We start from the raw sequence: 144,179 nt of genomic DNA on the forward strand, positions 1-144,179 counted from the left end.
CCTCTATGCTATGCATCCTCGGCCACGTGTGGTTATCTCTGGGCCTCGCGATGCCGGCAAGCTGGCCTTCCTCCCCCCGCCAATTCTCAGGCTCCTTCAGGGCAGCCAAATCCTGGCCCTTCCCGATTGCCAACCCGCGGCCAGGGAGGACCCGCCCTACTGCCTTCACGGCTCCGAAATGGCGACCGGGGAGATGGCAAGGCCACGCCCCCTGGGAGGCGGGGCCTGAGTTCAGGCCAGAGCGATGGATACCCGAGCCAAATTTGAAGTCCGCCGCCAGGCGAGCTCACGCAGAAGCAGAGAGCTGGTGGCGTCGCAGGTCGGGAGGAGGAGCACCGAGTGGAGGGCTCGCTTGCCGGGGCCGCCCGAAGGCGTCTTCAGTGCGGGCGCTGGGGCCGCCATCTTAGATGGCGGGAGTAAGACGAGAAAGAGCGTGAGAAGCGAAGGCTTCCCTGCCGCTCTTCTTGGGCCCCGAAGAGGGCCAGCTGGCCGGGCTTTGGGGTGTGTGCCCTGAGGTGCGGAGTGCGAGAGCGACGATGCGAGGGCTGCCCGGGGCCCCGTCCCCTGGGCTGGGGACGCGCCGAATGTGACCGCCTCCCGCTCCCTCGCCCGCCGCGGGGAGGAGGAGCGGACCAGACGCCACTGCCGGACGACTGGACACAGAGGTGGCCGGGCTCCCTCAGGTAGGCTGCAGGGCCGGGCCCGGGATGCCGGGGGAGACGGGCGGCGGCGGGGCTGAGGGGGCCGGGTTCCCCGGAGGCCCGGCCAAGGCGGCGCTGACGGAGCGGCCCCGCGGCTGCCGGGCGGAGGGCCCGGGCCAGGCCGCTGTCACCCCGGGTGGCGCTGGGCGGGCGGGGGCCCTGGGGCCCGGTGTCATGGCCGGCGAGCCGAGTTCCCACATCTCCACTCAGGTTTCCTAGTGTTTTGGGGAAACGTGCCGGCACTACCCCTGTATCTGGTGTACATTCCTTATATTTTGGCCACGGGAAAAACCGCCCAGAGCTGTCTCGGATCTGAGTGTTGTCACTCAGATGGGCTAATGTTTTTTTGGCCGCGGAGTGGGGGACCCGGGCTTGCATCTTCTCTCAAGTGACACCCTTTTCCGGAAGATGAGAGCAGTCAGGGACGGGAGGAGGAAATGGGTCGATGCCCCACCACAAAGGCATAGGGGCCTCCCCTTGGGTCTCAGGACTCTGCGGGTACCTAATGAGACGTTTGCGGTGCTTATACTGACGATTGGCCCCGGGATGCCTTTGGAATGAAGATCCAGGGCTCTTGTGTGTGAAGTGAGAGCCTCCAGGACGCTTCAGTTCTGCGGCTGTAGAGGCTCTGCAGAGCTAGTCGATGCCCAGAGAGAGGAGTTTGGACATCAGGAGAGGCGAGGCGGCTCTGTTCATTCATTGTTCTCTTTCAAGGGCTCTGGGTGTGCCCCCCTGGTATTCACTCTCTGGTGGGAAGAATGATAGGGTCTCCTGTGTCTCCTCGAGATGTGGCCGGGTTCTAGAGGATCACCCAGTCTAAGTAGGGAATGGATTCAGCGCACGTTCATCATTTCTGCCTGATTCGTTCTCTCCGGGCTGGAGGGAGTCTGCCCTCTGTTAGCTCCCGAGGCATGAACACAGTGCGCTGTGATTAGGATGGATTTACCAAGTGTCTTGGGAATTTGGAACAACTAGTTTTGCCTGGGGGAGTTGAGGAAGCTTGTAGATTGGAGGGGACTTTTGTGCTGAGGTTTGGGCTGATGAGTAAGTGCTCATCAGGTGAGGAGGAGGGGAGAGCATGCTAAGTTGAGGGAACAGCTGGTTCAGAGGCACGGAGACGTGCAGGAGTTTGGGGAGCAGCAAGCAGTCTGGGGTGCAGGAAGGAAGTGGTGGGAGATTAGGGTCTGAAACAAAAGTTGGCTAGCTTGTGAAGGATCTTTGTTGAAGATAGTGAACTAGTTGATTTAATTGGGATTATTTTAAACGAGTGTTGCTAATTCTCTTTTCTTGCTGATAACTTTATTTCCTCCTCCTGTTGATGTTAAAGCTGATAGTAATTGCACAGATTGACTTTGTTAAACCCAGTTAAGAACATTTTGATACGGGCTTTATGTCAAATGTTTTGTACTTGCATTGTGGTGAACGAACTGAACTCATATTCCTAGGGATTCTTGCAAACGTTTCTTCTAAAGTTACACTTGCTAACAAAAATGTTGATTTTATAAATGTAGTACACTCTACTAATACTACATTTTCAGTGGCTGTTGACAATGTAAACCATGCTCCCCAGTCATTTAGAAATTGGCAGATTATATGAAACATCTGAAAAATTGTAGAATGCAAGTGAGTATATTTTTAGTTAAGTAAATGTTTTATATCGTAAACTGTTTCTTTGGATTGATTCCGTGGATTCCAATTCTGTTATAAAGTCTTTAGCTCTGTGAACATAATTTTCCCCAAAGATCTCTATTTTGATTAACGTTTATGCTAAAGTGATTATTATGGTATTAACGGACTTAATCTAGCAGTTCCTAAATCTTTCTTGGGTTGTGATGATTATATACCACTGGAGAACCTTTTGGCTTGTTTTCACCCTTATCACTTCAAGGGATAAGCTGTTGAAAATGCAACAGAGACAGTTTGACCCAGTTGAACACTGGATACTTGGGAAAATTAACCTGTTACTCCTTCTGTTGTAAAAGCTTATCTTTTAGGTATGCGGTGTTTGTGATCGTAAGTTGTAGTGGAACTGCTTAGTCTTGTTAAACTCTTGTCAAATAGTTTAAAAGATGTGCATGCCTTCAAAATAGAAGGCTTGAGTGAAATACATTAGAACATATTTTGTGGGATTTGGTTTAGCAGAAGAAAACAGTGAGAAGCAGGTTAAGCTGGTCACTTATGATGAAAAGTATCTAAAAGATGAAATGGAGAAAGGTTAAACATTAAGTATTGTATTATAACTGCTTTGAGACTGGTTGCTTTTAGTTTAAAACATGCTGTCTGTGAAATCCAAAGTAGGAGTTTGCTCTGAAGATGAAACAACTTCTTGGAAGTTGAATTTGACTTTCAGAAGCACCAGATTATTTATTAAATGGAAAATATAATTAATAACTTGAAATTACTATTTCAAATAGCCTGTTAGTAGTAGGTGCATGATTCTATCACATTTTAATTCCAGGTAAAACTTTGTTAATAACCTATTGCTTAAAGTAGAAAAATGTTACATGGGAGAGTGCTTTTGTTTGCATGTTAACATAGTAGGCCATATATAATAATCCTGGTCTTGGGAGGAGCTTGTTAGCCAAACAGCATGCCTTAATGTTGACTTGCAGAAGAGAATTTTAAATATTGTCTTTGAAAGGCAGTGGAGTAATGTCACAGCGGGATGGGGGTTAATGAAACCACAAAATCGAGCTTTGACTTAGTAAAAGGTCTTCTGTTTTTTAAATTGTGCGTGTCATGGAAGTCAGTTCTCCATAACAAATGTCTGTAGTCGGAAAATTGCTCACCTTGGCTAAATTAATTGGGAAATCCAAAGAACACTTAGGTTCATGTAGGATAAAGTTGTTTAGGATTTAGGTTGGGGTGTGTGTGTGAGAGTGTGTTTATATTTATGTATGTGTGTGGATGTATAAGAATGCTTATTTGCTAAACTGACCAGGTTGAAAATGTGATACTAGATATTTGTGTTATAATTCACTTAGTATTTCTGGTATAGGGCTTAACTGCCTTGCCTGTAATCCTCAGGATAGTAATGTCTGGGTATTGCCTTAAAGTTGTGAGTAAAAATTCCTTAATTACATATCAAAATTTTCATCTTTAATTTTACGGTGGTTGAGTCATTCTGTTCCTCCTTTTCTCCCAGAATACTTGTGTAGCTCGCAATGATTTTAATAGTTAACTTCAGATCTGTTAGCTTTTCTTCTAAAACTACTCCTAGAATGTCAGTTTAACCAAGGAAAATGTCAAATGGGTGTTGTTCCTTTGTTACTGGTTTTGGCCCAGGCTATCTCAAGTCTCTTTGGCAAATCACTCAAGAAGTGTGTTAATTGCTTCACATTCCAATCAGTGTACATAGTTTTTCTTGAGGAACACTTGACACAGAGTTTTATTTTTAGATCAGATTCTAAGGGATTTTACTGGGTGGGGATTAACAACCCTAAAACTAGTTTGGAATCAAAACCTTTGTGATTTAGAAACTGTTTACATTTTTGGTTAATGAATGGGAAGCTACAGGCAATGACAGTGTTTTAGGGAACCAAATATGTCTAATTGCTTCTGAGGACCCTTGTAGACTATACCGATGACATCTTTCTACCTGTTGGGTTTCACTTACTATGATCCAGTAGCAAGAGTAAGTACATCTTTACTGTTGTAGTCAAGATGTTGTCTCCTATTTATTTTCTTCCAGCCTGCTAGGGAAGGCAAAAGTAGTCTGATTTCTTTGAAGCTACTTCTTTCTAGGCATCATATTTGGACAAAGTATTTACCTTTCTCCACCCATAAACATTTCTGATGGAAAAATCAGGGTAGTTAATGTTTTAACTTTGATAATAGGTCTTTAAAGTTATGACATTCTTAATCTGGGTTTTATGGAGGCATACTTTTCAATCTCAGATAGCTTTTAACATCTGTCCTTTACCTAGGTTTGGGGTAGATGAAATACTGAGTTTTCCTTAGAACATGATTCTTGTTCTGTGTGGCAAATCTCATTAGGAAGCTCAGAGTTTTTGGGAGAGGCATTTCCCTGGATCCAGATAGATCATTCAGAAAGGAACTCCCATTTGCATTTAAGAAAGTTTGTTTACAGTAGGAAAAAACTAGAAAAAGTTCAAATGTACAACAATGATAAAATGATTAAGTAAACTGTGGTACAGCCACTTATGGGGCCCTATGCTTTTCATTAACTGTGGCGTATATGAAGCATTTATGACGCGGGAAATGCTATATCCAAATGATTACAGTTGTGTTAAAAAACGAAACAGTACAGTGGAATATTACTCAGTAATAAAAAGGAATGATGTACTGGTACATTCTCCAACATGTATAAACCTTGCAAACATTATATTAAATGAAAGAAGCTAGTCAGAAAAGACCACATATTGTATGATTCCTTTTATATGAAGTGTCCAGAGTAGGCAAATCTGCAGAGAAAGTAGATTAGTGGTTGCCAGTGGCTGGAGGGAGTAGGCAATGGGGAGTGACTGTGACAGGGGTTTCTTTTTTGAAGTATTGAAAATTTTCTAAAATTGATTGTGGAGGTGAATGCACAATTCTGTGAGTATAATAAAAGCCATTGAATTGTACACTTTAAATGGGTGAGGTGTATGGTATGTAAATTATATCTCAAGCTTTTTAAAAAAACTCAAAACCTACCCATAGGAAGAAAACACATGTAGATGTTAACAATGGTTGTTAAACAGTAGAAATACGGATAATGTTCCTCTTTATACTCTTCATATTCTCTGAATATATTGGCTTATAATAGAAAAATACATATAATAAAGTTAAATTCTATTCGTGGTGTGGGCCCTTATGTCCCTCCAAACCATTCAGTCACTCTCAGATTACACTTACAACTATATTTTTGAGCTTCTTTCACCTGTTTTCTACTTCCTCCAGATTAGTTCAGGCTTTTATGCTGTATTTGCCTTGACTGTTGTTAGAACTTCTGAATTGAACTTCTTTTTCTTATTTCTTCCCATGCCAGTACACTTTTCACATTATTGCCAGATTCACTTTTTAAATGTGTAGAATCTTAAAAATTGAGTTTTATTAATTTTTTGTATAGGTAGTACAGTCACATGCTACAAAATTCAAAGAATACAGAAAGTTATGCTGTGCAGAGTAATTCTGCTTTCCCCTTTGTTTCCCAGATACCCAGCTTTTGTTCATGGAGGGAAATATGTTATGGGGTTCTTATGTTTCCTGTTTTGTGATGATACAAGAATATTCAGGCGTAGATGTGCTGGCCTTACTTCCTTTGGCAAATTGTCCAAGAGTCTCCATTGCTTTTCAGACTAAGCATACAGTTCTTGCTTCTATGTCTTGCTAATGTGGATTCCTCTTACTATCTTCAGTGGAATTCAGAAGCCATTTTTTTTTAGCACCTAAGTAGGTGCAGAAGGCTAGTGTGGTGGAGGGTGAATTAGGTAAGTTCCTGCCTTCAGCGACCTTATCTAATGAGGAGAGATTCACAGGATTTCCTCACTTTTATCTGTTCCTCTTTTAAGAGTCATTTTGAACACCATCGTCTAAACATCATTTCCCGATCTTTTTCTCTTCTTCTCATTGTTTCCTTCTTTGAACCCCACCTTAAAACCCTTGCATTTATTTTTCTTATGGTCTTTATCATATAGTCATTTGTGAGCTTATCATCCCATTAGGTTATCAACTCAGATTAATGCTTTCTAGTCAATGTGCAAGTCCTTCTTTATTGATATTTGTGAAAAAATTTGAGAGGCTGAGGGACCAGGCCTGTGTGCTTTGGTGAAAGTATTGAATCTAAATTACCACATTTAATATTAGGTTTTATAATAAGACCTTTTATTTAAACTTAACAGGGTTTCTGTATGTACTTTTCGGTACCATGCACTGTAGACTTTATTTATTGTGACGTATTGATATTTTATTTAAGTGTTTGTTTACCTCTCATCTTTTCTCGGAGGACTGTATCTTAATCATCTTTGAATACCCAGAGTTTAGCACAGTGGCTGGCCCCCCTGATTTCAATTCAATTTGTTGAATGTAAGGTGCTAAATTATGTTTATTGAATTGAATTTTTTGTATAGATGTCTTACATCTCTGGCTAAACTTAAGCTCCTTAGAGCTGAGCCATGTCTTGTGTATAAATCTCTAGTTCTTAAAACTTTCTCTTGATTATGTAATAAACATTAATTGCATGAGTAGAGATTCAGAGGTTAATCACCTGTGGATTTAGTTCCTTCCTACTGCCCACCACACAAATGCTTACAATTAAAAGGGTATACTACTTATTAAACTCATACTCAGAACTTTGTAACTTAGACATCTGTCGGAGGAATTACCGTGTCTGTTTTGCTTTATCAGTAGAGTGCTCTGGGTTCTCACTGCCAGCTCCTTGAGGACATTTGCCTGCTTTGGCAGCTCACTCATTGGTTCAAGCCACTCTTGCCATACTGGCTATTTTCTTCTGCATTCATAGGCTTTATATGTGGAGGAAAGTTTCAGCCAGAGAGAATGAGGGGATAAATGATACTCTTCTGCCTTCCTTGATCTTAGTCTGGACTGGAATTAGAGAAGTGTGAATGTGAGAATAGATATGTGCTTCACGACTAGTATTTATCTAGCTGTCTGACAATGCAAAATGGACCCTTTCGGCTTTTTTTGGGGGTGGTGGTGGTGGTAACTTATACAAAATATAAAATATACCATTTTAACCATATTTAAGTGTACTACTCAGTGGCATTAAGTGCATTCATAGTGTTGTGCAACCATGACCACTAATCTTTTTCCAGAACTTTTTCATCATCCCAAACAGAAGAACCCTGTAACAATTATAGAATAACTCCTCATTCCTCCCTACCTCCACCCTCTGGTAAACTCTGTTCTACTTTCTCTCTGTGAATTTGCCTAGTCCAAGTATCTCATATAAGGGGAATCACACAATATTTATAATTTTGTATCTGGTTTATTTCACTTACTGTGTTTTCAGGGTTCGTTCATATTATATTGTGTGTGAGAATTTTATTCCTTTTTGTGGTTGAATAATATTCCATTATGTATGTGTGTGTGTGTATGTATGTGTATGCTCCCATGTGTGCACAGATAAAATATTTTATTTATCCATTCAATAGTTGATGGGCTCTTGGGTTCCACCTTTTGGCTTTTGTGAATATTGATGCTATGAACAGTGGTTTACAGGTATCTATTTGAGTCTCTGCTTTTATTTCTTTTTAGTATATACCCAGGAGTGGAATTGCTGATCATATGGTAATTCTGTTTAACCTTTTGAGGAACTGCCAAATTATTTTCCACAGCAACTGAACCATTATATATTCCCACCAGCAATGCATGAGAGTTGCAATTTCTCTGCATCCTTGCTAACACTTGTTATTTTCTGTTTTTTGATAGTAACTGTCCTAATGGATGTGAAGTGGCTCTAGGCTTTTTTCTCACTGCTGATTAGATCGAATGGTCAAACCAGAAGGTTAGGAAGTTGGCTGTATTTGCTCGCATGGACTTTTTCCTTCCTTATAAATGTATTTGTATACAGTGTTCTTGAAAGAGATAAATTAATTACACAATTAATGACTCATTTTTTGAAAAAAAAAGTTTTTTGTTAAGCTGGTACATACAGTTGTTGTAGTTACCTTCTTTGTACCCTCATTCCCCCTCACTTTTTTTTTCTTTAATTTTCTTGGCGGCCGCGTGGCATGTGGGATCTTAGCTCCCCAACCAGGGATCAGACCCGAGCTCCTTGCATTGGAAGCGAGGAGTCTTACACTGGACCGCCAGGGAAGTCCCTACCCTCATCCCCTTTTAATCTAAAATGTATTCAGTTAACCTGTAAAAGATGATTTCAGTTAATCCTGGGTGGTAAGATATAGTAAGTGAAAAAAGTAGGGTACTAAAATATGTACAATAAGACTCCATTTTTATAAAGAAAAACATTTACATGCGTCTATTAAAATGCTGCCCCTTCAAGTTCAAATACTACAATGAAATCATTCTTTAGTGTCTACCTCTTCCTCCACTTGAGCTATAAGTGACCTTTCCATGCTCCAAATTCTTATAGTTTTCTTAAGAAGTTAACGCCTCTCCGCCCCATCACCACACAAAAAAAAGCTGTCACACACAAAAAAGCTGTCACATCTTGTTGTAGGCCTCTTTGTCATCCTGAAAGCTCATAGCATATAGTCTTTGGGAAATGATGATTTTTTTTCTTCTACTTTAAAAACTCTTGGAAGGCCAGGTCTGTCTTTCTTAACTTTATATTCTTCGAAGCAATTAGCAGTTGAAATAGATTCTTAGAAATTGTTAAATGATAGTGCTCCTTATACTTTTCCACTCAGTTCTCTGCCAGGTTGCAGTATACAGAGAGGCATTCTGGTTCTTTAGATTGTATATATCAGTACTTTTATGTGGTAGATAGTGATTCAATATCCATGGAAAAGAATTAGGGTAAATATTGTAATTATAGCTTTTCTCCATTAATATTTTATTCTGCTATTTAAGCATCTAATTTTGTGCGAGGTACTATAGTGGATGATGGAGTATAACAAGATGTAGGAAATGCGTATAGTTCTTTTCCTTAAGGCATTCAGACTTTGGTGTATAATTACATAGGTTACATATTCGTATTTTGTTTTTTTGCTCCTGTGGCAAAGTAGCTGGGTATAATTTAGGGCTTTAATGATTCAATGGTCTAATTTACAGAGAAAACTTCACATTTCCTTGTTTCAAGAAAATTATTCTTGAAAAGTTGATTTAAAATATTTTCTGGGAAACAAGTGATACTATCAGTTTTACAGGTATACCTTATTGTAATTGTTACTAGTTCTTAAAACAGGCAAGGTGATTGATTACCTTTGGGGGTATCATTGAAGACTAGGGAATCTTTCTGTGTATGAAAGCCATTGACTCCAGAATGCATTGTAGGAGAAATGGCCGAATCAGATGGTTACTTCTTGAAATAGCTTTGGCAAGATTGTAAACCTGGAGGAGTACCTCCTATCTTGAGGATAAATCTCAGTGTCTGTCCAATTGAGAGATGCTAGTGTGCAGAATAGTGGATTCACTTATTTTATATTTCATGTCTTTATTTTTGAGGAAAGCTAATGCTGTTTTTTAAGTCACTTGTTAATTATGCAGGACTTGCCACTGAAATTGATGCCTTTTATGTGGAACAGAAATTATTGGTACAAGGTTAAGTCAGTGTTTTCAGGCATTAACTTATTAGCAGGATGAGATGTCTGCGTGTTTTTGTTTTTTTTTTTTTTTTTTTGCGGTACGCGGGCCTCTCACTGCTGTGGCCTCTCCCGTTGCGGAGCACAGGCTCCGGACGCGCAGGCTCAGCGGCCATGGCTCTTGGGCCCAGCCGCTCCGCGGCATGTGGGATCCTTCCAGAACGGGGCATGAACCCGTGTCCCCTGCATCGGCAGGCGGACTCTAAACCACTGCGCCACCAGGGAAGCCCCTCTGCGTGGTTTTTATTTCCTCTCCATCCCCTTCCACTGACTAGGCATTTTTTACTTCATTATTACCCAGCCATCAAAATGATCATTCCTAAACCATATTTTATTTGTGCATTGATGTATTTTCATGCTTGTGTTAATGGTTTTACTTTGTAAATGGCTCTTTTCATTTAAAAATGAGCAGTTGCTGCCTAAATGAAGAAGCAATGACTGATTTGGAGATGAAAAGTAAAACGGGTTAAAAAAGAGTTCAGACAAAGTGACTTAAAATGAAAATAATGAAAAAGTAAGAGTTAAAAATAAAATTGGCTCCAGATGTCTTTCATTGTGGAACTGATTGCTTTAACATAATTGTTTGGACTAGCTGATTAACTTGTTTTGAAATTAATTATCCTTTTAAAAAGTTAGACTCTTTTCTAAACTCCGGCGGCCCTGCTTGCTAACTATTAGAAGGGTAGAGTATCACATTTTTTCATGTTCGTGTATGCTAGCCAGTCATCTGATGATGTTACCAGTTTGTGGTCAGAAATTGAGAAAGAGGGGTGAGAAAACTCAAAATATTGACACACACACCACCTTGCAGTGCATCAGAGTGCCCTTTTGAACTGGTTGGGAAACTGTAGTTAAGCCATTTCCAAACTAGACATATTATTGTTTCCTAGCTTGGACAAGATGACATTTTATTTAAGTGTTTGTTCTGTTCAGCAGAAACTTTTTATGTGTGAGGGTGGGTTTTTTCCAGTGTTGTGTGACCAACTGAATTAAAACAAAACAAAACACTTAATCCTTAAAGGAAGCTTGGAGTAATCTTGAGAAATTGATCACCCAGTCTCTCAGATGGACCAAGGCTGGATTGAACAAAGGGATGAGCTTAAAGGAGAAATCAAGAGTGAAGTCGCATTATAAATACATTAAAATACGAGTAGGAAATTCCCTGGCGATCCAGTGGTTCGGACTCTTGTTCTCTCACTGCCCAGTGTTCAGTCCCTGGTCAAGGAGCTAAGATCCCAGAAGCCACCTGGTGCGGCAAAAACAAACAAAACAACCAAACAAAAAACGAGCATTCATCTGTGTTTTTGCCCTGCCAAAAAAAGTGTTTTAATAACGCAGGCAATTTTAGCCACCATTCCTCATACTGAGTCTGTTCTTGTGAGATTCTGATTGCAGTTGAAGAAAGTGAATCTATTCTTTTGTCATTCTCAATTCTCCCAAGCCTTATAGTTTGACCATCTCACAATTGAGTGTGATTGTTGTGTCTAAAGATATATTTTTAAAAAAAGGTCCGTAAAGATAATAGCTTACCTTTGTTGACTTAACTACTATATGCCAGGTTCTTTTGAGAGTTTTACCTTAATTCATTTTTTTTTTCTTTTTCTTTTTTTTTTAATAAATGTATTTATTTTTGGCTGTGTTGGGTCTTTGTTTCTGTGCGAGGGCTTTCTCCAGTTGTGGCGAGCGGAGGCCACTCTTCATCAGGGTGCGTGGGCCTCTCACTGTCACGGCCTCTCCTGTTATAGAGCACAGGCTCCAGACGCGCAGGCTCAGTAGTTGTGGCTCACGGGCTTAGTTGCTCCGTGGCGTGTGGGATCTTCCCAGACCAGGGCTCGAACCCGTGTCCCCTGCATTGGCAGGCAGATTCTTAACCACTGCGCCACCAGGGAAGCCCTACCTTAATTCATTTAATCTTCCCATCAGCCTGAAGATGTAGGTACATTGTGATCCTTATTTTAAAGAGGAAGAAACACAGAGACAGATGGAGTAAATACCCTAAATATAGGCCATCTACTTAAGGAGAGATTAGAGAGAGAGATTTTCTGGGTTAGTTTTGACTTCATCCTACATACATCCTATCAGCACCTTAGAATTTAAATTCTAGATGTGATACAAACTTACTGTTTTTGTTAGGTTTCTGGGAATGCCGTCTGCCTTATAATTTTCTTTATGACTTAGAGTAGTTCCATTTCCTTCTTATAGGCCTTAGATGATTAACCCCACTTCATCCCTGTATTACTTCTTCATCTAAATTATAAATTTATTGAGGGCCGGGATCAAGTCTTAATCAAATTTGCCTCTCCCAAGTACTTTTCATAGAGCCTTCAGAGGTATCCCTTCTGAAGAGTTGTCCTTCCTAAACTTTTTTTTGACTTGAGTAGAAATAATTACTTCCATTACTTTTTTTCTGTAAGATGATAAGGAATCACTTTGTTATGACTTTGTATGTGAAAACTTTTCTTCAAATCGTACATATTTAATTTAGGGATTTAGTTTAAAATAGCACTTTACGAAGTATTCTTCTTGGGGCTTCCCTGGTGGCACAGTGGTTAAGAATCTGCCTGCCAATGCAGAGGACACCGGTTCAAGCCCTGGTCTGGGAAGATCCCACATGCCATGGAGCAACTAAACCCGTGTGTCACAACTACTGAGTCCGTGTGCCACAACTACTGAAGCCTGCGCGCCTAGAGCCGGTGCTCCGCAACAAGAGAAGCCACCGCAGTAAGAAGCCCGTGCACCGCAACAAAGAGTAGCCCCTGCTCAATGCAACTAAAGAAAGCCCGCATGCAGCAATGAAGACCTAATGCAGCCAAAAATAAATTTAAAAAAAGAAGTATTCTTCTTTCCAAAATGTGTTTCTCTCCACCACTAATCAATGTTTCATAAAGTTCTAGGAACTTTTAATCACTTGTATAAAACAATTGTGGGCTCACACTGAAGCCTTTAATCTAAAGTTTGGAGTGATTGGGGATACCCGTCTAATGTTTTATCTTAAACATTTACCATTTAATGGGGAGACTTCCCTCTCTGGAAAGTTTTCTGTGCAAATTTTGCCAGTTCTTATGAGAATGTTTAAGATGCTTAGAATTTTATATGATAGGTAATACTCTGAAGAGTGAGCTTAGTGGAAAGATTTCTGAAATGATTTGTTGGCTTTTGTAATTTTTAAAGATTCATTAGACGATTAATCAAAACTGAGTAGACACAAGTCTTTGGAATAGTGTTAGTGTTCTGATCAGAATGGCTGTTGGAGTTATTAAAAATCAATGAACTAAGTTTATTTCATTGCTACCATTTCTCCTACTCTATACTCTTAGCCTATTTTCTAATTTTCTGATTTACCAGGAAGATAGAGTTAGAATATTTTAATTAACTGATTAAAATATAAATTGACATATACTTCAGATAAAGTTGTATACCATATATAGTTAATAGAGCTACTTCTAACTGTATTTTACTTAAAGAACAGTGAAAGAGGGTATTTTACATGTCTTTTAAGCATTGTCACTGTAAGTTGTACATAGCATTTGATTTATTTCTCTTTGATAGTAAATCTTGTCTAATTTCTCCTATCATGGGGAAAAAAAATAGGCTTTTTGAGGAAATGGTAAATCCAAGCAGAGAGAGAGGTGTTTTCCAAAAAGTTACATTGGTTAATTGTAGGTAATTTAGGAGGAGCGTGCTGATGTTACTCACAGGTTCCGAGTTATAGACTAATGGGTAAAGCATCTGGAATTATTACTCCGTGCAGTCTCTGCAGAGGATCTCTGGGAATATGGAGACAATTTGCAAAGATCAAATGAACAAGATAGCATATGGCCAGTGTTATTCCCCCAAGTAATGTGAGAGCTAAACAGTTGATCTGTATTTTGCAACCTGGGACTTAATTTTGGAAGACAGTACCAGTAGCAGTTAAGAGCTTTAGGCTTTTAACTCAGAAAAACCCAGGCTGGAGGTGTAAGGGCTATCTAGGAGAGTTCCTGATTGTTGTATATCATGATAATAGGGAACATTTACTGTCTCAGGCCAACACTGTGTGTTTCACGTGTTATTTAACTCTCACATATTATAAAACATGCTGAGTAGAGGAGAATGAAATACAAGTAAATCTTAAGTTTAGGTGTCGTAAATCAAAGGCTATTTAAAACTATAGACACCGTAGTGGATTCAGGTCAGTTATACCAGTCGTAGTCTTTTAAAGCTCTTGCTACCAGTTCCTCCTCCTCCTTTCTCTGCTTTCAAACCAAGGAGAAACTCACAGCAGCTAGATAATATTACAACAGAATTTTAACTCTAGGGCAGTGCCCAGGTTATTTTGATGTATAGGAATTCTTTTGTATTGACTAATCTTCAGAAATAGTGAGTCATGGTTTGTAGTTCAGCAGTCTTCTAATTACATGGAGATTTTATTTTATCTAAGCTGTATTTATTACCAACTCTGGGGAGAAAAATTTTGGATTGAAGATAAAGAAGAATAACTTAAAGGCAATTTACAAGACCAGTGCTCTAACCCCTGAGCTACAGAGCTGTAAAAAGCAATTTAGACTTCATTATTTTTGTCTTGAATAAGAGCTTTCTGAATAAAAGATTATATATTATATAATATATTTCATACATTATTATATATTATATATTATTATATATTTCATACATTCTCTATTCTGTATCATTTAGTGGATAAGAAGAAAGGTCATGTGAGAAAATGCATTAGTAATACAACAGCTCTAAGGTAAATCATTTATTATTTAGAAATGAGATAAAAATCTCTTAAATATGAAGTAAATTTAAATTGCTTATGATATACAAAACATATTTTCTTTTCTTCCACATACAGGTCTGATGCATCACTTATAAACAATAAACAGTAATTATTTCAAAGTAGTGTAATAGTAACAATGTTAAATGATTATTTTTTGTGTTTTAAATCAGTGTGTTAAAATAGAGCTGTAATTTAAGAGTCTGAGGACCTGAATTGTTTGTTTTGCTTCCCTTACTGTCACTAGATCTTTTGAACTTCACATTTTCTTTATTTACAAAGAGGAATAATACCTGCTTTTAGTCTGTTTAATTCTAACAGCACTATGAGATAGTGGAGAGGAATAAACTGTGAAGTTCTGTGAAATTTTAAGTTGTCCTGTTTGAAGTAAACTATCTGCAATCAATCTCAACCACAGAATGCATTGCTGCGTTCTCAGAAACTAGAGTTTAGGTAGATTAAGAATTTCTTTAAAATCTCATTCAACGCCAAAGTGCTAGCTGCCATAGGTGTTTTTTGCTCTACCACTTTAATATTTTTGAATGAAATAAAAGAGAGTAGTATTTGAATAAAAACTCAAAAGTGAGGGCTTTTTTTAGACTGATTTTAAATGCTGATTTGCTGAGGCATTTTGAAGAAAATTCAGAATGTCTCTGTGTGAAAATATTTACATTTTGTGTGTGTGTGTGTGTGTGTGTGTGTGTGTGTGTCCCTAGTCAGGAGGGGATAGTAAAATTTATTTGGCTGTTTGGCTTGGCTGAGGTAGGGAGAGGGTGAAACAAAGTCAACGGTAGCCCCAAGTTTGCCCAACTGCCTCTTGACTCTTTTAGGCAGAAGTTTTAGGACTTTTTGATTCTTGCACACTGAACTCCTGAAGAGCTTCCTGAATTAATCAGCGTTGTTATAATTGGTTTTTCTTACCATGGTCCAAAGGTGTCTAACCCTTCGGGAGAGTAACTGTGACAAGACAATGGATGAGGAATGTTGAGTGAGTGCTCTGCTGAGGTATCTCCAGAAGTTGATAGAGTAACATTTCCAGTCAAACATGTATGCCTCAGATTAGGCTTTAAGGTGGTAGATGGACCTTAAGCATAGGACTCAAATCGCTTAAAAAAATTATACCCTAAGTACTGGTATTTTCATAATTGTGGTCTTATCAGATTTGACTTGTCCTGAGGCTCTTTAATAGTACTTTGTACGTGTGCTGCTCCCTAATAGTCTTGCACCTGAAACAGTCTTGCTTTCAAAATGTTTTTTATAGCGTCTGGTAAAGTAAAAGAGCAAAAAACAAGACTCTCCCAGCATAATGAATCTCTTAATAATTACTATTTTATTAATCTGGTGCTATTTATTCATTTTTAGAAATGCCTCTGAATGCGGCAGTTCATTGAAATTATTGCTAGAGCTGGGTCACAGGGTGAGAAGGCTGAAATGAATGTGTTGCATTTAAAATGCCTTTATCATGACCTGGTATTCTTGATTTTGAGTTTAGAATAAACTATTCAAGTGTCCTTTGTACTATCACTTGTTAGGAATTGTACTAGGAAATAACTTGATTTCTCTGAAATTCTTGTCAGTTTTCACAAACATAGTATGGCCCTTATATTTACTACTCTCTTACTTTGTTTGCATATCCAAGAGTGTCCCTTCCTGCTATAACCAGTTTCTCAGTCACATGGTGTTTTGTGTAGATTGGGGCATGAGAATTGTGGAAAGAGTGCTCAGAACTCTGCAGACTTTGGAAATACAGTAAAGCTTTTTGCCTTAGCTGGGAGAATGTTTGTGACTTCTCTGTTAATGCCTGGGAGTTGAGTGGTAGGTACTGTGCTCTTACTGCCCATTTGATTTGTTGCCTGATGACAAAAGTGCAGTATTATGAGGAGGATTTGTACCTTGCTTTACCAGTGTTTAGACTTTCAAAAAGATAAACTTATTTCTTGAAAGTGTAAGATGAAAATTCTGTTTTGTTCTCTTTCTTCAGAGCTTCCTGCTTGGCTGTCCTGGTGCATATTGTTCATGGAAACCCCCAGGAATGTGTTCTTGATTTTAAGAAATATGAATTTGCTGTAAAAGCTGAGTTTTTTTTAAACATTCCTATAGTTGAATTATTTAAAAAAGAGTTTGAGAACTTTATCATTTTAATCATCTAATTAGGTGTGGCATGTAAAACTTGTTGACATTCAACAGTCACTTGTTTTTTATTCATTGAGAAATCGGCTTCATCATTTACTAAGATGGAGAATTAGTTTTAGGGCTACAACATTATGGCCTATGGTATTTGGCCCATAGCAAATACAGAGAAAGTGGTGACTACTGTCTGATTCTAGAATCGTTTGCAAACCTGATGTGAAAATGTAGCAGTTTTCCCAGATTTTAGCTTTTGCACTTTCTGAAATTGCTGAAAACTAACAAAATTTTAAGTTTGTTTTCCTCTTTAATTTTGCTGATCGGTTTCATGGTTGACAACTTATGTATATGAGGAATATTTTAGATTAACATCCAAGAATCTAAACTATAATTTGGTTATGCTTAAGAAAGCATTCTTGTTTTGAGACATGTACTCCAAATATTTAATTATTGTATTTCCTTTAAGCTGAGCAATCCCCTCCTTCCATCTGAAATCCTCTTTCTACACATTCTTTTGCATTCTACATGCTCTTAGGCATGTTTAAAAACACACTTCTACATTTCTTTAGCAGGGGCACTGTGGTTTAAAACGACGTTTTATTTTCAGTAGTGTATATTTAGGACAAATGGATGTGTGTGTAGGTGGAACACATTTACAGTTTAGTGTGACAGAGCAGGTGAACAAGAATGGTGCTTGGTTTTATTTTTAAAATAAAACAACTATGAAGAAAAATGCCAAACAATACTAGTAAATCAAACTTTGGAAATAACTCAAGCATAGTAGAATTACATAATGGCTTCAGCTGGCTCTAATCAGCTGGTTTTTGTCTGGGATTTCTCTGATGGAGCTGCTGTAATGAATTTAGCTGACTGCCAGCCAGCAGTTACACTGTGCCGATTCTACAGTTGCAGAATTCCACAATTGTCAGTGTTCTAGTCCTAGGGTGTAGCCCCTCAGCATAGTGTGGTTCATAAATGCACTGATGATTTCTGTTAGAACTCAGCACCCATTGGACCCAGGTGCCAGCATTTGTTACTCATTCAGGATGTGTCTTTAACGGCCAGTTGTATGCTAGACACTGTTAGAGGTGATGGGGTTTTTAGGATGAACTGAACTTAGCTTCTTGGAGCATACTATCTAGTAGGGTAGGCAGACAATCATTGGCTAGGCAGATATCTAATGTAATTTCAAAGTATTAATTAGATGGTAATAAAGTATTATGAAAACAACAAAGCTGGGTAAAGAGAAGAATGATGGGGAGGGGCAGGATACACTTAAAACAGGATGGTCAAGGTGGTCCCCTTTGAGGAGTGACATTTGTGTGGAAACATGATTGACGAGAAGTGACTAGCAACGAGAAGGCCAGTATGATAGAAATAAAGTGAACAAGAGAGAGAAGGGTAGGAGATAAGGTGAAGAAGGAAGATAGAGGCCAGGTCGTCATGTAAGGCCTTATAGGTCATAGTTAAAGAATTTGGGTTTTATTTTGAGTGTGACAGGGAACCAGTCACACTTAAAATAAGGATTTTAGCGGAGCAATAGTGTGACCAGATTTGTGTTTTAAGGTTTTTCAGTAGAGAATAGATTTAGAGGCTTTGGGAATGGACATTGTGACTCCTGGTGTAATCTAGGCAAGAGAAAATGGTGCTTTAGGTTAGATTGGTTGGGTTGGGTTAAAGTAGTTGGATTTTGGAGGGTCTGACAGTACATGATGGATGATTAAATGTGGTGGGCGAGGAAAATACTAAAGGAATCAAGGATCATATCTAGGTTACTTTGTTGTGTGGATAAGCACTATTATTACCGAAAATAGTAATATAGCTATCGTGTGGTAATAGCTGTCATGGATTAAGTGACCACTGTGTACCAGACAGTGAATTTTTCATACTTTGTAGTGTTACATTTACTACTCATAGCCACCTCTTAAAATATAGTTGTGCTTACTTTACAGATGAAGAAATTAGGCTTAGATGTTTTTTGCCGAAGTTCACACAGCCAAAAAGGTTACTCATCAACAGGTCTCTTTGACTTCAAAGTGCAAGCTCAGTTTATTTAGTCGTTCAACAAGTACACTTCTAGGAGTTAAGTATACAGAGGTTATCAAAGCTGAGTCACTGTTCTCATGGAGTTTAAGAATTTATAATTTGGGTGTTAAAAAATTTTACCGTAAGAGTCTGTACAGTTTTGTAGACCAAGTGTGTAGGAGGACCTTGCTTACAGGAATGTTGGATTTTTGGTAGCCTTAATCTTCTGGAATGTAGCTTTGACCATGCACATAAGCCTGTCCTGAAGCCTTTTCATTACTCAGTAGGCTAGGCCCTTTCTAGCCTAGTAGGCTCCTTAATACATAGGCTTGATTATCTCTCTCTCTCATATCGGGTTGTCAATAGCAAATGCTGAGGAGTAGGGGAGTCCATAGAGGTGTAAATACTATCAAGTCAGAAGTGGCACTGGCAACCAGAGTGTAAGAAATACCTGAAGAATAGAAAGGAGACACAGAACTCTGTTGTCTGTTACATTCATTATCATTATTGTTTTGAAACTTTTCCATCAAACTACCACTAAAATTAGATTAAATGCCTACTCTTTAAACCTGAAAGTTCTTTGAAGTCATGTTTTATCTTAAATCTTTGGTTTTTGAATTTTACTTCAAAACCAGGTGTATTATAAAAATATTTTAAAATATTAGTTAACGTTATTAACCTCCGTCACTCAAGTCTGAGTAAAATTGTTTTCTTAGGAAAATCTACTATATTTATATTCTGTAGATAGCCAGAGGTTACTCATAGTAACTTATAAAGCATTAAGAGAAAGTTGAAGTATAGTCTGTTTGGAAAGCTAGGGAAGGATATTCTATATCAGAAAAGTTTAACATATGTTAGATTTTCATGGCACTAGAATCATCATAATGTGTTAGAGCTAGAAGGATCATTATAGGTCATCTCTTCCAACTCCGTATTTTGCAGAGGAGGCAGGTAACTTGAGGTTATGTGGATTAAATGAAATAGCATATAAACACCTGTCTGCTCAGGGTGTTGCGTAGCTCATAGTAGATGCCTAAAAGATGCTGGGTTTTGTTTTTCTTTATCTGTCAAGTCTTTTCCTTTTTTTTTTTTTTTTTTTTTTTGCGGTACACGGGCCTCTCACTGTTGTGGCCTCTCCCGTTGCGGAGCACAGGCTCCGGACGCGCAGGCTCAGCGGCCATGGCTCACGGGCCCAGCCGGTCCGTGGCATGTAGGATCCTCCCGGACCGGGGCAAGAACCCGTGTCCCCTGCATCGGCAGGCGGACTCTCAACCACTGCGCCACCAGGGAAGCCCATTCTGTTCCTTTTATATTTTCTCATATTTCACTTTCTGGAAATTTTATTTTCCTGGTCCTAGAGATAGATGTGTTCCAGAGAAGCCACTGAACAAGAAAACGTCTGGTATCTTGTCCCCTGCATGCTCAAGTATCTTCCCTTGAGATTTGCTGAACAGAGCTACAAGGGCTTAAGAAGACCCATGTTGCTTGCCTGATTGGTCACGTGTGTGTATTTTATAAACAGTGGCGATATCTGAGAAGCTTGAATTTAAATGTATCACCTGAGTTTTGATTGTACCTTTAAGAGTATGTACAGTAGGTCAATTTAAGGATTTCTCTAAGCTCCTTCCTTTAATCCCTTGATCTTGCTGATTGTCACCTGTAAACCAGTGAACACCTGTTAACCAGTGAAGTGAACACCTGTTGTTTGTTTCTGTTTCCCCCTTTCATTGTAACTGTATCCCATATTTTTCTCTGAGGAACTGTCAGCCCTTATCTTTATTACCTAGCCATTCATTTGAGCCATTTTAATGAGATTGACCCCATCTTTAGCTCTAGTGGAGAGACTGATTAGCTTCAGTCAGTCAGTAAAGGCCAACCATTTGGACATAATGATTTGGTCAGAGTCACTCACTGGAGGCCAGTGAGATATGAAGTCATGTTTGGGGCTCCTTACTCTGAAGAGCTTCCCTGGGAAATGCTGTTTACCTGAAGGCATTACCAGAAAGTTCCAAAAAGCAAAACTTGAATTTGTCACCTATCGGCAACTATTTACGTAGCATTTACATTGTATTAGGTATTGTAAAGAATCTAGAGATGATTTAAAGTGTATGGAAGGATGTGTGTAGATTATATGTAAATACTATGCCGTTTTATATAAGGTACTTGAGCATCCTTGGACTTTGTTATCTGCAGGGGGTCCTGAAACCAATCCCTTGCAGATACCTAGGGAAGATTATACCACATTTTAGTTATTCATTCATCAGTTGGTGGGCATTTGGGCTGTTTCTACCTTTTGGCTATTAGGAGTAATGCTGCTATGAACATTCTGATGTCCTTTTGGCTATTAGGAGTAATGCTGCTATGAACATTCTGATGTCCTAAGGTTCTAATAACCTGCAAGTCTGAGTCCTATAATTCCAGTCTGCAGGAGAGAGAGAAGCCTGATGATTTTTGTTGTTCTGGGCAGACTTTTGAAAGGTTAAAGAATAATTTATTAGGTTTTATTTGGAAATATTGAAATAGAAATAACCAGAGTTTTTTTTTTGGCTGCACAGTGCGGCTTGCGGGATCTTAGTTCCCCTGCCAGGGATTGAACCTGGGCCCCCTGCAGTGGAAGCACAGTGTCTTAACCACTGGACTTCCAGGGAATTCCAGGGAGGATTTTTTTTTTAATATAACATTTGGAGTTCATGGGGGTCCTGAGACTGCAAGCTAGAAGTAGGTCTGATTTAGTCCTTCGTACCTTATTTTTAAGATGAAGCCACAAGGTCTATGGAGATGCATGGGCTTTCCCAGTGCCTGCAAATTTAGTATCGTTGACTTTAATGGTGTTTTGACTAGTAATGATCAACATGCTATCTTTTTTTTTTAATGACATGGTAGGTTTAGGCAACTATAAACATTCTTTTTAAAAAATTTATTGTGGTAAAATATACATAACAAATTTACCACCATGTACCATACACATAATATAAATTACCGCATAGTTCAGTGGCATTAAGTACATTTACAATATGTTGCACCCATCACCACCATCCATCTCCAGAACTTTTTCATCATCCCATACTGAAACTCTGTACCCTTAAACTCCCCACCCCACTCTCCCCTCCTGTTCCTGCCAACTACCATCCTACTTTCTTTCTTTGTTTTAAATCCTACTTTCTTTCTTTATGAATTTGACTACTCTAGGTACGTCATGTAAGTGGAATCATAAAATATTTGTCCGTTTATCACTGGCTTGGTTCACTTAGCATAATGTCCTCAAGGTTCATCCAAGTTGTAGCATATATCAGAATCTCCTTGCCTTTTTTTTTTAAATCTGGCTAGTCTTTTTTTTTTTTAATTAATTTTTGGTTACGTTGGGTCTTCGTTGCTGCACGCGGGCTTTCTCTAGTTGCGGCGAACGGGGGCTGCTCTTCGTTGCTGCACGTGGGCTTCTCATTGTGGTGGCTTCTCTTGTTGTGGAGCACCGGCTCTAGGCGTGTGGGCTTCGGTAATTGTGGCACATGGGCTTAGTTGCTCTGCAGCATGTGGGATCTTCCCAGACCAGGACTCGAAGCTGTGTCCCCGCATTGGCAGATGGATTCATAACCACTGTGCCACCAGGGACGTCCAGAATCTCCTTGCTTTTTAAGGCTGAATGATACTTCCTTGTATGTATATAGCATATTTTGTTATCAATTCATTGGTCAGTGGACACTTGGCTTGCGTCCACCTTTTGGCTGTTGTGAATAATACTGTGAATGTGGGTGTGCAAATATTTTGAGTTCCTGCTTTCAATTCTTCTGGGTCTACATCCAGATGTGGACTTGCTGGATCATATATTCAATAGTAATTCTAATTTTAATTATTTGAGGAACTGCCATACTGTTTTCTGTAGCAGCTACACCATTTTACATTCCCATCAGCAATGCACAAGAGTTCCAGTTTTTCTATATCCTTGCCAATGCCTCCCTCCCTCTCTTTTTCTTTCTTTTTGATAATAGCCATGTGAAGTGCTGTCTCATTGTGTTTTTGATTTTCATTTCCTTAATGATTAGTGATGTTGCACCTTTTCATGTTCTTCTTGGCTGTTTCTTATATCTTTTTTGGAAAAATGTGCTGATCCTTTGCCTGTTTTTAAATTGTGGTTTTTTTTTATTATTGAGTTCTAAGAATTCTTTATTCTGTAGTCTATAGAATATTTGTATTCTAAATGCAGGTCGCTTACCAGATATGTGATTTGCAAATATTTTTTCCTCATTCTTTGGGTTGTCTTTTTACTTTCTTTATAGTGTTCTTCGAAGCAGAAAAGTTTTTAAGTTTGTTGAAGTCCAATTTACCTTTTTTTAAAAAAATATTTTGTTTACTTATTTATTTGGCTGTGCTGGGTTTTAGTTGCAGCATGCATGTGTGATCTAGTTCCCTGACCAGGGATTGAACCTGGGACCCCTGCACCAGGAGAACGGAGTCTTATCCACTGGACCACCAGGGAAGTCCCTATCTGTTTTTCTTTTGTTGCTTGTGCTTTTAGTGTTATATCTTAAAAACCACTGCCAAATTCAAGGTCATCAAGATTTACTCCTTTGTTTTCTTTTAAGTGTTTTATAGTTTTATGGTTTTAGCTCTTACATTATTTAGGTCTTCATCCATTGGGTTAATTTTTGTATATGCTCTTAAGTAGGGGTACAGCCTCATTCTTTTGCATGTGGATATCTGAATTGTTTGGCACCCTTCTCAGTTCAGTTCTACTGATCTATATGTCTGTCCTTATGCCCGTACCACACTGTTTTGATTACTGTAGCTTTGTGTAATAAGTTTTGAAATTGGGAAGTATGAGTCCTCGAATTTTGTTCTTTTTCAAGATTATTTTGGCTGTTTTGGCTCCCTTGAGTTTCCATATGCATTTTAGGGTCAATTTCCATATGCATTTTAGCTTGTCAGTTTCTACAAAGAAGCTGGTAAAGAAGCCTATTCTGTTAGGGCTTGTATTGAACCTATAGGTCAGTTTGGAGAATATTGCTGTCTTAACAGCAAACTTGCTTTTACTGCTTTGGACATCCATGGACCAACATTCTTATACCTTCTGAGTTTATATATTCTCTCAATTTCAGATCAAGTTCCCAGCTTGGATCCTTGCTCCATTCAGTTGTAGTGGGTTCTAAAGGGGCAGGATCATGAATATAAAAATGTAAACATCACTGCTCAGGGCTTATTCCTATGGGTGAAGGAAGGATGTTCTCAAAAGAGGAGTGTGGGATTGGGAGACAGCATAGAGTTGTCCACCACACTTTTCATTGATGGAGGCAATGTATGTAGGCAGGTTGGAAAGGCTGTGGAATACTAAGAAAGTATAGCAACATAGAAGCCTTGAGGTACATCCATGGTTGGAGCAGGAGGAAGACTAGAAGCCAATAAACAAGGTAGAGGAGATACAGTTGGAGACAGAAGAAACCCCTGGAAGTGCAGTATAATCAAAGTTTCTTTAGGAGGAAGGGAGAAGGAGCATTAGGCTGAGAAACACTCTAGATTTGATTACTAGGGTTTTATTGATCAGACTTGCTTAAAAGCCTGATAGATAAGTAATGGCAGAGTACAAGGTCATTAATTTAAAGAATGTATTGTCTCTGCTAGACTAGTTTTTCACAACTTCAGTCATTCAAGTATCATCTTCCTAACTTTTACTAGAACAGAGAGCCACCTATAGTAGTGCTTATTTAATATTTTCTCTTAAATAGCTCACTGTTTTGTTTTTTTTTTTTGGCCATGCTGAGGTTTGCAGGATCTTAGTTCCCCTACCAGGGATCCAACTTGTGCCCACTGCGGAGTCCTAACCACTGGACTGACTGCCAGGGGATTCTCTGGAACTTTAAAAAAAGTGAAGTAGTTTGAGGCTGTTGAGTTATAGAGATAAAGGCTAGGTGATAGCCTCATCCTAAATTGCAGGAGCAAAGCAGGTGCAAGCTTCTTTGCTGGAAATGTAGTGATGTATCAAGGGTGGATGGTTGTGACTCACTCTCTTGTGTTGACTTCTTTTGCACAAAAATGGAGGGAACTATGTTATAAGCACGTCCAAAATACACAGTCAAAATGAATCCATAGGGAGGGTGGGAGGGAGGGAGACGCAAGAGGGAAGAGAGATGGGAACATATGTATATGTATAACTGATTCACTTTGTTATAAAGCAGAAACTAGCACACCGTTGTAAAGCAATTATACTCCAATAAAGATGTAAAAAAAAAAGAATCCAAGAAGCTGCCGGGAGAATAGGAATCACATATAGTACTACATTCCTTTGCTGCTATTTTAATAAAATAAAAACAGTATTAATTTGTAGTTAAATATTAGGGTCTGTAGTGGCTTTGAGTTTGAAAACTATATTTTTTAATTAAAAGGGGAGATTAAGAAGTGTTATAGAGGTATTAAAGATACCAAACTGATAATTCTTCCTTATCATAATCTTTATCTGATTGATTTAGTGTTATTTTATGTCATGTCCACAAATCCTCTAAAATAATTTTTGTAAACCATGAATAACGTATGGCCCATGCTTTGGGAAACCGTATACTGCTAGACTGACTATATTCATGTTGATCAACCACCCAGAATGTCTCAAGACCCAGCACAGGTCTCACTAACTCCTCTACAAGGGAGAATGTGTTTAAAGGGGCATAGGATCATGTCATAAATTGTACCGATGTTTTCTTAGGTCAGTCTCCCAAGGCAGTATAAATAAAAGCAAAAATAAACGGGACGTAAACAAACTTACAAGCTTTTGTACAGCAAAGGAAACCACAAATAACATGAAAAGATAACTTACAGAATGGGAGAAAATATTTGCAAATGATGCGATCGACAAGGGCTTAATTTCCAAAATGTACAAACATCTCATACAACTCAACAGCAAACAAACAACCCAATTGAAAAATGGGCAAAAGACCTAAATAGACATTTCTCCAAAGAAAACATACAGATGGCCTGCCTGCAGGCACATGAAAAGATGCTCAACATCGCTAATTATTAGAGAAATGCAAATCAAAACTACAGTGAGGTACCACCTCACACCGGTCAGAATGGCCATCGTTAAAAAGTCTGCAAATAACAAATGCTGGAGAGGGTGTGGAGAAAAGGGAACCCTCCTACACTGTTGGTGGGAATGTAAGTTGATGCAGCCACTATGGAAAATAGTATGGAGGTGCCTTAAAAAACTAAAAATAGAGTTGCCATGTGATCCAGCAATCCCACTCCTGGGCAGATATCTGGATAAAACTATAATTCAAAAAAATACGTGCACCCCTATGTTCATAGCAGCACTATTCACAATAGCCAAGACATGGAAACAACCCAAGTGTCCATCGACAGATGAGTGGGTAAAGAAAATATACACACACGCACACACACACACAGTGGAGCAATAAAAAGGAACGAAATAATGCCATTTGCAACAACATGGATGGACTTAGAGATTATCATACTAAGTGAAGTAAGAAAGAGAAAGACAAATACCATATAATATCACTTATATGGGGAATCTAAAATATGACACAAATGAACTTATATATGAAACAGAAACAGACTCACAGACAGAGAACAGACCTGTGGTTGCCAAGGGGGTGGGGGAGGGATGGAGTGGGAGTTTGGGGTTAGCAGATGCAAACTATTATATATAGAATGGATAAACAACAAGGTCCTATTATATAGCATAGGGAACTGTATTCAGTCAATATCCTGTGATAAACCATAATGGAAAAGAATACAAAAAAGAATGTGTATATATATATATATATATATATATATATAATTGAATCACTTTGTTGTATAGCAGAAATTAACACAACACTGTAAGTCAGCTGTACTTCAATTAAAAAAAGGAGAGTATAGGATAATGTAAAACTTTAAAAATGTGAGCTGTTTCCTTCCATTCCTTCTCTCCCCCCACTTCTCTACCTCACCCTTTCCTCTCTCCCCTCTCTCCTCTCTCTGTCTCTGAAGAAAAGAAAAAGGCATCGTCTTGGTGAGTGTTGTTGGTGATAGTTTGAGGTTGCTAGAAAGGGTCACAAAATTATGGATTCTTGTTCTTGATGCACAGATGTCATCCAGAGATTTCCCTCCACTGACCTCTTGGGGATTTTGTTAGTTTCTTTCTTGTGTTGGATCCCCTTTTTCCTATATGCCATCTCTTTCTTGATTTACTCTTATTCATGTAAAAAATCCCTTGAGACAGGGATAGTGAAGGGTAAAATATTTTTGGTAATGAATGGCAGAAAATATCTTTCTACTACAATAGTTTTGCTGATTATTCTAAATTGGAAATACTTTTCCTTCAGAATTTAGATGACTTTGCTTCATTATGTCTTCTAGCTTGCAGGGTTGAGAAATTTGAAGCCATTCTGATTCCCGATCCCTTGTATTTTTTTTTTTTTTTTTGCGGTACGCGGGCCTCTCACTGTCGTGGCCTCTCCCGTTGCGGGGCACAGGCTCCGGACATGCAGGCTCAGTGGCCATGGCTCACGGGCCCAGCCGCTCCGCGGCATGTGGGATCCTCCCAGACCTGGGCAAGAACCTGTGTCCCCTCCATCGGCAGGCGGACTCTCAACCACTGCGCCACTAGGGAAGCCCCTAGGCGGCCACCTTTTTAGAAGGGTTTCAGAGAGCTCTTTGGGAATCAAGCTGTTGAGTTCTACTTTTCTTCGATAGAGTATAAAAAAACACAAAATAATCTCACTCAACACCTAACCTGCTGTTGGAAAGCTGACCTAATGTGAAATTCTTAAAGTTACACCCACTGGTGTTGCCTTTATCAGTCAGTATCTTTACCCTCTCTAAACTTTTGGAAACCTTTGTCAGTTCTAAGAAAATGAAACAACACAACCTTCCTTTTCCTGGTTAAACTTACCTTACTCCCCCGCCTCAAAAAAAAAAAAAGATCAGAGAAAATAAATAGCAACCAGTTGCTTCAGCAAATAAGCTTATCTTAAAAACAAAAATTCACCCCACACCAATTTTAAAATATTGAAAACATGACAGTAGCAACACTCATCCGTAATTCTTATCTTTTGACCCAGTAATCTCACACCTAGTTGTTAAGCAAAATACCTGTATATCTGAGGTGTTCATTTAAGGTTCTCTGTTAGGATAAATAAGGCACAGCATTGTTTTTAAGATGTGTTCTGATTTCAGAGATTTTTAAATCTGAAAAAATATGTGACTTAAAAATAGGTTAAGGATGCATATATACAATGGAATAAAAGGAACAAAATTGAGTTATTTGTAGTGAGGTGGATGGACCTAGAATCTGTCATACAGAGTGAAGTAAGTCAGAAAGAGAAAAACAAATACTATATGCTAACGTACATATATGGAATCTAAAAAAATGGTACTGATGAACCTAGTGGCAGGGCAGGAATAAAGAGACAGACGTAGAGAATGGACTTGAGGACACGGGGAGGGGGAAGGGTAAGCTGGGACGAAGTGAGAGAGTAGCATCAACATATATACACTACCAAATGTAAAATGGATGGCTAGTGGGAAGCTGCTGCGTAGCACAGGGAGATCAGCTTGATGCTTTGTGACGACCTAGAGGGATGGGTAGGGAGGGTGGGAGAGAGGCTCAAGAGGGAGGGGATATGGGGATATAAGTTTACATATAACTGATTCGCTTTGTTGTACAGCAGAAACTAACACAACATTGTAAAGCAATTATACTCTAATATAAAGATATTAAAAAGTAGGTTAAGGATGAATTACATCCAACACAATGGGGTATATGATTAGACAAATAACTGAAATATTTAAAATTGGAAGGAGAATAATGTATAACATAGGATGTGGATTGAGACTGCAGTTGTGCACATGTACACATATGGACAAGGATTAAGGCCACAGTTAGCCCCAAAGACACCATTGCTAAATAGCAAAAGGTCCATGGCTCATCTAGCAGGACTGTCCCCTTCATGTGATTTAGGAGAATCCCTTTCTTTTAGGCTGATGCTGTCTGTGTACGAGGCTCATTGAGGCATAGGCTCATTTTCTACCCTCTCATTTCCTATGCTGAGTGTCCTTGTCTGAGGCAGAAGCTATAACAATATCAGTGTCAGGCACAGTGCTAAATGCTTTACAAACATTGTTGAACAATTTTCATGACAACTCAATGAGTATTATTATCCCTTTTTACAGTTAATCCTTCAGCGCAGACATCTTTTGAACTCCATAATTGTGTGTTTACTGCCTACGTAGTTTATTTGCAATATAGCAGCTGGACTAGGCCTTTTAAGACCTTAGGCAGATTGTGTGTCTCCTCTGCTCAGAACTTTTCAGTGGCTTCCCATTTCACTCAGTAAAAGGCAGAGTCCTTACAGCGGTGACCTACAAAACAGTATGTTAACCACATTGTTCCTCCTCCCCCAGCTGTACTCTCACTTCACTGAACTGCATGATCTCTTTGCTATTCCTTGTACACAGGACACTCCTGCTTTAGGGTTTTCACTGGCTGATCCTTCTGCCTTGACTGTCCCCCCCAGCTACTTGCAAGTCAAACTCGCTGACTTGTGATCTCAGCTCTTACCTCCTCAATGAGGCCTACTCTGACCTCATTATGTAAATTGCAACTTGTCTCCTTTCCCCCAGCACTTATCATCCACTGTCATGTTATATAATTCACTTCATTGTGTGTCCTCCACTGGAAGATATGCTTCTCCTGAGATCAGGGGTGTTTGTCTCTAATTCACTGAATTAACCCAAGCATCTAGAGTAAAGCAGTGACTGGTACATAATAGTTGCTCAGTAATGTTTATTGCATGAGAGATTGAGTGAGAAAATTGGTGTGGGGGAAGTTAAGCAATTTGGCAAAAGGCCACACAGCTAATAAAAGGTGGAAGTATATTTTGAACAGATATCCATGTATTGTGCTTCTAATATTAGAAGATGATATCCAAAAAATGTTTTGTTAGGATGAATAAGGCTATGGATAACTTTTCTCCTCCGTTCCCCTGCCCAAATTTAATTATATCATCTTAAATAAAAGTATAATAAAAACAAATGACCAGAGTGGAAGGAAAGAGCCAGTAGCAGGAAGCTAGAGCAGGCAGCCACAAGGTTGAAATCTGGTACCTCATCTGAGCAACAGCCTGTCTCACAACTGCACTGATCTTATCTGCTTTAAGAATAAAGAATGATGGTGTGATAAAGCTCTGGTAAAACTTGTGAGTGCTTTTGACCTTAGATATTCTGTCAGTAATCTTGGCTCTCTAGCTTACTGTGTAACCTTGGATAATTTTATTTAACTTTTGTGGTCTTCAGTTTCCTCATCTCCAAAATCAGGATAATAGTATCTTTCATAGAGTTCTTGGGAGGCTTAAATGAGATATTATGTGTAAAGAACTGATACTAACATAATGATATGTGAAAAATTCAATATTATTATACATACTGTAGTATCTACTCAGTAGTATTGTACGTACTGAAATGTCAAGAACTCAGTAGCTGTTAGTTAATATTACTATCATTTTTACTATTTAGTTGGTACAGAATTTTAAGAAATTAATTATTTGGTGACTATATCTTGTTTCCTAGTGAGTTTTGGCAGATGTCAAAACAGAGCAAACCACTATTGTTATTGTTCAGATAGCTAGTTTTTGTTAGTATTTGTGTTTTTCATGAATGCTTGCTTGTGGTTATAATTTTATACTACATATTAAAATAGCCATTTTCCTTAATAATTTACATAAATTTAATGTATTATGGATTCTGCGACTACCATCACATTGGTTTTGAAGTCTTGGTTGAATAACTACTCTGAGTCACATGTCCTGCTAAGTTCTGGGGAAACAAAGGAGAACAAAGAGGCATGCATGTACTCTATCCTCAAGGAGCTTATAGTCAGGTAGGGAGGCAGACATGTAAATAAATAATTACAGTTCAGGGTGGGAAGGGCTATTAATATACATGTGAATAACATAAAAGACAGGAGGGAGCGGTAAATTCTTTATGAATAAGGGAGCAAAGAAGGGAGGCTTTATGGGGAAAATTTTACCTGAAGAACATCACAGAGGACCCAAAGCCTGAATAGAGGTGTATAGAATTCTACTCAGGGGCTCCCCTCAAAAGAAGACTTCCAGAAACCTACTTTGTACCTTTGAAGGTTCTCATGCTATACAGAGACTGGATCTCTGAAGATCAAGAAGAGAAGGTTAAAAAGAAAGTTAACAAGACTGTGAGTGAGTGTAATCTTTGTTGTGTGCACTTTGGAGAAGGGTTTAAATTGGGAGTGGAATCTACATTAAGTTCAGTGAAATAGATGTAACATCACACTCTTATTTGGTATTTTCTTTTAAAAGCAGAAAAGAACAGGAAACAGAAGACCTTACAGCAATAAAGATCATTATAAGAAGTGATAAATGGAAAGGTAAAGAGGAATGGCTATTTTGAGAGAGAACAAAATGCTGAAACTTCTACATAGGGTAAAATAATTTAGTAGATGAGATGTCATAGTGTGAGAACCATGGGTATATAAGTTCTGTGCCTTAAAAATGTCATATTTAAAAGTTAGTGAACCATGTAACCTAATCAGTATTAGAGAATGGTCTCAGGTTACAGTCAGTGAATCCATTAACGTAGGTATCTTCACAGTAAATTTGAATGATAAATAAAGTCACAGAATAACTAATGGTACCTGAGGAAAGAATGAAAACTTAGTATACTGAGTTTTTTTGAGTCTACTTGGCAGTGCAATATGTGAAAAGTGGAAGAATCACATGAAGTAGCAGAAATGACTATTTTTTTTATATTAATCTTTTATTTTTTGAATTTTATTTTTTTATACAGCAGGTTCTCATTAGTTATCCATTTTATACATATTAGTGTATACATGTCAATCCTGATCTCTTAGTTCAAACCCCCCCACCCCACCACTTTCCCCCCTTGGTGCCTATACGTTTGTTCTCTACATCTGTGTCTCAGTTTCTGCCCTGCAGACTGGTTCATCTGTACCATTTTTCTAGGTTCCACATGCATGCGTTAATACACGATATTTGTTTTTCTCTTTCTGAGTTCACTCTGTATGACAGTCTCTAGATTCATCCACGTGTCTACAAATGACCCAATTTCATTCCTTTTTATGGCCGAGTAATAGTTCGTTGTATATATGTACCACATCTTCTTTATCTATTCATCTGTTGATGGGCATATAGGTTGTTTCTGTGACCTGGCTATTGTAAATAGTGCTGCAATGAACATTGGGGTGCATGTGTCTTTTTGAATTATGCTTTTTCTGGGTATATGCCTAGTAGTGGGATTGCTGGGTCATATGGTAATTCTATTTTTAGTTTTTTAAGGAACCTCCATACTGTTCTCCATAGTGACTGTATCAATTTACTTTCCCACCAACAGTGCAAGGGGGTTCCCTTTTCTCCACACCCTCTCCAGCATTTGTTGTTTGTCGATTTTCTGATGATGCCCATTCTAACAGGTGTGAGGTGATAGCTCATTGTAGTTTTGATTTGCATTTCTCTAATAATTAGTGATGTTGAGCAGCTTTTCATGTGCTTCTTGACCATCTGTATGTCTTCTTTGGAGAAATGTCTATTTAGGTCTTCTGCCCATTTTTTGATTGGGTTGTTTTTTTTTTAATATTGAGCTGCATGAGCTGTTTATATATTTGGGAGATTAATCCTTTGTTGATTTCTTTGCAAATATTTTCTCCCATTCTGAGGGTTGTCTTTTTGTCTTGTTTATGTTTTCCTTTGCTGTGCGAAAGCTTTTAAGTTTCATTAGGTCCCATTTGTTTATTTTTGGTTTTATTTCCATTACTCTAGGAGGTGGATCAAAAAAGATCTTGCTGTGATTTATGTCAGAGTGTTCTTCCTATGTTTTCCTCTAAGAGTTTTATAGTGTCCAGTCTTACATTTAGGTCTCAAATCTATTTTGAGTTTATTTTTGTGTATAGTGTTAGGACGTGTTCTAATTTCATTCTTTTACATGTAGCTGTCCAGTTTTCCCAGCACCACTTATTGAAGAGACTGTCTTTTCTCCATTGTATATCCTTGCCTCCTTTGTCATAGATTAGTTGAGCATAGGTGTGTGGCTTTATCTCTGGGCTTTCTATCCTGTTCCATTGATCTATATTCCTGTTTTTGTGCCAGTACCATATTGTCTTGATTACTGTAGCTTTGTAGTATATAGTCTGAAGTCAGGGAGTCTGATTCCTCCAGCTCCGTTTTTTCCCCTCAAGACTACTTTGGCTAGTTGGGGTCTTTTGTGTCTCCATACAAATTCTAAGATTTTTTGTTCTAGTTCTGTAAAAAAATGCCATTGGTAATTTGATAGGGATTGCAATGAATCTGTAGATTGCTTTGGGTAGTATAGTCATTTTCACAATTTGATTCTTCCAGTCCAATAACATGGTATATCTCTGAATCTGTTTGTATCATCTTTAATTTCTTTCATCAGTGTCTTATGGTTTTCTGCATACAGGTCTTTTGTCTCCCTAGGTAGGTTTATTAGGTATTTTATTCTTTTTGTTGCAATGGTAAATGGGAGTGTTTCCTTAATTTCTCTTTCAGATTTTTCATCATTAGTGTATAGGAATGCAAGAGATTTCTGTGCATTAATTTTGTATCCTGCAACTTTGCCAAATTCATTGATTAGCTCTAGTAGTTTTCTGGTGGCATCTTTAGGATTCTCTATGTATAGTATCATGTCATCTGCAAACAGTGACGGTCTTATATTTTCTTTTCCAATGTGTATTCCTTTTATTTCTTTTTCTTCTCTGATTGCCGTGGCTAGGACTTCCAAAACTATGTTGAATAATAGTGGTGAGAGTGGACATCCTTGTCTTGTTCCTGATCTTAGAGGAAATGCTTTCAGTTTTTCACCATTGAGAACGATGTTTGCTGTGGGTTTGTCGTATATGGCCTTTATTATGTTGAGGTAGGTTCCCTCTTTGCCCACTTTCTGGAGAGTTTTTATCATAAATGGGTGTTGAATTTTGTCAAAAGCTTTTTCTGCATCTATGGAGATGATCATAAGGTTTTTCTTCTTCAGTTTGTTAATATGGTGTATCATATTGATTGATTTGCATATATTGAAGAAACCTTGCATCCCTGGGATAAATCCCACTTGATCGTGGTGTATGATCCTTTTAATGTGTTGTTGGATTCTGTTTGCTAGTATTTTGTTGAGGATTTTCGTATCTGTATTCATTAGTGATATTGGTCTGTAATTTTCTTTTTTTGTAGTATCTTTGTCTGGTTTTAGTATCAGGGTGATGGTGGCCTCATAGAATGAGTTTGGGAGTGTTCCTTCCTCTGCAGTTTTTTGGAAGAGTTTGAGAAGGATGGGTGTTAGCTCTTCCGTAAGTGTTTGATAGAATTCACCTGTGAAGCCATCTGGTCCTGGACTTCTGTTTGTTGGAAGGTTTTTAATCACAGTTTCAATTTCATTACTTGTGATGGTTCTTTTCATATTTTCTGTTTCTTCTTGGTTCAGACTTGGAAGGTTATACCTTTCTAAGAATTTGTCCATTTCTTCTAGGTTGTCCATTTTATTGGCATAGAGTTGCTTGTAGTAGTCCCTTAGGATGCTTTGTATTTCTGTGGTGTCTGTTGTAACTTCTCCTTTTTCATTTCTAATTTTATTGATCTGAGTCCTCTCCCTCTTTTTTTTTTTTTTTTTGCGATACGCGTGCCTCTCACTGTTGTGGCCTCTACCGTTGCGGAGCACAGGCTCTGGACGCGTAGGCTCAGCGGCCATGGCTCACGGGCCCAGCCGCTCCGCGGCATGTGGGATCTTCCCGGACTGGGGCACGAACCCATGTCCCCTGCATCAGCAGGCGGATTCTCAACCACTGCGCCACCAGGGAAGCCCTTCCTCTTTTTCTTGATGAGTCTGGCTAATGGTTTTTCAATTTTGTTTACCTTCTCAAAGAACCAGCTTTTAGTTTTATTGATCTTTGCTGTTCTTTTCTTTGTTTCTATTTCATTTATTTCTGCTCTGATCTTTATGATTTCTTTCCTTCTACTAACTTTGGGTTTTGTTTCTTCTTCTTTCTCTAGCTCCTTTAGGTGTAAGGTTAGATTGTTTATTTGAGATTCTTCTTGTTTCTTGAGGTAGGCTTGTATTGCTATAAACTTCCCTCTTAGAATTGCTTTTGCTGCATCCCATAGGTTTTGGATTGTCAGAAATGACTATTTTAAAATGTAACGTAAAGTGGAATTAGCACACACATGGAGAGAGTTCACTGGTAGAGCTAAGAAAGACAATTTAAGACTAGATGGATCCTTAAAAAAATTTATCATTCAGTGCAAGGAGGTGTTTTTTGTGTGGATAAATGCATTTGGGAAATCAGTGGAAGCTCTGGTAGGAATTCTGGGCTTTAGAATTACACCAATTGCTTTCAAACTTAGTAGTGTTCCACACTAAGGAATACATTTTATAATGTGTGTGTACCTGAATTAAAGTTTTCTCAAAATAGTACTTACCTGTACTATGTGGATATATTGTGCTCTGCCTTATTTTTTAAGAAAGCTGGTCATGACTCATCAAAATGATTTTCTGAACACTTATGGGTCATTCTCTACAGCTTGAAAAAGTGCTGAGTTACAGTCTAGGAAAGAAAGAGACTTGAGTTTTTGAAGTCTTCCTTGAAGAAGCTGGCTATTAAGAAGGTACTTATTCTGTCCTTGTTCGAAACATATTGAGTGCTATTTTAGTTATATGGTAGTTCCTCCTTATCTGTGAGGGATACTTTCCAAGACCCCCAGTGGATATCTGAAACTGCAGATAGTACTGAACTCTGTACTATTTTATCCTATACATATATACCTATGATAAAGTTTAATTTATAAATTAGGCACAGTAAGAGAATATCCGAATTTCCAGCATCACTACTCTTGCACTTTTGGGCCATTGTTAAGTAAAATAAGGGCTGCTTAAACACATGTACTGCCATACTGAGACAGCCCATCTGATAACCCAGAAGGCTGCTAAATGACTAAAGGGCAGGTAGAGTATACTGTGTGGATGTGCTGGACAAAGGGGTGATTTACATCCCAGGCGGGAGGGAGCGGGTTGGTGTGAGTTTTCATGACACGACTTAGAAATCAAAAAGCTAGAAAAGCATGCAATTTAAAACTTAGGAATTGTTCATTCTGGAATTTTCCATGTAGTATTTTCAGACCATGGTTGACCACTGGTAACTGAAACTGCAGAAAGCAAAACTTTCTAAGGTGGAGCACTACTGCACCAACCAAAAGGGCCCAAAGAAGGCAACTGAAATGGATCTCAAGATTCAGGGGTTTGGTCTTTGACTCTTCCTTGAGTCCCCTTGCCGCATAATTCAGGGCTATGTGTCTTTCTATTTTGGTTATTTTGTTTGCTCCCAAACTCAGTACTATTTAGAATTTATAAACCACTTTTTAACTTAGATGTAGAAAAGGTATCATTCTCTAACTTTCTGAAAAGGAATATTCATGTAGAGAATAAACGAGGTTGAATGATTATGAGAGGTGAACTATGATAATAAAAACAGACATTTTGGTATAGAAAGATGTAGCTTTGAAAAAGAGTTCAAACTGTAAAAAATCATGAATTACATGGCTGAAGTGAATGTATCTTCAGACTCCAGTGTGACAGAATGAAGCATGAAATCAATAAAAGGGAAACTTTGGTGAACCTATGGAACCTGCCAGCTTCAGAAATTGTGCTAGAAAAAATAAATTTAGAGAAATTTTGATCTACTCATGATTGACAAATGTTGAGTGTGTGACTACAGAAAGCTAAGATATCTAGCAATTAATGAGTTGTCCCATTTTCTGTCATAAGATATCCATCCCCTGGTGTCTTTCAGAGACTGAATCTGGGGTTAAGCCCATTGTGGCAAATCTTTAATGGAAGAGTAGTGGAGGAAGCAAAGTAGAGTAGGATCTAGGCTTTTTGATTTCTGAGGTGCTGTGTAATGGGGGTGGTTGGAGGAGAGGAGGGCTGAATGCAGAAGGAAGCAGCTTGAAAACCAGTTGAGCCTAGCCTATTCTAGAGTGTTTTAGAATATCCTATTCTAGAATAGGCTAGAAGAATTCATGTTAAGTAAATTGTAGACTGCCTAAATTTATAGAATTTCGCTATCATAATAAGTGAAATTATGAATATGCTGTGTCCTTTCTGGTAAAAGGTAAATGTGTAGTCTGTTGAATATAAATTCTCAGGCTGTCTCACCATATATAACTATAAACATGTAAGTGTTTAAGATCAGCGAACTTTTGTCATAATAAAGCTACTGTTTTGTATATGTGAAGAGAGTTATTTTAAAAAGATTACTTTTTAATCATTGGACAGAAATGAGCTTTTAAAATTAGATTCCATATAACTTTTTGTTACCAAAGTTATCTTTTTTTAAAAATTGCTCTGGACATGAACAATTTCCTCTTTTTATTTATTTGTTTATTTATTTATTTATTTATTTATTTATTTTTGGCTGTGTTGGGTCTTCGTTCCTGCGTGTGGGCTTTCTCTAGTTGAGGCGAGCGGGGGCTACTCTTCGTTGTGGTGCACGTGCTTCTCATTGTGGTGGCTTCTCTTGTTGTGGAACACAGGCTCTAGGTGCGTGGGCTTCAGTAGTTGCGGCTCATGGGATCTAGAGCACAGGCCCAGTAGTTGTGGCACACGGGCCCAGTTGGTCCGTGGCATGTGGGATCTTCCTGGAGCAGGGATCAAACCCGTGACACCTGCATTGGTAGGCGGATTCTTAACCACTGTGCTACCAGGGAAGTCCTGCTGTATGGTTTTTAGAAGATGCTTCTTTCTTGTTTTTAGATGTGTACCCTTTCTTGTTAATTGATAACAGAGTACCTTGCCTTAGAGCTTCCTATGATAAACAGGTCAGTCCTGGGGCAACTGGTAGGGGCCTTGGCCTTTCTGGGCTTGTCTGCTTATGTAGGCATACCTTACAAATAGGATCCATCATTTTCTACGAGTGAAATGAAAAAGGTTGGGAGGCACTGCCTTAGTGTGCTTCTCAGCCTGTAAGTGGTCTTGATATAGACATGGAAAATTAAAAATTATGAATGATAATCAAAAACTTGAGAATTAAGCTGGATTTGCATTTATTTTATCAGTTTTTATGAACAGTTATTGTAGTATGTTCTCTACTACACACCAGCACTGTTATTTTCCAAGTGCCTACAAAACTTAGAATTTGTCATAAAATAACTATGATCTTTGACTTAGTCTACAGTTAAGTCTTGTAAGTGGGTTCTTTAACCAATAGATTGTAATACAGTCTTCCCTCACAATTAAATACAGAATGCAATTTATTGCAGTTTGTCTTTTGCTGAATAATAGGTATTTTTTAAAGGCGTACTACCAACTGGAGATTTAATTCACATTTACTAGTTCTTGACAGGTCTTTTCTATTAAAAAAATTATATTTTTTGCAGCATTATTCTGGCTCCTAGCTGAATTCATTTAATAAATATTTGAGTGCTTGTGTTCCAGGTACTGTATTAAGGGCTAAGAATACAGTAGTGAACAAGATTGGCAGGAGGTACTGGCAAGCTTGGCATGGAGCAGAAAGGGGGTGGGAGGTACTGACCAAAATCTGTAGACAGTTAACATTAGTGGTAAGCGGCATGAAGAAAATAAAGGTTATTTGATGGCGGTAGGGGAGTGCGGTCTTCTGACTAGGGTGGAGAGAGAAGGTGTCTCTAAAGGGATCTTTTAAGTGAAGACCTTAATGGTGTGAAAAAGCCAACTTGCTTGTTTTTGGAGGTTTTCGCCTTCTAGATGAAGGGAACAGGAAGTTCAGAAGTGCTGAGGTGTGAAGCTTGGCATGTTCAGAAAGAAGTTTAGCTTTTAGAGTTAGGAGTGTGTTGGGGCTTGGGTAGAGGTGCCAGAAATGGGAGGCAGTGCGTCATGGCCCTGCCACTTGAAGGCTGTAGGATTTTGTCCTGCCCCTCCCCCTTGCATAAATAAAATAGGCTTATAGATGTTTGTAGTAAATAGTAAAATAAAAAAGCAAAAAGTAAATAGATATATAAAAAGTTAAAATTCCTTAATCATCTTGCTGAAATACTGGTACTTTGTTTATTATTCTATATTTTCTCACTTCTTTATTTATTTTTTAAATTAAAAAAATATGTTTGTGTTACTTTTTTAAAAAATATATTTATTTTACTTATTTTTTAATTTTTGGCTGCGTTGGGTCTTCATTGCTGCGCACAGGCTTTTCTCTAGTTGCAGCGAGCGGGGGCTGCTCTTCGTTGCGGTGCATGGGCTTCTCATTGCGGTGGCTTTGCTTGTTGTGGAGCACAGGCTCTAGGCGTGTAGGCTTCAGTAGTTGTGGCACACGGGCTCAGTAGTTGCGGTGCACGGGCTTAGTTGCTCCGCGGCATGTGGGATCTTCCCGGACCAGGGCTCAAACCCATGTCCCGTGCATTGGCAGGCGGATTCCTAACCACTGCGCCACCAGGGAAGCCCCTCTCACTTCTTTATGATTCTAGATTTCCCTCCCTCTTTCTAGATTAGTATGAAAGAGGTTCAAACTACATTTGTCATTTTTTGTTTTGTCTTGGGTAGCTTTTTCCACCTTTGCACCTACAGATCTACTTTACTTATCACGTGGGAATTAGCATGATTTGTTTAATTCCCTATTGTTAAGTATTTGGTGTTCTCCCCAATTTTTTAAGGATATGAACAATGCTCTAATGAAGATGCTTATACATATATCTTTATACACTTGCCTTATACTTCTGTAGGATACATTCCTAGAGTGATATTGAATTACCAGATCAGTCTTTAAGAACATTTCAAAACTTTAATAGTTTCTTACCATATTCTCCTCCGAAAAAGTTGAGCCAAGACTGTGAGAGCAATGCCAGGTAGTGATCTTAAGTCTCTAAACTTTTCTAGTTTTCCCAGCTGTCAGCTAAGAATAGTTAATATATATTGTCCCCTTTTGCTTCAGGCATGTGATGTGAGAAAGAGCATAGTACATAGTGGGTATTCAGACAGAAACTTCTGGTTAAGAAGAAGACGTTTGGATTAACTCTAGGCCATTTTAACTCTGACTAAATGATTTCAAGTGTCACTGTTATATATGAGAAGGTTAAGGGCTTTGGAGTCAGATAGAGCTGCTCAATTCTGAATCCCTCCTCTGCCCGCTAAAGCTCAACTATAAAAATGGGGATGTAATTCCTACCTAGAGTATCCTCTAAGGATCAGGTTGGGTAATATGAGTGGGATGTATGCAGTATATACTGTTTCATAATAGTAGGCACCTAGTAAAAGGTAACTATTGCTAATAATGCTAATAATAAGATAAAACAAGTTTCTGAAGGAGTAAGGCTTGAGAAGGATGGGATTCCCTGTCAACCTCACTGTTTTCTACAGGAGGAAATAAATATCTCTCACTTATGCATGGTTGCTGATTCCCAGTCAGCGTCAGGGCATTGCACGTCCTTACTGCAGAGTATCTGACTTATTGTCATTGTGTGACGGTCTATGGACTTTCATTGCAGTTTTCTTGTTGCCCAATTAAAACATTTGATTATTTTTTGTTAGGTAACTGTCTCTCCTTGCTTCGGTTTATAAGGTTTGTTTCTGCACTAAAACTGAACTCCGAATGTTATGTTGGAAAGTTCGTGTACTTTAAATATAAACAGATACAGAATCTGGTTATTTTACCTATCACCTGGGTGTTCTTGGGCAAGTAGCATGGTTTTTCTGTGCCTTATTTGTTTCAAAAATAAAGGGTGGTTGGAGGAAGGGATTTAAAATCTTTTGGGGTCCTTACACAGATTAAATGAGATTATATATTAAGTGTCTAACACACATCCTAGAATACTAGTTTCTTTTCCTTCTTCAAAGGCAGAAAGTTATGGCTTACACTTTTTTTTTATTTCTCATAGTACTAATTGTTATTCATACTCAAGTATAGTTGCTCATACTTAATATACAGTAACAAAAGGAGAGAAGTGGAATTGAAAAAGTATTGGGTTGACCAAAAAGTGCTTTCGGTTTTTAAGTAAAAGTAAAAGACATATTTTTCATTTTCACCAAGAACTTTATTGAACGGCATATTCACCCTTTTGTTCAGCTACCGTCTGCCAATTTTTCAGGCAACTTCATAATTGCATCTTCCCAAAACTCTTTATATTTTTGAGCAAAGAACTGTTCCAGGTGCCTTTTACAGTCTTTCAGGGAATTGAAATTTTTTCCATTAAGAGAATAATAAATAATAAATAAATAAATAAAAATAATAAATGGAAATCTGAAGGTGCAATGTCTGGTGAATACAGCGGATGAATCAGAACTTCCCAGCCAAGATGTAACAGTTTTTGCCTGGTCATCAAAGAAACATGCAGTCTTGCGTTATCCTGATGGAAGATTATGCGTTTTCTGTTGACTAATTCTGGACGCTTTTTGTCGAGTGCTGGTTTCAGTTGGTCTAATTGGGAGCAGTACTTGTTGGAATTAATCGTTTGGTTTTCCAGAAGGAGCTCATAATAGAGAACTCCCTTCCAATCCCACCATATACACAACATCACCTTCTTTGGATGAAGACCAGCCTTTGGTGTGGTTGGTGGTGGTTCATTTCGCTTGCCCCACAATCTCTTCCATTCTGCGTTATTGTACAGTATCCACTTTTCATTGCCTGTCACAATTTGTTTTAAAAACGGAACGTTTGGACTTCCCTGGTGGCGCAGTGGTTGGGAGTCCACCTGCTGATGCAGGGGACACGAGTTCGTGCCCCGGTCCGAGAGGATCCCACGTGCCGCGGAGCGGCTGGGGCCGTGAGCCATGGCCAATGAGCCTGCGTGTCTGGAGCCTGTGCTCTGCAGTGGGAGAGGCCACAGCGGCCCGCGTACCGCAAAAACCAAAAACAACAACAACAAAAAAAATGGAACGTTTTCATTACGTTTAAGTAGAGAATTGCATGCGGAAATATGGTCAAGAAGGTTTTGTTCGCTCAACTTGTGTGGAACCCAAACATCAAATCGATGAACATAACCAAGCTGGTGCAAATGATTTTCAGTGCTTGATTTGGATATTTTGAGTATGTCGGCCATTTCCCATGTGGTATAACGTTGATCTCAATTACTGTCTCGATTTGATCACTGTCAACTTCAACTGGTCTGCCCGACTGTGGAGCATCGTCCAGTGAGAAATCTCCAGCATGAAACTTCACAAATCGCTTTTGACACGTCTGATCAGTCACAGCACCTTCTCCATATACTGCACAAATCTTTTTTTGGCATTTCAGTTGCATTTTTACCTTTTTTGAAATAATAAAGCATAATATGCCAAAAATGTTGCTCTTTTCCTTCCATCTTCAGTATTAAAATGGCTACACAAAAATTCACCAATTTTGATGTCTTGTTGTATTTTTTTATTTTTATTTATTTATTTTTTGCGATACGCGGGCCTCTCACTGTTGTGGCCTCTCCCATTGCTGAGCACAGGCTTCGGACGCGCAGGCTCAGCGGCCATGGCTCACGGGCCCAGCCGCTCCACGGCATGTGGGATCTTCCCGGACCGGGGCACGAACCTGTGTCCCCTGCATCGGCAGGTGGACTCTCAACCACTGCGCCACCAGGGAAGCCCCTGATGTCTTGTTTTAAATGCACGCTGATATGACAGCTGTCACATACAATCTAACAAAATTGTTTCAAATGAAGTTAAAGACAACTAAGTGCTACTAGAGCCATCTTATGGAAAAAACCGAACGAACCTTTTGGCCCACCCAATATTAGAATAAGAAGTTAAGAGACCTGGGCTTATAGTTCCAGGTTGGCTTTTAACGGGTGGTATAACCCTTGATGAGTCTTTAGATCTGTAATCCCCATTTTGTTAATTTTTGAGTTGTCTATGAAATATTCTATGGAAATATACTAAAATAGAAGTTTTCTGAGTAATTTATTTAAGCAGAAGATGTCACCTACAAGAAAGCCCACATACTACTGTTTTCACAATTACTCTGTATATTGTATTGTTGAGTTAATTACTTTTGTTCAGGAATTCTAATTATTTGTCTATTTATTTATTTATTTTTACCAGGTTTAAGTATTGTGTAAGCTGCATCAATGGAGCACATACAGGGGGCCTGGAAGACGATCAGCAATGGTTTTGGATTCAAAGATGCTGTGTTTGATGGCCCCAGCTGCATCTCCCCTACAATAGTTCAGCAGTTTGGCTATCAGCGTCGGGCATCAGATGATGGCAAACTTACGGACCCTTCTAAGACAAGCAACACTATCCGTGTTTTTTTGCCAAACAAGCAAAGAACAGTGGTACGTGAACATTCCTCTCAGAAAATATAGTTGTCCATCACCCTATAGAAAACGTTATGGATCATGTTGCCCATCTTATAGGCAGGCAAAATCTTCACTGTCACGTTGAGTCTTTATTTTAAAATTTTATTTTAGTGTTTTGTAGTTGTACCTGTTTTTTTGTTTTTAATTGAGGTATAGTTGATTTATGATATTGTGTTAGTTTCAGATGTAAAGTGATTCCGATATATGTGTATATATATATATATATATAAAATTTCAGATTTTTTCCATTATAGGTTATTACAAGATACTGAACAGTTCTTTGTGTTATACAGTAAATCCTTGTTGCTTATCTATTTTATGTATAGTAGTTTGTGTCTTTTAATCCCGTGCTCCTAATTTATCCCACCTTTCCCCTTTGGTAACAGTAAGTTTGTTTTCTATATCTGTGAGTCTATTTTGATTTTGTGTATAGATTCATCTGTATTCTAGATTCCACATTTAAGTGATAATCATATAATATTTGTTTTTTTCTGTCTGACTTCACTTGGTATGGTATTCTTTTTTTTTTTTTTTTAAGTATTTATTTATTTGGCTGTGCTGGATCTTAGTTGCGGCACACGGGATCTTTAGTCGCGACATGCGGGGTCTAGTTCCCTGACCAGGAATTGAACCCGGGCCCCTTGCATTGGGAGCTTGGTGTCTTAACCACGGGACCACCAGGGAAATCCCAGTATGGTATTCTTCAGTGGCAATATTTCATTTCTTTTTTATGGCTGAGTAATATTCCATTGGTGGGCACTGGGGTTGTTTCCATGTCTTGCCTATTGTAAATAGTGCTGCTGTCAACTGGGGTGCATGTATCTTTTTGAATTAGAGTTTTCATCTTTTCTGGATAGATGCCCAGGAGTGGGATTGCTGGATCATATGGTAACTCTAGTTTTAGTTTTGTTTTTGTTTTTAATAAATTTATTTATTATTTTTGGCCATGTTGGGTCTTTGTTGCTGCATGCAGGCTTTGTTTTTCTAGTTGTGGTGAGTGAGGGCTACTCTTCATTTGCAGTGTGTGGTCTTGTCATTGCAGTGGCTTCTATTGTTGTGGAGCATGGGCTCTAGGGCACGCGAGCTTCAGTAGTTGTGGCGTGCGGGCTCAGTAGTTCTGGCTCAAGGGCTCTAGAGCTTAGTAGTTGTGGTGTATGGGCTTAGTTGCTCCGCAGCATGTGGGATCTTCCTGGACCAGGGCTGAAACCCATGTACTCTGCATTGGCAGGTGGATTCTTTAACCACTGCACCACCAGGGAAGTCCCTAGTTTTAGTTTTTTAAGGAACCTCCATACTCTTTTCCATAGTGTGTGCATTAATTTACATTCCCACCAGCAGTGTGATAGGATTCCACTTAGGGTCTTTGTTAATTGGCTTTCCAGTCGCAGATTTTATTGCTTTGTGTTCTTTTCACACCCCTTGCTTTATCCCAGCTCTTGGCCTTCATTCTGTTGTTAGTCTTGCCTGAAATGTCTTCTTTACTGACATTTCCTCTAAACAGATAGTACACTCTTATTTATTTATTATTATTATTTTTTTGTGGTACGCAGGCCTCTCACTGTTGTGGCCTCTCCCGTTGCGGAGCACAGGCTCCGGAGGCGCAGGCTCAGCGGCCATGGCTCATGGGCCCAGCCGCTCCGCGGCATGTGGGATGTTCCCGGACCGGGGCATGAACCCGTGTCCCCTGCATCAGCAGGTGGACTCTCAACCAGTGCGCCACCAGGGAAGCCCTTTTTATTTTTATTGGAGTACAGTTGATTTACAATGTTATGTTTGTTTCAGGCGTACAGCAAAGTGAATCAATTGTACGTATACATAGATCCACTCTTTTTTAGATTCTTTTCCCAGATAGGCCATTACTGAGTATTGAGTAGAGTTCCCTGTGCTATACAGTAGTTCCTTATTAGCTACCAATTTTATATATAGTAGTGTGTATATTATATATAGTAGTGTGTATATTTCAATCCCAATCTCCCAATTTATTCCTCCCCACCTTACCCCGGTAACCATAAGTTTGTTTTCTACATCTGTAACTCTATTTCTGGTTTGTAGGTAAGTACATTTGTACCCTTTTTATTTTTTTTTTTTGCGGTATGCGGGCCTCTCACTGTTGTGGCCTCTCCTGTTGTGGAGCACAGGCTCCCAACGTGCAGGCTCAGCGGCCATGGCTTATGGGCCCAGCCGCTCTGCGGCATGTGGGATCTTCCCAGACTGGGGCACAAACCCGTGTCTCCTGCATCAGCAGGTGGACTCTCAACCACTGCGCCACCAGGGAAGCCCTGTACCCTTTTTTTAGATTTCACATATAAGCAATATCATATGATATTTATCTTTCTCTGTCTGACTTCACTCAGTGTGATAATCTCTAGGTCCATCAATGTTGCGGCAAATGGCATTATTTCGTTCTTTGTTATGGCTGAGTAATATTCCATTGTATATATGTACCACATCTTGTTTATCCATTCCTCTGCTGTTGGACATTTAGGTTGCTTTTATGTCCTGACTATTGTAAGTAGTTCTGCAATGAACATTGGGGTGCATGTATCTTTTTGAATTATGGTTTTCTCCAGATATATGCCCAGGAGTGGGATTGCGGGATCATAGGGTAGCTCTATTTCTAGTTTTTAAAGTAATCTCCATAGTGGCTGTACTAATTTATACTCCCCCTAACAGTGTAGGAGGGTTCCCTTTTCTCCACGCACTCTCCAGCATTTATTGTTTGTAGATTTTTTCATGATGGCCATTCTCACTAGTGTGAGGTGAAAATAGTACATTCTTATGGGGATGTATTTCAAAGGGTTCTTTGAAAAATTCCCTTAGACATTTCTGGTGATTAAAAAATTGTTTTGTTCTGAATATTAAAGCAAACTATTCATTTAAAAATTTTTCGGTATTACAGGTATATTGAAGGAAATAAAATTACCTAGAAAAAATTATTTTGGTAAATTTCCTAGGACTTGTGGCAAAGCTGGAGGTAGCTTAAAAATCACAGCTCTTTTCCAAGGGCACTGAACTAGCCAGTTATTCCTGCATAGTTTCTGACACAAAATCTCAACTTTTCTAAGAAATTACTGCTCAAAAAATTTCTTACTATCCTGGGAGGGGGAAAAAAAAACACCTGGTTGAAACTGAAAAGTGAAGTTGTGCTGATTTTGCTTGGCCTGGGACATTTGCGAAAACCTTCCTTCAAAATGTCCACACCTCCTCCTTTCCCACCCTCTGTTTTTTGTGTAAAAGCAGTGCATTTTGTTTATTCTGTGTACCTAGGCGAGGCAAGGTTCCAAGGTTGGCAAGTACAGTCCAGAGTTTTCTCAGCTTGTTTCTAACAGTTCAACTCTCTCCACTTTACTAAAACTTCCTTTATACTTTTGTGACCCTAAAGAGCCTTCCAGTTATAGTGTTGTACATTTAGGTACATTTTGAACTGAAGGCAAAGCTAGCTCAAAGGCATTTTAAAGTGTGAGTAAATTTATTTTTGTTCCCTTTCCTACAAATGAAAGTTTAATGGCTGGCAAAATAGTAATAATAATCCCCTAATCTTTCAACAGTAGTCTTTCATTTGCAAAGTGATTTTTACCCATTATTTCTCAATAATTTTCTTTCTTACCTTAAGTGGAGAGCCCAGGTGGGAAGTCTGAATGTGATGGGAAGCTGAAGATCATCTGGTGCTGCTTCTGGGCATTACTGCCACTATCTTCTCCAGCCCCATCTACCAGTTTGCCTGGAAGAGTAGGAAACTTAGTTTGGCGTAATAATTAAGTGTATGGGCCTTTAAGACAACAAGGCCCAAATTTAAATCCCTGTATTGCGTTTTATAAGCTGTATCATCTAAACAAATTACATAATATTTTTAGCCTCTGTTTCCTGACCTTTATGAAATGAGGCTCATGCTGACTACATGTTCATAAGTAAAATGGCAGTTATGATTATTTCTGAGTGTTTTCTATATCTGTGTATCCTTTTTTTTTAATTTTTAAATTTTTATTTTTGGCTGTGTTGGTTCTTCGTTGCTGTGCATAGGCTTTCTCTAGTTGTGGCGAGTGGGGGCTTCTCGTTGCACAGCACGGGCTCTAGGCACGTGGGTTTCGGTAGTTGCAGCACACGGGCTCAGTAGTTGCGGCACATGGGTTCTAGAGCATGCGGGCTTCAGTAGTTATGGCATGTGGGCTCAGTAGTTGTGGCTCGCGGGCTCTAGAGCGCAGGCTCAGTAGTTGTGGCACACGGGCTTAGTTGCTCCACGCATGTGGGATCTTCCTGGACCAGGGCTCGAACCCGTGTCCCCAGCATTGGCAGGTGGATTCTTAAACACTGCCTCACCAGGGAAGTCCGGCATTTGTGTGTACTTGACAGCCTTCATTTGAGCACAGCTGGTGGTTGGGGATGACTGATTTGGAAGCTTGACTTCTCTGACAGCTTTTGAGAAGGTTCTGTCAGAGAAAGTTAGTTTCTTCTGTTTCTTTGACCAGAGATGGACTGTGTGTCTCTGGAAGAACCACCTTCTTTCACTAGGCACCCAGCTTCAGGGGAGCATTGAAGGAGGAAGGAGTCATTTGCTGGCCAGCATGACCAGTCAGCTGTTTCTAATCATCCCCAGGTTGCTTCACTGCTGGAGCCCAGAATGACTATCATAATCACTTAGTGGGCTCCAGAGATTAGTCAGATTTAGCTGATTACAACCTGTGTCCATGGGGAGTTGTAGAGAGACGAGTGATAGAGAGGATCTACGTCTGATTTAAATAATTTTAGAATAATTAGTAGTTGCTTGTTTTTGAATTTTTCTTGTCATTTGTTTTGTAAACATGTCTCTTTGACTAACTGGTGCTGTTAATTATTATTGGATGAGTGATTGGATCATAGCTGAGGCCCATTAATTACCACTGGAATCATCCGAGAAGCAGTTTAAAATACAGATTCCTGAGCTTCATTCAAGATGACTGAATCAGATGGATGTGTTAGAGGGGGCAGGCCAGGAAAATATTTTCACAGGCTCCTCAGAGGATTGTAATATCAGCCACATTTGGGAACCCCACTGGATTAGAAGATATTTAAAGAACTGTTTAGCTCTTGGAGCTGTGACTTTTAATGAAGATTAAATAGCACAGATATCACTTCACGGTTTTCAAAGTACTACTGCACAGTATTTGATACAGGTCATGATTCTATTAATGTGTGTGTTGATTTACTTTTCATTGTCCTTATTTTTGGTGTATTCATAGTTCAGATCATTCTCTCTCCCTTTACTTTGTTGTTTTGTGTCTGGAAGCTGGAAGTTAGTGGAATATTTCTAAGGGTATCACTGCTTCAAGAAACCTTTAAAATAAACTTGTGAAACACTGTAAATGCATATTTAAAAATATGTTAAACCTTTAAAATAAGTACACACATCACTCACCTCCGTCTGGGAAGGGGCTGGGTTGGCCACTGTCGGCTGTCACACTTTCACCCAGTGGAAAGACTCTACTTTGGGCAGTTTGCAAGCACTGCGAATCTACATTCTGCTCTCTCTACAGCCCATACTGTCTAGTTGCCTTACTTTTGATTAACTTTATTGGCTTTAAAAACAAAATGTATAGGGCTTTTATTGAAATGCTTAAGAGCTTTGGTGAAATTTTTATATAGTTGCCATTATTAGCACCCTGGCACTCACACTTTATGTTAGGCTTTTTTTTTTTTTTTTTAAGATTTATTTATTTATTTAGTTTATTTTTGGATGCATCGGGTCTTAGTTGTGGCATGTGGGATCTTCACTGAGGCATGCAGGATCTTTTTATGTTTTTTATTTTTTAATTATTTGTGGCTGCGTTGGGTCTTTGTTGCCGCATGCGGGCTTTCTCTAGTTGTGGCGAGCGGGGGCTACCCTTCGTCGCAGTGTGTGGGCTTCTCGTTACGGTGGCTTCTCTTGTTGTGGAGCACGGGCTCTAGGCACTCCGGCTCAGTAGTTGTGCCTCGTGGGCTTAGTTGCTCTGCGGCATGTGGGATCTTCCTGGACCAGGGATCGATCCTGTGTCCCCTGCATTGGCACGTGGATTCTTAACCACTGCACCACCAGGGAAGTCCTAAGGCATGCAGGATCTTCCGTTGCAGTGTGTGGGCTCTTCGTTGCGGCACGCAGGCTTGTCTCTCTAGTTGTGGGGTGCAGTGTTTTCTGTTCTCTAGTTGTGGCGCACAGGCTCCAGGACGCGTGGCTTCCAGAGCCCCTGGGCTCTGTAGTTTGCAGCACGCAGGCTCTCTAGTTGAGGTGCATGAGCTCAGTAGTTGCGGTGCGCGGGCTTAGTTGCCCCGCGGCATGTGGGATCCTAGTTACCTGACCGGGGATCAAACCCGCGTCCCCTGCATTGGAAGGCGGATTCTTTTCCACTGGACCACCAGGGAAGTCCCTCTGTTAGGCTTCTGAGTGCCTGCTGAGTTTTTGAGGATTGGGTACAGGGGGATGTGAAGGGGCGTATACTGCTAAGGCTGTCTGGAATGGGTGTGCAGATTTATTTAAACTAGCAGTGATGTTTGTCCTGACAGCAGGGCAGAGGCTTTATTTCCTCCACTTCCTGCTTGCCCTCCCTAGTGTGAAGTGCATGTGAGATGGAATTTTTGTTAGGAATATCAACCATTTTGTTTAAAATAGGTTGAAATACAAAGTTTTGATCAGAAGAACTCATATTTGTTTATAGATTGGGTTGGCTTATTTTCCTTTCTGGTGGATATTTATGCTTGCATGAACATTTCATTGAGTCAAACAAATTAGAGATGTAGAAAGGGAAAGTTGATCATTTCTCTCTCCCAACCACTTTCTCTTAGGGGTAACAGCTGAGTATCTTTTCACACTCATATAACATATATAAACATATATAGGTTCCCCACCCTTTAAATAATCTTACTCTTTGTATTATTCTGAAAAATATTTTCCCCCGGTTAATATGAACACCCTCTGACGAGTCATTATAAGTAATATATTAGCAGCACCGTGTGACACATACAGATGTTCTGTACTTTATTCAAGCACTTACCTATTGCTGGACATTCTGGGTGCTTCCTCTGTGTGTGTGTTTGCCATTATTGTTGACCCTTGAACAACTAAGGGGGTTACGGGCGCCATCCCCGTGTGCACTTGAAAATCCGAGTATAACTTACAGTCATCCCTTGGTATATGTGCTCTGTGTCTGCTGTTCCATATCCTCGGATTCAACAAACCACAAATCATGTAGTACTGTAGTATTTCCTATTGAAAAAAATCCACGTGTAAGTGGACCTGTGCAGTTGAGAGCCATGTTGTTGAAGGATCAACTGTACAAGCAATGCTGTCATAAAATCTTCTACATATACCCTTACAGCCTGGTGGATTTATTTCTGTATTCACCTTTCCAAGGGATGTGCTTGTGCAGCCTGTGTTGGTTCTAAAGGTGATCCTTTGTTTGTAGGTCAATGTGCGGAATGGAATGAGCTTGCATGACTGCCTTATGAAAGCTCTCAAGGTGAGGGGCCTGCAACCAGAGTGCTGTGCAGTTTTCAGACTTCTCCACGAACACAAGGGGTAAGAACTCAAAAGTCAGCCAGCTCTTCCTTCATACTAGTAAGGATTTCCTAGCTTCAAATAATAAGTGTTTCCATAAAAAAAAATTGTACTCGCTTCCTATAGAATAGTGAATATTTGAATACCCTTGTTTATAAAGAGACAATTCAGAAAAATAAGATACCAAGAACTTGAAAATTTTGCTTGAACATTGCATTGGAATATAAAATACATGTTAGTTGTTGGGTAGTGTTTCCATAGAAGGAAACAGTAATGTCAGATGGTATGTTTCTCGAGAGCAAGAATTTTGTGTTTGCTATAATGCAGTTAACAGAGTGGGTACTCAGAAAGTGTTTCATTATTATTTATAGTTAAAGAATACTGTCTTTAAGAGATTAACTTTTATAATTCACTCATTTTTATTCAGTTAATATTTACTGAATCCCAGCAGTTTGACAGATACAGGGCTAAAAGATGCAGGGGAATTTCTGCTTCAAGGAGGATCAGTGTAGTTCATCCTATTCCTAATGGTGGGAGCAAGATAGAGGCATCGCCTCAAAGTCTAGGAGTAATACCCCGTAGCATCAGAGCCATCTGTGACTGTTACCTGTTACTGTTTCCCCCCAAATCTGGGATAACAACCTTAATTTTACGTTCTTCTTGCAAAGTGCTAGTTCTGTTATTGATCTTTAGCTTACATCTTTTATATTTCAAGGGGCTCCCTAGTTTGAGAGACTAGCCTAGGTAATGAGTACTCAAAATGTTGCCAGAATTTGGCTCCCTGTTCACTGATGCCGAATAAAAATACGGAGACAGAGATTTGGAAGATAAGAAATAGAGAAGCTTTTTATTTTCTTTGCCAGGCAAAGGGAAGACACAGCAGGCTAGCGCCTCAAGAACTGTGTCCCCCTGTCCTGGGGAATTACAGGGGGTGTTACAGGTGGAACTAGCAGTCCAGGGTAAGTGATAAGGGTGAAAGTGGTGAAGGTCTTGTATTCTTCTTGCAGTATTTTAAAACAGTCACCGTTGGCATCAGGCAGTCTGGTAATTGGGTCCATTTATCTCTGGGTTATCAGCCAGGTGACCTACTTTATGAATGTAAACATCTACAAGGGGTGATTTGCTACAAGAGAATGCAGCCAGAATAAATGCCAGGTGCAGGGAACAATTTATATGGAATCAGAGAGTAATTAGCTTTGTTTAGCTTTGTGAAGGACAAGTCTAGCTACAAATATTTGTTAGTAGTAACAGCTAAAGAATAACCAAGATTGCTTAACTCTTTCAGTCCTGTTTATGCTGTTTTCCCAGCCTGTTCATTGTTTATTTTCCTTGTTTATCAGAAAAGTTTCATTTCTATTTTTGCTGCAACAAAAAGGGTGAGCATAAATTCATCTGTTTATGTTATTCCTCTCAGCTTAGGGGCTTTTTGCTGAAGTGCAAAATCTTTGAAGCAGATGCCAGTTTTATGTGGGTACAGTCCCAGGTTGGTCCCCAAGCCAGTGCCTGGCGCTCCCTAAAGACTAGAGAGACTCTGAGACAGTGAGGGGCTTGGGCCACTCTTGTCCACGCTGTATTTGTTTGAAGCTACCCTAGGTTCTCTTTTGGATGGATGGCACCTCAAGACTGATCAGGAAGCAGGACTGACCCTCTCCCTCTTCATTAGGGCAAAACAGGACTTTGGAGTAATGTTGTGTTTCCCAGAGCTTGTATAGGGAAGTATATTAAGGGATGGATTATTTCCTGCCATATAATGAGAAAGATGGCTCTAATAGGCTTCTCGAAGGTGAAGGGAGAGGTTAGAATGGTGCTGTATATGTGGTGTTCTCTCCCTACCTGAGAATATTCTTCCTTCAGGAAATGGGCCAGATAAACTAGATAAGACATGAGGAAGGAACTGGGAATTAATTTTTACTTAAATGTACCTATTTTTCTGTCTTGTTTAGGCACAGTAAGAGTGGTTTCAGAGTAAATTTTAAGACAGTTGAGTCTTTCATCAATTTATATGTATAGACTCTGCAGACAGTTCTACAGATTTGAGCCCAATCTTCATAGAAAAGTGCCTTTTATTTGTGATTCCTTTCTATTTATGTATTTTCTAGATTGAAGTAGGCTAGTGATTAAATTTTGCTACTGTAGCAATATTTGTAACCCATTTTGTAGGATTTTAGGATTTTTATAGGATTTTAATGTTATAAAGTCCAGTTTATTGCATATTTCCTTTATCATGAGATTGTTTTATTTCATTGTTTAAAAAAAACTGTATTCTAAGAGTACAAGCTTTGGAGTCTGACTGACCTGGATTCCAAATAGGCCCTTACACTCTGTGTGTGGCCTTGAGCAAGTTACCTTCTTAGAGCCCCATTTCTCTCATTTCTAAGATGGGGATAATAATGTCCACTTCATAGGTTTTTTGTTTTTGGTTTTTTCATATTTATTTGGGTGTACTGGGTCTTAGTTGTGGCAGGCGGGCTCCTTAGTTGCGGCATGTGAACTCTTAGTTGCAGCATGCATGTGGGATCTAGTTCCCTGAGCAGGGATCAAACCCAGGCCCCCTGCATTGGGAGCACGGAGTCTTATCCATTGCGCCACCAGGGAAGTCCTTATAGGTTTGTTGTATGAATTAAATGTCAGTGTTGTATGGGATTTAAGTTAAGTTTTATGTTTATGTAGCATGAGCTAAATGGTAGCTGTTGTTATTACTGGTATTCAACTCTTGCACCTAATTTAAGTATTTCCCTTTCATATTATGTTTTTTAAAATCCTCTTTAGTAAAAAAGCACGTTTAGATTGGAATACTGATGCTGCCTCCTTGATTGGAGAGGAACTTCAAGTAGATTTCCTGGATCATGTTCCACTCACAACACACAACTTTGTAAGTTGCAGATCTCTTCTCTCTTTGTGGTATGCTGGGTGCTTTGGCTGGCACAATAGGAATTTCTCAGAGATAATAAGTATATATGTTGTTGGATTGTTTAAAGCTGTGCCATTGTTTACAGTAAAGCAATTTAGGTGTCATTAGATCACAGATGTACTTTAATTTCTGTGTATGAATTTTACAAATGTTGGAAGTGTGATTCTCCATTCTAATAAAACCTCTTGGGGGTCAAGAAGGAAATTATTTTGTTTTTTATTCAGTATAATTTACACCTGTGTTCTTGTTCCAGGCTCGGAAGACCTTCCTGAAACTTGCCTTCTGTGACATCTGTCAGAAGTTCCTGCTAAATGGGTTTAGATGTCAGACTTGTGGCTACAAGTTTCACGAGCATTGTAGCACCAAAGTACCTACTATGTGTGTGGACTGGAGTAATATCAGACAACTCTTGTAAGGCATTGTTCTTTTTTCAAAGAATATAAGGGGGCAGGGAGATATAAACCCCTTTTGAGGATGCATACTGTATATTTGACTGACAAGTCTGGGTTTTAGACTTATTAAATGAATTATCATGATCTGGAAACGATCTACTTTAGAAACATGACAGTTCTGAAACTAGCAAGTTTTTTTTTTTTTTTTTTAACTAGCAAGTTTTAAGGTGGTATATAACACTCTGAAACGAGCTGGTAGGAGTATTACCTGTCAAACAGAGATTGATATACTGTGCTTCAGTAAGGTAAAGAGCAGAGGGATATGAACCCCCACCCCCCACCCCCCCAGATTGTTTTTACTAGGTTGCTAGTAGACAGTACTCTGTCTACTCTTAAATAACACTGAACAGACATCTGACATCGAGAAGGAGCAGAAAGTGTGGTTGGTGCTGTTTTCTTCACCTCAAACTAGGGAAAACATTAGTCTTAAAATGATATTACAGTAAACCTTAAAAAAACACATGTATCCCTCAGGAGACAAACCAGTTACTAAAATATATTCCATATAGACAAACTGGTTTTTTTTAAAGGTTTAAATTAAAAGTTACATATTCCAAAGAACCTCTTAAAAACTATTAACAGGGATATGAAAAGTCAAAGGTGAACTTTTATCCTATTTTGAAGGTACCAGAAAAACTAAGGGAATGTTATCATTAAACTACCATGGGAACATCTTTTTTGCTTACGTGGTAGTCATGTGTTGCTTTTGCAAAGAGAGCTTGGGTAGCATAAACAGCACAAACTTTGGAGTCCAGCAGACATTGGTCAAAATCTCAATGTTGTCATTAACTATCTGTAATCCCCTCTGAGCCTCAGCTCACTCATCTGAAAAACGGGGGTATTACCATGGTTGCAGTGTTCTTTTTTTTTTTTTTTTCGGTACGCGGGCCTCTCACTGTTGTAGACTCCCGTTGCGGAGCACAGGCTCCGGACGCGCAGGCTCAGCGGCCATGGCTCACGGGCCCAGCTGCTCCGCGGCATGTGGGATCCTCCCGGACCGGGGCATGAACCCACGTCCCCTGCATCGGCAGGAGCCACCAGGGAAGCCCTGCAGTGTTCTTTTGAGGCTTAACTGAGATAACATGTGAACTTACCGGGCACCAAGTGGTCATCTCATGGAGGGAAGATGCCCAGTTAATGTTAATATCACTTTTCCTCTTATTTATGACTTTTGATGCTGAAGGTGATCTATCCTTCATATTTCTGTCTTTTCATTTGTGCGTTTCCAAGACAGAATGTTTCTGAAAAGCTCTACGTGATATAGGTTATGAATTGCCCTACTCTAGCTTAAAAGAGCACATTATTTTGATATGGCTGGACATTTGGCCAGTATTCCCTAGAAATGCACACTAGAGACTCTGTGCTCATTGGCTGGTCAAGATTGTTCACATTCTGTAGTCATTCAAACCCAGTCACTTAGGTACCCCCTTACCCTAGCGGGTAGCCTGAAATGGTCCAGTAAAATGTGACTAGGAAAAGTTGAGTTTGAGTAGCTGTGAGTTTGCAAGGCCAGGCAGACTGACTGTAAAATTACTACTGCAAGTCTATAAACCAGTCTTCCTCTGATTTCATTTAGGCTGTTCCCAAATTCCACTGTTGGTGATAGTGGGGTCCCAGTACTGCCTTCTTTGACAATGCGTCGGATGCGAGAGTCTGTCTCCCGGATGCCTGTTAGGTATTTTTTTTTACCTACTGCTTTTCTTTTGGAAAGTTTTATTGGGGCAGGTGGGATTGAAAGCATGAATACAAGAGTTCCCTTGCGTTCCCTCCTTTCTCTGTGTAAACCCTTTGCTGCTTCTGTGGAACTCAGCATTGGCGTTAGAGCAAAACAGAACTTTTTCTCTGTGGTCCTCTAGTTCTTAAACTCTGGAAAGTGACTCTGACTACAATTTATTCTGTTATCCTAGCATGTCCCTTGTATCTCATTACATTTTAAAGAGTTTGAGATTTTGCCTTCCTCAGTATACAGTGAGCCTCAGGGAAAGCATCCCAAAACGATATACAATGCTTCGGTAAGAATAAAACCCTCAACTTTGAAGTGCTTATTATGGCCTTGCATTGCTAAAACCATGGTATTGGATTGGCCAAAAAGTTCATTCGAGGTTTTCCATAACATCTTACGGCAAAACCTGAACGAACTTTTTGGCCAACCCAACATTGAATAAACTGCTATCTTGAAAAGAATCTAATTAGATTTTTAATATAAATATCTGTTTTAATGTGCCTGTGAGTTTGCACATAATTTGTCTTTACTCTGTTTTCCAGCTTTAAAATCAGAGTTTTGTTGAGTGCACATGCCTTACTGTTACACATGAATTTGGAACCTAAAATAAATCTACATCTTTGTCCAAAATATCTGACTTTAATTTATATATAATCATATAATATTTACTAGCCTTTGTAAGACTCATGGAAATTGTTAAAGGCAGTATATCTCAGAACAAGGAATTTGTACCGAAGTGATATCTGGATATATTTGTATATGACTTTTATTTTTCTTGATAATTTGAAAAGCAAACCTGACCGAAAAACTGTACTTGCTTCTGAAGATTTAGGTAGAAGAAACCAGGCCTCTGAAGGCATTAATGTTGAATTGCCTGGAAAGGCAATTGCGATAGAGCAATTTCTCTTAGAAAAAAAGTCTTTTATCTCTTGAATCTATGCATGGTGCTACTTGAATCTAAACAAAACTCCCGAGTAATCTTTGGAGCAGATAATGAAAATGTTATACTTAATGCGTGTTCCCAGTTTGGTTGGTGGGAGAGTGGCGTTGGGTAAAAGAGGCCAGTGATAAATTTCACGGTTAGGTATTGAAACCTAAAAACTGAATTCACATTAATTGATTTTGTGAGCTGTTTACGGGGGGAGAGAATGCACAGTGGATAAAATGCTGGCCTGTTTGCAGACATGCTTGGCAGATCTAACCGTCTATTAAAAAATCTTCCTTAAAGTTTTCTAATTTAGTCTCTAAATTAACCTGGGCAAGTTCCATCTAGCTTTAGTAGGGGGTAGTATTGGTTGACAAATGCTAATCTGTTCTTTCCCAGAGATGGTCTAAAAATTCGGAGTATCCTGTAGAGGTGATTTATTAAATAGAAGAAAACTTATAACGTATCATTTCTTTTCACATGAATTCTGAGCACATATATTATTTACTTTTTAAAAATTTGCATGCAAAGGCATCTAAACAGAAGAAACAGAAAATAGGTAGTTGAAAGACTTTACCAATACAGAGGCCTGAGTGTCAACCATGGAATTTTCTTTCTCCTTTTCACCTAGTTCCCAGCACAGATACTCCACACCCCACGCTTTCACATTCAACACCTCCAGCCCCTCCTCTGAAGGTTCCCTCTCCCAGAGGCAGAGGTCGACGTCCACACCTAATGTCCACATGGTCAGCACCACCTTGCCCGTGGACAGCAGGATGATTGAGGTAATAGGGTCCTTTGCGGGTGGTGAAGAGTGTCAGTTATTTGGGTGGGGTTGATGGTTGTGTCAAGAGAGCTTTGGGTTTCAAACCTGATAAGGAATGTTGCAGCACATTGTCAGGTCTCTGGACTTTTTGAATTTCTTATTCACTGCATCTCGAGACTAGCTTAATTAATCTGGTTGGTATATCATTCAAATGGAGAACTGAAACTTCCTGAAGAAATGTTAACATTTGAACTGATTGTTTCCATGTTAGATTTGAATAGGATTTCAGTGAGCTAGTGAATAAGATACATAAAGAGTAGTTTCTTTTTCATGTGGCAAAGAAAATAATAGTGATAGAGGACTACAAACTCTCTGAAAGACTTTTAAGTGATTTTATTTAGAAATAAGAGGGTGGAGTCACAGGATTTTAATAAGCAGGTATTTAGGAAGATATAAATGCGCAAAGCTAGTGTTTTCAAACTGCTTTTTCTTTTCTTGGCTTTATTGTATGTTCTGTTTGGTTTGCTTTCTAGTTCATCTTTATTAACAACTGAATACACTTAAAATACTTCCTTTGTTCTTTATTCTTCTTATTTCTCATTGCTTTGGACTAGAATAACAGCCTGAATGCTTCTCCCAGGGCGTGGTCCAGACGATTTTGTTTGAGGGGAAGAGTAGGTATTCTTCTTCATGCCTTTGCTTTCTTGTAAAGTAGCAGGATTGCTAAGACTGTCAGACAGTAGCCTGTCAAAAATGAAACAATCACTAAATTTTATGTTTCTTGTCAGACTTGGTCTCATGTTTTCTTTTTTTGGCAATAGCATATTTGGGAATAAAAAAATAACTTTATGTGGTATTGTTGATAGGTGAAATCAGTTTCTCAAGTGAGATTTTGAGGCCAAGGGTATTAAAAAATTTTTTTAAAAATCATTTTCAACTAAAGACTAATGCTAGATTTGTTGTTACTCAACAGCATCACTATTCTATTTATATTTTGTTTAGAAACAAAATATGTCAGTTTGGTTGGTATGCCCTGAAAATCCTTTGGTAAGCTTTTATCAAAGACAGCTGTGCTCTATCTACATCATGAATTGTTCCTTGAAAAACCTCAGGGCCACCCACTACCTCAGGCACAGCTTACGTACCTCAGTCAGACCTCAGATCATTTTCGACATACTTGTCCTACCGATCAGATGTGGGAGGGGCTCAACAAAAGAGTTGGCTTTCGAATGTGGGGCCTAAACTTGTCATTTGGGGGCACTTTGGTTATCACAAGATTATTGTGAGGGGGTCATGTGTATGCAAGCTATGAGTTTTATTGTCTCTATTGTATTGTCACTAGCCCTGATAATAATGCAGTAATATACCAGTTACTTTTCTTCTGATATGTGATTTAGTCCTGTATAAACACTGATACTTAGAGGGAACATGAAAAGTGAAAATTCTTGAAGTTTTATTATAGAATAACTAGCACATCTGTGGTGCTTAATCCTCTCTGTACTTTAGAAGCAGACCAAATTTTGATTCCTGTTTTTTAAAAATCACATATGATTCAGCATTTTAAAAGTACACTTTCTTGCTTTGTTTAAACCATCTTAGTTCTCTTTAATATTTAGATTTCGAGATGATGATAAATCAGTCCAACTGTAGAAATTAGCACAGAATTAAGTATGAGGTATGTAAGTGGATACAGGGAAGAAAATTATGACATTAAGAAAAAATCCTAGTGCATGGGAATGTACTTCTGGTCAGTAAAAATACATTGTGCCACGCTTTGACTAAAAACAAAGAATAGATTAGTTGAATAATAAAGCTACAGCTGCTAAATATTCTACTGAAATTCAAGTTATTTTGGACAAAGTTTTGTCTACCTGGCAGTCATCCTGTCATACTCAAAAGCATGCAGATTCCTAGGTTTCCCACCTTCCCTCCCAGACATACTTAAATCAGTCCTAGTGCGGTGGAGGGGCTTGGGAATCTGTATTCTTAAACACCTCTCCTGGTGATTCTGAAGACTGGCCAGGTTTGAGAACCCCAGAACCAGGCTTTATTGGTAAATTCTGAAGATGTTTGGGTGGGGCTGCGAAAGTGGGGGAGGCGCAGCTTGGCCTGTGATTCTTATCTCTTGTAAAGATGTCATAGAGTGCGAGCATTCTGGTAACAGTTGTGTGAAAAAAAGGATCCTGTCTTTACTGTGGTTACACAAAGAAAACAGAGTAAGACTTCCAAGAGAAATAATCCTCTTTGAGGATATGGGGACCAAGTGTTTTTCTATTATTGTTATTTATATACTCCAAGTGAGGATTTATAAAAATGAGGATTTAGGTCTCATGGAGAGCCCTGTGATTTAAACTGTTCCAACTAAACAGTTTAATAAATTCTAAAGGTAGCCTTTGACCTCTCACCTGAGTAGAATGTAACTAGTTTCAGAGCTTACCCATAAGATCTGAGGAGCATTTTGTGATGAATGAGCTCATGGCTGAGATCTGTGGGTGGTGATTTTTAGTTCTGTTTCTGCCACCTACTGGTTGTGTGACACTCGCCATGTTCCTTTATCTGTTCACGTGTTTTCATATATGTAAAATGTAGGTTTTAGATTAGGGGATTTACGGTCCTTCCAGCTTTCTATGGTTTTAGGTTTGGATAAAATATGTAGTTGTGGTGCTTACCCATAGCAAATCCAACTCCTAGAGGAGTAACAGTGAACTTGCCACTGAACCCCTCATTAAAAATATTTTATTATTATTTTTTTGAGCTTCAGTGGAGCAAGATCCCCAACCACTGGAAGGATCTCACCTTGATAGTAACTTTGCCAGCCTTCCTTTAAAGAGTATCAGTCTGCAGTGTGCATTGCTTTCTAGAGAGAAAAAAGAATGCTGCTTTATTGTATATGAGAAATTAGCATCAGTCCTCCTAATATTTGATGATAACGATCTTGGAGATATTGGCCACAGACATTTGATGAATTTAATCAAAGAAAAGTTAGAGTATGTAATTAGACCTTTGGTGTTTTAGAGATTTTATAATCCACTTTGCTCCTGTAAATCCTTCTCCCTTTCCCTCCCCCAGAGAACATCTTTTCTAGTGCAGAAATTGACCAGCTTTCCTTTTCTGTTTCAGGATGCAATTCGAAGTCACGGTGAATCAGGTACTTGTCTAAGTCATTTAGCAAATAGTCATGGACTTTTTCTCTTTATGCTTGTGCACCTTCTGTTGGCTTACCCATGTGTGAATTCTGTTTGTCTTGTCTATTAAGCCTCACCTTCAGCCTTGTCCAGCAGTCCCAACAATCTGAGCCCAACAGGCTGGTCACAGCCCAAAACCCCTGTGCCGGCACAGAGAGAGCGGGCACCGGGATCCAGCACCCAGGAGAAAAACAAAATTGTGAGTATGGTTAACAGTACCTCTTGCATGTTAGGGTTCAATAAGAAAAGCTTAGTCAGAAATGAGAATGCCTTTAATTTTAGGGTTGGGGGGCTCTAATTAAATGAATACATTATAAATATCAATGCCATTTTTGGCATGCTTACATTGGAAAACTTGCTGGTTTGTTGCAAGGCAGGGCACAACTAAAACGGTATTTTCTCAAAAGACAAAAACTGGAATTATAGTTAATATGTCTATCTTTAAAAGATATGGGAATGGATGGAGTTGGGCTGATCTTTTCTTTGACACCCTCGTTAAACAGACTTTTAACAGTCCATGGAGTATAACAGTGATCTCTGCTTGTTTTAGAGGCCTCGTGGACAGAGAGATTCAAGCTATTACTGGGAAATAGAAGCCAGTGAAGTGATGCTCTCCACTCGGATTGGGTCAGGCTCCTTTGGGACTGTTTATAAGGGCAAGTGGCATGGTAAGTCTGGGGCCCTTCCTTTACTACCAGGGTGAAGTCACGTTTCAGTCCAGAGAGGGCCAGGCAGGCTCACAGCAGCACTCTCCAAGGGTACTTGATTGCATCTGAAGATTGAACTTAATGGTATCTCAGTGACGTTTCATACTGTTCTGAGACTCAACAATGCTATAATTGGTATGAAAACGTTTTCAGGATAATGAGAAATTGGTGAAAAAGAGTTGAGCACCATAGTGAAATGTCACAGTCTCTTATAAACTGATTAAATACAGTGTGCGCCTGGGAGGAACATGCTTTGAAGCTCCTTAAATGTGTTTAAGAGTCTGTTGCTATTAGGAGGGGCATGGATTCTGGAAACTTAAAACTGGAAAGGACCTTAGAGATTTTACATGCCAGAAAACCAAGGTCCCCAAGAGGGGGAACTCACATACCCATGGTCAAACAGTTGTGCACAGGAAAGCCAGGAGCCTCCTAAAACCGATTTTCTTTCCTCTGCCCTGGGATTGGTTGTGGGAATCTCTATCAAACAGGAATGCACAGACTTAATTCTTGAATCTGTGGGGACTTGACATTCTTATTTTAATGGAAACACTTTGTCACTTGGAAGAAACTTTCTATTTTAAGGTCTGTAGCCAAAGCTTCTGTATTTTGTCAACATACTTAACATTTCTGTCAGGTTTTTAATGCCTCTGGCTTTAGGATGTCAGCCAGAAACTGTTTTCTGGAAAATGCTACATGTTCCCCAAAAGACATCTCTTCTAAATTCAGATTTTAATAAAGCAAACAACAACAACAAAACCCCACACAAAACCTAGGGTGCCTAGATGCCTGTGTTTCTACTTTGGATGCCACCGTATTCATCTTTATACATAAATGGACAAAGTTATGAGCATAAAATACATTAGAGCATTAAAATTCAAGTTGTTAAAAACTGAGAAACACTGTGGATTTTCCACTTATAACTAATCATCTGACAAATTTCTCGTCCTTTGCAGGAACTGGCAAAGGACTGAACGTTTGTAGATACATGTAGGGTGATTCCTTTTCTTTCAAAAATTGCGTCTAATATACTACTGGCCTGCCTCCTGGGTCACTGAGAAATTATGCTGTTGCAGAATATTTTCTACATAGATGTCATAAATGTCTTGGTGATCCCTTAGAAAAGAAAAACACAATTTTGTGAGATTGAGTGCTTGTATCTGAGACAAGAAGGCTGTAAGTAATTGCAGGAAGTGGAGCAGAAAACACTGCTTTTAATGCTTCCATTAGGAGCATTTTATCATTTTTATCCGTTTTTAAGCCTCAGCTAAAAGCCAATACATGCAGTTTAAGTTGCGCCCAAATTTAAGCTTCCTCTGATTGAGCACTTTTATTTGGGGGTTCGTAGTTTTTCAGAGCATTAGATTTGCACAGTACTGCCTTGAGCTTCCGTTTTGTCTCAATCTCGAACTTTTAAACGATGGTAAGGAGATGCATCTGCTATAGTGTTCCTTCCATAAAGACAACTGGCAGGATGTAGCTAACATCTAATGCTCTAGGATTCTACTTTTTCTAATTTAAGAGTGTCAAAAGTCAGAGGAGCGAGGAGCAGTGGACTTTTAGCCCCTCAGAAAGCAAGCCGTGGTCTGTGAATGAAGAGGAAAATGAGAGGGTCAAGGAAAGCGTAATTTCTAGATTGAGTATTTTGTGCTATATTTGCTTCCTTTTTTTTCCCCCGTTGCTTTTCTGATTCCTATATATAATAGAACGTTTTATTCAATTTATTAAAAATTACAGCTGTTTTGGTGTCCCCCCACCACCACCACCACCGAGTCTGCCCGTCGGCTGTGAACAGAAAAGGTCTTAAAGCAGCCAAAGTGGAGGCCTCAGATCCGTGAACTAATCAGCGCACTTACCTTATGTACGGAAGAGACCCTTTTGGGCCCAAGTGCAGAGTGTCCTTTGGGGCATGAATTTGGGGTCTGATTTGGCAGCCTCTGCTAATTACAAACAACACATTAAAAGAGATGAATATAGCAGTTGAAGCTGTCAGACTGTTAGCAGCGAGGTCACTTACAGCATGAGAAGAAGGCAGCAACCCCCTCAAGAGCAGATCCCCAAACCTGGGAACACTCTTGGGCCACAGTGTGAAGTCAGCAGCCTGGTATAACCATCTATGGGGATCCCCAGCCCAGCCTAAGGCTGAGGTTTGTCATTTTGACTGAGTCAATAAGTAGTGGAGGAATGGTGTTCATTCTGTTTCCGTTCTAGAAAGCAGGGGTGTGTATAATAAGTTTTAGACAATCTCAGATGATTAAAGCAGGGCAATTAATTGGTGTTTAAAAAGGTAAAAACAGGGCTTCCCTGGGGGGCAGTGGTTGAGAGTCCGCCTGCCGATGCAGGGGACACGGGTTTGTGCCCCGGTCCGGAAAGATCCCACATGCCGCGGAGCGGCTGGGCCCGTGAGCCATGGCCACTGAGCCTGCGCATCCGGAGCCTGTGCTCCGCAACAGGAGAGGCCACAACAGTGAGAGGCCCGCATACCGCAAAAAAAAAAAAAAAAAAAAAAAAAAAAGGGTAAAAACATTTGAAATTCACCAGTGATAATAGCTCTTCTTTCTTCAATGGTAGATGAATAATATTAATATCTTATTAAAAACATGATACGCAATAGCCATGTATCTTAACTTGTTTGTACTACATTTGCCTCTGACTTTACTATGAAGGGAAAGTAAGAAGTTCTGGTTTGACAAATAATGAGTACTTCCTGTAGTTATTAAGCAGTGTTGCTGAATGCCTGTTGCACGGAATGCTGGAGAGGTGGACTTAGTCATGATGTGCTTGGTGCCGAGGACTGCTGAGCAACTAAGTCCCCGGTATTCCCTGCTAGAGGCTGTGGCCACTTCCAACTCCAGAGCTTCAAACAGACAGCTTTTCAATTCATAACTTGCCTTGCTGACAGTTGCATCTTAGAATTCACTCATTTCTTCAGCCAGTGTTTCCTGAGCATTCTTCTAATACCGAGCATTTTTCTAGGGGCTAGGAATGAAGCCCTGAACAAAACAGATAAAAATTCTTTCTCTTACGGAGTTGATATTCTGGTGGGCATAATAACCAAGAAAAGCAAAGGAGATAGTGTGTCCTAAGTGCTAAGGAGAAAAATGGAGGAAAGCAGGTATAGAGTGGCAGGCCTGGTTCATAGTTTTTAGTAGATTGGTTAGGGAGGAGTCTGCTGAGGAAGTGGCATTTGGGAAGCAGCAACAGCAGATGCAAAATGGGCCACTCACCTGGCCTGTCCGAGGAACTCAAGGAGGTCTGAATGGCTTTAGTAGAATGAGAGAGGGAGAGGCTAATAGCTTTGAGGTCTGGGGTGTGGGTTATAAGGTACCATAAAGACTTTGGATATCATTTGGGTGAAATGGGGGTCTCAGATTGTGCAAGACCTTTAGGAGGTTTGCCCAGCCTTGTCCTGAAAACCAGAGTGATAAGGGAGCTCATGAGTTACCTGAAAAGTCATTCTAGCTCTGGGCATTTCCTACCAGTAGAAAACCATTTTGTATAGGAGTTGCAATTGGTTTTCCTATGGTGTTTGCCCATTGTTCCTACCAGACTGAATCGCTGGTATGGCAGTCCTTGGAGGGTACACATACAAATGAGGCTGTGCTGTAACACAGAGTATGGTCTCTGGGTTTGAGTAAGAAAGTGCACATAATCTGCTACCATAACTGTTAACCGTGAGCTGCCTGGCCTCTGGATCCCTATGGTGCCATGGGCTCTGTTTTTAGTTTGACCCTGTTCAGTCTTCCCATCAGTGACTTGCATGACTCAGGTATTGTGGATGACTTACACAGAGGTGTCATGCAGATTTGGATAATAGAATTTGGATTTAGAAAGATGGGAGGATTTGAGGTGTCTATGATGATAGAACAAAGAAAGGATGAACTTTTAACAGGAATAAGTCTTGTTCACGAGTCCAGAAAGTAGAGGCTAGAGGTGGAGGATGTTCAGCTGACAGCAGGTCAGAGCGAGTCACTGTGAACAGGCTTTGGCTGCTGATGGATCATCTGAGGTCTGAGGTTGCATTACTGATCAGGTCCAAAATGGGTGACGCTGAGGGTGAGTTCAGCGATGACTGGAGCATGCCCAGAGAAAAGCTGTGAGAAAGGGAAGGGCTTGCAAAACTAGGCTCATGAACTAGGAAGCAACCCCTTCTGAGGGACCATCCAGCATCTCCCCAAGTCTTTCTTCTGCATCCCTATCTCCAGCCTGTCCCTTTAAACCCCCATCTATTGCCTGGCCATCTCCTGGCCCTTCCTCTCAGTTGACTGCCACATTGAGTCAGTTCACCTTCACAGGGTTTCTTGCCTCCATCTCCTCCTTTTTATCCCTGCTGTCACCAATGTGCCTGCATTGCACCTGCGTTCTTGTAGCAGACTCCTCCTTCCTGGCCTCCCTCCTGTCCTACAGGTGTCAAATCACATGCTATGTTAGAGTTTCCCAAACACAACTTGGCGTTTCTCTCATCCCCCTTACCTCACCTTTGTTCCTGGTGTACCAAGTCTAGAACAGCCCCTTCCTTTGGCTTATATCGCACTTCGTTCAGAAAACTTTTCTATATCCTCTCTGCCAAGGTATTTACTCCCCTCCTCTGTCATCCCCCGACCCCAATCCTGTCTTGGCTCAGACTGCTCCAGAATGGGCAATTATGCAAAAGACTCCTGTCCCTCTACTCAGTCATAAGGAACTTGAGGTTGGGGCTGCATAGTTTACCAGCTGCATCTTCCTAGTTATAAGGTAGCTCTGAATATAGCATATGCAGCTCTGCCATCCAAAGTCAGCAGCACCTTCCAGGCAGCCCTGGGCCCTCAGTAAGTTCATGTGCCAGTGAACTGGATAAGAACCAATTTGGAAGCTGCTGCTAAGTGGGGATTTTAGCTTTAGATGATAACAAACAGAGATCACAGGGCAACAGTTAGGGACCTATCATAAGAAACATCTCTGTACCATTTGGTGCTCCCCAAAAGTGGAATGAGTGCTCCAGCAGGCTGCGGGGGGGTGCTGCCAAGGGCACATGCTCAGTTGTGGAGGAACTAAGTCACCTCCAAGTGCCACTGAACTTAACTCCTACTCTGTTTGATCATTGTATTTAGTAAAGTTATTTGTCATGAAAAGCTGAGGTCCTAATGGGGCTTCAGGTAATTTACTATCTTTACAACTATTGTAAGTATGACATAACACTTCTGAAAGTGGCTTCTAAATCGGTAGCACCTGTAAAGTAGAATTGATCCCTGGATGTTTCTGAAGTTATATGAAGAGGCTGGTTTTTACTCACAGTGATTGACAGTCAGTAGTCAGTATTTTAGTTAGAAGTACAGCTATTGGAGTCAGACTAGGGTTCTGATCCTGGCTCCAGCACTTTCTTTTGGCTGTATGACTTTGGCCAAGTAACTAAACTTCAGTTTGTTGCTTGTAAGATGAGGACGACAGTATTAACGTCATAGAGCAGCTACGAGGATTAAAGGAGGTAATACCTGTGAGAGCAGACAGTGGCAGGGTATAGTAAGCAATCAGTATTAATCATTAGGATTACTTTCTAATGGCACTGAAGGCCGAGACGCTTAATTTCAATATATGTCTTTGAATTTGTACAAGGGAGCTTCTCAGGTCTCATTGAAATGTGGCTGTTGAGTTTAGCATCAACTGCTTACTAACTGGCCTGCTTCTGGGCCCCAGCCTCCTGGCCCCGAAGACTCAGTATTTGCTGGGCCATTCATATCCATCTGCTGATGTCATCTTCACAGGCCCAGGTTGTGACCTGTCACACATGACTTCAGCGCTGGGGATGCCAGGCTTGACAGGAACAGTTTAAACCAAGCTGGTTCAAGGCCTGTGGGGCGGTATTTTAAGGATAGTAGTATAATCTAATTTTTTAAGCTACTTGATCATTCAGAAATTTGCATAGTATTTGTTCCATCTGTGTAGGTATATGATTTTTGAATAAGTGATTAATTATATCTTCTTCAGATCTAGTGTACATGAAAAATAACAAAGTAAGATCATTCAACTGCACTGACTATAAACTAATTTGCAGGAGATGTTGCAGTAAAGATTCTAAAGGTTGTTGACCCCACACCAGAGCAGTTCCAGGCCTTCAGGAATGAAGTGGCTGTCCTTCGGTGAGTAGAAAGCTGGCCTGTCCCTTGGTGTGGCAGGGGCGGGGCGTGGATGCTGGTACAAGCACCGCAGAGGAAGTAGGCTGCATGGCATCATGACCTGTCTCTGAGGGCTGATGGCTGGGACTGGTGGTGAGTGTTCACTGTGGAGTCCTGTGGTTGAAACAACAACCTCATGAGTGAAAAGGAGCGGAAGGTTTCTTCCAGCTTATGCGCTTGTTAAGCCTTTAGAAGAGCCCCCTTTGATGAGCATACCCCCTTCCACTGCCTCAGGTCTCTGGGCTCACTACGCTGATAGAACAGCCCAGGTTCTATCTCTGGGTTTTGTTTTGACGTAGGGAGAGGTGGGTTCTATTTTCACATTTATTTACAAGAACTCTTTATAGCTAAGTTGCCTTAATTTGGACTTCAAAACCGTCAGTTTTGAAGTCTTTGAGTCACTGTTTACACTTGTAGCAATAAACTGAGTAATGATGGATTCCATAGATGAGGGATCCTTGTGACCCCTGTGGGGAGATTGGTGAATATATGTTGATGAAAGAGAACGTCCTCTGTGTGATCAAGGCCAGCACTGAGGGCAGTGACGGCAGCCCCTCTATCAGCTCACACCACCAGCTGGTTCATCAGCAGTCGGCTGTGTTTGCTTTGCCAGCCCCTGGACTGTAAGCATGGGTGGTGTCAGGAACATGCAGGGTCTGGTCGGAGACAGTGGGAAAGCAGACTAGATCTCCCTGTTCTGCAGCAGCGGAAGGTTCAGAGCCTTTCTTCTCTCCTGCCCTCCACTCTCCAGCAAAACCCGGCACGTGAACATCCTGCTCTTCATGGGGTACATGACGAAGGACAACCTGGCAATTGTGACCCAGTGGTGCGAGGGCAGCAGCCTCTATAAACACCTGCACGTCCAGGAGACCAAGTTCCAGATGTTCCAGTTGATTGACATTGCCCGGCAGACGGCTCAGGGAATGGAGTGAGTGAATGGCCTGATGCGTAGAAAATCTGGGGTCCAAGGATCAACTTGTCCCTAAATCAGAACCAAGATTAGGAAAAGCCAGGCCCGTTAAGTGACTTCTGTGATATTTTTGCACAGCTGGAAATGAACCTGTGTGGTGGGCCAAAGGAACAAGAAATTCAGGTTTATTGCCCAAGCTGAGGCTACCCCCTTAGGGCTCAGATTCAGGTTCCAGCAACCGCCCTTAAAATTCAGCCAGACAGGGGCTTCCCTGGTGACGCAGTGGTTGAGAGTCCGTCTGCCGATGCAGGGGACACGGGTTCGTGCCCCGGTCCGGGAAGATTCCACATGCCGCGGAGCGGCTGGGCCCGTGAGCCATGGCCGCTGAGCCTGCGCGTCCGGAGCCTGTGCTCCACAACGGGAGAGGCCACAACAGTGAGAGGCTCGCGTACCGCAAAAAAAAAAAAAAAATTCAGCCAAACACTCAACACAGTGCGGGTTGCCACCTTCTGGTGGGCATCGTGTCTGAGGTGTAGCCCATCAAGTGTGCTTATTCCACGTAAAGGTTTGATCAGGTGTCACGTTCTGTGTAATTTTTCCTTTTGGAGAATGCTTAAATTAAGGTGATCCATAGCACCTCCATTAAATACTATTGTTTTGGGTCTTTGTGCTTCGACACATTTCTCTGTGAAAGGGGTGTGCGTGTGCGTTTCATTCTTGGCTAAGCCAGGGCAGTGCTTCTCAAACTTTTCCTTTGAAGTACCCCTAATGTGGAGCAGGGGTACCCCTCATACCCCCCGACAACTAGGAACTTAACTAAAGCTGTGCTTGCAAGTGGTTTATAAAATCTCATGTTGTATTTTTAAAATTCATATGGAATTTGCATTGTGTACATTTCCAGAAATGACTAGTCAGTTATTTTTTAGAGATGAAATTCACTTTTAAAATTCACCCCTTTAAAGTGTACAATTCAGTTTTTTTAGTATATTCACGGAGGTGTAAACCATCACCACTAATTTTAGAAGATTTTCAAGATACTAGATGAAGTCTTTTGTGTCTGGCTTCTTTCACTTGGCGTGTTTTTGAGAGATTCATCCATGTTGTAGTGTGTATCAGTATTCCATTCCTTTCTATGGCTGAAGAATATCCCATTGTATACAGCGTTTTATTTGTTCATCAGTTGATGGATATTTGGGTTGTTGGAATTACTTTTTGAATAAAACTGATGCTGAAAGAAGACCTTCCCTGTTTGTGCTGTGGCCTCACTTTCAGGTGTAAGTCCTGACGTGGACCAGGCTGAACCAGTGCAGGGCCAATCCCCAAAAGTGACTTCTCAACTAGGAGTCAGGCCTTCAAGTGGTTTACTTCTTAGATGTAATTTGAAGCTGCTTTCTACCAATATCTCAAACTGGTTTTAATAGACTTATTTTCCCTTCACAGCTACTTGCATGCAAAGAACATCATCCACAGAGACATGAAATCCAACAGTATCCTTTGGTGGTAGTTTCATCTGACTGCTCAGTTCTAAATTTAGGACACTTTTAAAGTTTACCTCAGCAAAAGTGACTCTGGAAAGAGTTCCATGAAAGTTGAGATACCCGTTTGGGTTATGCTTGAAACAGGCCAGTTTTTAAATGCTCTTTATTACTAAATTTAACTTGGGAGAATGGGCCTCTTGTCTTTTATGCTTACTTCTAGTTTGTGGACTGTATATCTGGTCAGACAGTAGCTGCAAGCCAAAAGTTGCAAGATTTTAAAAATTACTACTTAAAATTGTTTCTTGAATGCACAGAAATGGTTTCCTTAGAGATTACTGTTGGAATCAACCCTTTCCAAAGACTTAATGCGCTTTTACGGAAGGGGAATGAATAAAGGTGTTTTTCTTGCTGTAGGGTGTGAAATGTAACAATTTTACATCTGCCTCCCTCCACCAGCCTTTCTCTTTGAAGGGAGTATGCCATTACAGCTACACTTTGCTTCTTGGCCAGTGAGAGGCACAGCATTTGTGTTGGGTCGCATGATGGGATGTGGCCTATTTTGGGCATGGGTCTGAGACATAGGATACCTTTTAGTGGTGGGTTTTTGGGGACCAACATATTATACCATGAAGGCAGACACCACCGATTTTAAGGAGGTATGAACTACTGGGCATCAGCAGATCCCACAAGTCGGCCTTAAACTGCCTGGCTTCTTTACTCAGAACTGAGGTGTTTGGTTTTGATTTCGAAGTCACCAAGTGGTACCTATCCTGTGAGAAATGCCTTCAGGCAGACAGCATTCAGGACTCAGGGTGTTTCTGTTAGCCATTGGAGGGCAGGATGCAGGCGAATGGATGTAAGCAGTCAGCAGGCCATGCTCAAGAGTCTTGGGGCGTAAAGGCACCTACGTTATGTGGCAATGTCACAAGGCCAGAGACCTGGCTCCTAGGTGTGTAAATGGAGGCAGCAGCAGCAGCAGCAGTGGGGGGCAAACTGGCTTGTTGTGGCTGGAGCCAGAGAATCTGGTGCCCGGAGCACCTCCTGGAAGGAGCCGCTCTAAAGCACTAGCAAATCCAGTGCAGAGAAGGCTGGGGCAGATGGGAGGCCGAGAGATGGTGCTAGTTAAGAACTTGGGGAAGTTTTTCAAAAGTAACTTGACCATTCTTTTAAAACCACAGTCCTTAACAGGCATTGAGATATATTTCTCCATGAAGGCCTGACGGTCAAAATTGGAGACTTTGGTTTGGCAACAGTGAAGTCGCGCTGGAGTGGTTCTCAGCAGGTTGAACAACCCACCGGCTCCATCTTGTGGATGGTGAGGCGGCTGGGCTCCCTCTAGCAGGGTGCAGGGCCAGGAGGGGTGATGTGATGGGAGGTCTGTATGCAGGCTTCAGGCATTTCTCTACATTTCCTGACCACCTCCGTGACACCTGTAGTGTTGGCAGCCCCTGGGCAAATTTGGGTTTCCTGGAGGAAGCTGGCGACGAGGAAGTGCTGAAGCACAGCTCGGGGGGAGTTAGGTGATGGGGAGTGCTGGATCTCAGAGACAGGATTCCTGCGCTCCTTTGAGCCTGAGAGTGGGAGCCCTTTGGGAGAGAGCTACAGCAGGGCTGAGGCGGGGACTTTCATACCCAGCCCAAGGGACAGCCTGGCTCCTGCATGTCTGTGGGGCGCAGATGGTGACAAATGCACTTTGTCCCCGTAGGCCCCAGAGGTGATTCGAATGCAGGACAATAACCCGTTCAGCTTCCAGTCCGACGTCTACTCTTACGGCATCGTGCTGTACGAGCTTATGACGGGGGAGCTGCCCTACTCCCACATCAGCAACCGCGATCAGGTGCGTCACTGGTGCTGAACGACCCGCTCGCCGTGGAAGCCCCCGGGCTCTGCCCGTCTGAGCAACACAGGGTGGAAGGTGCTGCTTTCACTGTTGTTCATCCACCTGTTCCCTCAACTGCTTTCTCTCCCTTAGATCATCTTCATGGTAGGCCGAGGGTACGCCTCCCCAGACCTTAGTAAGCTGTACAAGAACTGCCCCAAAGCAATGAAGAGGCTGGTAGCCGACTGTGTGAAGAAAGTTAAGGAAGAGAGGCCTCTTTTTCCCCAGGTAAGACTTGGCTCAAGGTGCTAGAACTGATTAAAGCAGGAGTTCTTAGTGATACAAACAAGGAGAGAAGTTTCTTGCTGTTTGTTCTATAGGGAGGGACTTGTGTTCTCCACAAGATGATGCAGGTGGGGGTGGGGAGAACGGCCTGTGTCTGGCCCAGATTGAAAGCTGCTGCTGCAGAATGCCCTGTCCCCTGCCATGAGAGCATTTTATGGCCTTGTTTCAGATCCTGTCTTCCATTGAGCTGCTCCAACACTCTCTACCGAAAATCAACCGGAGCGCTTCTGAGCCATCCCTGCACCGGGCGGCCCATACCGAGGACATCAATGCCTGCACGCTGACCACATCCCCTAGATTGCCTGTCTTCTAGTTGACTCTGCACCTGCACTCAGGCCACCAGGTGGGAAGGGAAGTCAGCAGGCATCACCTTTTTGCGGGGACAGAGCTCGTCTTCAGAGAAGCTGCTGCTAAGGACCTTCTAGACCACTCACAGGGCCTTAACTTCACGTTGCCTTTTCTATCCCTCTGGCCCTGGGAGGAGGAAGCCATTTGCAGTGTTGGTTTGTCCTGCTCCCCCACAACCCCTGTGCTCATGAGCCGAGCCTCCTTCAGATGCACCGGTGGCTGCTGATGGCAGTACATGATCTGGGGCCCCAGCTGTTCGAGTATTTTTAGGGCAAGAAAAAGCACTCAGAGGGGAAATGCAGGTAGCAGGCAAACCAGCCGTGACGTGGGGACATGTGGATTTTGGAAATCAGCTCCTGTGAGGAAGGCTTATCACAGGACTTCTCTTCAGAGATACGTGGTGTGGCACCAAACAGGTAGTTTTGCACATAATGCACCAAACAGCCCAGGACTGTCGAGACCGTGGCAGCCTGGAGGAGCCTGCTTTGGTACTATGGACTTGACTTTGGGGACACTGCCTTTTCTTGAAGGTCTCTAGTGCTTTGGGATGGTTTTCCAGAAGAGGTGCTTGGCCTGCCCCTCCCAGTCTCCGCCCTCTCAGGGAGCAGTCTTCCATTGTGCTGAATTTGTCTTCCAGGAGCTGCCCCTATGGGGCGGGGGCGGGCCCCCCCACCCCTGCCCCGCCAGCCTTGTCCCTACATCACATCGTATACAAGGAAGCCAGGAACACAGGTTTTCTTGGGTTTAATTTTGTTTTTATTGCGCCTGACAAAATACAGTTATTCAATTTGTTATTTTAATAAAATAAATTAAATGTAGGTTTAATGGCTGTTTCCTCCTTTTAAAGTAATCCTGAGCTCACAGCTTGAGCTCCATTTTTGTTCATGCCTTTGGGAGCAGAACTCAAGAAACAGGAAATGGGCCCAGAGCCTCTGCTGGGAATTGAATTCAGCCTTTGTCACCCTTCACTTAAGAACTCCAAACTCAGGTAAAGAGGAGACTTTCTTCTTTAAAGTAAAGTAATGCATTTTATAAAACATTTGGTGTCTACAGCTGTCTATAAAAATAGATAATTTAGGCTTGGATTGCGTTCTGATTCACAAGGTTATGCTCCTTCAATTAAAATCACTACTGATTAAAATCACTACCGATGACAGAAGACTTGTACTCTCTTCAGGACCACCACTAGATAAGAACCAGAAACTGTTCTTGGGTGCTGTTTTTATGAAATTTAAAATCAAAGCCAGGTTTTACAGATAAGAACATACATGAACTCTCGGGGCACAAGCCAGCAGGTGAGAGTTTCCCTGGAGGCATGTGTGCAAGATTACTCCGATTGTGACCCTACCCTACCACAAACCGGAAAAGAGGGGCCATCTCTCTGCTTCCTGCTACTTCAAGAGCCCCCCCCCCCCACCCCACCCCCAGGTAAGAAGGTTTATACCTGTCTGCTGAACGTCCTGCAACAAGACTTCTCCCCTGATTTGGGACACTGCAGAGCCCTAAGTCAAGTTTGTGCTAAGGTGTGCAGCGCTCACTTGGTTTTTGAAAAGCAATATACAAATCCAGTGTTGACCACACTATTTCAGTATACTAGGGAGGTTCACCACACAGGAATCCTTTGGTAAGGTAAATGAATCTGCTGCTTTAGGGGCAGCTGCACAGTCCTCGAAGACGGGAGGCAGGCTGGTCTGAATCAATCAGTGAAAACGCTGGCTCGTCAGCTGGCCCCCCTGAGGAGTTTGAGGTGGAACTAACATAAACAGCAACTAGGGAAGCAGCAATTTCATATATGTGTTCAGGTTATTTTATATTCTCACCCTTCCCATGGCTGTAATAATGGAGTGGATGAGACCAAGGTTAAATACAACCCCACTCAAATTCAAGTGACACGCCACCCCAGGCTGTCGTGAAGGAAGCTCTGCACACCCTGGCTTGGGGAAGCCTCGGCTGGTGGAGCCGAAGACGCAGGGCGACCACCTACTCTTCAGGGTTCTGATGACTCCACTCCGGAGAGGTGCATGAAGAGGTCCCCAAGCTCTGTCATGTCGACGTCTTCAGTGTTGTGGACATGCTGGCTTTCTCGGTTCTCAATGAAATCCCAGAGCCGCACTGAATTAAAGAACTGCAAAAACAGCCAGCAAACATGCCTGGTTATTGCTAAAGGCAACGTGAAAGCTGAGTAGCTTCTATTTTGTTTGCCTACCACATGCCCTTCTGCCAAAGCTACGAGGAGGGGCCAGGAGCAGTCCCCGGAAATGCCTACAGGTGAGTGTTCCTGACTAGAGATGGCGAAGTCCTTACCCTCACGGTGCCTTCAGAACTGAGCTGTTTCCGAGGTTTCTCTGGTTCTGCTAGCCGCCCATCAGGGTAAGCATGGCGGTAAAGGCATTTGCTTCCAAATGGGCAGGTCCCTTTGCCTTGCTCAAAGTATTTACAAGCTTTTTTTCTGAAAAGCAGAAAGAAAGGATCAAAAGAGCAGTGGGAAAATCTGGGGTGCAGATGAACCACTGTCTTCCTCCATCCCTATCAGAGCCAGGTCAGCCTCAGGTCAGAGGGGCTGAAAATGAGGCTCAGAGAGGCTGGATGCTGATTTCCAAGCTGGACAGTACTTGCACCACGATATGCTGCCTCACGTGGAATTGAACGTGCACGGGGCCGCCACTGTGTTTTGAGCCTGCAGTGCTCCAAAGGCCTCCAGGGGCAGGTAGGCCTGAGCATTCCTCTGGGCCAGCTGTCTGGGCTCCAAGGTTCTGAAGCTGGGCTACTTGCCTCAGCTCAAAGTCCCAACAGGAGCTTCACCCAGGAAAGTTCTCCTTCCTCCTGGCCAGCAATGACGTCAAGGTGACCACAGGAAGCCTTCACTTAGGAGTCACAGGGAAAGCAGCAGGCTTTAGCAGCTGCCTAAAGTTACAAGTCTCATTCCAATTTTCCTTGCTCCCCACCCTCCAGAGCAGGGCTTCGTAACTCTATGTGCTACAGAACCCTTCTCGGAACAACGTTTTTAAATGCATAAAAGAAGACACATAGGTCTACAAAATACAGTTATCAGAAAGTTAAAAAAGATTTCCCCCCATCTTCAGTTTCTAGCTACAGCCCCCTATGTTACGAACCCCTGCTCCTGAGGAAACTCAGAACCAAACAGACAACTCCCATTCCTTCTCGCTGAAATGAAATTTGGCTTATGTAATCATAAGTGATCCCACATTGCAGAGGAAGAGATGCCCGAGAAGCCAGAAGGGCGGGGAAGGTGCAGAAATGAAGCCAAATCCCAGCAAAAAGGGCAGGCTGCCGCGGGGATGGGGTACGTGGCGGTGGCAGACAAGGAAGGGACCTTCTTGACTTCAGGGTTCCCTGTTTTCTCAGACGAGGGGACAACGGCAGAGACAGTGGTGAAAGCCCCTGAGGCAGGCCTCAGAGCAGCACAAAGAAAAGCTCCCCAGCGGCTGTCCACTTCCACCAGGTCTGACTCAAGCACAGGTGACCGGGGAGTGGATTTGAGCAGAAGTCTGTGGACCAGACGCCATCCATGGCCCACTGTCCCCAAGGTTCTGAGCAGATCTTCAAATGACCGCTCAAGTGGCAAGTTCTTAACAGGGTCTGCGGGACGCTGGCTTTAACAAACTCGTCAGGTTCAAAACATTATTCTCTGGTCCCCACCCCAAAATGATCGCCCCCCTCCCCCAGCCTTATCTGGTTACCAGGGACATAAGCCTCCAGATCACTCCTACTCCATCTCTGTTCTCAGCACCCACATCCAATTGTGACTTCTGCCTACAAAGCACCTCCCCAGTCGACCATCCTCTCGGTTCCCACACCGTTGACGCGTTCGGGGCACCATCCTCTGTTGCCTGCCTGCCTGCTGTGGTCCAGTCTCAACTGGCCTTCTCACCAGGTTCTACTCTCTTCACACACTTCAGAGGAGCTTCCCCAAACAGTGTGTCCCTTGTCGTCCTGTTCTTAAAGACCACTCAAGGCCCCTTCAGACTTGTGCCTGTGTCCCTGTAGGTCCCACATCCTTCGATACACTTCTTTCAACCCCCAGGGACCACGCCCACTGCTCCCCAAACACAATCTGCACCATTCTGCATCCATGTCATCCCATCTGCCATCCCAGCCCCCAACCCCAACACACGGACTATTCATGCTTCAGGGCTCAGGGTCCCATTCCCATCCTGCTTTCCCTGACACTCCCAGGTGGATCCCAGTGCCTTCTCTATTGTGACATCTGGCTCCGGCCTCTCATGATGAATCTGTCACCAGATAACCTGTATCATAATTGTCCTTCTGTAATTTCCCATGAAATTTCTTACTGATTTTTACTCTATATCCCACATTGGTGTTTAGCTTGAGGGAACCTGGCCTGCAGCTCAGTAAATGTCTGTGGAATGCATGAAAACACTGTCATCAACAGAAAGCAAGGCCAGGAAGACCCAAACAGCAATAACGTGACTTTTCGGAGAACTGCAGCAGAGCGCCTTTCTGCAGGCTGGACCCCTCTGCCTTGCCACTCCTGCCCTCTGGTGGACACACAAGAACATCGCAGGAGGTAAAAATGGTAAAACAAGAAGATATCAAGCCTTTAGTAATCAATATGCAACTTAAAGGAACTATTTAAAAAGGTAATATACAGTTTCGCTTTTAGTACCCTTCCTGCAGATGAACTAGAAATACAGACATTCTTAAAAGACCTGAAGGCACTGGAGAGTGAACAAAAGTAGGATTCTTCAAGAGATTAGACACCTGGAAGAATGGAATGGCAAGAGACGGAGTTATCTTTTTAAGAAAAAATAGCACTTAACCTAGAGCAGGCTCCAGGCAAGTATCTACGTGGGGTGGCTAAAACTCAAGTGGAAAAATCAAGTCTTTCTGGCCTGAAGAACAAAAAGAGTTGGTGGAAATCAACCACTGGAAGAGAGGAAACAGTCCCCCAAAGAAAAGGGCCTGGAGAGGAACCCATCCAAATACTGCATACTAAGTCCTCCCAAATCCCAGGCCAGTCCCTAACCCACACATCAATGCAGCAGGCTCAAGGCAACTCAGCTAAGGATAAAAAAACTGAACTGAGATTTGAACTGCTGCCCAAGAGTTTGAGTCGAAACAATTTCTCTGCCTATTAAAACAAAAACATTAACGTTTTATAAATGAACCTAACAGAATCCAGAGTCTCTACAAGGTCAGATTTACAGTGTCTAGGTTACAATCCAAAATGACTCAACTCAATGAAGAATCAGTAAAATGTGACCCATTCTTAAAGGACAATCAACAGAGTCTAACTTCAAGATAACAAGGATTTCAAATTAGCTACTATACATGTGTTCAAGAACATGTGCAGAGAGGAAAAAAGACTGGAGGAAAAAAAAGAACAGAGCCTGAAACTTATAGGACAATATAAAAAAGTCTATCACCTGTAATTAGAATCCCAGAAGAAAAGCAGTGTAGTAAAAAATGTAATGAAACAATGGCCAGACTTTCTCTAAATTTGGTGAATAATATAAACTTACAAATTCAGAGAAAACCAAGCAGTAAAATATGAAAAAAATCACTCCTAGGCAAAGTATCAAACTGCTGAAAACCAGGGTAAAGACCCAGAAAAATGACATACTACAATCTGAATCACACATGACTTCTTATCAGAAACTACAGAGGCCAGATTATACAGTGGAACGACATTTGCAAAGTGCTGAAAGAAGAGAGGGGAAAACCCCAAACTATTATCTCAGAATTTTACTCATTGAAAGAGGCGGCAAACATGTGAATAAGACCAATTAGACCAATAAATTCAATGAAAATATCCTTCAAGAATGGGGGGAAAAAACCCTATTTCTGATAAAAAGAAAACCTTCAAACTCATCACCAGCAGATCAGCAAAAATGTTAAAGGCAGTTCTTGAGGCTGAAGGGCAACTGTATCAATTGGAAGGAATTACATACCAAATGACAGAGCATTGGAAATATTATATATCTGACAAGTTTTAAGGCAAAAGTTATTACCTTGTGAGGTTCTAATGCATGTAAATATTACATCCCATACATTACAGTAAAGTTGCAGGATACAAAATCAATATACAAAAATCAGTTGTTTTTTCATATACTACCAATGAAGTATCATCAGAAAGAGAAATTAAGAAAACAATACCATTTACAACTGCATCAAAAAGAATAAAATACCTAGAAACACCAAGGAGGTTAAAGAGTCATACACTTGAAAACTGCAAGACACTGATGAATGAAATCAAAGACAACACATAAATGGGAAGATACTCCATGCATACGGATTAGAAGAATTCTGTTAAAATGTCCATACCACCCAAAGCAAGCAATCTCTACCAAAATTCCAATGGCATTTTTCACAGAAATAGAAAAAACAATCCTAAAATTTGTACAGACCCACAAAGTCCTGAACAGCTAAAGCAATCCTAAGAAGAACAAAGCTGGAGGCACCGCATTTCCTGATTTCAAATTAGTTTACAAAGCTATAGTGATCAAAACAGTATGGTACTGAACCAGACACACAGATCAATAGAACACCATAGAAAGCCCATAAATAAACCTGTTCATATATGGTCAATTAATTTACAACAAAGGAGCCAAGAATATGCAATGAGGAAAGGACAGTCTCTTCAAAAAATGGTGCTGGGAAAACTGGACAGCCACATGCAAAAGTATGAAACTGGACCACAATCTTGTATCACACATAAAAATTAACTCAAAGTGGATTAAAGGCTTGAATGTAAGACATGAAAGCATAGGCAACAAGCTCCCTGACATCTGTCTTGGAGATGATTTTTTGGATTTAACACTGAGAGCAAAGGCAACAAAAGCAAAAATAAACAAGAGGGACCACATGAAACTAAAAAGCTTCTGCAGAACAAAGGAAGCCATCACAAAATGAAAAGACAACCTACTGAATGGGAGAAAATATGTGCAAGTCACAGATCTGATAAGGGGTGAATATCCAAAATATACAAAGAACTCATACAACTCAGTAGCAAAAAAAAACCCAATCAGATTTAATGGGCAGAGGAACTGAAGAGACAGTTTTTCAAAGAAGACACACAAATGGCCATCAGGCACATAAAAAGATGCTCAATCTCACTAATCACCAGGGAAATGCAAATCAAAACCACAATTAGATATCACCTCACACCTGTTAGAAGAGATACCTGCACCCCCATGTTCACTGCAGCATTATTCACGATATCCAAGATATGAAAACAAGTTGTTTAACAGATGAATGGATAAAGAATATGTGGTATGTGTCTGTGTATATATATACACACACACACACACAATGGAATATTATTCAGCCATGAGAAAGAAGGAAATCCTGCCACCTGTGACAACATGGATGGACCTTGAGGGCATTATGCTAAGTGAAATAAGTCAGAGAAAGACAAATACTGGACGGCATCACTTTTATGTGGGAATCTAAAAAAACAAAACTCATAGAAAAAGTAGAAAAGTGGTTGCAAGAGGCAAGGGTGCAGGGAAAATAGGGAGAGGTTGGTGAAAGGGTGCAAACTATCACCTATTAAGATGAATAAAGATAAAACACAGTGACTCTGGTTGACAACACTATTGTACAATTGAAATTTGCTAAGACGGTAGAAAAAAAAATTGTGAGGCAATGGATGTGTTAATTAGCTAGATGGGGGACTCCTTTCACAATGTATATCAAATTACCATGATGTACACTTTAAAGTATTTCATAATTTTATTTGTCAATTATACCTAAATAATAAAAAATTATTACCTTGTGCAGTTCTAATGTATGATATGCATTATATCTGTAGCACAAAGATGGTAATGAAGTAACTGCATATTATATAAGGCAGCAGGAACATTAATTCTGACTAAAATATTAGGAGTATATTGTAATCCCAAGAAAAAACCATTAAAAAAAAAGAGATAAGCTAAAAAGATGCAAGTTAAAATGGAATTCTAAACAATATTCAAAATAGCTAACACAGCAGAAACAGGAGAGGTATCCATCAGCAGGGGCACAGAACAACCGGGGTAAACAGGCAGCCCTTGCTTTGCAAGGTTCTGATCATGTGCTATGGTCTGAATGTTTGGATCCCCCTAAAATTCATATACTGAAATCCTAATGTCCAGTGGGATAGAATTAGGAGACAGGTGATTAAGTCATGAGGGTGGAGCCCTCACGAATGGCATTAGTGTTCTTATAAGAGAGCCGGTGAGCTCCTTCACCCCTTCCACCATGTGAGGACGCAGTGAGAGGATGCTGGCCCTCACTAGAACCCGACCATGCTGGCACCTTGATCTTGGACTTCCCAGCCTCCAGAACTGTGAGAAATAAATGCCTGCTGTTTATAAGCCACCCAGTCTGTTGTTAATCTGGAACGGACTGATACACCATGTACGGTGAGTTGAATAGCGGCCCCCAAAAGACAGCTCAAAATCCTAAGCCCTGCTACCTGTGAATGTGACTCTATTTGGAGAAAGGATCTTTGCTGATGGAGTTAAGGATCTCAAGATGAGATCATCCTGGATTAATGGGAGGGTCTTACAGAGAGACCCTTACACGAGTCAGAGGGGAGAGAGAGAGACAGAGCAGACAAAGGCAGAGACTGGAGTTACGCTGCGCCCAGAAGCCAGGAGAGGGGCCTGGAACAAATTCTCCCTCAGAGCCTCCAGGAGGAGCCACCCTTGCCCACACCTGGATTTTGGACTTCCAGCCTCCACAAGTGTGAAAGAACAGATGTCTGGTGTTTTGAGCACCCAGTCTGTGGTAATGTTACAGCAGACACAGGAAATGAATCCACCATGGTTTCGTTAAGTGCCACTGGTCCCCCAGCAACACGGTTCAAATTTCTGTCACCACAACACACAACTGTGAGTGACCACGTGAAGCACACACTGTCAGCTCTTCAGTCCAAACCACCATACGAACAGCACATGTGCGCCATGGTCAGTGACTGACCATCTTAACTCTCCTCCCAAGTCTGTCGGTGACTGGTCACTGTGCATCTGTTATTCAGTGGAGCTGTGTTGCCTCCTTGTTGCCCAGTGATACATCCACAAGACATTTTACAAAAACAGATAACTGAAAGAGGAAACTGGCCAACAAAGATAGAAGTGCAGCAAAGAAATGACAAGTGGTAACACTGGAAGTGAAATCTGAATCCTCCGCCGTATTCAACGCATCAGCAAATCCATCCCAGTTCTTCTAAACAGGTCCAGAATCTGACCACTTCCCATCACCTCCATGCCTCCTACCCTGGTCCAAGCCACTGCCACATCTCGCCTGGACTGTTGTAACAGCCTGACTGGTCTCCCCATTTCCACTTTTGCCTCCTCTTTGAATATATTCTCAGTGGTTCAGCCACAGTGATCCTTTCAGAATATATCAGATCATGTCACTCCTCTGGTCAAAATCGTATGACGGCTGCCCACCTCAGCCAGAATAAAAAAGCTAGTCTATCCAATGATGTACAGAGCCTGACACAATTCACCCCACTCCCCCTGTCCTCGTCTCCAGTGTTCTCCCCACCTGCTTCTCTCCTGCAGCTCCGCCTTGCTGTTCCGAACAAGGCAGACACGCTCCAGCCCCAGAGCTTTCTCTGCAGTGACAGCCCCGTCCCTCTTGAGCGCTCTTCTCAGTCACATGGACATGGCTCGCCGCCTTGCCTCCTCGAGATCTCTGCTCACAGGTTGCCTTACTGACGTGTCCTCTGGGCTCCAGCATGGAAACTGCAATCCCCTCATTTCCTATCCCCATTCCCAGGCTTATTTCACTCCTTAGCCCCACCATATAATAAACATTTTCCTATTTTCTTGTTTGTTTCTTATTATTCTTATTTTTTTCCTTCAGTAGAATGTGAACTGTGTGAGGGCTGGGATTTTTGTGTAGTTTGTTTAATACTGTATCTCCAGCAACTAGAAAAGGCCTATCAGACAGATCTTTCATCTCTATTTGTTGAACGAATGATCAGAGATAAAAAGGCTATCTTAGCACTACAAGCAGGATTTCTAAGGGACACCGCTCAGCTTAAAAACCGTTAAGCAAGTCCACTTCACCACAGCCTTGCTTGCTCATATCTGTGTCCCCAGAGCCCAGCATGCTGCCCAAGAGAAAAGACACTGAGTGGCCTCCCCACAGGGGAGGCCCTGCATGAAGCAAAGATGGAAACAAGAGCCAGGCCCGCACCAGATCACGCTTGAGCGCAGAGCACTTACCCCATTCCCTGTTTGAAAGCTTCAATCAACTCGTTCTTTTTATTCTGATCTTCTACCCAGTACACACTTGGAATTACAAACTCTGATATCACACGGCACTCTGGACAAGACCTGAAGTAAGAATGAGGTTAGTAAGGGAGAGATTCAGTTACAAATCCTGTGCACACTCCACCACTAAACCTTGTGCTCAAATGCATGACCGCTCCAGGTGTTTTTCCCACCCCGGAATTCTAAAAGGTACAAACGCAATCCTCTAACCTAATTTACTGTTGAAACATGTTCTTCTCAACAATAAAAAAGACAACCTAATTTTAAAATGGGGAAAGGATTTGAGTAGGCATTTCTCCAAAATGGCCAATAAGCACAGAAAAAAATGTTCAGTACCATTAGTTATCAGGGAAATGCAAATCAAAACCACACTAAGGTATCACTTCACACCTGCAAGGATGGCTAACATCAGAAATCAAGACCAACTAAGTGCTGGCAAGAATACGGAGAAACTGGAATCCTCCTATGTTGCTGATGGGGATGTAAAATGGTCCAGCCACTATGGATGGCAGTCTGGCAGTTTCTCAAAATGTTAAACACAGAGTTCCCATATGCCCAGCAACTCCACTCCTAAGGGTATACCCAAAAGTTCTGAAAATAGTATTCAAACAAATAAACAAATGTTCATAGGCACGCTAGCCATAATAGCCAAAAGGTGGAAACAACCCAAATGTCCATCAACTGATGAATGCATAAACAAAATGTGGTCTAGCCATACAATGGAATATTATTTATAGTCACTAAAAAAGAATGGAGGGGCTTCCCTGGTGGCGCAGTGGTTGAGAGTCCGCCTGCCGATGCAGGGGACACGGGTTCGTGCCCCGGTCCGGGAAGATCCCACGTGCCGCGGAGCGGCTGGGCCCGTGAGCCATGGCCGCTGAGCCTGCGCGTCCAGAGCCTGTGCTCCGCAACGGGAGAGGCCACAACAGTGAGAGGCCTGCGTACCGCAAAAAAAAAAAAAAAAAAAAAAAAAGAATGGAGTACTGATCCATGCTACAATATGGGTGAACTCTGAAAACATGCTGAGTGAAAGAAGCCAGACACAAAGGCCACAATATTGTATGATTCCATTTATATGAAGTGTCCAGAACAGGTAAATTCATAGAGAAAGAGATTAGTGGTTGCCAGGGGCTGGAAAGAGGGATGAATAGGCAGTGACTGTAGGTAGAGGTTTCTTTTTAAGATGATGAAAATGTTCTAAAATTAGACTATAGTAACAACAGCTGCACAACTAAGAATATATATATATTAAAAAAACCCCTGAATTGTACTTTTTTTTTTTTTTTTTTTGTGGTACGCAGGCCTCTCACTGTTGTGGCCTCTCCCGTTGCGGAGCGCAGGCTCCGGACGCGCAGGCTCAGCGGCCATGGCTCACGGGCCCAGCCGCTCCGCAGCATGTGGGATCTTCCCGGACCGGGGCACGCACCCACGTCCCCTGCATCGGCAGGCGGACTCTCAACCACTGCGCCACCAGGGAAGCCCTGAGTTGTACATTTTTATCTCAATAAAGCTGTTATTTTACCACACGAATGTGTGACTTCAGGCAAATTACTTGACCTCACCATACCTGAGTTTCCCTATACATAAAATGAGAATGATGATCAGAGGGTCTCTGAGAGAATTACGACTTAATGTACGTGAAGTTTCTGACAGTACACAGCACACGGTAACTTCTCACTATGACTTAGCTTTTCTCCCACCCCACTGCGGAATTTAAGAATCCTATGATGTTATGTGTTAGTTATCTCTCAATAAGACTGGGGGATAAAACCCTGTGTTGGCTCACTGAGTACATCCCATGTATCAGACATTATGTGAAATGTGTTACATGCACTATTCCATTTAGTCCTCAAATAAGCCCTACGTTACAGATTAAAGAAAAAAAGGCAATCGGCCTACGGGCGGACCACCAGTAACTGTGCCAGAGGCAAATGGGCCTTCTCACACAGAGGATCCCTGCTGAGTGTCCCCACAACACCCTAAATGCCTGGCAGGAATTGTCACCTTCCTTTTTAAAGGAAAAGACAGTTGGGCTCAGGGAGGGTCTGCGACTTGCTCAAGTCCTTGCTCAAGGACTCACCACTCACCTGTGGAGGACAAGGGAAGGCTTCCCTGTGGATGGAAGAAAATCCCCAATCAAACCTTCTCCCAGATTCTATAGGTAAGACCCCTGCTGCACTTACTTGATGATTGGGTTCTCAAACTGCTTGGCACACCTCCACTGCCGGATGCAGGACAGGCAATACGTGTGGTTGCAGTTGGAAAGGATCCCGAACCTCCGCTCTGAGGCTGACGCTTTCTCGAGGATGACCTCCATGCAGATGCTGCACACTTTGTCCTGACTCGCCTGGAAGGCAAAGGCCTTCTCCATCTCGTGTTCGAATGTTGACATGCAGATCTGAAGTACAGGGAGGGGGGAAGGAAACCTTTGGTTCTGGGCTGGGGAGTGGTGAGAGCCCAGAATGACTGCCGGCCACACAGTACAACCAGGATCGGGAAGGAACGGGGACTGTGGCTGCTTCAGGCAGGCCTGCATTCGGGACACAAAACTCTAAGACCACCACTGGGTCGCCCCCTGCCTGTCGGCACTGCTCCATGGTCACTTCCAATTTAAAGCCGAGACCAGAGGCCCAAGAAGATTAGAGGGCCACTGTGGGGTCAAGGAGGTCCCAAAGACTGGGACCCTGGTCTCCTTGCCCCTCTGGGTACCGCCATTCCCAACACCAACACCGTTAATGCCAAATAACCCTTAATCTAAAACATCAGGCTGACAGGCCAGGGTCAGAGGTCAGCAGCATCACTTCTTCCTACGAGAACCAGTTACTGAACGAATCCCTTCACACTCAGGAGGCAGGTGAACAGAGCATGTCCCCTGCGCAGCACCACGCATCAGGCACCAGAATCAATGCAAAGGACCTAGGACCCAGGCCCTCGCACAGTGGATGCACACATGAGCCGAACCCACAGCACAGCACCGGGATGTCATGTCCCTGGGGAGGAGGGAAGCGCTAACCCGTGCTCACCTGAACACCCCCCGGGGGACGGCAGAGGGTTCAGACAACCTCCACAGCTCTGTGCTGAGCAGAAGCCCGCACAAACACGGGAGCCTAATGACCTGCAAGGTCCCTTCCGACACCGAACTCCTCAAATTCTCCAGAACTCGGCCTGGCTGGCCAGGGACACAATGCAGGTATTACTGGCAGAAAGATGCTTACAGAAATACCGATTCTGTCACTTAGTGCACTTCAAATTCCTTAAAAAGAGTTCCCGTAAAGGCTTGCAACTGTACCTTCTCGTGAGCTTTCCTTTGCTCTGGGTCGAAGGGGTGCAGGACTTGTAACCTACAGATTTCACACACTTCCCCATGCAGGTAGACACAAGCATCCCCAAATCGGCACTCCCCGGCAGCTGCGTAGGGGCACAGCTGCTGTTCGCTGCTGTAGGAACTGCTAGCTTCCAAGCTGTCGAGACCACTCCTGATCGCTTCTAGGTAGGAAAGCGGCTTCAGCTCCGGGCTGTTCTGCAGGTCGCTGCAGCCTCCGGGATTACTCACCACACTTGGGCAAGTCTTTTCTTCAGCCATGCCAGAGAGATCTTAAAATAAAACACACAGCACACACACACACACACACACACACACACACACACACACACACATGAAAACTGGCCCAACCTTTCTGGTAAGCAATCAGTCAAAACCTGACAAATTAACCCTGACTTTGGGAATTTCACTCTTGGGATGTATGGAAAAAAACAGGCCAAGAGGGGAAAAATAAAAGAAAAAATGTTCAGAGTGATATTACTTAGAATCATAATAAAAAAACAAAAAAACATAATTGGCAACATAGGGAAATAGCAAAGCAGACCATGATATATTTATATAAAATAACACTAAAGTTCCTTTTTAAAAATGCCAAGTATGGAAATCTCAACACATGGACCAGTTACACTTAAAAAAAAAAATTTAAAAAAAAACAAAGTATAAGTCAAAAGGAATTCAGAATAAGGTCAATAGAATACAGTGGTTTCCTTTTTACCAGTAAAGTTACCAATGTTTTTAAAGTGAAGGAGAATGAAAATCTGGAGCAAGTCTCTGGGTCCTGAGGCCAGAGTCAAACTGTCCTTCGGCCAGCCACCCGCTTCTCACACGGGAGCTGCTGCCTACCCATCATGCTTCTAACATTTTCTGAGGGGATATATCTGACGCAATGGATTTATTGTTTGCTTAGGATGGGATCTGCCTATCTTATGCTGAACAATTTCCAGAAGTAGAAACCCCTTCACCTGGTGAGGACCAGCCAATAAAAACAACTACGATTTGTAGCCTTCTACCCACACAAACCCTGCTCCAGGGTACAGATCACTCCCCAAACCTGAACATGCTATTCTATTTCCAAAGGTGGAACTGGCTCAGCCTAAGAACTAAGACTATGAACTGACCAAGAAGACAAACAGTGAAACGTGCTCTTCAACAAAACATGTAGCTTTGAAATGAACAGCTTGGTGCTTCTCAGAGTTGGGCAACCACGCTATGCAGATGACATTTACATGGTGACAAAAAGGCCACTTTCAATGTTTTGCCAGGAAAACCTGGCGCTCTGCTCCACCACGGACACGAGGCCTAATGCGTCATCTGAACGCTCTGCAGCCAGATGTAGCCTGTTCTCAGGACTGTTCTGGGTGTGAGGTTAGGAGCCCCCTTGACAAGAGAAGGCCAAGGAAAGCAAGAGTGCTGTTCAAAATGGCAACAGAAGGATTCTGCTCACTCACTTCGGTCTCTAAGTACCAACGTCCTCTTTTCACGTTTCCCGGGCTCGTGTAAGTTAGTTTTCACGATTGATGCAGTGAGGTCGGAAGGAGGGTGAGGACTGTGGAAACCCAGGGAGGGCACCCCATGGGGAACAGTGCCCATGGCCCCACCAGCTGCAGCAGAGGGCCTCGTGTGATCGTACCTGAACAAAACACACAGCAGATGCATTACGGACACACCACATGCACATGCCTCCCGCATTCCCCAGACCTGGAACATCCCTCCTTCTGCTCCATCTGTAGACGGGGACAATGAGACAATCGTTCCCTGTATTTTATCTGATAAAAGTCTTATCAATTAGTAAGAATTACCTGGCAATTCAGAGTGAGTAGTACACTGCTGTCTATCACCTCCACTTAAGTGTCCTGTGGGACTTGGGTGGGACAGATGCACTGCCCAGACCACACAAAGAGAGCCCGACGGTTCCGGAGATGCTGACTGACTGGCTTCTCCTGGACTGTCTCTTGGGGGCGCCCACTGGCAGGGGGAGGGCTGAGTGGGCCAACTTCCCACATCCCAGGCAGCACAGAGGAAGGACTGAAGGGAACTCTGCAGCCCAGGAAAGCAGATCAGCCCTTCACTACAACAGCACAGGAACAGGTTTTGGAATTTTCTCCTGTCTAGAAGTTACAAAACTTGCCTACAGATGTTAGTAAAAAAGGATGATTCTACATGCTCATAAATGTTCATTGCACTCATAGCAAAAAACTGGAAGCCCCCTAAGTATCTAATACAGGGATAGTTAATAAAATGATGGTACGTCAACATTATGAAGAATTATAAAATTACAGGTAAGACATAAAGTAGCAGCACTGGAAGGAGCTTATGACATGTTAAAAAAAGGCAAGATAGAAAATCTTATGTATACTCTGAGGGCAAATTTATAACTATAGACTCATAAGAATAGACATGAAAAGTGACTCTGAAAAATTAAAATTTTTATGGTACTAAATTTGAGGTTTCAAAATTATTTTTGTAACATTACTTTTAAACTAAAGTTTTCCCATCATCAAGACCCAGGATTTAAATCCGTGAAGGTAGTGAACTCAGTGTAACAGCTGGCGATAGAAGCGGGTGCTTGCCTGCAACGAGTTCCGTAGGCGCAACAGCCCTTCTGGTAGTATTTGCAGATGGTAGATGGCTTGCTGTTTGCCAAGTCATGTGAGAACAGGCACTGGTTTCCTTCCCGACACACACCATGCATAAAATACCTGATGAGACAAGCAGAGGCATAAAACTTTTGTTGTTGTTGTTGTTGCGGTACGCGGGCCTCTCACTGTTGTGGCCTCTCCTGTTGTGGAGCACAGGCTCCGCACACGGAGGCTCAGCGGCCATGGCTCACGGGCCTAGCCGCTCTGTGGCATGTGGGATCTTCCCGGACTGGGGCACGAACCCGTGTCCCCTGCATCGGCAGGCGGACTCTCAACCACTGCACCACCAGGGAAGCCCAAGACAGTGATTTTAGATTCACCACATCTATTTCAATGACAGCTTTTCTGGAAGAAAAATGATCCCATGCATTTGTTTTAAGATATATCCTCTTGATTTAAGATAGGCCACATACGTAAAATGTGAGCCTCATGATTGAGAAAATGCACACTGAAAGACTGCTCTGTTCTCATGGATTTTAAAGGGTATGGTTGTAAAGGAGTCAGAGACCTGGGCTCAAGATCTAGCTGTGGCACATGTAAGCAAGTCACAAAACCAACTTCCCTGGGCCTTCCTACCTTTACCTATAAAACAAAAATTACACTGCCTCCTCTACTATAAACTGTGGTGAGGCTCAAACAAGATAGTGGAGCACCAGGAGACACATATAAGAATGTTCCACTAAGTTGTCCAATTCTGGCCCTGAAAGAACAACTGGGAGGCATTCTAGTTCTGTCCAGCCAGAGCAGAGAGGCCTGGCTGAATACTCAGAGGAAACTGTAGAGGGACATGCCTTGGCATTAAGGGTAAACAAGTCCCCAAATAAAGAGATTTTAGACCTGCCCTAATAAACATTTTCTTTTTTTTTTTTTTAAAAAAAACAAGCTTCAAAACGATCTAGCTGATAGCAAATAACTTACTGTCAACTAAAACAAACTTTAACATTCTTTGAAGGAAGACCAAAAAATCCAAATGCTCAAAAATACTCACAATGTTTGGCATCCAATCAAAAATTACTAGACATACCAAAAAGCAGGAAAATGTGACCCATAGCCAGGAGAAAAATTAGTCAATTAACAGGAATGACAGATGATGGACTCAGCAGACAAGGACTTTAAAACCAGCTATGACAGGCTATCATCAAAAAATCCACAAACAATAAATGCTTGAGAGGGTGTAGAGAGAAGGGAACCCTCTTGCACTGTAGGTAGGAATGTAAATTTGTGCAGCCACTAATGGAGAACAGCATGGAGGTTCCTTAAAAAACTAAAAACAGAGCTACCATATGACCCTGCAATCCCACTCCTGGGCATATATCTGGAGAAAAACATGGTCCGAAAGGATACATGCACCCCAGTGTTCATTGCAGCACTGTTTACAATAGCCAAGACACGGAAGCGACCTGAATGTTCGACAGAGGAATGGATTAAGAAGATGTGGTACATATATACAATGGAACATTACTCAGCCATAAAAAAGAATGAAATAATGCCATTTGCAGCAACATGGATGGACCTAGAGATTGTCACAATGAGTGAAGTAAAGTCAGACAGGGAAAGAGAAATATCACATGATATGGCTTATATGTGGAATCTAAAAAGAAATGATACAAATGAACGTATTTACAAAACAAAACAACTCACAGACTTAGAGAACGAACTTATGGTTACCAGGGGGGAAGGGTGGAGGGAAGGAATAGTTAGGGAGTTTGGGACTGACATATGCACACTGCTATATTTAAAAAGGATAACGGGGGCTTCCCTGGTGGCGCAGTGGTTGAGAGTCCGCCTGCCGATGCAGGGGACACGGGCTCGTGCCCCGGTCCGGGAAGATCCCACATACCGTGGAGCGGCTGCGCACGTGAGCCATGGCCGCTGAGCCTGTGCGTCCGGAGCCTGTGCTCCGCAACCGGAGAGGCCACAACAGTGAGAGGCCCACGTACCGCAAAAAAAAAAAAAAAAAAAGCTTGTCAATAGAATCACACATGCACGATCAATTAACTTTTGATAAACGTGTCAAGGTAATTCAACAAATGATGCTGGACCCAGTATCTATATGGAAAAACAAAAAACCTCAAACATTACATGTCTGCTGATGTTACCCAATATGAATGAAGTATACAACATAACCTGCCATGTATCCTAGTCAAAAACATTTACCTTGAATCCAACAAAACTTCAGATCTAACTTCTAGTTTATAGGAAATACAGGGGATTGGGAACAAGCTAGAAGACCTCATGAGGAAGCAACCAGATAAATACAAAAGAAGAGGCAGCAGGTAGGCCAGATCTCTTTACCAACGAAGCGTCATGGAAAAAAATAAGGGGAGGGGGCCTGGGTCTGGAAAATGATTTGGTGGTTTCTTAAAAATTTAAACATAAATTTACCATATGACTCAACAATTCCAGTCCTAGGTGTTTACCCAAGAGAAATGAAAACATATGTTCACACAAATACGTGTATAATACATGAATGTTCATAGCAACATTATTCATAATAGTCAAAAAGTGAAAACTGACAATTCCATCAACTGGTGAACGGATAAACAAAATGTAATATATCCATACAACGGGATATTATTTGGCAATAAAAAGGAAGGAATAATGATACATGCTACAAGGATGAGATGCAAACACACTACAGTAAGTGAAATAAGTCAGACACAAAAGACCACATGTTGTATGAATCCATTTATAAGTAGTGTTAAAAAAGGGGCAAATCTATAGGAACAGAATGGTCCTTATAAAGATTATACAGCCTATATAGGCTACGTATAGACACAGTCCCTACATATGGTATGTAAATTATACTTCAATAAAGCTGTTAAAAGAAGAAAATTTTAAAAGGAGGAAACTGCACTAGATTAGTAGACAGAATATAAGGTATGTAATAACCAATGCAATATTTGGCCCTGGATTATATTCTGGTTTGGACAAACCAGCTGTAAGAAACATTTGTGGGACAAATGGGGAAATCTGAGTACGGACTAGGTATCAGGTAATTTATTGACATGGAAAGTTGAAGATAATTAACTGAGAAAAGCATATTAGATAACAGAATATACAGTAAAATGGTGTAACCGCTACGTAAAACAGTAAAACGGTTCCTCAAAAAATTAAAAATAGAATTACCACATGATTGAGCAATTCTACTCTTGGGTATATACACAGAAGAACTGAAAGCAAGAATTCAAGTATTTGTACACCCCTGTTCAGAGCGCATTATTCACAGTAGCCAAAAGGTGAAAACAATCCAAGCGTCCATCAGAGGATGAATGGATAAACAAAATGTGGTCCTACAAATACAATGGAATATTACTCAGCCTTAAAAAGGAAGGAAAGTCTGACTTGTGCTACAACAGGGATGAACCTTGAAGATGTTATGCCAACTGACGGAAGCCTGACACAGAAAGACAGCACTGTGTGATTCCACTTATGAGAGGTGCTTAGAATAGTCAAATTCACAGAGAGAGGGAGGAGAATGGGTGTTGTTGGGTTGGGGGAGGCAGAATGAGGAGTTAGTGTTTAAAGGGGACACAGTTTTAGGTTGGGAAGATGAAAAGAGCTCTGGAGGTGGATGGTGGTGATGGCTGCACAACAGTGTGAATGTCCTTACTACTCCTGAACTGAACACTTAAAAATGGTTAAGAGGGTACATTTATGTTATGCACATTTTACCACAATTAAAAAATTTTAGAACAGCACATAGAGTATGCTCTCATTTTGGTAAACACTAACTACACACATGCACACATCTGCATTTTAACAATGTGGAAAGACAGACAATAGCCTTTTTTTTTTTTTTTTTTTTTTTTTTTGCGGTACGCGGGCCTCCCACTGTTGTGGCCTCTCCCATTGCGGAGCACAGGCTCCGGACGCGCAGGCTCAGCGGCCATGGCTCATGGGCCCAGCCTCTCCGCGGCATGTGGGATCTTCCCGGACCGGGGACCTGCATTGGCAGGTGGACTCTCAACCACTGCGCCACCAGGGAAGCCCGACAATAGCCTTTTTACGAGTGCCAATCCTTGAGGGTAAGGCATATGGTGTTTTTTTTTTTTTTAACACCTTTATTGGAGTATAAATGCTTTACAATGGTGTGTTAGTTTCTGCTTTTTAACAAAGTAAATAAGTTATACATATACATATATCCCCATATCCCCTCCCTCTTGCGTCTCCCTCCCACCCTCCCTATCCCACCCCTTTAGGTGGTCACAAACTACCGAGCTGATCTCCCTGTGCTATGCGGCTGCTTCCCACTAGCTATCTATTTTACATTGGTAGTGTATATATGTCCACGCCACTGTCTCACTTTGTCCCAGCTTACCCTTCCCCCATGGTATTTTCTTATTTTTGTTGATCTGTACTTTCTAATATTTCTACCATGAACATATACTGCTTTTGTAATAGTAAATGGTTGCTTTAATTTTAAAAGATTATGAAGGGCTTCCCTGGTGGCGCAGTGGTTAAGAATCCACCTGCCAATGCAGGGGACACCGGTTCGAGCCCTGGTCCGGGAAGATCACACATGCCACGGAGCAACTAAGCCCGTGTGCCACAAGTACTGAGCGTGCAAGCCACAACTACTGAGCCTGCAAGCCACCTACTGAAGCCTGCGTGCCTACAGCCCGTGCTCCGCAACGAGAAGCCACCGCAGTGAGAAGCCCGTGCACTGCAACGAAGGGTAGCCCCCGCTCGCTGCAACTAGAGACAAGCCCGCGCATAGCAACAAAGACCCAACGCAGCCAAAAATAAATAAATTTATTAAAAAAAATTACGATAAGTATCGAATACTGGAGAGAGTATGGTTTAAAAAAAACCACATAAATGCTCAGTACAATACCTATCTCACAGTGGGTACCCCCAAAGTTCAGCTCTTATTAGTTTAGTAAAAAAACGCTGCCGATTAAGCTGACAGTTAGTTACAAGAGGGACCTGGGCCTTATCACAATGCACGCAGGGGGCTGAGGAGTCACAGTCCATGGACCGAGGCAGAGAGAAGGGGGAGCTGGCCCAGGGGCCGCCTAGCCAAGCAGTCTACAGAATGCCTGGGTGCCGATGGGCGGGAGGAGTATGTGCCAGAAACACACAGAAAGGCAGGGAAGCGAGGCCCCACGAGGGTGCGGCAGGCCTGCTGAGACAGATGGAGGATCAGGCCTGACTGGGGCAGCTGGAATAGTGATGAGTGCGCCTCCCAATAAGGGACAAGGGGCCCAAGTCAAGCCCTGAGACACACTAAACCCCCTTCCTAGGCCTCTTGCAGAAAGGCCACTGGAGCTGCAGGGCGAAGACAGACTGGAGAGGCTGGAAGTGTAGGTGAGAGGAGCCCGTCAGGAGGTTGCTCTGTAAAGGGGCTTTATCTGTGAACCCATGTTTTAACTTAAAAAATATACTATGGAAAGTCTCAAACATACACAAAAGCAGACAGTGGCAGGGTAACTCCCAAGATGTTTCCACACCAGCTTTCACCTTATCAACTCCCAAGCACTCTGGTTTCACTCATTTCTCCCCTCTCCCGTATGGCTGTGACAGTTTATCTTTTTAGCGAGGGATAACACATACCTTTTGAATGAAGACTTCGGGGCAAGGAGGGCCCTCCCTCCCTCTGAACAAGTATGTTATCAGAAATACATGAAATGAGGAAAAATACAACAGCTCCAACAAGCAGTACCATCAGTACTCTGTCTAGCACTTTTACTTCTTTATCTCACTTAATCCTGATACTACTCTGAGGAATATTAGCTCTATACCCATGATGCAGACAGGAAAGCTGAGGCTCAGAGAGGTGTGATGACTTAGAGAAGATCTAATTGCTGAGTAGGGGACCTCAGCTCTGGTCTTCCCAAGACAGCCCTGACCTTTTCCCACCAAAACTGATTTTCCTGGCAGTCTGCCTCTGTCCATACCATGGCCCCTTTCTGCAACACTGTACCCCATCTTTCACTGTACTTAACTGTGATAACCCACTTTCCTTCATGACCAGCACGAGTCCTGGCTGGACCAAGAAACCTTCCCACCGCTCCAGCCCACAGTGTGCTTTCTTGGCAGCTCCATGGTATAGTGCTTCCCAACTTGGGGCCCCTGACCCAAGAGAGCTGGGGCTCTTGAACACATGGTTGGGAACATCCGGTTAACACCACACACAAAAATAAACTCGAAATGGATTAAAGACGTAAATTTAAGACTGGAAACCATAAAACTCCTAGAGGAAAACATAGGCTGAACACTCTTTGACATCAATCGTAGCAATATTTTTTTGGATCTGTCCCCTAAAGCAAAGGAAATAAAATACAAAATAAACAAACTAAACATAAAAGCTTCTGCACAGCAAAGGAAACCATCGACAAAATGAAAAGACAACCTACTGAAGGGGAGAAAATATTTGCAAATGATTTGGTAAGGGGTTAATATCCAAAATATATAAACAGCTCATACAACTCAACATCAAAAAAAACAAACCACCTGATTAAAAAAGATGGGCAAAAAACCTGAATAGACATTTTTCCAAAGAGGACATGCAGCTGGCCAACATGCACATGAAAAGATGCTCAACATCAGTAATCATCAGGGAAATGCAAACCAAAACCACAGTGAGAGATCACTTCACACCGGTCAGAATAGCTATCATAAAAAAGAACACAAATAACAAATGTTGGTGAGGGTGTGGAGAAAAGGGAACCCTCCTACACTGTTGGTGGGAATGTAGAATGGTACAGCCACTGTGGAAAACAGTACATACGTTTCCCAACTAACTAAAAAGAACCACCATGTGACCCAGCAATTCCACTCCTGGGTATATAAAAAAACCTCCAAAACACTAATTTGAAAAGATACATGCAAAACACTAATCTGAAAAGATGCACGCACCCCAATGTTCACAGCAATATTATTTACAATTTCCAAGATGTGGAAGCAACCTAAATGTCCATCAACAGAGGAATGGATAAAGAAGATGTGGTATACGTATATACAACGGACTACTACTCAGCCAGTAAAAAGAATGAAATCTTGCCATCTGGAGCAACATAGATGAACTTGGAAGGCATTATGTGAAATAAGTCTGACAAATACTGTATGTTATCACTTATATGTGGAATCTAAAAAATATAACAAACTAGTGAATGTAACAAAAAAGAAGCCGACTCACAGATACAGAGAACAAACCAGTGGTTACCAGTAGGAAGAGGGAAGGGGGGAGGGGCAATATAGGGGTAGGGGGTTAAGTAGAACAAACTATTAGGTATAAAATGAGCTACAAGGATATACTGTATGACATGGGGAATATAGCCAATATTCTATAAGAAATATAAATGGAGTATAATCTTTAACAACTATGAATCACTATATTGTACACCTGTAACTTACATAATATTGTACATCAAGTATACATCAAGGGGGGGAAAAAAAGCCTGGGAATAACTTGAGGAAGACGCAGCTGGAACATCACCAAATGCGACTGAACACAGAAAGCCTAAACCTAACCAATTATGTGGTTGTGTCTGGAACTGGAGAACTACTGACAACGTTCAAACGTTGGGAAAGGGAGTGGACTCTAAGGAAGGTCAGAAGGCCCGGACTGTCCTTCCCAGAGAAAGGGTACCAGAGAACACAGGTGGCAATTCACGCTGCACCTCGGCCCTACAATGGGCCTGGGAGGCTGCTGAGCTGGAGGCCCTTCCATCCCTCCTTGCTCCCTAAGCACACTTCTAATTTTCTCCACCTGTCTATCTCCCCAAAAGCAGAAGTGCTGACCAGGCCCACCTGACAATTTCTTTTCTCCCGGGAAATGTTAAAGGGTATTCTACTTTGTATGTCAGTGTCTACTGAGTTTGGGTAGCATGAGCCATCTCTAAATACACCAACAGAATCAAATTTCTGAGCCTACAAAGATGACTGGACCTGTGATGTAAGTGACCATACTAAGGTGGCGTCCTATAGGGTCTTTTCTAGGTGGTCAGTTATGCTTTTCCCAGGCAACACCCACTGGGAGTCTTCCACTAAATCAGAGATTGTGTAGTAACTTGCTATAAGGCTGCTGTAGATTTACTTAAAAAGAAAGAAAAAAGGCTCAGAATCTGGCAAACGAAGGGTATTCTTGTTAGAAACTTAAAAAAAAAAAGGCCTATATGAAAAGAATCTTGTCACAATACTGATTTAAAAAGTATGCAGCAGAGTTAATAGAGCAGGTCTGAGCCTGCTTACAAGGCAAGGCCCTGCTTATAGCACCTGGGACTTGGCTGGTAAATAGTTCCCTACACTGATATAAACTGTCTCTAAGTGATCAAAGTGGCTCACTGTGCCTATACTGTGTACAATGTGGTTTACGCTGAACATCTGCTTTCCTTCTGGGAGCCTGGTTTGGGTACATGCTGGGCAGAGGGTGACCGTCCAGGGCACTGGATCTCTAGTGGGCTTCCCTGGGTACATGTTGCTGCTGCATTTCTGCTGCGGGAGGAAGAGTGTGCTGTGACCCTTTATGGGAGGAAGTGAGGGCAGGAAGCCTGCACATGGGCTCCTCCAGATGCCGCCTGAGTCCTTCTCCCTTGTGATCCATCTGTGACTCCTCACTACTCACTGTGATAAATCTTAGCCTTGAGTACGACTATGCGCTAAGTCCCATGGGTCATTCTAGCCAATCACTAGCTGCAGGGGTGGTCTTGGGATCCTGGACACGAAAATTTATGACGCTTCTAAGCAGTCTGGTAATTCTTCTTGAGAAATGCTACTCAACACTGTGACATTGTTCCAATCATCCTCAAGTATGGTAATCTTTGAAGGTATAAAAGTAAAAAAATAAAAAAAATAAAATCAGTGCCAAGAGCCAAATCCGATGATCAGGATTAGTAAACTCACAAAGAGTGGAAGAGAACAGGTTCACACTGGTTACATAAACAGGTTCACAAAAGAGAGATCTAACGAATACTTCATTTAATAATTTCTTTTGGAGAACTAGACAAGATTTCCTGAAAGAATCAGGGTAAGAGACTACCACAGCTTCTCTACCAGATACCACCTGTTAACCAGGCATGCAAGAGGAAGTCCTATTCAGAAAACTTGCCTTCCAAACTGCACTATCTTTCCCATCAAAAATCCAAAATATTTAACCACCACCTAAAGCTTCTAGTTTTGTCACTTATAAGCTGGTGACTTCATGCAAGCCATTTTACTTCTGTAAGTGACTGAGCTGAAATCTTAACAGGTTCAAAAATAACTTCTAGGCCACCATCACTGCCTTCAACAAAGGTGGGTGTGAAACAAGTGTTATAAGAGGTAGAGCCAGCCAGCCCTATTTTTGTAGCATATGTCACCATTTCCACTCCCCAGTGACAAACACAAAACTTCCCTGAGCGCATCCTGCCTGTCCTTCGGGGCATCTCTGTCATCCACTTATAGCGATTCCTCAGCATCTAGGTTATACTAAACTGAATCCAGGCCCTTTTCATGTTACACCTTGTAATAAATTTCCAACTGCTCACCCTTCCCTATGGCCAAACCATCCCTTATATCTTCCTAGAGAGAAGACTGAGACAGGAGCTGGGGAGGAGTGTGGGCTGTTGCTAGTATGAGGGGGGAAGCGCATGGCTGGAGACTCAGAGCAGGGAGATTCTTTCTAGGGGACACTCCAAAGTCATCTGTTATCCTGGGTGACCCCAAAGACCGTTTCAGATGGTGTGGCTATTATATGCTGCAAAGGATATGAGGTTCACTACTGGCCACAGAACCACCAGCGGCTCTCGCTGTGCCTGACGGCTGAACCAAACAGAATCAATCTGGTTTCTTGCAGGTCTTTCAACGGTGCCTGCCTCTAGCAAAACACTTTTGCAAATCGTTTCCAGGTATATGGGTAATTTGCATTCTCAGTGTCACCTTCCTTTCTGTTTTCGCACATAATTTCACAGACTTAAATTCTATGGCCGTACCGCTTGTGACAAAAGGTCCATCAAGGGGGACACAGCTAATGCGAGGCACGGTAGTAGGCTTGAAATAACTGATAAGAGGTGGGGATGAAATAAAGTACAGTGTAGTGGGTAAAGGAAGACTCTGAGGTCAGAGCGCTTCCTGTGACCTTGAGCAAATTAATTAAATCTCCAGACCTTTTTCCCCATCTGTAATATGATATAGTTGTACTTCACAGACTGCATGTCAGTGCTTAGCCTAACACACCAGAAATGCTCTTAGGATGGTTAGTCGTCGTTATCTAATCTCTTAACCAACGCTGCTGGTTAGGCATTACTATCCCAATTTTACAGATAAAGAGACTGTGATACCAGACTCAGAATCCAGAACTGCCCAAGTCTGGAGCTCAAGCTCCTCCTACCACTCACTGGCTACAAGATGCCCCATATTTTGTGACTTTCAGTGAGTCAAAAGCTCTAGGCCCGACTCTCAGGAAACTGTAATTCTAGGTCTTGTACTACTGATTATAAAACAAAGGGACCTCTATCACATTGAGGAGGAGGACAAACAAACTGGTTACCAAGCAATAATAAAGGCCTGCACCAGGGCTTTGAAAACAGACTGGAAGACTTAGGGAGATGGTTTGGAAAAAGAATCAGCAAAAAAGGATCCCCAGATTGAAATTCTGGATAGAGTGGAATGTCAAGAAATCAGGGGAGCTGACTGATAGCACAACTGTGTGAGGGGCCATTCTTGCATTCCAGGCAATAAATATGCAGTGTCTTTGTCATTAAGTCTCGGAATCCTAACATTTCACATCCATCTCTCTGAGAGAAATAATTCGTATTAGAATGGAAGCAAAACAAACTCCCTGTCAGCTGACATTCAGAATAAGCAAGTATATCACACCCCACAGCAAGGAAAACAAACCAAAAAACAGTTTGCACCCTGACATAAACCAAAAACAGCAGACCACTCAGTTTAGATCTGGTCCCCCAAATAAATCATACCTGGATCATTTCACGTAAGTTACCAATGTGTGGAAATATGACTTCAGTGAATAAGATAATCAAGTGAGAAAAGCTTTCCCATCACGAGCACACTAACATAAACCTGGTACGCTTGGTAATATGGTCGTTTTTCCTGTTTAAATATGTGTTCTGTTTTTTATTTGGCGAGGCAGCCCTTGTGAGGCCCAACTCCTTCACATCTCTTTGCAAGTAACCTTTATTTTCCTTATGGTTTTGGCTGAGTTTTCCTTTCATATGACCATATTAAAAGCTTTGAAAATTCCTGTAGTAAAGAAACTTTAATTTAGCATTTCCGAAACTTATCTGGGAGCCATAGGGTCTACAAGAGCATAAATTCTGATGCCACATATCTGCCACCTGGAAGCTGAATAACCTTGGCAAGTCACTTCAATGGCGAGGCTTGGTTTTATGATCTGTGGAATGGTGCATGTTGCTGGATTACATGCGACACGGCTGTAAAGAACCTCAAAGAGCACCCAGCACACTGCAAACCCCTGCAACGAACAACAGTTAGTACTTAAACAGAATTGATTCCTTCCCAACGTTCCAACCCACTCTAGTTTCTCTGCACCAACTTCCTGCAGGACACCCCTATTTGGGAAAAACAGAATTAGAGCTTTTAGGTCAGGCCATCTCCTAGTATAGAAGGAGAAAACCCAAGATGATCCTGATTTACATTTTTGCTCCTGCAGTTAGATGTGAATTAGGGGCAAGGTTCAAGCCTGAGCATAAGGTTTCCTTATCTGTAAAATTAGATTACCACACAGAGTTGAGGTTCAATTACAAAGCATCATATAAACGTGCACCATTATGTGGCCGCATCTTAGGAGCAGTAACCAAAATTTGCTATACAGTCCACAATGACTAAGAATATTGCTCCAACAGGGGGAACTTTATACAAATAAAAATAAACATACACAAAGGTCTTCACAAAAGACCTTCTATTACAAATAACCTAGTAAAACTCTTTTCTATAGACACTTACGTGCAAGTTTCTGACAACTGCTAAATATACGTCACCTAGGCCTTGCATAAACTGACTGAACAGTTAATGTAGACTACTGCTAACAGGAAACTTTTTACATTACACTGTCTCAACTATTCATACTAATGAAAAAAAGTAACAACACAGATGATAATTAAATAAACTGCTCATTACACAATCAAACCATACAACTGTGGGCTGGTTTTTCCCCCCCTAATCAATGTTTCCCATACAGACTTAAACCAATTATGAAAAGAAAAATTGTACTTTCCAGGTCCAATAAGACTAGGATCCCAGTACCGTCAAGCCACACGCTTAGCAAGGAATGAGGGTGTTACTCATCAAGTTATTTGTATTTAACAGGAGCAATGCAGCCACCTGGCTTTGAATTTTCTACAACCAGCCACCCATTAATGTTGTATTTCTCCACGGAAATGGGTCTCTTAGTAAGATGAGAATCTCCACCTCCGTTAGCCTGAGATTCCTGCAATGCAAAACAGGAATAATGTCTGCCTAGTACTGAAGACTGGTGACGAGTATAAATGACTTGGGAATATGCGGGGCAATGAACAAACTTCCAGTAAATGCTATTTTCCACACAGCAATTCTTAACTCGCTAACTCTGCAAGTTTACGCTGCATCGGAATTCTCCAAACTCTTAGGAAACCAAGGCCGCTTTCGGGGCCCCAGCTTCTTTGAGGCCCTCACCGACGATTAACAGCCTACACCTGCGTGGTATCTCCATCTGTAAACCACCTCCTGGTGCCCCTTTACTCAACTCCAAATCACCTTTTCCAGCTAAACCCTCCTGGCCCGGCCCCCAGGACCCCACCAGCACTCCTTCCTTCCAGCCGCCCGCGCTGGCTTCGTCCAGATGTCGCCACGAGGCTCGGCCACGCACCGCCGGGTCCCAGGCTCCTGCCGCCGGGCCCCAGGCTTCGGCCGCCGCGCCCGCCTCGCCTGCGGAAGCCGGACCCCGAACCGGGAGCCACTTTCCACGACCCCGCTCCGGCTTGTTTCCCTGACGCAGGACTGGGGCGCACCCGGGGAAGGACCTGCGGGGCCTCGCACTGACCTGCAAGTGACCTGCTTGGTGCTCATGGCGGTCGGGTGGAAGAGCCGCCGTCCCGCCGCGGCCTCTCGCTCTCGTCGCCGCCTAGGCCTCGGCCCTACCCATCCCGCGCGGCCGCGTCACGCCGGCGCACGCCGTCGTCCCCGTGCGGCACTTTTGTAGCGCCGGCAGCAAACCTCGCTGCCGTCACAATTGGTTCCGCCCCAGGGGTGAGGCTCGGTCGACCCCCAATCTCGGGCACTCCTAATCCGGCATTTTCAAACCTCCTGGGCGGGTCCTGGCTAGCCTCCCAGTCCTGCGGGTTTTATCCCGGGTGCCGACTATTAGTTCCTATGGGTCTGCCCCTTTCTCCAACTGCATTTCTTAGCGGCTTCTCACGGCCTAGAATTACCGCACCCCTCCCGAGGCCAAGCTCCCGCCTCTCCGCTGCGCACCTTAATCCCAAATACTCCTACCCACCCAAACCCTCCCTAGGCCCCTTTCTCAAACCCGGCCTCAGCTGTTCCCGCCAAGCCTCGCCTCCCACTTAAGGAATTCCTTAGCCCTCTCCTGGGCAAAATCCAAAGATTTTGCTCTTCTTCAAAATCTCCATTCCCACCCCAAGTTTTAGACCTCATTTTCTTTCCTGGCATTCCTCAACTGTTCATCTTCCGTTTCCTCTGGTGGAAACCCCAAAAGACATTCGTGACACTTTCCTCTGGTTGACTACATCCTGCAGATCCTGCTTCCACACCCGTCTCCAAAGCGTCCCTCTTCTCTCCATTTCCACCGTTATGGTTCCTGTCTAAGCAAGTGGCACTCCTTGCCTGGGCCCATGCACTGGCCTCTTAACTGGTCTTCTGGCTTCTGCTCCTGCCCTTTTCTAGTCTGTCACACAAAACCTGTTTTTAAAAAAATAATAATTAATTTTACCTTATTTATTTTTGGCTGCGTTGGGTCTTTGTTGCTGCACGCGGGCTTGCTCTAGTTGCGGCGAGCGGGGGCTACTCTTCGTTGCGGTGCGTGGGCTTCCCATTGCTGTGGCTTCTCTTGTTGTAGAGCACAGGCTCTAGAGCGCAGGCTCAGTAGTTGTGGCGCACGGCTTAGCTGCCCCGGGGCATGTGGGATCTTCCCGGACGAGGGCTCAAATCTGTGTCCCCTTCATTGGAAGGCGGATTCTTAACCACTGCGCCACCAGGGAAGCCCACAAAACCTGTTTTTAAAACATAAATTGGATCATGTCATTCACCTCTATTAACCTCTCAGTAGTTTCCCATTGCTTTTTTCAAAATTTCTTTTTTAAATTGTAAAAACTTGAGATAGTAGCAAAGTACAGGGAAGTGCACAAAATACATATATACATATGTGAATTTTTACGTATGTATACGCTCATGAAACCAGTAACTAGATCAATATAAAGAACTTTATCAACACTCCAGAGGGCTCCTTTATGCCACTGCCCAGTCAATACCTCCCAATTGTTCAATTCTTTGAACAACTGTTTCAATTTTTCTTGACTTTCATATAAATGAAATAATTCAGTATGTACTCTCTTGTCTTTCTTCTTTTGACCAACATTCCGTGAGATCTACCCATGTTGTTATACACAGCTGTATGTTGTTTTTACTTTGCTGTAAAAATATTGTCTTCTGATGAATGAGCATGGTATATACCTCCAATTACTTAGACCTTTTGAAATTTCAGAAACTTAGGAAGAATATTGGAAAATTTGTAGTTTTCAGTGTACAAGTCTTCAACAACTTTTATTAGATTTATTCCCAGGTACCTAGATGAGTTTTTTTGATACTGTTTTAAATGATAGTTTTTAAAGTGTCCTAATTGTTTGTTGCTTGCTCCATACTACACTCATGTATTAATTTAAATTGTTTTGTATTCTCTACACACACAATCATGCCATCAACAAATAATGACAGTTTCACTTTATTTTCAACCTTCATATCCTTTATTTCTTTTTCTTATTGCACTATTGAAAATCTCAGTGCAAGTGTAAATAGAAGTGGTAATAGTGGACACATTGTCTTGTTCTTGAGTTCACGGAAAGTATTTAATATTTCATCATTAATTAAAATGTTAGCCCTAGAGTTTTTGAAACTATCCATTATCAAATTAAGGCAGTTTCTTTATCATTCTAGTTTTCTTAGAGTTTTTAATCATGAATATGTCTTGTTTTTTAAATCAAATCTGTTTCTTCCCCCCCCATCTATTAAGAAAACCATCTATTGAGAAAACCATGTCTTATCCTTTATTCGGTTAATGTGTTGAACTATATTGATTGATTTTTGAATGTTAAACCAACCTCAGATTCCTTGGCTATACCCCCACTTGGCCATGATATATTATTCTTTCTATAAATCATCAGATTCTATTTGTTAATATTGTGTTTAGGAGTTTTGCATCCTTATTCATAAGACATATTGGTATGTAGTGTTCCTTTTTTGTAATGTCCATGTCAAGTTTTGTACCTGAGATGTGCTGGCCTCATAAAGTGAGTTTGGAAGTCTTCCCTCTTTTCTATTCCTTGGAAAAGTCTGTAATATAGCTATTAATTTTTTCCTTAAATATTTGAAAGAACATACCACTGAAGCCATCTCAGCCTGCACATAACGTCATAAGATTTTTTATTAAAGGTTTAATTCTGTATTACATATAGGGCTATTCAGATTTTATCTTCTATCAGGTTTGGGAAGCTTTTTTCCCCCAAGTAAATTAGTCCATTTCATCTAAATTATGAAACATGGAGTTGTTAATAATATGTTCTTTAAAAAAATCTGTAATGGTGTCTCCTTTCATTACTGATATTAATAATTGGTGTTTTATCTCTTTTTAAAATCCATTTTACTAGAAATTTATCAATGATTTTAATCTTTTCAATGGACAAGATTTTGGCTTTATTCATTTTCTCTATTGTACATGTTTTTTTCTATTTCAGTGATTTCTGCTCATATCTTTACTATTTTCTTTTTCTATGTTCTTTGAATTCACAATGCTATTGTTTCTGGCTTCCTGAGATGGAAATTTAGATCACCAGTTTTCAAATGTTCTCCTTTTTTAACTATTTAAAGCTATAATGTTCCCTCTAAGCACATTTTAATTGTGTTCCACAAGTTTTTATGTCATATTTTCCTTATCCTTCAGTTCAAATATTTTCTAATTTCCATTCTTTGACGCGTATGTTATTTAGAAGTGTTCTGCTTAATTTCCAAACAACTGAGGACTTTCTAGTTATCTTTTCCTTACTGATTTCTAGTGTAATCCCATTGTGGAATTGTCTATTCTCCTTTTGGTTTGGTCAACATCTGATTTATATATTTTGAAGCTGTGTTTTAGGTTCAGACAAATTTAAGATTGCTTTAGCTTTTTTTTGTTTCAACACATCACTAAGAAATGTCCTTCTTTGTGCTTAGTTGCACATGTTAATTAGGGCAGTGTTATATCAGTGAAAGAATGTGTTAGAATGTGTCCAGAAATTCTTTTAATTTAAAAGTGTACTTTGTCTGATATTAATATAATCATATCAGCTTTCTTTCAGATAGTCTTTGTATGGTATATCTTTTTCCATCCTTTTATTTTCAACTTACCTGGTATTTTTACATCTAAACTGTATCTCTTGTAAATGGCATATAGTTGATTAATTTTAAAATCCTGATAATCTTTGTTTTGAATTGGATAATTTAGACCATTTACATTAAATGCAATACAGTTGGATTTAAATTTACCATCTTGCTATTAATTTTCCATTCATATAATGTTATTTATTCTCTTTTCTTGTATTCCTTTGGATTAAGTATTTTCATTTATTCCATATTTTTCTTTATTGATTATACACTTTTATTTTTTTGCGGTACACAGGCCTCTCACTGTTCCGGCCTCTCCCGTTGCGGAGCACAGGCTCCGGACGCGCAAGCTCAGCGGCCATGGCTCACAGGCCCAGCCGCTCCACGGCATGTGGGATCTTCCCGGACCGGGGCACGAACCCGTGTCCCCTGCATCGGCAGGCGGACTCTCAACCACTGTGCCACCAGGGAAGCCCTGATTATACACTTCTAATTATCATTTAAAAATTATTCTTTTTTAAAATTATTTATTTATTTTTGGCTGTGTTGGGTCTTCGTTTCTGTGCGTGGGCTTTCTTTAGTGCGGCAACCAGGGGCCACTCTTCATCGCGGTGTGTGGGCCTCTCACTACCGTGGCCTCTCTTGTTGCGGAGCACAGGCTCCAGACGTGCAGGCTCAGTAGTTGTGGCGCACGGGCTTAGTTGCTCCACGGCATGTGGGATCTTCCCAGACCAGGGCTCGAACCCGTGTCCCCTGCACTGGCAGGCAGATTCTCAACCACTGCGCCACCAGGGAAGCCCCTAAAAATTATTCTTTTAACGATTACCCTAGAGATTACAATATGCATCTGTGAATTTACTAAAGTACTAGTGCCTTAAATTAGTACTAGTACCACTTCCTCAACAATGCAAAAAACCTATGATAACTCCATTAACTCTCCTATCACATTTTGTACTATTGTTATCATATATTTTACTTCTGCATATGTTTAAACCCAACAACATATTGTAATGAATGTTGTTTTAAAATGTGGTATTCTTCATTTCTTTCAACCATTCCATGTTTCCATCTAGGATCATTTTTATTCAGCCAGAAGAACTCTTTTAGTATTTCTTATACTGAAGATCTTCCAACGATTAATTTTCTCAGCCTTTATTATATGAGGAAGTATTTGCTCCCATTTTAAAACATGCCTTTTATTTTAGAATAGTCTTAGATTTGCAGAAAAGTTGTGAAGATAGTAGAGACGTCCCATACACTCCACATCCAGTTTCTCCTATTATTAACATCTTGTATCAATATGGCAATGTATGTTGAAACACTAATATGTTATTATAAACCAAAGCCCATACTTTATTCGGATTTCATTAGTTTATACCTTTTTCTGTCCCGGGATCCCATCCAGGACACCACATTGCATCTAGTCATCCTGTCTCCTTGGCTTCTCTTGGGATGGCAGTTTCTGAGAATCTCCTAATTTTTGATGATCATGACAGCTCTGTGAAGTTCTGGTGAGATATTTTGCAGAATATCCCTCAACTGGGATTTATCTCATGTTTTCCTCATGATTAGACTGGGATTATGGGTTTCAGGGGTGGGGGAAGAACTTGGAGCTGAAGTGCCATTCTCTTCACGTCATGTTTGGATCAGACACACCAACTACTGAAACTGGCTCAAGAAGTAGAAAATATGAACAGACCTCTAACAAGAGACTAAATTAGTAATCAAAAAACTTCCCACAAAGAAAATCCCCAAACCAATGGCTTCACTGGTGAATTCTATTAAACATTCAAAGAAGAATTAACACTAATCTTTTACAGATTCTTACAAAAAACAGAAGAAGAAATACTTCCCATTCTATGAGGCCAGTACTACACCTTGATACAAAAACCAGACAAATACATCACAAGAAAACTATAGACCAATATACTTTATAAATATAAAAACCCTCAACAAAATACTAGCCAATGGAATGCAGCAGCATATAAAAAGGATTATACACCATGACCATGTGAGATTTATCCCAGGAGTGCAAGATTCGTTGCACGTATGTAAATCAATCAATGTAACTCACCACATAAATAGAAAACAAAAATATGGTCATTTCAATAGAAATGGAAAAAACATTTGACAAAATCCAACACCCTTTCATAACAAAAACACTCAAAAAAACTAGGAAGAGAAAGGAACTTCCTTAACTTGATAAGATCATCTACCAAAACCCCACAGTTAACATCAGACTCAATGGTGAAAGACTAGAACTTTTCCCTCTAAAATGAGGCACAAGATAAGGATGTTTACTCTTAACACTTCTTTTCAACATTATACTGGAATTTCTAGCCAGGGCACTTAGACAAGAAAAAGAAATAAAAGTTATTCAGATTGGAAAAGAAAAAGTAAAACTATCTTTACTTGCAAATGATATGACCCTGTATAAAACTCTTAGAAGAAAGCGTAATCATAAATTTTCATGACATTGGATTAGGCAATGGATTCTTAAATAGGACACCAAAAGCATAAGAAACAGAAGAAAAAATGGATACATTTGACTTAATCAAATTTTAAAAAATTTCTGCTTCAAATAACACCATCAAGAAAGTGAAAAGACAGTATTTAGAATATATATAGTATATCCAGAATATATAAACAAAAAATACAAAAAAAGACAAAGATATATAAAGAACACAAACTCAACAATAAAAAAAATAACCCAATTAAAAAATGGGCAAAGCATTTGAATAGATATTTCTCCAAAGAAGAAATACAAATGGCCAACAGGCACATGAAAAGACGCTCAGCATCATTAGTCATTAAGGAAGTGCAAGTCAATCCCACAATGAGATACCAATTCGAAACCACTAGGAAGGTTAAAACAAGAAATACAGACAATAACAAGTGTTGGTGATGTGGAGAAACTGGAACCCTCTTAAATTGCTGGTGGGCATGGAAAATGATGCAGCCACTTTGAAAAAAAGTTTGGCAGTTGCTCAAAATGTTAAATACAGAGTTACTATGTGACCCAGAAATTCCACTCCTGGGTATATAATCAAGAGAATTGATAACATATGTCCACACAAAATCTTGTACAGTAATATGAAACTTGTTTATAGCAGTGTTATTCATAATAGCCCCCAAATGGAAACAATCCAAATGTCCATCAGCTGATGAAAGGATATACAAAACGTCGTACCTCTGTACAACGGTATATTATTCAGCCATAAAAAAGGAATGAACAACCAATACATGCTACAACATGGATGAACTTTGAAAACATTATGCCAAGTGAAAGAAGCCAGATACAAAAGACCCCATATTGTATAATTCCACTTATATGAAATGTCCAGAATAGACAAATCCATTGACAGGAAGCAGACTAGTGGTCGCCAGGGGTTAGTGGGAGGGAAGAATGGGGAGTGACTGCTAACAGGTACAAGGTTTCTTTTTTGGAGTGATAAAAATGTTCTGAACTTAGATTAGGTAAAAACCACAGAACTGTACACTTTAAATGGGTGATTTTTATATGTAAATTTTGTTTCAATTTTTTAAAAAAAGTAAGGCATATTGTAGATAGAAAAAGGGATCCAACATACAGAGAATAGAATTTCATGAAGAAGAAAATCAAAACAGAATTGGGAGATTGGATTGACATATATACACTAATATACATAGAATAGACAACTAATGAGAACCTGCTATATAGCACAGGGAACTCTACTTCATTTTGCTGTACAGTAGAAACTAACACAACATTTTAAAACAACTATACTCCCCCCACCAAAAAAAAAACCAAAAAAAGGAAACAGAACAAATCCTCAAAATTATAATTTATGAACAATTTCCTGAAAAAAAAAGATACAAAACTGTATATTCAAAGAGCACACCACAGAATATAACAAAAAGGAAGCAGACTCGCAGATACAAAGAACAAACTAGTGGTTACCAGTGGGGAGAGGGAAGCGGGGAGGGGCAATATAGGGATAAGGGGTTAAGAGGAACAAACTATTAGGTATAAAATAAGCTACAAGACTATATTGTACAACATGGGAATATAGCCAATATTTTATAATAACTATAAATAGACTATAACTTTTAAAAAAATAAAGTTTTATAAGTTCAAAAACTACACAGAACATACCACAAGCCTGAATAAATCAACCTAAAAAAACAACATCAAGACGTATAATAAAATTACTGATCTTTAAAAAAAAAAAGAAATATTCTTTGGGCATATTGGCAAAAAAGAACACGACTTATAGGAGAAAGAAAATTGTTTTGTCATCAGACTTTTGACAGCAGTACTTTATACCAGAAGAAAATGGAATAACATATTAAAGAAAATGCGAGCCAAGGATTTTATATCCAGCAAAACCGACCTAAAGAACAGAGATGAGTTATCGACATACTAGAACTCAGAGAGGCACTTCCCTGGTGGTGCAGCGGTTAAGAATCCACGTGCCAGTGCAGGGGACACGGGTTCGAGCCCTGGTCCAGGAAGAACCCACGCCACGGAACAACTGAGCCCGTGAGCCACAACTACTGAAGCCTGCGTGCCTAGAGCCCGTGCTCCGCAACAAGAGAAGCCACCGCAATGAGAAGCCCGCGCACAGCAACGAAGAGTAGCCCCTACTTGCCACAGCTAGAGAAAACCCACGCGCAGCAACAAAGACCCAACACAGCCAAAAATAAATAAATCAATTTATTTAAAAAAAAAAAAAGAACTCAGAAACTAGTCTTCCTATGAGCCCTTCCTGAGGAATCTTCTAGGAATGAACTTCATAATTATTAGAGAGTGAGGAAAGGACTAATAGTGAGCATGAAAAGATATTTGTGTGTAAAACTAAGCCTTAGCGAGGGCTAGAGGGGAGAGGTTATTGTTTACAATGGCAGATGCTTTGACAGTGAAGAAATAGGATAACCATTTAAATACATGAGAGGAAGATGGGGAGAGTATGTGCAAAAATTTTAAAAACCCTCTAATCATAATTAGAGGTGGTGCTATTACTACTGCTACTCTGAGATTGTGTAAAGTGGGATAAAGCATCCCCTGTATCCTTGAGACCAAGGCTTTCAGTGTGGAGGAAAAGAGATACAAATGTAACATAGAAGAGATTAAGTAAAAACACTAGTCCTGAAGTTGAATTGGAAACAGCATGTAATCCTTATGTGTATGCATGTATGCATGTGTGTGTGCACCTTTTTTTACCCTGCTCTGTTCACTGAAAAGATCAAGAAACGATTTAAAAAAAAGAATGCTAGCATATTAAAAATGTTTATTAAGGCATGGCTCCTCTGTTTCTTTTCATAGGACTAAAAATACCTCTTGGTATTGGTGTCATGAAGATGAATATATTCTCAGTTGAAAGTAACTTGGGTCACACAAACAATCGAACAGTAGCGGTGGTTTATATTAATAATGAACAATCTCAGATCCTTGTCACCTGAGCTGCGTGTCTAGCTATAACCTGTCTGCCTTCGCTGTAACAAGAGAAAGTTGGTTGAAATGATTTCTAAGGTCTTTTTTTATTGCTGTGAGTCTGATCATCATTCCATATTACTACACTGAATACGTGCTTTTCTGCACTTCAGCATACTGTGCCTTATTTAAATGCACATTAGGAAACACTTTTCTGAAGTGCCTTTACCTGCCATGACACCTTCTCTGTGGCTCTTCCCTCTACGATCGCTTTTCTCTGGAACCACAGGCATCAGGAGGCGATTGGCTAAGGAGTGTGTTGCCACCAAACTTTGGATTCCTCTGCAGGCATCTGAAAGGCTGAGCTGGACCTATACAACTGATAGTGTGAAAAAGTTTTCAAGATGAGAGAAAACCACAAATTTCAAAACAGTATACAGTAAAACAACACTGGGGTTTGAAGAAAGTATGTGGAAATATTCACTTATTTTACCTTGCAGGTTTCTCCCGGGAGTACAATACGGTGGGTGGAAAAATGCTATGAGAAATGGGGGCACATTACCTTTCTTTCCACATATCCTTATGCAGCTGCTTAAAATTATTTTAAAACTGAAGAATCATAAAGTGCATATAGTAAAACGTACAGCTTGATGTATTTTCACAAACTGAATATTCTCGTATAATCAACACCTAGATAATGAATCAGCACAACCCCAGACCCCAGGTCCCCCTCAGGCCCTCTTCCAGTCAGCACCCACCACCTCGGGTAACCACTATCCCTATCCCTGTGCTGTTAATTTTTTATGAGCATGAGTCCTTCTACAATATAAAATATCAAAAGAAAAACAGCCTCAAAGTAAGGATTCCATTTATTTATCCAAAACCCAAACAATATAACCTATTCTAGAAAACCAAAAGTAAATGTGGGTCACTAACTCCAAGAAGCTCACAGACAAATTAAATAACAGCGCTGGTGGAAACAAATACAGTGCTGCCAGCGCAAGGGAACGCTGGGGGAAGCTGAGGAAGGTTTCACAGAAAGGTAGGGCTTTGGAGAATGAGGAAGAGCTGGCTATCGACTGTTGCAAAACGTACAAAGGCTAGAAAGAAACGTTGTGAGCACAAATGAAGCTGGCTCTTTAAGACACCTGTTCATGGGGAGGCCTGGTTACAGGTTAACCCTAGCTGTTTTGGCTTCTGAAGCCACCAGTCAGAATGACATCACTGTTATCAGGTTACTCGGATGGAGGGCATTTGCTGGCCATGTAACGCGGAAAAGGAAGTCCTGGGGAACACACCCCTCCTTGCCCAGGAGGGGAAAGCCATGCAGCGCCCAGAGGCTGGGAAGCCTATTATCAAATTCAACCACTGTCAGAAGTACATCTACAGCTTCAGCGTGCCGCCATGCTGCCCCCTCTGCCGGCAGGACGTGGGCTCCAGGAAGCTGGAGGAAGCACCTGTCAGCATCCCTAATCCGTTTACCGATGGGCATCAAGAAGAGTGTTCATTCCTCCTCAGACCAACTCAAGGGACGTTTCTTAGGTACAGTGTTTTATGTGTTGCATTGGATTGTGCAAAGCTTCCCTTCTCTGTTTTAGTCACTTAAACTTTCTTTTTCTAACGTGCTATATACAGTGTGAGAGTTGGTGGATAACCTTTTCAGCGGTCTGGTGTTAAATCCTAAAATGTTGGCCTTTTTGTTTCATAAGAATAGAAGGGTGCATACTTTCCTGGAATGATAAGTGCAAGACTATACGAAGGTCAAACCTGCTTATACAATTTTAAGAGAGAGGAATCGATAGCCTGGAGATTTTTTTTACCCATAGATTTTGTGCTAAGAGGCTAACTGGGAAAATGGCCCAGCAGCTAATCTCATCAAAATAATACCTTTACTTCGAGTTAGTTTGTAACATTTGTGACAAGCAGGTACCCTGCACAGAGCCTGAAGGATGGCCACGTACAGACTATTTTGCATGGAGGTGCATGAAATTGAGACTAGAGCTGGTCTGTTTCAATGGTAGACGTCACCTGACTTTAAGAAACATTTCAGAAATCAAAAGAAAGGATGGTGCCTTCTTAAGAGTCCTGAGTTTACAGGTGGAATTGGAACTGGCCCTGCACGAGCCAGGTTTCAAGAGAACAGTGATGAGTAATGGTGCGAGCTTTGGGAAGTGTGTCGTGCACACTATTGTGGTCTGATGCCCAGACCTTCCTGCCTCCTTGAAACATACCCTCCTGAGTCCCTCCTGCCCTCTAGTGCTGGTTTGGGATAAGAAAATTGGAGTTGACTACTTTCCTGCTCGCTAACTTCCTTAAGCAATTTCCGTCCAGTCCCTATGGGGATGAAATGAACCGACGTGTGTACAAGGCATTGGTCAAACACTAGGGGCACAACAGACTGCACTCCTGACCCTTCCTCGGGGAGGCAGCGGGATGCAGAGGGGACCGTGCAGGCTTGTACGCCAAGAAGCCCCCCATTCCTACCCTGATTCAGACCAGCTCCAGGACCCTCTCCGAGTCTCTGGTTCCTCACCTGTAAAATGAGGACCCGCTGACCTTGCAGAGTTGTGAGGGTCAGCGAAAAGGCCTATAAACCTGGCCCGGGTGCCAGGCACGACGTTGAACCAACACGCTCCTTCCTGTCCCAATATTTTCATACTCAGCTCAGAACATGACTGGGAGAACCTTCATTTCTCCCTTAACCAGATTCATGAAGCCCAAACTGTTTTATAAGGCCCCTCATTCACGCTAACTTGGAGTTAGTAACTGGTTGGATTCCGAAAGCTTTTGAACAGAGCTTAAAATTCAGAATTCACTTCCTGTAACGCTGGTTCACTCAACAGGTGCTCACTGAGCAGCTGTGTGTGGGAAATGCTAGGGATGTCACAGTGAACAAGCTGCTGCCCTGCTCTCCAGAAATGACACAACACGCGACAGGCTTTCAGGCTAGCCCCTGAGAAGCATTCCTCTCTTCTTTGATGTGGTGGTGACACTAACAGCCCTGGCCTCCCTCGGCAGCAGCAGAAAGGAGGTGGTGGTGTGGAAATACATCGTGTGCTTAGGCATCTTCCTATCCCCCTCAGGAACTCAGGCCAGGATCTGCAGAACCCAAGGAGCCCCCTGCCCACCAGTCCCTTGAAGGCCGAGTTCCAGACTAGTTTTTTCCCTCTCCTCCTGTTTCTAAACCCTCAGGACCAACTCCCACAACTCATCTTGAGACAATTTCATCTACTTCTTAAGAGAACCAGCAGTGACTCAAAGGAATCACGGAGGCTCTGATCTAACTAGATGAGGATCCCTCAGGGCTGCCATATAGGGCCGTGCAGCTTGTGGACTGCACAAAGGCACCTGGCCAAGGCAGTGGCGGGTACCGAAGTTCAGCCTGCATTCCACTCACCCCGGGCAGCACCCTGGGCAGACCTGCATCTGCAGGAAGAAGGGGCACCTTTTCTTAATCTGTACAAAACTATCATATGGGATAGGGGTGGCCCTGGCCCTGCCCCATCACATGCTTCTGTAACACTTCTCAATCTATTAACAACTTGTTAAACTAAAACTAGAAAAGTCTTCTCTGGAAGCAGGCAAACCCTGTGAGGCAGGGACCTCATTTCCCGTTGTGTCACTAGCACTTCACTTCAAATGACAGGCCCGTAGTTGACATGTTGCATGAATGAGAAATAACTGGAGGAGAGCGGGAGTGACAGGGAACGCCTGGGATTTAGGCGGGAAACAGAGAGGCTGTACATGCAGGGAGTGATCTGCGGATGGCACACATCCAGGTCCAGCACCGTGATCGGCCACCCAAGACTTACTGTTTTTCCCAGCTTCATTCTCAACCTCTGAACCCACAGGGTCTCAGAAAACTCACAGTGGCTGCAACAAGACGGCCTGGGGGGACTGCTCTGAAGAGGTGGGCAGCCATTTGTGTCCTTGGCCATTGTAAACCCCGGGACTGCTTGCTTTAACGAGGAAGCAAACATTCAGAACTGTGGTCTGACAAAGGAGCGCGTCATTTAAAAACTACCTGACTTATGTGACACCTCTACATGGTAGCACTCAACAGGCATTTTACTCTTACAACCAGCTTGCTAGGAGCTAATGCTATTTCCATCTGACAGGTGAGAAAGTCTCGGGGCAAACAAGTGATAGCCTGGGATCATATATAGAGGTTAAATTACCTGGAGTTACACATCTGATGCACAGCCTCGGGGGAAGAATAATTTCAGGAAAGAAGGGCTGTCCAGGAAAAGTGAGTGTGGCCACAGGCTTCAAGACCATATTAGTTTCAAAGGTAGAAGTCCACCGAGGTGCTTTCAGGACACTCTCACCCACGTTGGCCTGAGGAACAGGCTGCCCTCTCACACTTAAGGAGGAAAGAATCAGGAGCTTCCTCAACAGCTGACAGCCGGGTGGGCCCCTCTGCTGCAGAGCCAGGCGTCATGCGGACGTTACGCTCCAGCAGGGCTGGCCTTCCAGCACACTCACCTTTAGGACTGCGGGGGCCAAGAAGATCCAGAGGGGGTGCAGGGCACTGTTTTCTACCTCACACGTACTCTTGGCCTTTCCACTAACCTGGTCTCTGGCACCGAGGCCGAGTTCTGGCACCGGCCAAGAGGGGAGGCCCACTGTTCTCCTCCCACTTTAAATACCAATTCCACACGCCTAGTGTGTGCAGATGAGAGGACAAAAACGCTCTTGTTTCTTCTAGGGAGTATGACGGAAGGTCTGATCTTCACGTGGGGATAACCAACACAAATGGTAAGTGCACTTTCATAGCTTAAAAAGTTCCCCCAATACCTGGTTAGAAGAGAGCAGTATTTCTAGAGAAAAAGTAATGTGGCAACGTTACTAACGATACTAAGTATCTGAAAGCTCTTTAATGTTTTCTCAGCCAAGAGCTGAGAAAACATTAAAAACATTGCAAACGTGTATGTTTTTTCTTAGTTTTTAAGAGAGGAAGAAACAGACATCTGGAGAGGTTGAGTTGTCCAAGACCTCATCTTGTGTTAGAAGCAGACCCTCTGCTCCCAATGCCACACTCAGCCCCCTGCCACTGGGTCCTCATACTTGGGGTCTCCAGGGGCCAAGCAGGAACACCAGGGATAAACTGGGGGGACACAGCACCTGAGCGTGCGGTAGGGCCTGCGGAAGTTTGCTTTAAAAAATCAGAAAAGCAGCACATTTAAATAAAATGGTTCCTTTGGCCAGATTTAGCTTGGAGGGCACAGTCTGCAGGAAAAGGCCTGGGGAGTGCCGCCAGCAGGAGGGTGCAGGCCTGGGAATGGTGAGCGAGGCCAGCCACTTGCGGCTGCGATCAGGTCCCACAGGTGAAGTCTGATTACAGCCCTTGCTGCTCCCTTGAGGCAGGAGAACTGACACTGTGAACAGAAACCTAGGACTGGGTTTTGAACTCATTGACTGTCACGAACAGTCAAATCTGCACCAGTCTTTGTCAGGAGAAATGTACTGCTGATTTAAGGAAGTGAGACGGACGCCTTTGTAGACAGAGAACTTCAACAAAAATATCTGGAGATGATCACCCCAGCACCTATTACTGTCTCGTTTCTCTGGGACAACCTCGGGTGCTGAGAGCAAGGAGGCAGAGGCTCCCTGGAGGAGGGGCTTCGAGAGCTCTCGGACTGCAATCGGGAAGTGCTGTCTGGGCTCCTGTTGTGTGCAGTTAGCAGGTGGCTGCTGTCCCGTTCACCGGGGTGCGTTTCCCCTGACGCCTCCGTGTGATTTTGGTTTTGGCGGCAGGAGTCGTGTATAATTACACGGTGCACGGTGTCCAGCGAGACGAAGCGGGCTGGGGGCAGAGCGTGAGCATCCCGCTCCTGCAGCCCGGCATGTTCGGACTGATGGACCAGTGGGACAAGTACCTGGAAGACTTCTCCACCACGGGGGCCTGGCTGCCTCACAGGTAGGACAGGGCCCTCACTCACCACCAGGTGCCATCACAGCTCACAGAGGACGCTAAGCTGCACTGACTTGCATGTTGAGCCTGTACTGAGATAGTAGCGTCTGTAACAGAATTAAGCAGGGGCTGAATTACTTGGGGTTTCTGCAGAGGTGAGCTAGCACACATTTCCCCGACAGAACCACAGCACTCTAAGAGCTGAAGGGACCAGACCTTAGTACTCCAGTTATTTCACTTATTTGACTCCTTTACACACTCGACATTTAATAATATGTACAGCAAAACCCACAGTATTATATTCCCTTAAAACAAAACAATTTTAAATGAGGTTCAAAATGTAAACCTATCTAAAGCGCCCCCCATTTTAAGTTTCAGCAAGTTTGAAATTAATTTATCGATTCCTTGCCCCCTTATCACTGTAGAAGATATATAGCATACTTGTGGACTTAAACTGTCCTGATGCTTCCCTTGAAATAAGTTTAGACACTGTAGGATATCATAAAACTCAGACATGGAATTCCACTTCGAGAATCTAGAATTTCAGTGAAATTAAGTTCTACAAATTGGGGCCTATATGCAACTTGAGTCACCACTCTGGACACCTCGGTGAGTCCTAGCTGTACTTAAGCTGCAAGCAGAAATAGCCCCAGATGCCAAGTGTCCCTCTGACCTGCACCTCTGGACACTATGTCATCAAGGGGGCCAGCACACATGGGGGTCCAGCTTGCAGCGAGGTTAAAATTATGAAAGGCCTTGGGCAGCTCAGGGCTAAGCCTTGTCTTCTCGACGCCCTTGCCCCATAAGGTACGAAGAAGACCACCACAACTGCTACAGCTACGCCCTCAAGTTCATTAACTGCGTCCTGGCCACACAGGGCGAGGAGCGGCTGGACCGGGACGAGTTCACGGAGAAGTTCGTGATCCCGAGGACGAGGAAGGCTTCCAAGTACATCATGCTCTACCGCATGATAGAAGAGCACGGCTTCTACGTCATCGAGCCCCCTGGTCCCCAGACAAGCCCACGTCCGGGAAGCGGCTCGTGCTGAGCGCGCATCGCACCTGAGAGCAGACAGGAAGTGATGTCTGGGGGTTTCCGCCTGGAACAGCTACTGGGCCTCTATATGTCTTCAACTGTGTTTAATAAAAAAGAGTTAGACGGCTTCCCTTTATGCATATTTCAGCTTACTGCAGTGTAAGAATTTACGAAATGAATAAAAATTGTCCTGGGTTTTCAAAATTGTAGGCACCACAACTAAAATTGTTTTCACCGTAGTTTGGGGTCCATGTTACAGCATAAAGTGGCAGCATCTTTTTTTCACAGAGCAATGAGAACTCTTCCTATAAATTAAGTAGGGAACAAATTCACCTTTCACTGTGAATCCACAAATTGGGGATTTGTAGGAAGAGACCCTTACAGTTTATGAAGTAATGACTGCCTTCACCTCATTGTTTTTATATAAAAAGCACATGGTAACCTTTTGACAATCAATAATAGTTAAAAAAAAAAAAAAGGAAAAAGGTCTCAGAATCTGAGCCGGGAACCATGCACTCCTCCTGGGTCAGCCTTTCTGTGTCTACACGCACAAACAGGACTGGCAATTCCTCAATCAACCTGTTTCCCTGGCCTGAGGTGGGGAGTTGGGGTGTTGGAGTTACCACAGCGAATCACCTCCTCTGCCCCTCCTAGGTGCAGAATTCAGAAAGGACACGATGAAAGTCCGTCTTCTGTCTCTCATACCTTCAGGAGGAGGAAGGGGACGACTGAGATGAGTAACCACAAGGATTGTTAACAAGCACATTAGAATTTTTACACCCAGATAATCAGACTTTAAATAGCCAGTGATCAAAACATTTCAGGATTCCTCTTTGGAAACTGCTTCCAGAACTCTCTGTTTTTGACCAAACGTGATATACTATCCACCTAATCTTATTCCTCAGCGTGGGCACCGAATCATGTCTAATTTCCAAAAACCAAACCCATCTTCAAGGTAGCAATAGTTACTCAGTAATAAAGATATTCCGAAAACTTGCTACAGATTCTTCAAGCTTGTTTCCAAAGAGGCATTGGTCAGTGTTCCACACTAGCGACTTCAGTGGGAAAAATTGCAGGCAGCTCAACATTTGCATTTGTTAAGTTTTAGGACTGTTCTTTAAGAAATACAAAACTTCCTACCTAGAAAATGAGACCACCTTAAATGACCTGCCTGCTACTCTGTGTCCAAGGAATCATAAAGACCTCAGCGGGTAAAGATGAAAGGGGCGTGGGGTTTGGGGGATATTCCGATTTGCCCCATTCTCTTTAAGCTCTGTCTTAGGACTCTGCTTCCCTGGACCAGTTCTTTACCCTATTATTAGTAATCATAACAGCTGCAATTAACGCGTATTCATAAAAGACTCCACACCAGAGTAAACACTTCTTACTCTTCTCTTTTAATCTCTAAGACCATCCTGTGAGGTAGGTACTGACATCATGCCCATTTTACAGATGACAAGGGAAACGGACTTGCCCAAAGGCACCCAGTGGCAAAACCAGGGTTCAGACCAGGTTTGACTGCAAAGCCTGTGCAGTTACCTCCAGCACCTAGCGACCCGAAAGCGACCAGTGGCACGCAGGGTGTACGGCAACTGGGTCAGCAATTTGCCATCGTTAGAGAAGATAAGCATTCTGCTTTCATCAGCATTCAAATATGAACAGCAGATAAGAAACATGTCATAAAACAATTAAAATAAGAATTGTTGGGACTTCTCTGGTGACACAGTGGTTAACAATCTGCCTGCCAATGCAGGGGACATGGGTTCAAGCCCTGGTCCGGGAAGATCCCACATGCCACAGAGCAACGAAGCCCGTATGCCACAACTACTGAGCCTGCACTCTAGAGCCCGCAAGCCACAACTACTAAGTCTGCGTGCCAAAACTACTGAAGCCTGTGCGTGCCACAACTACTGAAGCCTGTGCGCCTAGAGCCTATGCTCTGCAGCAAGAGAAGCCACCACAATGAGAAGCCTGTGCACCGCAACAAAGAGTAGCCCCGGCTCGCCGCAACTAGGGAAAGACCGCGCGCAGCAATGAAGACCCAACGCAGTCAAAAAAAAAAAAAAAAAAAAAAATTGTTAATATTAGAAACGCTAATTTCATGCTTTCTCCAAGTGCTTGACCTTGATTTTCAAACAAAGCTTTAACAATCCCCACTCCCTATTTTCGGGGCTGCTCTACACCCTGGAGGTGCCTTTGGTAGCGGTCGGCCTCGTACTTCTTCTTTCACTTCAGCAGGCTACAAATGCCCTGCTCACAAAACCACAGTACCAGCCTACAGGTTTTACCCCAGTAAAGGAAATGCGGCATCAGAATACCACAGACAGATGGGCGACGTGGCTCAGCTCTGCAGAAGTGAGAGCTGAGAATCCTCAGCACTGGCACCGACTCCAACCCCAGATGAAATCTGAGGTCCACCTGGCAGCCCAAGTGCACTCCTTCACATCAGCGGTGAGCGCAGCCCTGGGCACACATCTGTCTCCGTCAGCGCTCCTGGGATGATGGACGGCTGGGCTCCCGTTCACAGCAAGGCCACAGAGTCACCGATCCGCAAGACTAAACTAACCCACACGAAGGCATTTTCCCAAAGCCTCCACAGCGTGCATGGATTACTCTTATAACCAGGAAGAGCCAATAAACAATATTAAAAAAACAAGAAGCCACCCGCAATGGCTGCACCTCGCTCCCTTCGTGCAGGAAGTGCTTACCGTGGTACCCCTCCCCCATCCCCAGAGCTGTCTTCACTACTTTACCTCGAACTTTTTCTGTCACCTCCTCCTCCACTGTGTTACCTACCAGGGCATAAAATAGGCTTTTTACTTCCTAGAGGAAGTAATTACGTCAACGCTCACACTCTTGGTTCATCTGAAAGGGAACAAGCACACCTATAATGTGCCAGATTCTTTCTGCGAAACAAACTCAGGAGCTAGTAATTACGCCCCCTTCACAGGCGAGGAAACTGAGGTTCAGAGGGATTAAGCAATGTTCCCAAGGTCACCACTGTTTTCCTAGTGTAGACCTGGACTCTTGGACCCAGGTTTTTCTTTTTTTGTTTTGTTTTGTATTTTTTTTTGCGGTACGAGGGCCTCTCACTGCTGTGGCCTCTCCCGTTGCGGAGCACAGGCTCCGGACGCGCAGGCTCAGCGGCCATGGCTCACGGGCCCAGCCGCTCCGCGGCACGTGGGATCCTCCCGGACCGGGGCACGAACCCGCGTCCCCTGCATCGGCAGGCGGACTCTCAGCCACTGCGCCACCAGGGAAGACCCGGACCCAGATTTTTCTGATTCCACCCTTTCTATTCTATCAGAATGTGCCATCTAAACGTCAGGAAGAAGAATATCTACCTTTGAAATACTGCTTCTGAAAATGGAAAGATTCCAAAAATTTTTAAATGCTAAAAAACTTTCACTTAAAAGAAATCATAGTGAATTACTCTGAAATAAAAAGCACTGCCTTAGTTTAACAACTTCACAAATTTGCTTTTCCATGTCATGTATTGTTAACTGAGGCAACCGTATATTTCACAAAATGGTAAAAAGACTAAAAATTTTCAGCTTATATATAAAAAACCAAAGATTTAAGACAAGCTCATGGATTTAAATCTCTCTCAATTTTAGAAATGGGCCTCAGTTACAGTCTTAAGGAAGTTAACATTCATGGGATAATTGAGTCTGTAATCAGGTTTTTTTTTTTTTTTTGCAGTACGTGGGCCTCTCACTGTTGTGGCCTCTCCCGTTGCGGAGCACAGGCTCCGGACGCGCAGGCTCAGTGGCCATGGCTCACGGGCCCAGCCGCTCCGCAGCATGTGGGATCTTCCCAGACCGGGGCACGAACTCGTGTCCCCTGCATCAGCAGGCGGACTCTCAACCACTGCGCCACCAGGGCAGTCCCTGTAATCAGGTTTTTAAAAATTCAATTCGGTTGGAAAAATCACAAACGGGAGGTGGGTGATGGGGAGGAGAGACATTTAATTTCTTTTTAGCCTAAGTACTTTCCCCACAGGGGAACACTAAAAACCACATTCAAGTAAAGAGCAACTTTTTTTTTTTTAAAGAAAATGAAAATGGTTTAATAAAGGTAAAATAATTAAGACAAAATAAAAACTTTAACAATAAGTAACAATGAACTTTCAGATCTGTATGCTATGCTCAAAAATGCTGGGAAACCTAACCAGGTCCAGCCTGGTAAACCTGCCTAAAACTATGTCCCATTCATGTTGGTTTAATCCCTGCCAAGTGTTACATATAAACGAATTATTTTATAGAATTGAATCTCTTTATGAGGGAATTTTAGAACAGTGAAGGCACAGATCTCACCATTTTCCCTTATAGTTTGGGGCTGAGGTCAGAAAAGGCCTCCACAAAGGCAGGAGAATCAACCTACGGTAAGCATCCGTGTAAGCAGCAGCTGTCACAGGCAGTGCATACTGTGGCTGTAAGGACATGGTGCCTCCTCCTTCCCCCAGATGAACCCTCACAGCTGCAGAGCTGAAGGGTGTTATGGGCCAGGCTCTGTGCTTAAAGCACCCTGTAAGGACCAGCCCGCTGCATCCTCCAGCAACCCCCCGGGGGAACACTATTATTTTTTTGGCAGTGCCATGTGGCTTGCAGGATCTCAGTTCCCTGACAAGACGTTGAACCCAGGCCCACGGCAGTGCAAGTGCTGAGTCCTAACCACTGGACCGCCAGGGAATTCCCACTAACATTATATTATTATTTTTACTTTCTTTTATTGAGGTGAGAGTCATAAACAGTATCATCGGCCCATCTTAGAGATAAGAAAATCAACGCTCATAAGGGCAAGTAAATCGTCCAAGGTCACAGAACCACGAGAGGCAGAGCTGAGATCTCAATGTTTCCTTTCTAGAAGGCTCATTCCACTACACTGACTTCAATAAAATTCTCTCTGGGGAAACTACGAGCTAAGAACCACACTCTGCACCGACGTTCCTGACCTTGGATCCACAGAGGGTCCTCATGGAATCTGCGAACCCCTGACACTGTGTGCCAAGAGACATGGACCAGCACGTTCCTGGTGACAGGGGCCCCGGGCTATACCCCAACCTTGAGGTGGGGAACCACTGCCCAGCGTTGCCAGCACACCCCAGGCCCTGCCTGGAGTGGTGGGCGGCCTTCCCCTCTAACCTCCACTGGATGAGCCCTAGCAGGGCTGTTGTTGACTCATGATTTTTCTGGGCCGGTGTCACTTCAGCTGTGGTGATCTCACAGAGGTACCGAGGGCTCTTGGTTCAAGTCCCCCGCGTGGACATCCTGGCGGTGGCATACGGCGGCCACCTCTGAGCCTCCCTACTCCTCCTGTGGAGCGTCCCACTCCCTGAACTCAGAGGCTGCTACGGGCTAAACAAGAACACAAAGGTATCTGCCCCATCTCGACTCTCACTATCCAAATACTGGCTGTAATGGTTTGCAAAAAAACATTAGCCCATATTGGCTATCCAAGTGAAAGATGACGAATACGTAAGAGCCTGCAGCAAAATCACTCAAGTTCTGAGTGTCTGAACCGAACAGAGGCCGCAGCACACGCCGCTGTCTTAGCCGACTGCCGGGAACTTACACTGTTTAGGTGTGTAGTGTGTTACCACTTCATTTTCCCCACTTTATTAGGTGGAACTGTCTCCTCTGGAAGTGGAGAAGTCCATGAAGAAAGCAGGTGAGTTTCAGAGGCTGAGGAAATCCCCTCCGTTAGGAAAAAAAGCTGGGGCGACAGTCTATTGAGAAGGGTGATCATATAAAAGATATAACCTCGGCCAAGTATGTGCGTCCCTTTCCTGTGTATGGTTTTTGCATTGGGTGGGTGACAAAGCACAACTTGTGAAATGCGTGGGTTCCACAAAGTCTCGCAGTCTCTGGAGCATGGGAGCTATTTTTATCAAGCTAGTGAGATTCATGTATAGAGGATGCACAGCCAGTCAGCGTGATGCCACGGAGCACATGCTGGTACAGATGGAGAGTTAGAAAAGTGATGGGGAGCGAGGATTTGGTGATGGACTTCGGTTTTAAAGCCAGCCTGGAAGGTCTGGGAGATTTATGTAAGCCTGACTGCAGCTGCATGTAAGGCTGCAGCAGCTCCCCCAGTGAACCCCTGAAATTCCCGAAGGTGGCTGTACTGCAGAGCAAATTTCCAATCTTGATGAACCTGAGCTTTTTTTTTTTGAAAACAAAGCGCATGGCCTGCTACACAGTGTTCAAACCATACACATGACGCAGGAGAATCTTTCACACAAGGCTTCTTTGACGGAAGACGATGCTTCTAGGCATCCTTCTAGAGTTTTCAGTTACGGATAATAACTGTGGTCTTTCCGTTTTCACACACCTTTAATGTAGCCTTTATTCCAAGGAGTCACCACAACCTTCAAAGCGTATCAGCTGATGATACAGTACCTGGAGAGCTGATGGGGTGACTGAACTTTGATGAAGGATTCACGGCAGAGTTTTTACCATAAAGGCATTCGATGCACTGATTAGGCTTGGAAAGGAGTGTCATCACAAATGATGAATGAAATAGGAAAGAAACGGCTCTTGAAATTTTTTGCTGACTTTCAAGGTTTTGATAAAGTGGTGATTCAAAGCCAAGTCTTCTGCGGTGTAAGGAGCCTGGAGTAAGCAAGGCGGACGGTAAAAATGCTGACCAACTATTCTCATCACTGATGAAGAGCAAGAAGGTTGCCACAGGCTCTTTCAAACGGATGGGCTTTACTGGTCTGAAACAGGGAAGGAAGGGGAGCTCCATCACCTGGACTCCAAATCTGTAAGACGCAGATCACGCCGACCAAACGGTCTGGCTGCCAGAGCGGTATCGTGAGGAGAAGAGAAGCAACCCCTTAAACACTCAACCTCAAGCAGAATCTTCAGTCATCAGGAGCTCTAAGCCCAAGGTCAAGGGAATGCAAACAGAGGCCCATTTTGGTGTTTTCATCCCACAGCTTCCCAAGATGGTTCTTAGCCGTCCGCTTCTGGGGTACTTGGTGTCAAGGAGAAGGCTGCCGGCCAGTGATGTGAATTTGGGCGCTGGGTGGATCTCAGACATTGTTCACCGTCCCCTCCACCCATCCCCCCCCAGCCCCCGCTGCCCCTCAGGCAACTCTTCATTGTCATCTAAACAATTTAAAAAAGGGCTTCGTTTACTGTGTTTTACCAAATATTAATTACATTCACTATATATCTCCATTCATTTTTTCACCACATATTTTTATTTTATAACGAGTTCAGTGAAGCAAGATACAATTCTTATCTAATCCTGTACAATATTGTTGTGTACTCTACACAACGTGCCCACCAATAAGTTCACTGAGAATTAAATAATGAGGTAACGTGTTTTAAAATGCTTCCTATGATACAGAAATCCTTGGTAGACAGTAAATGGAATTTCCCATGTTTGCGAAATTGGCTGAAGTTCCTGGAGAGCTGGAGACCTGTGGACAGAAGCCCCTCTTCCAGGACAGATTGGACGTGGGTAATGAGAGAGGCAGGTGCACAGTGGTGCCCTGAAAACTGCAGAGCCATTTGGAGAGAAACTACCATTTCAGGTAAAATCAGAGAGTAACAGAAGTTGCCTGTTGCTGGGAGGGTCCTCTTGGGACTGGCCTAGTCCAGCCCCCTCGCAGAAAGGACGAGGCCCTGAGGCGAGAGGCCCGGGGTCAGTGAGTGACCGATCCAAGGACAGAACCTGTAGTCCCCGCACAGGGCTCTTCTTCCCTGTGTAATTTCAACTTCTAACACACTGACACTTTCCGGTGCTCGGAGTGCCACGCTCTTTAAAACTTTTACATTAATGGGCAATTACAATAAAAGGACTCTTTACCTCGCCCTGAACTTGGCTTATACAGGAGACTCAGTAATATTTGCTGGTGAAATCAGAAACCTGAGGCTGAGTTGTTAAAGTTCGTCTTGATCGCTCCTCTCCCGTGAAGAAACCCAACGGCTTAGAATCACCTCCTGTAACCAATCAAAATAAAAGGCGACTGAATTGCAAAAACAGAAATGAACGAACGTGAACAGGCTAGGCATACAGCATCGCAGAGACATTCTGTAGAGAGCTGTCTGTACAAGGATGATACCTGCTCCCCGTTCCTTATAACTAAACATTTGGAGAAATGTGAATGTAGCAAACAGACCTCATGTGGAAACATCTACAGCATCTACAGCAATCACCCCAAGATTCTAAGAGCTACCCCTGCTGTGGTCTCCTACCAGCACATTTCAGGAACAGGAGTGCTGGTGCGAACCCACCGTTCAACACAGTACCAGGTCTGTGACGGTGCCGGTGTGTCTGGGGCAGCACGGGGAAGGGAGACGTGGGTCTCGACTGGCATTTTATGAAGAGCTGAGCCAGTGGGTGTGAGCAGGATAAACAGGGGGACGAGGCGCTTGGGCCCTGGGGACCAACCGCTGGCCTGCTGCGGGATGGGCAACTGCATGGCGGGTCGGCAGTGCCGGCAGAGAAAATCCCGCCAGGAAGATGCGGGAGCCTCAGCCCAACACAGGCCCCCAGCAGCCAGACAAGATGTTCAAGGAGGTGGCGAGCCAACAGTGACCCTTGTCGTTTCAGGGGCCGAGACCCAGGAGAGGTCTGGGCTGCTCCCGGCAGGGGCGGAAACCAGAGGACATCACAGGACAAGGGGCCGCTGGGTTCAGAGGGGAAGGACCTGAGAGGGCTCTCGTCGCCGAGGCGAGATGCTTTTCCCGTCCTGTCTCGGGACCACAGGTTCCAAGGGACGCAATATGCTGGGCAGAGCCTTTGTGACGACATGAATTTGTTTCCGAGTTCACCTACCTGAACTTTAATTTGTTTCATGCATTCTGGTGACTCCATTTCTTTGTCAGTCATGGTGGAGGGTTTAATCAAATAGCACAGCATAAATTCCTATTGAGACATGAAAAACAAACTCCGTATCCCACAAAACAAATCCAAATCTGGGCAGGAAACGCGGCCGCCTCCACCCCCTCTCAGTGTGTGCTGCCCGAAGCTCACAAAGCATGTCCGTTCCCTCCCGGGAACGTAACCAGGCCCCACTCCGGACCAAAGACCTGCCGTTCAGTCATCGTTGACATGGCAGGAGAATGCAAACAGAGCACATATGCTGATTATAAACACAGCGTTTAAAATATTCAATACTGGAAACGGTTTAGACCCCTATTTCTCTAGGACACAGTGACTCGCACAGGATAAAGCCTAAGCAACGTAGCCTGCGCCCAGGCAGCCGCCATCTGGCCCTGCTGGCCCTTCCGGCCTCAACGCCCTGCACGCCTCCAGCAGCTGTGGGAAGGAGAACTCAGAGAGTTACTGAGTAGCAGAGAACACACAAAACTGCCATTCTTCGTAGTCCTGGTATGAGACGAAATGTCCCTTCTAACTTGACGGCAGTGGGATATCGGAGAACACAGGTGGGGCAGTCATGTGGCTCTGGGTTTGAATCCCAGCTCTGCTCATGAGCTGTGTGTTCTTGGACTGGTCACCCAACATCTCTGACTCTGATTCCTCACCCTTCGGATGAGGATAATAACAGGGTAGTGAGAAAAGACATAAGGTGTTTAGCGATAAATACTAATTCCCTTCCTCTCTCTCTTTGAGAGATCTGCTACCTATGAAAAAACAAACACGTCAGTGTTTTTTGAGTCGTCTGTGAATGAGTGGGAGTGGATTCTGAGCACGTGCTGGTTGGGCTGGCCCCCAGGAAGGAAGGCAATGCCCACTGACACCCATCCCCGTGGGAAACCTCGGAGCTCCACCCCTGGAGCTGTGGAGCTGGTGGGGGACAACGGAGAGGGGGGCCAGCTTCCAGAGCTTCGTTCACGCAGATGCTCTGCGGTCCCTACACGTGACTTTCATGCTTCTACCACAATTAAGACGAAAAATCCAACCATTTAAATGACACATGAACCCCAAAGCTGAGGCGGTGTTACCTTGGAGACACTGACTGAAACTCTGCTCAGGGCGGCCAGGGACCGCCAGCTGAGAGGTCTGCGAGGAGAGCCCTCAAAACGGTCATCCACCAGCTCGATGATGACAGAGTAACTGGAAAACAAGGCAAAGGGTGTTTAAAAAAAAAAACAAAAACATGAAGTCAACCCATTTACAAAGAACAGTGCTTGGGACTTCCCTGGTGGTCCAGTGGTTAAGAATCCACCTTCCAACGCAGGGGACGTGGGTTCGATCCCTGGTCAGGGAACTAAGATCCCACATGCCGCGGGGCAAATAAGACCGCGTGCTGCAACTACTGACCATGCAGGCCACAACTAGAGAGCCCGTGTGCCACAACTACAGAGCCCACGTGCTCTGGAGCCCAAGCACCACAACTAGAGAGAAGCCTGAGCCCCGCGACGAGGAGCCCACGCATCGCAGCGGAGGATCCCGCGTGCCGCAACTAAGACTCGATGCAGCCAAAAATAAAATAAATAAATAAATATTAAAATAAAATAAAAATAACATTGTTTGTCCTACCAAGAACGAAAATACAGAAAATAAAACACACAGCATCTGATCCTGAATTCCCCTAGACTACTACTGGGAAAAGTATTAATGAAAAACTCACACTTTACATTACAAACTATAAGCCTGATTCAGCACTTACAGGAAAGGAACAGAAATATTTCTCCCAGCGTGAAACCGGTGAATTCATTCAACTGTTTAGATAATAATACTCACTGATATGAAGATGAATAATTACTATATAGCAGTAACTGCATAGATTAACTCAATGTTTAATGCTAAAACATAAATTATCCTGACCTATTTACTATTTTATAGATAGTGTAACAACTTCTACTTATAAGGGACAGACATATAGTATCTATTCCTATTAAACCAGGAGGAATTTGACTCTAATTATTTGTGTGCCTCTGAAAATTAAATTGGGGCTCAGAAATTTCCTCCTGTCACTTTAAGCCATGAACTTATTTACAAATCACTCCAATAAATCATGAGCTTGGGATGAACACACACATACTAATATGCACAAGACAGATAACCAACAAGGACCCACTGCATAGCACAGGGAACTCCACTCAATTATTCTGTGATAACCAAAATGAGAAAAGAAACTAAAAAAGAATGAATATATGTGTATGTGTAACGGAATCACTTCGCTGTACAGCAGAAACACACACAACACTGTAAATCAACTATACTCCAAAAAAAAAAAAAGAAATCACTCCAAACCTTGCGTGGTAAAATGGAGGGCCTTTTCGATACAACACTGCAAAGAGAAAGAAAGAAAACTGGTAACCGCTCGAAATCACAGTCTCATTTCATACTTATAAAGTATTTTCTTCTTCAAACACCCAGGGCTCTCTATGTGGGTAACCTGTAATACACCCTGTGGTCTGTTTTTAAAACCCAAACTGTTATTTTCCCCTGGAACAAAAATTAGCAAAGCAAATCTGGTGCCAAGACCCTAACACCCTCGTCCCACCTGCGCCCCACAAATGAACTCCAAATCCAAGTATAAGCAATTTTTGTCCTGTCTCTTGTCTTACACTCTCCAGAGAGAGAGTGTGAAATCATGTCAAGCGTGTCAAGTTGGTATAATGAGGACCAACATTCAGTTATTCATTTCAAATCTTCTGAATCGTCATTCAGGGTCTGAGCTCCTCTGGCCGGTACAGGATAGGTGCTGGTGCTAAAGATGAATGAGACTCATGCCTACTTTTAGGAAATTCAAAGTCAAGTGGGGAAAAAGTCACATAAGCACACACGCCACTCGGAGACGCGCCTGCCCACCTCATTCAGTCTGTGGAGGTCAGAGTGGCTGGCCGGGGTCTGCCGTGGACCGTGGAAGTGCAGGCGAGCCCTCGGGGGCGCACAGCCTGTGGCAGGCTGCGGAGATCTGCCCAACCAGATCTGTTTGCTCTCTCTCCAGGCACGTGAGAGACACCGTATCAGCCTCCCAAGCAGCAAGGAGTGGCTGTGTGTCCCGGGGCACTTCCTGATTGGCCCAGAAAACCCTCCCCGGCACCGAGCCTGTGCTTGTTCCTTTGTGAGGCCGAGTGAAGCTCGTGGGACCACAGGAAGAAGCCGGGCCCCTGCAGTCCCTGTGGGAGTTGGTCCACCCACCACTCGGACACTGGCTTTGGATTTCACGTGAACAGAATTAACTTCTAGTGTTAATTATGCCCATGAAATCTGGAATTTATATGTAACTACAGCCGCAGGAATTACCTTAACTAACAATTATATCCGTGAGCTTGTGCAAAAACAAAGGCAGAAAAGCTTTGTTTCCTTTGAGGAACTGGCAGAACTTTTCCTTTTGGGCATAAACCCGGTAGTTAATCACGTTTCCCTTTAGCTCACGCACCACGAGGTCAGAACAAGTTTAGGACCCAATGGATGATACAGTAACCCTTCACGTGTATTTTCCATGGTCACCTTTCCTTCTTATGAACATATTTCCTATTTAAATTGTATTTAAAGTATTTGGCAAGTCAGCTCAAATTCACTGTGTAAGGGCCCACATTTAAGTAAATATCTAAACACCTATTTCTCAATTTCTGGGGATGTGGTGCAGTGGAAGGAGACCCTGTACTGGGATGAGACTGAATTCGGGGTTCTGTTTTGGCCTGATCTCTGCCACTCCTAATTGTGTGGCTTTAAACACATTATTAACTTCCCTGAGCCTCAGTCTCCAAAAATCATAAAATGAAGACATGAGGGGAAATTAAAATCTTCTCTAGCCCTCAGATGCTATTATCTATGATCAGTTACACATCCTTCACCTAAGATGCATCTGGAAAGTGACACAGCTCGAAAGCAGCTCCGACCCCCAACTCAGGCCATTCAGATGCCTGACTACGATGGAGGTGCAGCTTAGGGGTTAAAAGCATAAACATGGCATCAGTCAGACCCCAACTCAAGGCTCAGCAATGCCAAGACCATATGATGACACTTGTGTTTCAATCTCCTTATGGAAAATGGGGGTAATAATGCAGGTGGAGGTGCTCGAAGAGTTACCCATGATAATAGAGATTACGATGATAACAGTGTATTCAGAGGGGAAAATAAAATAGTTTTACCAAAATGCCTCCCAGGTAGAAAGATGAAAGCTTCAGAAGTCTAAGAAATAGTGGGTATTTAAAAATAAAGTCTGAACGAAGAGGGAGAAGAGAGGAGACGTGCTTTCTTACACTAACACCAGATGTGACGTGCGGAAGGAATGATAGAGTCAGAACACAGTGATCAGGGCAATAATCAATTTGGGCAACCACTGTAACTACTAGGGAACCAGATATTCAGTGTCACCCTACAAGTCACTTGTGAACTACAAAAGGAAAAGCGCAGACACCCGACAATGGCTGCCCTATTTTAAAAATAAAAAAAAATATTTTTATAAAAATAAAACACAATAAAAAACGGCATCACCAGCAGTAGGACAACCTGACGTCAGGCACCCCTGGACGTGGCCCAGTGAGGACACACATCACCCGTGCTTGCAAAAAAAACGGCAAGCCCGAATCTAACCACGAGGAAGTGATCAGACATACCTAGACTGTGGGACACCCTACGGGACTCTTCAAAAAAAGTCAACGTCACAGAAAACAAACAGGTGGAGGGACTCTTTTAGATTAAAAAAGACTGAAGAGACTGCAGTGGTTGAATGGTGGCCCCCAAAAGATATGTCCACGTCCCAATTCCTGGGACCTGTGAATGTGACCTTATCTGGAAAAAGGATCTTTGCAGAGATTGGAGGGATGCAGCCACAGCCAAGGAACAGCTGGCGCCGCCAGAAGCTGGAAGCGGGAAGGAACGGAGGGAGCACGGCCCCGCCAATGCCATGGTTTCAGATTTCCGGCCTCTAGACCTTCTGCTGCTTTAGGTCCCCAGTTTGTGGTCATTTCTCATGGCCTCCCTAGGAAACTAAAAGTGGTAAATGCTCTCAATGTGACAAATGAATCTTGAGTGGAGCCTGTCAAAAAAATCAAAAACCAAACAGCCACAGAAGACATTGCGGGGACAAGTGGGAAAATTGAAATATGGACTGGATATTTTTATGATATTATATTACCGAATAATTAATTAATATTAATGAATAATCAATAATGAATTGTTAATTATTCTGATTAATATTAATGAATAATTCTGATTTCTCTTAGGTATTATATGATGCCATAATTATGGAGGAGAATATTCTCAGGAGTTGCGTGCAAAAACACTTATGATTTAATACGTATTATGTGTGCAAATGTGGAAAATGTTAACAAAAACATTTAAAGTCTGATTAGAAGAATAAGCCAAGAGGGTGGCTTGGGAAAGAACTGAAGATGGGGATGGGAGGAAGGTGCAGCTCCCTGCTCTGTGAGGAGCACGGGGCCCCAGCGCCTCTCCCTTGGGGCAGAGCCAGCCACCAGCTCTGGGCCGATGCCACGACCAGCAATGGTTCTTCTCTGGACATCCTGTAACTCTGCTGGCTTCTAACGGCTCCCCTCCTTCTACCTGTTTTGCAACTTCTAATTTGCAGGGAGCTGGGGAATCACATGATCAAACTCAGTCCACGTGAACCCAAAATTGGAATGGGTGGGAATGCGTAAGACAAAAATAGAAGGCTGGAGGTGGTTTTCGGCTTTCTGGCTGGCAAGGTTAGTCAGGTGTGGTGGGAAGTACACAGAGCTGGGACCCAAACAGCCCTAACCTCTGTACTTACCAGCTGTGGGACCCTCGGCAACTCCCCTGACCCTTCGAAACCTCAATTTCCTCAGCTACTGAAGGAGGTGAGCGCCACACGCCTCACGGAGCGTGAAGATGAAATAAGACGGGAGAAGAAAAGCACCAAGGCACCTGGTCACCATAGGAGCCGGCAGCAGCTTCTGGGGTGGGGGGGATGTACGGAAAGGCTCCCAAGTGATTTCTGGCCTGGTTTTCAGCACAGGGCAATCAAGGTCAACTGGCCCCGCAGCTGTGCCTGATTTGAGATCTTATCACCTGTTCCAAGCGCTGCTCCTGGAATGAAATCTGATTGACAAGACTTAGTCAAGGGAAGGGTTTCCCTGATAAGATGTGAATTTCCTACCGGCCCTTTGTCATGAGTCATTACCTCTGTGAGCAGAAACAATTGTTAAGGGAGCACAGTCCTGGGTGTAGCCTGTGTTCTAGGGTATGTGTGATCACATCACTCGCCTTCAAAATTAAAATGATGCTGTTAAGAGACCAGCAGCACCATGTAGCCGTGCCTGGAGAAGAGGTCAAGTTTAGGAAGCTGCTCTTCGCACCCCAGGCTAGCGCAGCTCCTGAATTCTCCCTAAAGCAGATGTGAAGACACCCTTCCTGGCACTGCTGGGCTAGAAACCTGGTCTCACGCTAATCACACAAGCAGCTCCAAGGGCAGATACACCCCTCCTGGGGCAAAGCCCTTGGGGGGTTCGGAAACAGCAGCTGACATATTTCTTTTCTTTTTAAAAGTCTGTCCATCTGTCTGTCCTTTCATCCAGCCTTATAAGGCAGTTTATTTTTCAATGCGGAAAGTTTTCTCTACTCACCATCCACATATACGGCCTGAGTACTGAAAACACACGCAATAAGGTACGCTTACAAGGCACTCAACAGAGGTCCCTTCCCCTGGCAACGTTTTGTTTTTATTTTTTATAAAGAAGATGCTGTCTTATAAAGATGTTGTTATCCATGTTACATGATGAGTGAACGGAAGCTCAGAGAGATGAACTGACCTCCCTGAGGTCACACAGGTAGTAAGACATGGAACCGGTGTGAGCCCGGAGAGCTCTTTCTGTTACCCCTACCTCCTCAGAGCGCATCACTGTGGCCTGGTCAACTGGAAAGTTCTGCTCAGGTTTCGCCCATTCGGTGAGCACACTGGCCTGCCAAGCGCTCACACGGAGCGGCTGTTCTCACGGGGCAGGAAAAGGAGAGCAGGGCGGGGGGCCAGTGACGGCAGTGCAACGGCTACGTCACTTATTGAAACGCTGTGACCTGTGGGCCACGCAATCATCTGGAAACCTGGCAAACTAATCTCGAGCTGGTCCTGATCATTCTGTCCGCAGGGCTGGTCAGGTCAGCTTCCCTAACTACTCCCTCTGCTTCCATCCCCGTCCCTTGCCCCCCGCCCCCCGCCGTCTATTAGTAAGAAAGTACACAAAGGTCCCACTAAATCAAGTTACTGAATATGTCACTCCTTTGCTCAAAATCTCCCGGGACTTCCAATAACCAGAATAACACCCCAAGTCTTTGCCCAGCCCCACGTGATCTTCCCCAGACATCACCTCACGTCACTCTCCCCCTCAGACCTCTAAGTTCTAGACGCACTGTCCTTGTGCTGCTCCTAAGTCCTGCCTCAGGGCCTTTGCACTGGCTGCTCCTTTGTGCCTTGGGTATTCTTCCCCAGACTGTCAAGTGACCTGTTCCCTCGCTGTAGTCACGTTTCTGTTGTTGTTTGGGGCCCATCTTTTCAGAGAGTCCCTTTCCTAACCACCCTAAGTTTCTTTTTTACTCTCTGTTCCTTTACTCTGCTTTATTTTTCTTAGTACTCTGAAATTACAGTACGTATTTATGTGTTTGCTTGTTTGTTCCTCACCCCTGCCCCGCCCCAGCACGTGAGCAGCTCCACCCAGGCAGTTTTGTCTGTCTTGTGCACCTCTGTGTTCCTGGCACCTAAGAAGATCTGGCTCACACAAGACCCTGAGCAATTATCTGGTGAATGAGGTGCTCAGCGGGTCCCGACTCCCTCCTATAAATAAAGATGAGGGAGGCAGTACTGTGTAGAAGTTTCCAAGGGCCTCGGCTCCAGCATTCAAAGCCCAGGCTTATGAGTTACTGACCCTGGAAACTTTTAGGGGCAAATGACCCTTTCTCTCACAACTTCAGTCTCCCTATCAGAAAAACGAGGATGGTGAGCTCTGATCTTGTAGAACTGCTATTAGGATTAAACGAGGTCGTGCACGTCAAACGTCTCCTACAATGCTTGGCACACAATAAGGGCTCAATAAATGTCAGCTGTGATTATCACCACAGTTCTACAATGATTATTAATGGCATTGCACACAATCTGACAGGTGAGACTACCCCAGAAGATAAGGGACTGCCCTACATCACACGATCACACACTAAAGGGAGGCGGGGGTAGGGGCTGTGGACTCTCTTCTAAGATCTCAGAGCGGAAAAGAGGAAAACATACCCTCCACCCCGATCCAAACATGATTATCTAAGGCAGGAGGACATCCATCATCTCAGGAAAAAACAGCAACAGCACATATAACCGATTCGATTTTCACCCCAGGATCTGATGTGAACCCTGGTGCTCACACCTGCCAAGCCAAGAATCACTTACGCAAATCTGTTCCGTACTTAAGGCCCGGTTTGGGTACCCAGCCCTTGCTTCGGAAGTGATGGTACGCCATGTACGTAGTCCTGAACGTAGGCTGAACTACGCGGAAGGCGTTCCAGAGCTTCACAATTGTTAAAGGCTCCTACGGTTGTTGGGGGAAAACAAAGCATTATGACATATGTATCCACCCATTATCCAGCCGGTGAATCAACAACATCTATACTAAGTGTGAGCAGAAGATAAACAAACACGGTGCCCATGACAAAGGGTTTAACCACAAGATCCAGACCCGCGCTATCCAGTGTGGCGGCAGCCAGCCACTCCTCTGAACTTAGATGTGTTGCCAGTGTTCAAAAAACACTGAATTTCAAAACTGAGAATGAAAAACAGAATATAAATGATCCCAGCAATTTTAAATATGTTGGGTTAAATATACTATGTAAATAATGTAAATCAATTTCAGCTGACTTTAAAAAAAAAACCTTTTTAATGTGTCTACCAGAAAATTGAAAACTATGCATGTGGCTCCCATCTGAGGCTCCCATCATGTTTCTACTGGACAGCACTGCCCCAGAGGACCTGTGAGAGGCCCCCTTGAGACAGCAACCCTGCAGGCTGGAAACAGCCAAGCGAAGCGGGGGAGGGCAGCGGAGGGGCTGCTGGTGGGAGGACAGTCCAGGCAGAGGAATGGGGGCGGGCCGGGTGTCCACCAAAGCCAGAGGGCGCACGTTGCAGCACGCACAGACCCTGATGGGCAGCTGCGGTTTGCCAGGCCACATTCAGAAAAGCCAAAAATAATTCGGTCACATTTTTACAAAAACATGTTCCATTTAGTCTTTGAAACTAGAACATTTATTGCAAGGCACAAGTTAGTAATCCAACTGCTTCAAAGGGAATTTTGTTTCTAAGGTCGGACTTGAAGACACTGAGAACAGTTCAGAGAACAGTCTGACGTGCCAACACAAAAACACAACGGGAAAGACCAGGTAAGTTTGGAAGGTTTTCTGCTTCATTTCAGTGCTGACTAAAACGGCCAGTCCTTCAGTTAGTTGGTTTACGGATCGGTCACTCAATGAGACTTGCTCAGTTTGTCTCAGTCTGAGATTTTAACACCATAAGCATGAGCTAGAGTTGGGGTTTTTTTGTTTTTTCTTTTCTCCTTTAAACAAAACAAAACAACCGGTTGTTCCTAAGGTGGAAACTCCATATGTGTGTGGTCTTGAAATCCACCCCCCTCCAAAACAAGCAACAGTCTCGTGGAGAAGGCTGAACTTCCGGCTTGGACAGCCCACCGAGTTTCAGAGGCTGAGGGTTCTACAGAGCAGCTGGAACGCCCCGACAAATGTCAGTGAAGGCCCAGGGAAGGAGATGGGGTGGGCTAAGGACGGCCCCCCTCTCAGACAATGGGTCACCCGTCAGCCAGACACCCGTTTCCAAACCACTGGGATACTCATGAAGGGGACTTACACAGTTAGAAGCGGATGAATGACGAAATACGTACCCCCAACAACAGAATAAAATGTATTTTCTCTGTTCTAATGTTCTGCTTACCTTTTTCATCTTAATTTTAATTTCACGTGAATTATTTTGAACAGGTATTGCATTCACATGGGCGAAAATTCAAGAAGTACAAAAGTGTACGGTGAAGTCTCGCCTTCCACCCAATTCCTCTACCAGGAGGCAAACACTGGGATTAACGTTCTGCTAAGGGCAGCAGGATACAGCACAAAATCATGGGCTTTGGAGCTATCCTGACATAGGTTCAAATACTAATTCTAACCAGACCAGCTGTGTGACCCTGGGTGAGTTACGTGTTTCCTCAGCCTCAGTTACCTCGTCTATAAAAGTCTTTACAGGCGCAAGTTGAGGACTAGAAGTACTGCATATAAAGTTCCTAACTCACAGCCTTTACCGAAGCAGGTGCTAAAACACGGGTAGTTTCTATTTTTGCTGTTAATTTTTGGTACCGCTCTGACAGATTTCCTGATCATTATAGAAGATACTGCTATCCTCCTAGTCTCTGGGAATGAAATTCAGTCTGAAAGGGTCAAAGCTGGCTTTTGCCTGAACAATCCCAATTCAGGACCCAAAGCCTAAACTTAGAGAAAAAATTCAATTCCAGTTTTATCCAGTGAAAGTGGACACATTTGTATTACAGCAATATGGAAATTACTACAACCTGCTTTTAACATCAGGGAAATTTTAAGTGGACTGGGTCTGAATAAAACATCTTACCTTCTCATAGTAGATACTTAGACATCCCAGAGCATAGACCAGGAAGAAGGCCTAAAAACAGAGCAAGCAGAAAATGCTCATCAGAAACTGTGCCACGTTGAGAAATTATTTTACAGACTGATTTCTCTTTGCGTTAAATACAAATTAATGTCCTTATCACCATCCAAATGGTCACATATTTTTAAACATAAATGGTTCATTCAAATTTCAAGGATTAAAATATGAATGTCATAAAATGGTTTAGAATCAGTACAACACATTTCTATGAAATTTTCCATGTATTTTTTCTTTATAAAAACACACGGCTAAACTGAAAAACGATGTAAATAGCAACAACAATAGAAACCTGTGCTCATTGGATTTTCCTCTGTCAAATGACCTTACTAAAGTGAGAAAACAATTTATAGAAAAAAATAAGTAGAAAATCGTGGAAAGTGGGCAACGCAGACTTGGTTTGTGTAAACCAAATGAGTTTCTTGGTCACTCTTGCTGTAAAGTAATTTCCAATCGAGTAAACCCCATCTTCCATTCACTTCATTAAAAGGCACCACGTTTCACTCACGTGGGGAGGCAAGAGGAACGGCAGACAAGGTCGGGCCCAGCTGAGTAAAATCACACTGACGTGGAAATAAAAATAACTTTCTGACAAAAACAAGACAATGCCAAGCACTGACAACAGCAAACAGGCCCCGGTGTTGGCTCTGCCTGTACAAGGGGATTAGGATCTGCGCTGATGTCTGAACAGCTCAGGTGAGGCTGGTCTGTAGTAGTCAGTGACGAAGAAATGGTGGCTCTAAATGCTACTTTCTTTCTTTTTTTTTTTTTGCAGTACACGGGCCTCTCACTGTTGTGGCCTCTCCCGTTGCGGAGCACAGGCTCCGGACGCGCAGGCTCAGCGGCCATGGCTCACGGGCCCAGCCGCTCCGCGGCATGTGGGATCTTCCCGGACCGGGGCACGAACCCGTGTCCCCTGCATCGGCAGGCGGACTCCCAACCACTGCGCCACCAGGGAAGCCCAACTACTTTCTTTTTTAACATGAGGATGGAAGATGAGATTTCAGGTATCCTGGAGGGACCTCTGGTGCAGGTGGCAGCAGGAAGGTGGTCCCTGCCCTGAGCCCTCAGGCTTCTGCTCCACCACAGTGGTGCTGATGGCTTTTTTCCTCCCCGCCCAGGGCTCAGGACTCAAGTGTACACAGGCTGTGAAGGTGCAGGGCTTTCAAGCAGTGACAAGGTCCTGCTAAGGAAACACCGTCCTGACCCTCAGGAATTGCCCCAATCCACCCCACCGTCATCCTCTCCTGGCCACCTGATGACACTTCTCTTTACAGCAGTGGTCCTTTAAGTGTGGTCAGTCTGGGGATCCTGAGGTCCCCATGACCCTTGCAGGAGCTCTCAAAGTCAAAACCATTTTGTGTGATCAAGGCATTATTGGCCTTGTTCATACTCATTCTTCCCAGAGGCTCCAAGACACGTGACACCACAACAGACTGAGCGCAGCAGCAGATGTGAGAATCCAGGGGACTTCTCTTAAGCCAGACCTTAAAGTCTTTGCCAAAATGAAAAACAATGCCACTCTTTTCACTGGATTTGTTTTGTTTTGAAAGAATAGTTATTTTAAATAAAAATATTATTTATGTTAATGTATAGTGGGTTTATTATCATTAATTTAAAATGAGTTAATAAACACATATTTAAGTTTTCATTTTAATGTATAATTTGGTAAACACTGACAGATATAATCCATGTAAAAATGCTCCTTGGGGTCCTTCAATAATTTTTAAGAGTACATGTGGTTTGAGGACTACTTTATTTATTTATTAAATTTTATTGATTGATTGATTTTTGGCTGTGTTCGGTCTTCGTTGCTGCGCGTGGGCTTTTCTCTAGTTGTGGCGAGCAGGGGCTACTCTTCCTTGCGGTGTGCGGGTTTCTCATTGCGGTGGCTTCTCTTGCGGAGCACAGGCTCTAGGCGCATGGGCTTCAGCAGTTGTGGCACGCGGGCTCAGTAGTTGTGGTACGTGGGCTTAGTAGTTGTGGCTTGGGGGCTCTAGAGAGCAGGCTCAGTAGTTGTGGTGCACAGGCTTAGTTGCTCCACGGCATACGGGATCTTCCCAGACCAGGGCTCGAACCCGTGTCCCCTGCACTGGCAGGTGGATTCTTAACCACTGCGCCACCAGGGAAGTCCCTGAGAACTACTTTAGTTCTACCCAGATCCAAATCGAGAGCTTCTCTGAAGATGCAGGTGGTTACCTGCCAGGCCCGCTTCTCTGGGTCCAGCGCCTTGATCCTGGCTGCCGCCACCTCCCGCCTGGACTTCTGCAAAGGCCTCTGTGCTCCGGCCCCGCAGCCCGTCCCCTAGGGCAGCCCGAACTACCTTCTCAGCATGTGAAGGCCCCTGGCTCCCAGGCGTCTCGTGGCACTCGCCCAGCGCTCTCCCTAGATGGTCGCTTCACTTCCGTCCCCGGACACACTGAGCTCACTCCTGCCTTCGCCTTTGTAACTGCTGCTCCCACACCCGGAGTCAAAGGTCCCTCCTCAGAGAGCTCCTCCCTGACCACCCAGTTTGTGTGACCCCGTTCCGATCGACTTCCTCAGAGCATTTACGTTCGCCTGAAAGTATCTTTCTTAAGTGTGTCTCTCCAGCTAGAATGTAAACTCTGTGAGACAGAAACTCTGCCTGCCGTGCCCCTGACCTAGAAGGGGCTCAATGCTTGTGCTGAAAGAATAAAGAAGCAGGTGTGGATCCCGCCCATGGTCTGGAGCACGTGGCCAGGCTACCCAGGGCAGGTCTCCCAGCTCCGTTTCCTCGGGGTGGACACTGTCCTGCTTCTCCTTTAGCTCCTGGTGACAGCCTGCTGCTTGCTCTCCTGTGGCCCACTACTTATTAACGCAACACACTGCTCTTTCAGATGGACACAGATGGTGGCAAAAAGGTGCAACAGAAAAGAAAAGGTGGTTCCTCAAAAAGCCAAGTCCTTCTTTTCCTTTCGTTTTCCCTCAACTTTCCCTTCTGGGTTCACAGTGGTAGAACAGGAAGATCCTCTGAGATAAGCAGACCTGGGCTGAAATCTCGTTAGCTTGGAAGTATCACTTAAACCTTCCCACTTCATCTAGAAAATGGGGATGATCAAGCCGTCTTAAAGACTTAATGAGGTTAGATTTCCTGAAGACTTACAAAGACCATGCTGGGAGTTCCCTGGTGGTCCAGTGGTTAGGAGGTGCTTTCACTGCCGTGGCCCAAGTTCAATCCCTGGTCGGGGAACTAAGATCTCACAGACCGCAAGGCACAGCGCCCCCCGCCCCCCGCCCCAAAGCATGCAAAGCACCTAACTGCTCAATTCATTTCGTTTCCCTGCCTTTCTAAGAAGACACTGTAGCTGGGAAAGGTTCAATCCAGTCCTTGCCTAGGAAGAGATGACCTCCTGGTATCCATAAGAACCTAAGTTCTTCAGAAACTTTCCATTATTAGCAAACACACATTTCCCTAAGAACTGATGAAACCAAAGCCTCGTTTATAATTGGCCTAAAATAGCTTTTATGAACCTCTGCAAGCTGCTCTTAGGCACTTATTATACATGGGGAGAATCTTAATCCAACGGAGTTGGCTTCATTTAGAATTAAGTCATCAGCAGACCGGGGAGGTCTGTGGAGGCTGGAGACTAGACCCTCGAAATCTCATGAGTAAGTTTTTACTGTGATAGTACTAATAAGACGGACGGATGAGCTTCATGATGGTTTAATGTCTTGTCACTAAATCCGGTCAGGGCCTGAAGCGTTGAAATGAAAGACAGCTCTCAGAGACAGATCCCTCAGTCAGCTCGGTGTTACCATTCTCAAAACCTAAGAACCGCTTTGAATCACCACAGCAGGGCTGCCCGTGTTCCTGAGGGCCATTTATGGAAACATGTTACACTGTACGGGTGGCACCACCAAACACGGGTGATTCATCCAAGGAAACCTGCCAAAACAGAGCTGGGAAGCGGAGCCAGGCCTAACTGCACGCTCCCTGGAAACTTCTGCAACACGTCTCTGGAATGTTCTCAGGAAGCGAGCGGCCTCCAAGAACAAGCACCACCTCGCCTCCTGCCTTCCATTACTGTGGCATTTCTTCAGCGGGTGTGTGGGAGGAGGGAGCAACACAGTCAGTGAAAAGCATCAGCTGGTCCCCGCCTGGAGCAGCGAGGCTCGGCCCCCAGCTTCTGACACCGAATCCTCTCCCTCCGCCCGCTGCTGCTGCCCCTACAGCTGAGAGGCTGGCTGCCTCCTGACGGCTCAGCCCTCCAGCCTGCCCTCACCCGGATGCCAGCTCCGGTCCCTGCCACTCCCCTGCACAGCCGCCTGCAGTGCCCCGGTGCCACCAGGACCAGGTCAGACCCCTACTCATAGACGCGCCCTCCGTGATCTCCCCTCCTGGGCGGCCGCTTCTGGGACCATGCTGCACGCAAGGGCCTGCCGTCCCGTGTCCACGTGGCAATCCCCTATTTACCCTGTAACACCTGCAGGTACCACCAACCCTGTAAAGTCTTTCCAGGTGGCTCGCATCCCTTTGGAGCTCACCAGTTTCTGTGCCCATCCCACCTTGTACACATCCACTTAACAAATAATTATCAAGCGCCTCACAGATGTCAGACGTGGGGTACAAGAGGAGCAGTCACAGCCCACACACCACACGGTGCCCGTCACGCTGAACTGCAATCTGTGGCTCTCTAAGGACCAGAGCCACATTCTGCTTCTCTCTGTACCGTTAGTACTCAGCCCAGTGCCCGGCACATAGCAAGTCCCTGGTAATCTTTTTGCTAAACACTGATTGCAAAAGGAAGAGTTCCAAGCAGCCACTAAATAGCTTTTACAAGTGACTTAATAACGATGGTAATGACAGAAACAGCAGGCACAATGCTTACTGAGCATCTACGATACACCAGGCACGGTGCTGAAGCCGTCACGAGCACTACTTAATTCCAGAACATATCATGAACAAGGTGTTACATCACCCTCATCTTACAGAGCAGAAATCTGAGGCTCAGAGAAGTCAAGGACCTAGAGGACGGTGTCCCCAGCGCCGTCCAACAGAGTAGCCACGGGGGCCTGCTGAGCGTCTGAAACGTGGCTGGCACAACCGAGAAAAGGATTTTTAATTTTGCACAATTTTAATTAGTTTCAACAGTCACATGCGGCTAGTGGCTACTGTGTTCCACAGCAGACTAAGCTGTCTCATTTGTAAACTGAGGAGATGAAGTAAATAAATCCCAACATCCTTTCCTGCTCTGAGAGCCTGTTCTTTGTACCGCTGGCCTCACTGCAAGGAAGGCAGCATAGCCTAGCAGGTGAAGAGAATACGGAGACACAGTCACTTCTCTGTGAACACATCTATGAAATGACCAGCGTGGACGCTTTCAACAAGCACTGCCTGAGACCAACAGATACGCCAAGCACTGAGCTAGATGCTGCAGGAGCCTCCGGACAGGCAGGAGCACCCCTGCAGAAGGGCACAGCCAAGGACAGGAGACAGAGGAAGGGGTGCTGTCGTCAAAATCGGGTACAGTACAGACATAAGCAAAAAAGGGGGGACTGATGGCCGCGTGAACACAGGACAGAGGAGCCCCAAATCAGACGGAAAATATAAGGCAGGTTCAGAAAGCCACTTGCAGCAACTTTTGAGAACGCAGTAAAGGGAACACGTGTTAGTAATTCTGCAGAAGGAAATACCTAGAATCCATTTACGTAATTAGCAGTCACTACACGACTCGGGGCCTGCATCGAAGCCTGTGAAAAGCTGGTGAAACTCCATGAATATGCTAAAACCCACTACACACTTTAAATGAATGAATGGTACGGTATGTGCTCGGTGTCTCAATAAACCTGTATGTTTTTTAGAAGCTGCTAAAAATTAGTAACACAATATCTGGACAATCTGAAACCTTGATGTGAAAAGAAGTGCTCAGACAACCCCCTTGAAACCTCTGTGGGATGATACGGGGCAGGCCCGCCCTAAATGGACATCTTAGAATCGATGAAATGAAGGCCGAGGAGCGAAATGCAGGCATTTCACTGCATGTGGACTCTGCCTGCGGCGACCTCAGTACTGGACTGCACGCGGAACTGCATTTTGAGGTGGACTCATCTACGTGGCATTGCCCGGGCCCAGAGACCGACAGCTGAGAAGACGACATGCTGGGAACATACCTCTTCCAGGCTGAGCTGCAAGTACTCAAAGATCCTAAATGGATTTCTTCTGCATATCAGTCTCTTTTTTGGCGACATCTGAAGAGAAAAATAAAATATATACAGAACAAATGGAAGCACTACATGTTACCTGGAGGAGGGCGCATTTTAAAACGAACGTTTTCTTCTAAATTTCCCCGATTCACATTTGTTGGATTAATCCGGTTAAAAAATAATTTATTTATGTAGAAAAATAATTTATTATTTATGTAGAAAAATAAGTTTTCGTTTTTCTACTACAGCTGACCCTTGAACAACAAGGGGGCTGAGGTGCTGACTCCGGGCAGTCGAAGGTCTGCGTGTAACTCACAGCCGGCCCTGGCCCTCCACGTCTGCGTTCTTTCCTATCTGCAGATTCAACCAACCGCAGGTCGTGCAGCAGTACGGTATTTACTACGGAAAAAAATCCTTTCGTAAGGGGACCCACATTCAAACCCATGTTGTTCAAGGGTCAACTGTATTAACATTTTGACTTAGTTCCTTTCTTTCATCGCCCATGAACTTTTCCTGCAGTTGTGATCATTCTGTTGGTCAGTTTTATGTGTTGCTTTTTTTCACCCAACTGCACCTCCCAAGCATATGCCACGTTCTTAATGAGACTTCATAAACTCCACTCTAAAGGCGAGATATTTCTTCAAACGGGTGTTTCTCATGCTATTTAACTATTAGACTGTTTCTCACTTTTAGCTGCTACAGATGTTGCTGGGGCAACTATCTTGTAGGTCCCTGAATGAAATGGATCTAGTTCTGTGCCCCAGCCTCCTCCTGTGAGGGCTGCCCTCCCCACCTGAGCCCCTGCCCTCCCCACCTGTGCCCCTGCCCACCGCTACACTCAAGACTGCGTAACCACCGTTGCATTTCTTCTTCTCCCTGGCAAGGGAGAGAATGTAACTGGACCTGCGTTACTTTATATGTTATGTATTACAGATATATGTTATTTAAATATTATATATATATATTCATATATTTTTTAAAGTTAAGCTATTCACA

The 144,179-nt window shown here is 42.7% G+C and overlaps 4 protein-coding genes across 14 annotated transcripts in view; 2 read left to right on the plus strand and 2 right to left on the minus strand.

The window, feature by feature from the left end:
• Positions 1–381: 381 nt before the first annotated feature.
• RAF1 (Raf-1 proto-oncogene, serine/threonine kinase) lies at positions 382–73,164 on the plus strand. 2 transcript variants are annotated; one of them, XM_004284296.4, is made up of 17 exons: positions 382–683; positions 42,861–43,093; positions 50,530–50,642; positions 53,391–53,493; positions 53,786–53,943; positions 55,561–55,659; positions 57,264–57,417; positions 60,519–60,546; positions 60,655–60,782; positions 61,134–61,251; positions 67,319–67,403; positions 68,191–68,367; positions 69,790–69,836; positions 71,024–71,142; positions 71,533–71,664; positions 71,800–71,934; positions 72,161–73,164. In XM_004284296.4, exons 2-17 carry the CDS (start codon positions 42,887–42,889, stop codon positions 72,302–72,304), a joined length of 1,947 nt encoding a protein of 648 aa, XP_004284344.1. In that variant the 5' UTR covers positions 382–683; positions 42,861–42,886; the 3' UTR covers positions 72,305–73,164. The 2 variants fall into 2 exon arrangements, with proteins under 2 accessions (XP_004284344.1, XP_033269959.1); XM_033414068.2 differs by lacking the exon at positions 55,561–55,659.
• A 1,092-nt stretch (positions 73,165–74,256) lies between these two features.
• Positions 74,257–101,669, minus strand: MKRN2 (makorin ring finger protein 2). 2 transcript variants are annotated; one of them, XM_012538460.3, is made up of 8 exons: positions 101,533–101,662; positions 88,482–88,610; positions 87,360–87,541; positions 85,879–86,183; positions 84,773–84,987; positions 82,542–82,652; positions 74,644–74,788; positions 74,257–74,464 (listed from the first exon to the last, which is right to left on the minus strand). In XM_012538460.3, the coding sequence occupies exons 1-8, from the start codon at positions 101,556–101,558 to the stop codon at positions 74,327–74,329; spliced, it is 1,251 nt and encodes a 416-aa protein (XP_012393914.1). In that variant the 5' UTR covers positions 101,559–101,662; the 3' UTR covers positions 74,257–74,326. The 2 variants fall into 2 exon arrangements, with proteins under 2 accessions (XP_012393914.1, XP_033269961.1); XM_033414070.2 differs by lacking the exon at positions 74,644–74,788 and having other exon boundaries at positions 74,354–74,464; positions 101,533–101,669.
• Positions 101,670–110,737: 9,068 nt separating this feature from the next.
• LOC101272154 (peroxisome proliferator-activated receptor gamma) overlaps positions 110,738–144,179 on the minus strand; it is a 221,340-nt gene continuing 187,898 nt past the window's right edge. For 3 of the 8 annotated variants that reach the window (XM_049716094.1, XM_004284292.4, XM_033414113.2), the window contains 7 exons: positions 143,151–143,228; positions 136,965–137,015; positions 134,733–134,871; positions 128,624–128,660; positions 127,369–127,480; positions 126,239–126,328; positions 125,267–125,400 (listed from right to left, as the gene is read on the minus strand). In XM_049716094.1, the coding sequence (XP_049572051.1) occupies positions 125,341–125,400; positions 126,239–126,328; positions 127,369–127,480; positions 128,624–128,660; positions 134,733–134,871; positions 136,965–137,015; positions 143,151–143,228 (567 nt within the window). In that variant the 3' untranslated portion in view covers positions 125,267–125,340. Of the gene's footprint in view, positions 110,876–117,909; positions 118,151–120,198; positions 120,238–124,632; positions 125,401–126,238; positions 127,481–128,623; positions 128,661–134,732; positions 134,872–136,964; positions 137,016–143,150; positions 143,229–144,179 lie in introns of those variants that run through there. The other 5 variants (XR_007479747.1, XR_007479746.1, XM_033414109.2 and 2 more) reach the window with 5 other exon arrangements.
• MKRN2OS (MKRN2 opposite strand) lies at positions 111,722–117,714 on the plus strand. Of its 2 annotated transcripts, XM_033414118.2 has the most exons (4): positions 111,722–112,038; positions 115,205–115,254; positions 116,254–116,416; positions 117,218–117,714. In XM_033414118.2, the coding sequence occupies exons 1-4, from the start codon at positions 111,740–111,742 to the stop codon at positions 117,456–117,458; spliced, it is 753 nt and encodes a 250-aa protein (XP_033270009.2). In that variant the 5' UTR covers positions 111,722–111,739; the 3' UTR covers positions 117,459–117,714. The 2 variants fall into 2 exon arrangements, with proteins under 2 accessions (XP_033270009.2, XP_033270010.1); XM_033414119.2 differs by lacking the exon at positions 115,205–115,254 and having other exon boundaries at positions 111,981–112,038.

Source organism: Orcinus orca, chromosome 10, assembly GCF_937001465.1.
Source record: "Orcinus orca chromosome 10, mOrcOrc1.1, whole genome shotgun sequence".
Classification (NCBI taxonomy): Eukaryota; Metazoa; Chordata; class Mammalia; order Artiodactyla; family Delphinidae; genus Orcinus; species Orcinus orca.

What these genes read in the sequence shown, in the direction of transcription:
- RAF1 (XM_004284296.4), top strand. Translation starts at nt 42,887, where the DNA reads ATGGAGCACATACAGGGGGCCTGGAAGACGATCAGCAATGGTTTTGGA. An exon ending in TCGAAGTCACGGTGAATCAG is followed by an intron (nt 60,547 to 60,654) that starts GTACTTGTCTAA and finishes TTGTCTATTAAG; the next exon opens with CCTCACCTTCAGCCTTGTCC. An exon ending in TTATAAGGGCAAGTGGCATG is followed by an intron (nt 61,252 to 67,318) that starts GTAAGTCTGGGG and finishes ACTAATTTGCAG; the next exon opens with GAGATGTTGCAGTAAAGATT.
- MKRN2 (XM_012538460.3), bottom strand. Translation starts at nt 101,558, where the DNA reads ATGAGCACCAAGCAGGTCACTTGCAG. An exon ending in GCCTACGGAACTCGTTGCAG is followed by an intron (nt 87,542 to 88,481) that starts GCAAGCACCCGC and finishes TGTTTTGTTCAG; the next exon opens with GTACGATCACACGAGGCCCT. An exon ending in GCTTTCAAACAGGGAATGGG is followed by an intron (nt 74,789 to 82,541) that starts GTAAGTGCTCTG and finishes TCTGCTTTTCAG; the next exon opens with AAAAAAAGCTTGTAAATACT.
- MKRN2OS (XM_033414118.2), top strand. Translation starts at nt 111,740, where the DNA reads ATGGAGGGCATTTGCTGGCCATGTAACGCGGAAAAGGAAGTCCTGGGG. An exon ending in ACTCAAGGGACGTTTCTTAG is followed by an intron (nt 112,039 to 115,204) that starts GTACAGTGTTTT and finishes TGTTTCTTCTAG; the next exon opens with GGAGTATGACGGAAGGTCTG. An exon ending in GGGGATAACCAACACAAATG is followed by an intron (nt 115,255 to 116,253) that starts GTAAGTGCACTT and finishes TTTTGGCGGCAG; the next exon opens with GAGTCGTGTATAATTACACG.